General features: G+C 39.4%; 3 protein-coding genes and 2 long non-coding RNA genes across 6 annotated transcripts; all 5 read left to right on the top strand.

The window, feature by feature from the left end:
• Positions 1-8,035: 8,035 nt before the first annotated feature.
• Positions 8,036-8,917, top strand: LOC104107702 (glutaredoxin-C13-like). Its single transcript, XM_009616579.4, has one exon. The coding sequence runs from the start codon at positions 8,296-8,298 to the stop codon at positions 8,596-8,598; it is 303 nt and encodes a 100-aa protein (XP_009614874.1). The 5' UTR covers positions 8,036-8,295; the 3' UTR covers positions 8,599-8,917.
• A 30,630-nt stretch (positions 8,918-39,547) lies between these two features.
• On the top strand, positions 39,548-95,477 carry LOC117277822 (uncharacterized). The gene is made up of 3 exons (XR_011408995.1): positions 39,548-39,655; positions 39,725-40,039; positions 95,046-95,477. It is a non-coding gene; the product is annotated as an uncharacterized lncRNA (long non-coding RNA).
• A 5,668-nt stretch (positions 95,478-101,145) lies between these two features.
• Positions 101,146-117,978, top strand: LOC104100580 (uncharacterized). Of its 2 annotated transcripts, none has more exons than XR_011409218.1 (3): positions 101,146-101,261; positions 101,795-101,961; positions 117,688-117,978. It is a non-coding gene; the product is annotated as an uncharacterized lncRNA (long non-coding RNA). The 2 variants fall into 2 exon arrangements; XR_687292.2 differs by lacking the exon at positions 117,688-117,978 and adding an exon at positions 102,051-102,410.
• A 14,131-nt stretch (positions 117,979-132,109) lies between these two features.
• LOC104085447 (E3 ubiquitin-protein ligase MIEL1-like) lies at positions 132,110-138,944 on the top strand. The gene is made up of 12 exons (XM_009589476.4): positions 132,110-132,346; positions 132,430-132,517; positions 132,965-133,021; positions 133,137-133,169; positions 133,279-133,356; positions 133,458-133,501; positions 133,623-133,663; positions 134,709-134,791; positions 134,889-134,980; positions 135,091-135,160; positions 138,028-138,066; positions 138,632-138,944. The coding sequence occupies exons 1-12, from the start codon at positions 132,234-132,236 to the stop codon at positions 138,755-138,757; spliced, it is 864 nt and encodes a 287-aa protein (XP_009587771.1). The 5' UTR covers positions 132,110-132,233; the 3' UTR covers positions 138,758-138,944.
• Positions 138,945-140,033: 1,089 nt separating this feature from the next.
• LOC104085448 (rRNA-processing protein FYV7) lies at positions 140,034-142,113 on the top strand. Its single transcript, XM_009589477.4, has 3 exons — positions 140,034-140,352; positions 141,101-141,201; positions 141,524-142,113. The coding sequence occupies exons 1-3, from the start codon at positions 140,169-140,171 to the stop codon at positions 141,812-141,814; spliced, it is 576 nt and encodes a 191-aa protein (XP_009587772.1). The 5' UTR covers positions 140,034-140,168; the 3' UTR covers positions 141,815-142,113.
• The last annotated feature ends 2,066 nt before the right edge of the window (positions 142,114-144,179 follow it).

The following is a 144,179-nucleotide window of genomic DNA, read 5'->3' as shown; positions in this document are numbered from 1 at the left end:
ACCTCAAATGTTATCTAGATTTTTTATTATATACATAATATTTACTATACATTGACATAAAATAAATATACGTAAAATCATTGCTGAGAGTAAAATAAATTTTATTACTAAAATAATATACGTAATATATATTTATTAGATTTTTTATTTTATGGGAGTCAACGTATAGTAAACATAATATTTATTTTTATTTTATGTATATTTACTATACGCTGACTCCCATAAAATAAAAAAATCTAATAAATATATATTACGTATATTTATTTTAGTAATAAAATTTATTTTACTCTCAGCAATGATTTTACGTATATTTATTTTATGTCAACGTATAGTAAATATTATGTATATAATAAAAAATCTAGATAATATTTGAGGTTATCTAGATAAAAATCATTGCAAATAAAAATTAACGGTATTTAACATTTCTTAGTAAAATATATATTTTACGTATAGTAAATAGATAAATAGTAAATAAATTCTATGTATATTTACTATTTGCTATCTAGATAAATCTGTTATCTTTATTTCTTTAGGTAAACAAGAAAATAAAGGGAACATAGATTTTGTCAGATCTTAGATTCTGTTAAAAAATAAAATGTGTTTAGTGTTATGACTAAAAGTGCACCACTTTGTTAAAGTAATTGACTATTAGTGCTCCATGTGAAAGAATATGTATGACTTTGAGTCTAAGGCCAAAGATTATGGGTAGATTATAACTTGTAAATCTTGAAAATCAAGGGTTAGAGGAAAAACCTAGATTTGTATAAAAATGAGATTTTAACCACGAAAATGGTTATGGAATTGGATGGAAAATATATATTTGAGTTCTTGAGATTATGGGTAATGATTTCCTCCAAAACTTTCCGGAATACGGGCACGTGGGCCCGGGGTGCATTTCAGGAATTTTACCATTTTGGGTTGGGTAATTAATTTAATAGCATAAATTTGAATTATTGATCATGTATTAATTATTTTGTATATCATTTGGATAGTTTCGTATTTTTTGGCATCGAATTGAGAATTTAATGCGACGTGGTGATCGGAAAGTGAACTTTGAGACAAGGTAAGTCTCTTGTCTAATCCTATGAGGAAAAATTACCCATAGGTGATTAAACTAATAATTGTTGCTAATTATGGGGGCTACGTACGCATGAGGTGACGAGAGTCCGTACATAACTACTATCTATGCTAAAGTCCGGGTAGTTTAGGACTCAAAGCATGAATTATGTGCGTAAATTGTATCCTTTATTTAATTAAATTATTTGAAATATATTGTGAATTGTTAGGGAAAGATAGTAAAAGATAGAAATCTTATATACTTAATTTTCTGCTTAAATTAATTAATTATTAAAAAAAATTGTTCATCCTCTCGAATTAATCTATAATAAATATACTCTCCTTCCGAAGGTACATAAGAAAATGTCCTCCTTTCTTGTGGAGCGGGCCGAACGCCTCGGCAGTATAGATGCATCTATGGATCGCGCCGCACGTTCCTCGGCGGTGTACACGACAGTCTGGATCGGGCCGTACGACCTCGGCATAAATCGTGCCTAATAATAATAATAATTACACGATACCTTGGTATTTCAATTGCAGTTTGTGAATTTAATTAATAGATTGAAAATTATTGCGTTTGAAGGAATTTAATTATTTCTGCTGGTTAAATAAAATTGTTGTTAACTCTGTGAATCATGTTGATTTAAATGTTTCTATTTTTATTTTATTTATTATTATTGCCCTTAGTGAGTGTCAAAGTCGACCATCTCGTCTCTATCTCTTCGACATTAAGCTTGATACTTACTGGGTACACATTGTTTACGTACTCATGCTACACTTGCTGCACTTTTTGTGCAGGACCTGAGACAGGTGCTATCGTTGGACCTATCGGCGCGCACCCGCGTTATCCAGAGGCTTAGTGGTGAGCTGCTTTCTGAACCGTTCTGCAGCAATTAGTGCCTCTTCTGGGAATTTTATTCTGTCTATTTCATTTCAGACAGTCTTTATAATTTTTGTATAATCTACTAGATGCTCATATATTTGTGACACCAGGTCTTGGCACACACACACTAGTAGAATGTTTGGATTTAAATTCTATTCTTGGTTATTTTATTTTACTAAATATTTTCATATTGTCTAAATTCTTTCAAGTAAGAAGAGTTTAATCACTCGGTTAATTTTTAAAGAATTGAATATGGGTTTAAATTACTAGTTGGCTTGCCTAGTTGTAGTGTTGGGCGCCATCACGACCTATAGGTGAAATTGGATTGTGATAACATGGTGTCAGAGTACTAGGTTCACGTAGGTTTCACTAGTTATGAGCAGGCCTAATAGAGTCTTGCGGATCAGTACAGAGATGTCTGTACTTATCTTCAAGAGGCTATAGGGCGTTAGGAAACTACCTTTTTTCATTTTCCATCTTGCAATTGATGTTGTACTAAATATCTTTCTCTTACTCTCACAGATGGTGAGAACGCGCTCTAATGAGGCTCCAGACCAGGGAAGAGCTACTCCCCCAGTTGCTAGAGACTGAGGCCAAGGGAGGGCTCCAGCCCGTGGTAGGGAACGAGGACATCCCAGAACTGTTCCAGTTATGCCGCCAGTGGGTCCAGCAGAGAATCCCATTATTGAGAAACATGGTGAGGTGCCTGTGGCAGAGCCAGCTCCGGTGGATTTCACATCTGCACCGGGATTCCAGGATGTCATGGGTCGTATGTTGCGGTTCATGGACACTATGACTCTGGCTAGTTTATTTCCGGAAGACCCAGCTATATCTCAGGCGGGCGGGGGAGCACAGACCCCTACCGCACAGGCTCATGGACAGGCAGCTGCTATATATCAGAACCAGGGTGCACTACCCATGGGTGGAGCCCAGCCAGTGGCAGCAGTTACACCTGAGCCCAAGCCAGCTACAACCGCTGATCCGCAGAAACTATTGGACATATGGACTAGACTACATCCTCCTGTCTTTGGGGGTGAACGACAGGATCCCCAGGACTTCATTGATCGGTGCAGGGATAGACTGTACAACATGAGGATATTGGAGTCTCATGGATTTGACTTTGCTACTTTTCACCTAGAGAGCAGAGCTCGTAGATAGTGGAAGTCTTATCTTCTTGGCATACCATCAGATTCTCCTCCCATGACTTGGGATAGGTTCACCCGTATCTTCCTGGACAGGTATATTCCACCCTCCCAGAGGGAAGAGTTGCGGTTTTAGTTTGAGCAGCTCCAGCAGGGTGAGATGTTAGTGACCGATTATGAGGCGAGGTTCTCTGAGTTATCTTGCCATGCACTTATGATACTCCTTACTGAGGCGGAGAGAGTGCGGAGGTTTGTTGCGGGTTTACATACTGGCATTCGGGCCATCATGGTGTTCCTATTTATCCTATGATTGTTATTGTGATACTAATATTGTCTCCCTTTTTGTCTTTTTGCCTTTTTGTTTTTTGAGCCGAGGGTCTTTCGGAAATAGCCTATCTACTTCTTCGGGGTAAGGGTAAAATCTGCGTACACACTACTCTCCCCAGACCCCATTAGTGAGATTTTACTGGGTTGTTTTTGTTGTTGTTGTTGTATGGACCGGGAGGTTGAGATGGGTACTTCTTATGAGCTAGTCGTGGAGATAACCCGGAGGATTGAGGGTGTGCGTCAGCGGAGCCGAGAGTAGGTTATGAGAGATAAGCGGTTTAGATATGCTGGAGAGTTCAGAGGTGCTCCGTCTGGGGGTAGAGGTAAGTTCGTGAGAGGGCAGTCCAGCATGCCCCCAAATCCAGCACCACCGCCTCCTTGGGGTCCTCTAGTGTGACCTTATTTCAGTGCTATACCAGAGAGTTCTTATCGCCCACCAGCTATTCAAGGTTCTTCCAGTGAGTATTCAGGTGACCAGGGCCAGATTCTTAGTTAGCAGTCCATTGTACCGAAAAGTTGTTACGAGTGCGGGGATCCCAGTCACATACGGAGATTCTGCCCCCGGCTTCGGGGTAGTCCAATGCAACAAGGTCAGCAGCCTATGTTTACCGCACCAGTTGCTCCACCTGTAGTCCGACCACCAAGAGGTGGAGGACATGTGGGTAGGCTATTGGGCGCACGTTAATTAGCTTCTAAAAGACAAATATTTTATTACCATTATTATTATTATTATTATTAATTTATTAGTACTTCTTTTCTGTCCTTAGTTTACGGGTATCAAATAGGAAAAGTATGAAACTTTAAACTGCCTTTTTTAGCTTTATCGTTAAAGTAAACAAATGGGACCTACAAGTCCAATTGTCAAATAATAAAGAGCCTCATATGAGTATGATGCGGCATGTGAAACATAAAATAAAATTTCTCCATTTAACCTTTAATTAAAGAGAAAATATGATTTTACTCCGGTCATTAATACTAGCAGAAGTTATAATAAGACTATAAGAGTAAGCAGGGCTTGCTTTATATGCGATGTATATAGCTTTTTTAAAAATGAAAACAGCAGGTCGCTTATAGAAGCAACGACATGCAGAGAAAATATTTTTAAACCAAAACCGCGGTATTTCCTTATCCCCATTTCCTTCGTTTTCCGTTTCTCTACAATTTCTCAGCTATCTCTACTCTCCAAAAAGATATTTAATGATCACTCAACTCGTGTATTGACAGACTCCCAGTCCTTTACTTCTTGCATATATGAATCTTACAAATTCACTCCCTCCAAAAATAGAATATTTTTTTAGGATTTGAGTAAGACTTTTTGAAAGTGACACAATGTCTTACTTACCGTCAAAGACTTATTCAGAATTTAAAGGTTGTGGGCCGCGGGTCACATGAGCCGGTGTCGCAATTGAACTTTTAATCTTAAAGGTTTCAAGCAAAATATATGACCATTTTTAATATATATACACTTATATATTTAAAAAATTTGCCGAATTTAATGCGTACGTCCGCCTCTACAATCACAGAGAAGTGAGAGGATATGTCGTGATTTTTCATTTAGTAGCTAGCTGGAAATGTAGAAACAACTATGTTCATGCTTTATGAAAAGATCATTGACATAATTACTTGCTATTTTATAAGTAGGTGACGGTGAACTTAGTTATTAGTATAATATACTATTAATTTAATATCCTTGTAGAAATTTATAATCTTAAATCCCTCTCTCCTTAGTTGGATGCGAATACCACATAGAGAGAGAGCCAGTACAGCAGAAGACGTACCACGATATGCGTCAAAAGACTAACAAGTTGATTAGCCATGTAAATGGGTAAGTCAAAGGTGCTAAAAAAAATGATTCAAAAGGAACCTTTTCTTTTTCTTTTTTCTCTCTTTTCTTTTCTCCTTCGTTCTTTTTTGCTACACTTAATCCCAAAGGAACCTTATCTTTGCTCGATCGGTGATTTATAAAGAAAAGAATAATAAGAAATAGCCATAAGAAGCAGTGAAAACTTATCATATCATCTTCTCCGAATCAAAGTTATAAGGTTGGTCCTGTTTACTCGGGCAGATGTAGTGCATTTTCGACGGGTTCAATTGAACCTATAATTTTCGACGCGGAATAAAAATTCATTAAAATTACAAAAATAGTGAATATGAACCCATAGCATTAAATATATAATTGGTTAAATGCTAAAAATTTCAAAAATTAAACCTATAGGATTTAAATCTTGGATCCGACTCGTGTTTGCTTACCCAAGAACTTATCCCTTCTTCATAACCATTAACAGAAATGCATCTCGTGTCCACCACCCAACTTGATATATTATTCGTGCACTACACACTTTAAAAAGGGGACCATAAAATTTATAACCATATAATGAAATAGAACAAAAGTTGCAGTAGATATTTTACAGTCCCTAATTACTCATCTTAATTTAGACCTGAGAATTCCTTTTGGTCCGTTCAGTAGGGAGTTTGTTAATTTCATTTTTGTTCACTTCATAATATTTGATAAAACATTAATTCTATTTGAATTTTAAAGAAATATCTTCAAAAATCCTCAACGGTTCAAACCATTGTTGTGTTTCACTCTCATCAAATATACCTTACATCCAGAAAATGGTCCATATAGGAATATCACACGCATGAACTATCGTAAGAGATAAATTAACAATGTGTATAAATAATTGACCCTATATACGCCACAATCCAAAACTCGAAAATAAGAAGAATAAATTAACAACCGGTTAAATTGACTTGACTATTTAAAATTTTTTATACTATTAACGTATATAACTTAAATTCTAATTAACATCCGCATCTACCAAAATTTATATGCATAGTTTCATTCTCATATAAAAATGTAACATGCACGCTTATTACCACACCGGGTATTAATGTGCTTAAGATGGGGTAAGGATGGTTAACGATCATATAAAGAATACTCCAGTATATACATACCATCAACTGAAGTGAGACTTTAGCGCTCTCCACATGTTTAGGAATATTGAACATTAGGTGTATGAATAATACTCCATTTGTTTTATTTTATGTGAACATATTTTTTTTAAGTACGTGTCAAAAAGAATGATCCATTTCCTTATTTGGAAACAATTTACCTTTATGCAATGATTTATAACCACACAAAATATATGTGCCTTATTTTACACCACAAGTTCAAAAGTCTTCTCTTTTCTTAAACTCTGTGCACACCCAAATGGATTCACATAAATTGAAACCGAGGGAGTATAAATTGGGTCTAACATTAGGTGGCCCAACATAAAAAAATGAGTAGGGTCGGAGCTAGAATATCGGTTACAGTTCAATTAAATTCGGTTGCTTTGGATTAAATTTTGTATTCGTCTAAAAAATTTATTAACTATATACAAGTTATTAATTTAGAATTTTAAAACTTAGAACGGCTGAAATTTCAAATTTATAAGGTTCAAATTCTAACAATGATGAATGTGATTCTAATACGTATCAGATAAAGAAAAGTAGATCTTAAATATGATCTAAACGCATAACTCCAAGACTATATAAAGAAACCAGACCATTCCCTCAACCATTTTGGATTCTAAAACAATTATCACGTGTGACAAGGCTTTACATAAGATGCGAGCAGTGCACAAGAGAGAGAATCCAAGCCACCAAAATGCTTTTCAATTCAAGGAGAGAATAAAATCAATAGGACATTGGGAGAAGAATCTGGACTAAATTGACCGTCCTTCTTGAACTACCTAGCTATGTACATATTTTGTTTCTAGTGTTGTATGGCTCTAGTTTGTCCAGAGCATATATGTGTTAAAAAGTTTATTATCAATATAATAAATAATTTATTACACTGATTACATTATCTAAAAGATACTCCAAATAATTATATGAATCATTCATGATAAGTGAAATTAATAATATAAAATTTACTCCGTGACTGTATAAGTTAAATTTCTATAAAACAATTGAGAGTGCGTGCGCACACATATATATGTGTGCGCGTGATATATATATATATATATATAGACACACAAAAAAAATTAGTTTAAGTAAAGAATGTTGCAACCTACTCAAGCAATGCTAATACACCGATGGAGACCGATCTAGGAGTTTGAATTTATAGTATGCATGGGTATATATTATTCCTATCAAGTACTTTTCCATTTATATGATATTTTTTCTTTATTGAAAATTTTTTTTCAAAAAAAAAAATGATATATCCTTTAAATTAAAAATAATTTAACTTAAATTTCTCATTTTATTCTTAAATGTGAACTAAGTATAAAGTTTTTATCTTAATGGGCCCACAGACTACGAATATCAGGCCATCCCTCGAACTTTATTAAGTACAAATTAAATAGAGTTGAAAGGTGAATGACCAGATGGAATATATGTATCCTCCAAGTTGCCCATTGTGTTGGAACGAAATAGTATCTTCTGTTTTAAGTTTGAATAGTTACTTTGGAAGATCAGATCAATACCATGCATATTTAATTAGATGAAGCATCTAAAGAAAGCTCACTGTCTTTTTGAATATTGTTCTTTTCTGGTTTTTTAAAAAGGATCCCACTTCATAAATTTCATCACCGCTATATATTCCTTTACCCTTTGTTATAAATAGGGTAGAACCTGAACAACCCAATTTCCATCTAAACTCGGAGCTTCAAAAAAAAAAATATATACCCCTAGTACGTAAATCTCCATCTCTTTAATTCCTCTCCTCCTTAATTACATATTATAGTGTAAAACAATTAGTCATCGGATCAAAGTTCAATTTGTTTGAACTTTGCAATCCGATGGTGTGCTTGTTTTAGCTTAAGAAACACATAGAAAAAACCCCTAAACATTTCATTACTTGTTCAAGGTAGAGGAAAGAAGGAATTCAGGATAAGAGAAATGGAGAAAGTACAGAAATTGGCATCAGAAAATGGAGTAATGATATTTAGCAAGAGTACGTGCTGCTTGTGCTACGCAGTGAGTATTCTATTCCGAGAGTTAGGGGTGAATGCGTACGTGCATGAACTGGATCATGACTCAGATGGAAAGGAAATGGACAAGTCCCTAATTAAAATGGGTTGCAATCCTTCAGTACCAGCAGTTTTCATAGGAGGGAAATTGATTGGTTCTACTAATGAAATCATGTCTCTCCATCTTAAAGGCTCTCTCCTTCAACTCCTTAAGCCATATATGCCTGTTTGAAAATTAATGAAAGGTTAAGGTTAAGTAATTATAATATTAATTAGGATTTAAGAGAAGAACCAAAAATGAATAAACTTGGGTCGATCGAAGGGACACTAATTAAGCTAGCTAGTCGTGGAGATCAAGGTCTTGATCCAGAATATTACTGTAATTTTCAAATGTTATTTGATCAGTATTACTATTAGTCAGTGGTTAGCTAGCATAAAATATATATGCAGCTTAATTAGTTGTTTGTCTACGGACAATTAAAATGGTATCGTTGCCTAGTGCAAGGATTGTAATTTTAATCCATTTCCTCAATGATAAAGTTGCTTTATTACATTGCGCCCCTTAAATTTATTATCATTTGCTTAAAGTAGAGAAGGAAAACTTTTCCACTTTTCGTTAAGTTACGTTGATCTCACTGGCCTTGTGCCCTCGTGTGATTTTGTTCATACAATTTAATTAGTAGTCCCTTTTAAGTATTTAAAATAAAATAATCTCCTATTGTATCGCAGACTCTAGTTATTTAGTTCACATGGCTTTATATATACTAGTCTTAGGGTACGCGCCTTGTGCGTGTATCTATACCAATAAATATATAATTTTTACAAATTATGTAAATCTATACTATATTAAAAGTACGAAAACCCTTAACGAAATGTCATTCGTCTTTTTTACCCTTTAAAAACAGATTTTACATTGGACAAAATTGTAATTTAATTTATTTTCCTAATATTTAGAACTTTAAAATCAACTAAACTTTGAATATTAAATCTTTTCTTGCTTAAAATATTATTATAGATTCTTAATATTTAAGACATTAAAATCACTTAAGATTTACCTTTCATAAATTCTTTCCTAATTGAAGTAGGTAACACAAGTATAATTGGTAGTACTAAATATTAGAAAAATATTAAGGCTAAACGTTAGCTTACTTGTCAAAAAGACACGTAAAAAATAAATTCTTTGAGCATAAAATTTTTATTGCAAAATAACTATAATTCTTTAATGTTGTTTTTCTTAATATTTACTCCATAATATCTTGAGCTTAACTGAAATTTTGTTTATTAAATTCTCCGTATTTGATTTAAGTCCTTATATTTAGGATTCTGAAATTAATTAAAATTTATTTAGAATTAATTAAAATTTAATCTTCTGTAAATTATGCTCTTATTTGAATAGTGTATAATAATCATATAAATTCCTTCCAAACTAACTTTGAACTTTATATATGCACTATAATAATTTTTATATTACATTTGTACTCCTTTCCTTCACTAGCTTGCTTTAGTATCCTTTTTGAGTGTTTTTTTTAGTTTTTATTGCACTTTGGTTTTTGTATTCATTTGACATTAGTAAATTATTAGTTACATACTGATATATTTTAAATACTACCCTTCAGTATTATATAGGTTTTCAAGGGTAATCTGTTATTTCTCAAACTGAAAACGAAGCATAATAACTTGTGAAATTAAAATTATGATATTATAAAATGGGAACAAATTCTAAATTAAATTATTGACTAATGATTGAAAATTTTTACGAGACAGTTTCTTTCTTGAATGAGTTAGTTATACACTATCAACATTCATGATCATCCTCATAAACTTACACTTTATTTTATAACTCAAACATAAATTTTATATAAATTAATACTCATCGATACGAGGTACACACTACTAGAAAACTGACATTTTTCGTCCAAAAATTTTCGACCAAAATCGGTCGGAAAACAAACCGACCAAAATCAGTCAAAAATGAAGTATTTAGTCGCAAAAGTCAACAAAAATCTGGCTGACAGCAAAAAAAAAAAAAAAAAACATTTCGACCGATATTGGTCGGAAATTGGTCAAATATTTGGTCATACTTCTATATAATGTGCAAAATAATTATTTATTAAAATATTTCCAAATTTTGGTCAAATATTTGGTCATACTTGTATATAATGTACAAAAATAATTATATATTAAAAGTTTTAATAATTTCTGACCGATTTTGGTCGGAAAGTTTAAATTTTTTGTTTCCTGCCCAAGACAAAAATTATATATATTTAATTAACCAACCGAAATAATTATAATTCAATATTCCCGACCGAATTCAGTCGGAAAAACGCTTTTATACAAATTAAAATATAAATTTAATAATATTTGTGTGTCTAAATAATAAAGAGCTTTTAAATAAACAATATTTAAGCTATATTATATTCGATATAATATAGCTTATATATATAAGCTATATTCGATATATATATATAGACATCTTAATATAGCTAATGTTATATCGAATTGTCACGACCCAAAATCCCAACCTGTCGTGATGGCGCCTATCTCGATACTAGGCAAGCCGAAAATCTTAATAAACCAAAACTTCTCTTTAAGGTTAAGAATACAATAGTTAAATACAATACAAATACTCCCCAAAACCTGGTGTCACTGAGTACATGAGCATCTAATATGAATACAAGTCTGAAAAATATAGTCTATAATAGTCTGAGACCAAATACAGTAAACAAAGAGATAGAGAAGGAGAGACAAGATCTGCGGAACATGGCAGCTACCTCAAAATCTTCTGAAAATCAACCGCGCGAAAGGATCAACACCCGCTATGTTCGGGAACACCTGGATCTGCACACGAAGTGCAGGGTGTAGTATGAGTACAACCAACTCAGCAAGTAACAATAATAAATAAGGAACTGAAGATAGTAACGAGCTACACAGTTATGGTTTATTTTCAGTAATTCCAGCAAAGAATAGACATGCTATCAAATCTGGCAGTTTAATGTCAAATCAATTTTTATACAGTTCATGTTCATGTAATCCTTGTATCAACAATCTTTCAGAGATTTTACAACAATGACAGATAGCAACTAAGTGCAACAACAAATGGAAATCAAGTACAACCTCTTAGGACAACAATCACTCCCTGGGCTCCCAGCCCTCATCACTCCCTGGGCTCCCAGCCCTCATCACTCACTCTCAATGGGTACCCGCGCTCACTGGGGGTGTACAGACTCCGAAAGGGCTCCTACAGCCCAAGTGCTATAATCTGCACGGATAACTCACGTGCTGCACAGACAACTCACATGCCATAATATAACTATCTGGATCCGCACGGCCAACTCACGTGCTGCACGGCCAACTCACGTGTTGCACGGCCAACTCACGTGCTATAGTATAATATAAGAATCTGCACGGCCAACTCACATGCTGCACAGACAACTCACGTGCTATAGTATAATATCTCACAATCAGGCCCTCAACCTCTCGGGCTCTTAATAATCATGAAATCATCCCAAACAAAAATGATATGATGTATCAATAATAACAACCGAGACTGAGATAAAATGTGCAAGTAAAAGCTGAGGCTGAGTACATATAGCATTTAGCAGGCAATTTGTAATGACCTGACTGGTCATTTTAAAGATCTGCACTTCTCTCGATGTTTGAGGGCTCGAGTATCTCTGCATGATGTATTATGACTTGCGTAAACCGTTGGTGTTGGTTTTCAAGTTATCCAGAATCGATTTAGAAGAATGAACTTCAAAATTTAAGCTCTAAGTTGGAAGAGCTGACAGAGTTTAACTTTTTAGCATTTGACCTCGGAAAGGAGTTCTGTCAGTTCCGTTAGCTCCGTTGGGTGATTTTGGACTTAGGAGCGAGCCCAAATTGTAATTTGAAGGTCCGTAGTCGAATTAGTCTGGATTTGGTGAAAGTTGGAGTTTTTTGGGAAGTTTGACTGGGAGTGGACTTTTTGATATCGGGGTCGGATTCCGATTCCGGAAGTTAGAATAGGTCCGTAATGGCAAATGTGACTTGTGTTCAAAATTTGAGGTCAACCGGAGGTGATTTGAGAGGTTTCGGCATCGGTTGTAGAAGTTGAAGTTTCAAAGTTTATTGATTTTGACTTGAGGTATGATTCATCGTTTTGAGGTTGTTATGCGTGATTTGAAGCTTCGAGTAGGTTCGTTTCGTCAAATGGAAATTGTTTGCAAAATTTGGCGCCATTCGGAGTTGATTTGATATGGTTCGGACGCTCGGTTGCGATTCTAGAAGTTCTTGAAGTTTAGTTTATCTTATGCATTTTGACGTCCGATTCGTTGTTTTAGAATTTATTTTGATGATTTGAGCACGCGAGCAAGTTCGTGTTGTGTTTCTAGACCTGGGTGCATGATTGGTTTGGAGCCCCGAGGGCTCGGGTGAGTTTCTGATTGATTCTTCATAAATTTTGATTGCTGGTACTGGTATCATCGCATTTGCGATGTATTGGTCGCAAGTGCGACAACCGCAATTGCGAAGCAGCCAACGCATTTGCGAAGTCTGGGTTGCTGGGGAGAGTTTGCATTTGCGAAGAACTCTGCCGCATTTGCGAAATTTCTGCCTTCGCATTTGCGAAGTATAGGGTCACAATTGCGACCTAAGCAGGAGGCCCTCCAGTTCGCATTTGCGATACATTGTTTACATTTGCGAGGGTCACATTTGCGAACCCCCTGTCGCAAATGCGACATCTGCAACATGTTAAGTGCTGAGAATTCCGAGACTTAGCTTCATTTGGGTATATTTTGAACCCTAGGTCCGAGAAGAGGCGATTTTGTAAAGGGATTTTCATACCAAATCATTGGGTAAGTACCTTTAATCATTTCCCAACTACATTTCATGATTATATATATGATTTAACATCAAATTCATGAGAGTATAAAGGAAAATTTGGGGAAAATTGTAAAATCTTTCAAAAATGCAAAATGATGATTTGAAGGACAAATTGGTATAGGAACTTGATAATTTTAGTATGGTTGAATTCGTACCAGAATGAGTGTTTGGGTTTTGTAAATTTTATCGGATTCCGAGGTGCGGGCTCGGGGAGTTGACTTTTATTGACTTTTTAGAATTTGAATAAAAATCACACCTTTATTGATTGAAGTTGTTTTCCCTTGCATTGTGTGATGTGTTTAAGTCGTCTTTGACTAGATTGAGCCGAGCGGAGGTGAATTGGTAAAGGAAAAGCTAAATTGAATATTGAATTAGCCGAATTGAGGTAAGTGTTTTGCCTAAGTTTGTTGAGGGAATTTTTCCTCCTATTTGTCATTGTTTGCCACATGCGGGGGTGATACATATATGAGGTGATGAGCGTATATGTATGTGCCAGGGTTAATCATGCTCGGGGGGTGGACAATGTTACATTTATGGTTGTAGAATTTCGTGATCTCCTGCTTCATGCCTTACTTGACTCTTAGAAACTAAGAACATAATATTAAATGATAGATATCAAGACTTAGCTTATTATAACTTGATCAAATTTGATGGAATTCTGAGAATATATTGATGTGTCTAATTCGGTCATTTCTATGCTTAATCGTTAATACATTGCTACAGCCGATCTCCTTGGGATACTAGATTCTATACTTGTGTTGTGGATCATTTGTGAGATTGTGGAAGTATTTGAATAATACAGTTCTTGAGGGTTTATTGAATCATTGTTGGCTCGAAAAGTTGTGATTGGGATTTGTTTGGAACATCCGTTAAAATACTCTCCTTGATGTTATTTATGCTTCCTGCCTTATTTGTCATTGATATACATATGCTTGGTAAGGAAGAGTGTAAAGCACGAAGGGTGATGCCGTGCCATATTATTGAGAGTTAAAGCACGAAGGGTGATGCCGTGCCATATTATTGAGAGTAAAAGCACGAAGGGTGATGCCGTGCCATATTATTGAGAGTAAAAGCACGAAGAGTGATGCCGTGCCATATCATTGTGAGTAAAAGCACGAAGGGTGATGCCGTGCCATGTTATGTGAGTAAAAGCACGAAGGGTGATGCCGTGCCATTGTATTAATATTATTACGCTTTCATGTTATGGTGAGTTCATGGCACGAAGGGTGTTTCCGTGCAAGTGAGGACGAGAGACATGCATTATGTTGTGATATCTCTTTCTTGCAGATATTTTATGTCTTTACCTGAAGTTGTTGTTATCATATTCATGGTTCTTATGTGATATGTTGTTACTGTTCTGTCTTATCCTCTATCACCTTTGTTGTCGTGTTACCATGCCTTCTATTTACTTAAACTTGCCAATATCATGCTTACTTCCTGCTGTTATGATTGCATCCATGTCATCTATTTTGTTGCACTTAAGTGTAGGTCTTCTTCCATACTAGTCGTTCATGTCCCTACTTGCTAATTTATAAAGATCACGTGTTCGCTTCCTTATTTGCCATATCTATTTTCATGCCTTCACCTTGCTAGTTAGTCGAAGTTACATCCCTTTTCCTAATTGTTGTTATTACCTCCATGTTTTTTGTTCAGTCTGTTACTGATGTTCTCATGTACATTCTCGTTCTCCATAGCTAATTGCGTATTTCCTACACTATTATTTCTATTATCGGCATTTCTGTCATTTGGTTAGTACTGTTTTACGCATAATTGGTGAGGATGAGATAAATGCACTAAGGGTGTTGTCGTGCCGTTGGATTTGATGTCTTGAATATATTTCTCACATTATGAAAGTTTTGAGGTGACTGTTGTGATTTATTGGCTTTCGCTCTAAGAAAATGATTGGGGTGAGATATTGATACCTATTGAATTGTGTTTTCTTCTCGTACTCTGTTATTGCTTTGTATATTCGTTTCGTGTGCTCTATTCTATTGTACTGTAGTATAGTTCTATTGTTAGTTTATATTACAGGTTTTATCAGTGAGCATCCTTTTACCAAAGCCTCGTCACTACTTTGACGAGGTTAGACAAGATACTTACTCAGTACACGGGGTCGGTTGTACTGATACTACACTTCTGCACATTGTGTGCAGATGTTGGATGTTGTTGTTGATGTGCTCGACGATGCCGGAATTGAAGATGTACCTGCGTTTCTGTTGTAGCTGCCTCTTGTTCATGGTAGCCTTAGATTTATAAAAACTCTCTTCATGTACTTTTCAAACAGAAGATGTATTTACTTCATATCAGCTTTGTAAATTCTATTCTTAGAAGTTCATGATTCGTACTACCAGTCCTTGGGGATGTATAAGATTCAGACAATTCCTTTGTTTAATTGTTTTATTAAGTTAATTGAAAATGGATAATCGTTAATTGGCTTACCTAGCGGGTTGGGTTAGGTTCCATCACAACTAGTAGATTTTGGATCGTGACACAATTCAACAAGTACGCGACCTCTGTGGGTTCCAACAGTACTATCACATAGCCTAAGCATGATTTCTAACATGATTTACAGTCAAACTCTATCTACACATAGAGAGCATATAACTAACAATAAATTATTTCAACTTTACAGTTTCCCGGGACGGACCAAGTCATAATTCCCTCGGTGCATGCCCACACACCCGTCACCTAGCATGTGCGTCACCTCCAAAATAATCACATGATACCAAAATCCGGGGTTTAATACCCTCAGGACCATATTTAAAGCTGTTACTTACCTCAAAACGTGAAACTCTTTACTCTGCTATGCCTTTGCCTCACAAATCGGCCTCCGAATGCCTCGAATCTAGTCACAAATAATTCGTTTCAGTCAATAAAATTTATTGGAATTAATTCCATAAGAAAATACTAATTTTTTCATAAAAATCCAAAATTTAGCTCAAATATCGCCCGTGGGGCCCACATCTCGGAACCCGACAAAAGTTACAAAATCCGAAAGCCCATTCAACCACGAGTCTACCCATACCAATTTTACCAAAATCCGACCTCAACTCGACCCTCAAATCTACAAATCTTATTTCCAAATTTCTAAGTTCCAATCTCCGATTTACACCTCAAAATCATGTAATCTAGTCGGATTATTCGATGATAATTCAATATTATGGAGTAGAAATGATCACAAGGGACTTATCTCAAGTTTTCCTTGAAAATATATCAAAAAATCGCCTCTCCTCAAGCTCCAATTTGTCAAAAATGGAGAATGGGACGAAGTCCCTGTTTTTATAATTCTGCCTAGACTGTGTCGGTTTTGCCTCGATCTTGGCCTTCGATCGAGGTCCTCGATCCCGGGCCTCGATCCTGGGCCTCGATTCTAACCCTCGATCCTGACCCTCGATCATGGCTCTCGACTCTCATCTTCGACCCTGCCTTCGATCATGGCCTTCGACCCTGGGCTCGATCGTGTCTTCGAGCCTGATCCTCGACCCTGCCTTCGATCGTGGCCCTCGACCCTGGGCTCGATCGTCCTTGATTTTGGGCTCGATTCAGGGCTCGATTTATTTGGGCTCGATTTTGGGCTTGATTTTCTGGGCTCGATTTATTTGGGCTCGATTCTAGGCTCAATTTTCTGGGCTCGATTTTCTGGGCTCGATTTATTTGGAAAATCGAAGAAATTTCCAACAGAAGCAAATTGCAGCAACTGTTGTAGTTCAATTTTTGATCCGTTAACCATCCGAAACTCAACCGAGGCCCTCGGGACCTCAACCAAATATACCAACAAGTCCTAAAACATCATACAAACTTAGTCGAATCCTCAAATCGCCTCAAACAACGCTAAAACCATGAATTACGCCCCAATTTAAGCCTATTGAACTTTGAAACTTTCCATTTCTACAAACAACGCCGAGACCTATCAAATCACGTCCGATTGACCTCAAATTTTGCACACCAGTCATAAATAATATAACAGACCTATTAAAATTTTCAGAATCAGATTTCGACCACGATATCAAAAAGTCAACCCCCAGTCAACTTTTCAAAAATTCAACTTTCGGCATTTCAAGCCTAATTCCTCTACGGACCTCCAAATATTTTTTCGGACACGCTCCTAAGCCCAAAATCACCATAGGGAGCTATTGGAATCATCAAAATTTAAATCCGAGATCATTTACACATAAGTCCATATCCGGTCCACTTTTCTAACTTAAATCTTTTCAATTATGCGACTAAGTGTTTCATTTCATTCCGAATTCCTTCCGGACCCGAACCAACTAACCCGATACGTCATAAATCAATTGCAAGGCATAAATTTGGCAATAAATGGGGGAACAGGGTTATAATATTCAAAAAGACCGGCCGGGTCGTTACATAGCTTATATACTATACACTTAGTATATATATAGCTTATATACTATACACTTAGTATATATACTAATGTTATATCGAATATAAGCTATATATATCGAATATATATATATATATATATATATGTCACGACCCAAAATCCAAAAGGGCCGTGATGGCGCCGGACACCACTGTCAGGCAAGCTAACCATAATCAATTAACTTAATTACCCATTTTAGTATTTTTGAAATAAAACTTTCTTCAATGAAATTGTAAAGATAAAACTCATAGAGTAAATGATAAATATTTTTAGCAACTAAATTTCTAAACAATTCACAACCATTCCCAAAACCCGGTGTCATAAGTGCATGAGCATTTACTAGGGAATTAAAAATAAAATACAGCATCTGTCCAGAACACAAATTAGACATGAAAATATAATAACTCTGAAGGAGACTCTGTTAGCTGCGGATCGTAATATAGAATGCAGCTCACCTATGTCCCCACAATTATTAACCACACCTCTGCGCCCGCAAGGCCGCTATACATATATGTACCTGCACAATAAAATGTGCAGCAAGTGCAGTATGAGTACGAAAATAACGTGTACCCAGTAAGTATCAAGCCTAATCTCGAAGTGGTAGAGACGAAATAGCCGACTTTGACACTCACTATGGGTCAATAATAATAATTGAAATAAAACTAGAATATCTAAATTAGCATGATTCACAGAATTTACAATAATTTATTTAACCAGCAAAAATAATCAAATTCCTTCAAATGCAACAATTCTCAATATATTAATTAAATTCCTTCAATTCAAATAATTTCTAATTTATCAATTAATCTCATTTACATGAATAATAATTAATTCCTTAACAAGCAGGAATAATAATTCATTAAATTCCAAGGATTCTCCAATTTATCAATTAGCTTCGCAAGCTGAAATAAACTATTAAGGTATCGTATAATTATTATTATTAAGCACGATTTCTGCCGAGGTCGTTCGGCCTGATCCAGAGTGTCGTGTACACTGCCGAGGGATGTGCGGCACGATCCATAGATGTATCTATCCTGTCGAGGCGTTCGGCCCACTCCACAAGAAAGGAGGACATTTTTCTTATGTACCTCCGGGAATGAGAGTATGTTTATTATAAGATAAATTCGAGAGGATGAATAATTTCTTTTAATAATGTATTTAATCTAAACAAAAATTAAGCATATGAAAATTTTATCTTTTACTACCTTTCATAACAATTCACAATATACACATCAAATAATTTAATTAAAAAAGAATACATTTTACACAAGTAATTCATGCTTTGAGTCCTAAACTACCCGGACTTTAGCATTAATAGTAGCTACGCACGGACTCTCGTCACCTCGTATGTACGTAGCCCCCGCAATTAGCAATAATTATTTAATTTAATCCCTATGGGGTAATTTCCCTCTCACAAGATTGGACAAGAGACTTACCTCGTCTCAAAGTCCACTTTCCGATTACCACGTCGCGTTGAATTCTCGATTCGACGCCGAAAAATCCGAAACTATCCAAATATTATACAAAATAATTAATATATGCTAAATGATTCAAAATTTATCTATTAAATAAATTATCTTATCCAAAATGGTAAAATTCCTAAAATACCACGTGCCCAGATTTCGGAAATTTCCAGAGGGAATCGTTACTCATAATCTCAAGAACTCAAATATATAATTTCCATCCAATTCTATAACCATTTCCGTGGTGAAAAATCAAATATACCAATTTCTAGGATTTTCTTCAAAACTCCAAATTTCTATAAATTTTCATGTTTAAATCCATATATAAATCATGTATTTAACTTGCAATAGGTGTGAATTAACTTACCTCCAAGTTCCTAGGTGAATGCTCCTCTCAAGAAGCTCCCAAGATCGTCCAAGAATGAAGAAATGAGCAAAAATGCTCAAATCCCCGCTTTAAACACTCATTGCCCAGCGATCATTGCGCCCGCGGCAAAATCTTTTCGCACTTGCGGCTTCGCACCCGCGATGAATTTTTCGCACCTGCTGCTTCGCACCCGCGATGGATTTTTCGCACCTGCGGCTTCGCACCCGCGATGGATTTTTCGCACCTACGGCTTCGCACCCGCGATGGATTTTTCGCACCTGCGGCTTCGCACCCGCGATGGAATTTTCGCACCCGCGATCACACCAGATATCAGCTGCCTCAACTCTTCTTCAAATTCCAAATTTGATCCGTTAACCACCCGAAATCCACCTGAGGCCCTCGGGACCTCAGCCAAATATACCAAAAAGTCTTACAATATCATACAAACTTTTTTGAAATCTCAAATCACATAAAACGACGCTAAAAACACGAATTATGCTCTAATTCAAGCTTAATGAAACTTAAAATTTCTAACTTCTACATTCGACGTCGAAACCTATCAAATCAACTCTGATTGACCTCAAATTTTGCACACAAGTTATAAATGACATAACGAAGCTATAAGTATTTTCGGAACTGTATTCCGACTCCGGTATGAAAAAGTCAACTCCCCGGTCTAACTTCCAAACTTAAATTCTTGTTTTAGCCATTTCAAGCCTAATTTTACTACGGACTTCCAAATAAAATTCCGATCATGCTCCTAAGTCCAAAATCACCATACGTAGCTGTTGGAATCATCAAAATTCTATTCCGGAGTCATTTGCACATAATTCGACATCCAGTCACTAGTTTAACTTAAATTGTTTTAATTATTTCATCAAAATTCCATATCTCGGGCTTACACTCAAGTCCCAAATCACGATACGGACCTACTGAAACTGTCAAAACACTGATCCGAGTCCGTTTGCTCAAAATGTTGACCAAAGTCAAACTTGGCCTTTTAAAGCCAACTTGAGGAACCAAGTGTTCCGATTTCAACCCAAACACTTCCAAATCCCGAACCAACCATCCCCACAAGTCATAAATCATTAAAGCACATAGGGGAAGTTTTATTTAAGGGAACGGGATTCTAAAAGTCAAAACGACTGGTTGGGTCGTTATATTCTCTCCCACTTAAATATACGTTCGTCCTCGAACGTGCTAAGGAGTGTTCCGAAGTTATCCAAAATTACTGTTTAACACCTCGTGCACCTACCCGTGCTACCACACCCAGTTGAGCATATTAACTCAAGCCAATCTGAAAATTTCCCCCTTTATTTAGGCAAATAAGCCTTAGAGCCCAATTCTAGCATCCAGAATTCTCCACCATGCATGTTTCCAACCTATGAATGTCGTATCAATCACTACACGAAGCACCAATACAAGATTGCATACCATTGTTGAATTTTGACCATGCACCGCATCATTCACATGACGATAATAACATCCTCCGATAACAACAGCCAAAATTCCTCTAATATGATGTTCACAACACACCTCATGATACATATAAGTCCTGTTCCAACTCTTGAAATGCTTCCATGATGGAAGAAATGTGTAGAAATTCATAACCAACTACCGAGTCAACAATTATTGAGTTTCTCCTTCTGACAAAAACCATTGCCTCATTATAACCAAATAATGGTATTTGCTCTTTATTACACTCCATATAATCCGATCGCACTGATCCCGAATCCAATAATCTCGTCTCACCAAGTATAAGCTGCTCAAGCAATAAATCACCTCGAACACGATAAAAAAACCTCATATGATGCCACAATTAGCTAATAAGCTACGAACTCGATTACGATACATAAGGAAAATGAACTGTCACGCCCCAACCTCGGGGAGCGCGACCGGCGCTCAACCGAGTGGACCCGGTCGAGCAAGCCTAGTAAATCTTTTCTACTCGAATCATTCATGATCCAAAAAGGGAATGCGTCACCATTTGTAAAACAGGGGAGAGATCAGTTATATAAGTGTATAAACGTTGCTAGTTCATTTTTTCATTATATGCATTATGCCATAGTTAAGTTTCCAATATACAACTCGATCCAACGACTTCCCCAACATACATATATGACCCACAAAACGTCTACGGAGCCTCTAAGGGTACAAAAGAGCAACATGACAATGCCGACAACAAGGCCCCGGCTATACCTCAAAATATAAAAACTTATACAGAAGAAGGACTACATGACCCCAGGAAGAAATGGGGCTCACCAAGACTGCTGTGATGAGTGAGAGGGAGAGCACCACTACCTGCGATCAGTGCTATCTGCGATGGAACCACCTACATCCATTCAAAGATGTAGCGCTCCCAGCAAAAAGGGGCATTAGTACTGTCGAATAGTACTAGTATGTAAGGCAAACACTAATCTTAGTAAAATGAACAATGAAACAAAGAGAAGGCAGTCATAACAATCAATAAGTACTTCACAGAAATACAAAGAATCACCAAATAAGGATCACATAATTCCCAATTCAATCTTTCCATCTTTTTAGGTTAATGATATTTAGTGCCAAAGCCACAACTCACAAGGCCACCGTGTCTTTACACGGAGTTCGGTCTCGGCCCGAACGGCTAAGTCATCCCAAGTGAGACATATCCATATCCACAATGTAATTCAATAATTCCAAATACAACTGCCACTATGTGTACAGCATGGCATCCGATCTCGGCCCGATCGGCTAAGCCATCTCACTTGAGACATAACCTCTTTTAACTGTCCACTCAATTCACATTTCTTTCCCATCTTCATTACATGGCACAAACAACCTCATTTATTAAGTAATTCTTGGCACTTGGGCACATTTTACAATTCAAGTATTTCCCTTTTTATTCAATCAAATAACGTCATCATTCGTGTCGATAAGTACCATCATATAAGGCATTTCACACATAAGGGAAGGAGCTGGAAAAATCATAGTCACGTTCTCAAATAGCATGATGACATGGTAACCATCTAAAACAATTAGGGAACATGAATCTTCCAACCATACACACTAAGGCAAACAATTCTAGTATGATCAAGTCGGAACTTACACCAAATATTCGGACACGAGGAGTTCGATTCTAGGAAGAAGAGAGTTAGCCATACATACCTCAATTGCGTTTTTTTTTTTTGACTCTACAATTTTCCGGAACCCTTAGCAACCTCAATCTATTTAAGCAATATACAAATTGAACCCAAAATTAGGAAAACATTCATGGTTCTAGTTCACTTATTATTTTTTCCACACTCTTTATCACATGCATGCAAGATAAACAACCCCCACACCCATGGGCCATCTTATTAATACCCCATTATAGCTATATTTGAAATTAAGAGCTGGGGTGATGAAGTCTTACCTTTTTGGATGAAGGAATTGAGTGCTCTACTTGAGTATTTCCAATCTTTGAGTGATGGATGAAGATTGGATGATGAAAATTAGTTCCTCCCTCTAGAACCCTCTCTCTCTCTCACTAGAAATATCAGAAATGAGCTGAAAATAGACTGAATGGGGTGTTTTAATGGAATGGGGGTCGGGTTTTAAATTAAGAAAAATGGTGCCTGGACACAGGTCTATGGTCGCATATGCGACCGCATAATGATTATGTGGTCCGCAAAGTGACCGCATAAATGGCCCTCAGGGGCCTGAACTTACGTCCTAGGTATGCGACCAGTATGCGGTCTGCATACTCGTTCTGCGGTCGCATAATGCACCGCAAAACTCCCTCCGCAAAAACTCAAGAGAGATTATGCGATCGATATGCGGTTCGCATATCAATTATGCGGTCGCATAATCGATCGCAAAAATGACCTCAAGTTGGCCAAACTTACTGCTTCACTCTGCAGCCATTATGCGGTCCGCAGAGTGATTATGCGGCCGCATAATGGGCCGCAAAAATACGTTCTTCTGCGAAATATTTTCCTCTCAGTCCGTAGGGTACTGTTCAATCCAAAAAGTTCGAACCCCCAAGTTTTTGGTTTAAATTTTTACGGGTCCTTACATCCTCCCCCACTTAAGATCATTCGTCCTCGAATGAGGATCAAGGTTTGCTTAACGCAGTTTCAGTTGCACCACATAACATCAGCCCCAGATTTGCCTAACTTCCTAACTTTCTGAAAATTTCGCTAGAGTTTCCTTTGTATTTAGGCCTATCCACCTATCAGAGATCCCCCAAACACACCTTAGAAACATATATAGAGTTAAATGACACAGTATAATGCAAAATAACCTCAACGGAAGCCTCATAGGGGACATATAACTAGAAAGGAGTGTCTTTATATTAGCCGAACAAGTGATACAAAACTTAAGGGGAACAACTTTATAGAGCTATTACATGGCTATTCAAATAAATGAGGGTACTTCTTTTTCATTTCATTCTCGGCTTCCCAAGTAGCTCCTTCGACTTGCTGGTTTCGCCATAATATCTTTACGGATGCAATTTATTTGTTCCTCAACTTCCGGACCTGTCTATCAAGGATAGCAATCGGAATCTCTTCATATGACAGTTCTTCACTGATCTCGATGGTCTCAACCGGCACAATAGCGGACAGACCTCCAACTACCTTCTTCAACATGGACACATGGAATACCGGGTGCACTAATGACAGCTCAGGTGGTAGCTCAAGCTTGTACGCCACCTGACCTATCCTTTGAATGATTCTATACGGCCCGACATACCTCAGACTTAATTTTCCTTTCTTTCCAAACCGCCTGATCCCCTTCATGGGAGATACCTTCAAGAACACCCAATCATCTTCCTTGAGATTATGATACATTTTTGTAGAACCTGGGTGCACAGAATATCCAGAAGTATGAGCTTCTTCCATGATTCTTTCCCGAAGACCATCTACGTTTGGAACACATAGTCGCCCTTGGTACCGTAATGTACCGTCATCAAAGCCAAGAGAAAAGGCCGTAGTCTTGTGTTTATGAATCCCCTCCTTCAACTGCACCAACACTGGATCATTATATTACTTCTCCTTGACCTCTGTCACAAGCGATGATTCCGCCCTATTCCGCACAATCACTCCCCCTTCATTAGAGTCCACAAGACGAACTCCCAAACTGCCCAACTGGTGAACCTCCCGGGCCAAGGGCCTTTGACATGCCTCCAAGTGATCCAAACTACCCATAGACTTCCGACTAAGAGCATCCGCCACCACATTAGCTTTCCTGGATGATACAAAATGTTGATGTCATCATCTTTGAGCAATTCAAGCCACCTTCTCTGCCTTAAGTTCAATTCCTTCTGTTTGAAGATGTATTGAAGACTCTTGTGGTCCGTGAATACATCTATATGGACTCCATACAAATAATGACGCCAAAATTTTAATGCAAAAACCACCGCCGCAAGCTCTAAGTCATGAGTTGGATAATTCTTTTCATGATTCTTAAGTTGCTTTGAAGCATATGATATAACCTTACCATGTTGCATTAATACACACCCAAGACCGATCCTTGAAGCATCGCAATACACCACAAACCCCTCGATACCCTCTGGCAGGGTCAATACTGGCGCCGAATTCAATCTTGATTTCAATTCCTGGAAGCTCCTTTCACAAGCATTGGACCACTGGAACTTAACCGTCTTCTGCGTCAATTTAGTCAATGGGGAGGCAAGAGTGGAGAACCCCTCCACGAACCTCCTATAATACCCGGCCAAACCCAAGAAACTGTGAATCTCTATTGGAGTAGTAGGTCTAGGACAATCTTTCACCGCTGCAATCTTTTAAGGGTCAACCTTAATTCCTTCTCCGGAGACGACATGACCCAGGAATGTAACAGATTCAAGCCAAAATTCACATTTCGAGAACTTTGCATACAATTGGTGTTGATGAAGAGTTTGCAGAACTGCCTTGAGGTGATCAGCGTGATCCTCGACTTTGCGAATACACAAGGATGTCGTCAATGAATACTATCACAAAGGGGTCGAGGAACGACTTAAAGACTCGATTCATAAGATCCATGAAAGCTGCCGAGGCATTTGTTAGCCCGAAAGACATTACCAAAAATTCAAAGTGCCCAAACCGAGTTCTGAAAGCTGTTTTCGAAATATCCTACTCCCTTACCTTCAATTGATGGTACCCGGACCACAAATCAATTTTGGAGAAGAACTTAGCACCTTGTAATTGATCAAACAAATCATCTATTCTAGGCAATGGGTATTTGTTTTTCATTGTGACTTTGTTGAGTTGCCGGTAATCAATACACATCCGCAGTGATCCATCTTTCTTCCTAACAAAGAGAACCGGTGTGCCCCAAGGCGATACACTCGGTCGAATGAAACCTTTCTCTAGAAAATCATTTAGTTGTTCCTTTAGCTCTTTTAATTCTGCCGATGTCATTCTATATGGTGGAATGGATATAGGTTGCGTGCCTGGCATCACATCAATCCCAAAATCAATCTCCTTGTCTGGAGGAATTCCAGGGAGCTCATCCGGAAATACATCGGGGAATTCATTCATAATTGATACAGATTCAAGGGTAGGCACCTCAGTAGTGGTGTCCGTAACTCGGACCAAATGATAAATACACCCCTTCCTAATCGTAGCCTTAAGGTGAGAAATAAACCTACCTTTTGGCATGACATTATTCCCCTCCCAGTCAACAGCTGGCTCGTTAGGAAACTCAAGCCTCATGATTCTTGCTCGGCAATCGAGTTTGGCAAAACATGAATAAAGCCAATCCATTCCCATTATTACGTCAAAATCAATCATCCCTAGTTCAATAAGATCGGCCATGGTATCCCGACCACGCACCGTGACAACACAATCCCTATAAACCCGTGCGACCATAATAGACTCGCCAACCGGAGTAGATACCGAGAACGGCTCATGAAGCTGTTCCGGTTCTATCCCGAATCTCGTAGCAACATAAGGAGTAACATAGGACAAAGAAGACTCGGGATCAATAAGGGCATACACATCATGAGATTGAATAGTCAATATACCTGTGACGACATCTCGGGAAACCTCTACACTCTATCGACCACTCATAGCATAGAATCGGCTTGGTCCAATCATAGACGGTGGGCTCTCCCCCTTAGCTTGAAGCTACAATTACAAAATTTTGGAATCCACCGAGATTCTTTCTTCATCATTGACATGATCCTGCACACGCAACTCGCCAAATTTTCTAGAAATCCTTATATTAACCTTTAATAAACACTCCGAACCACTAGCCACATTTACATATTAAATCTCTTACCAGGTAGCCAGTAGAATTTGTCGCAGAAGCTTCGTCAACACCACACGACCGCTAACCTGCTTACAAGAGATAACCCACCTGTGAAAATTACATGCTGACATATTCCAACGTCGCTACACTGGGTGCAATTACTACGAAATCAGTAGATCATCCTGAGTCCGAGCTCATTCACCAGCTGCACCAGTCCGTTCACTCCTCATGGATGTCAACTAGAGGTGCGACAATACATTCCAATACAAAGTCATGTTGTATCCTTCTTCATATCAAGCAACTCCCTCCTGTTGTATCCAATCTTCCTCAATATAGCAGCTAATATTACAACTTAAGTTCGTAGACCTAGTCACTGTCCATTTTACATCCCAAATCACTCCAAACGTTCCTCAAGACGTGTAATCATCCTTTCATGTAACCCATGTGCTACCTTGCCACTCTCCCACTTTGGTCAACCATCTCCTTTAAGCAACTACTCTGCTTCTATTTTCTTACACTTGGCCTTTTCGGAACCTAACCACCGCAAGGCACCTTCCACATGTCCTTCCTCATCCTTCGCTACCCAGTTGTTGCCTTAACTCAAAATCCGTCTCTGTAGCACTTGAACCAATAGCTCGTTACCAGCTTTAAACCTTTCTGGCGATCATCCTTCTCGAGACATCTATACTAGAAACGCTGCTTCGATCCTGAATCACTGTACACCGCGATCTCTAATGCCTGCTTCCCCTATACCAATTCCTAACACCCCGTGAAGGCGGGTTGAAGAAAACCATAACACTGGCGAACCTTAACGCATTTTACAAGGCGACAACACCACATCAAAATTGAGAACTCTACCATACTCGAAAATATCAAGCTTCGTTACTCCATCAACCCCAAACCTGAACATTCATAGTCCGATTGACTTTTCTCCGCTGGAATTAAAATATGGAACCTCTGAGTCATGTACTGAGAAAACCTTCTTTCAAGTGGTTTACTACCCTGACACATAGACAGGCATTCTACCATAACATAAACACTGTGCGATATTAACGCACGAATCGTCGTAACAATCAATGCCAAATTTCAAAACCTTAGGTAGTATTGATAATTAACTTGAAGCGACAGAGCGTCCTTCCGCAAGGCGACTACAATAGCCCAATTAATTACATAGGGAAAAGCATCCTGCACTACATCTGTAGTACCATTAAAAATTTTCTCGATACTCAATGCATAACAAGTACTTCACATCGCATAAGATTGAATATGAAGGAAATGTAGGCATAAGCCTCAAAGGAATCAAATCGCACGATGAGGAATCAAGAAGGGAAGTATTCCTAACAACCCTGTAGCCTCTCGAAGATAAGCACAGACGTCTCTGTACCGATCCGCAAGACTCTACTAGACTTGCTCATGATGCGTGAGACCTAAGTGAACCTAGTGCTCTGATACCATGTTGTCACGACCCAAAATCCAAAAGGGCTGTGATGGCGCCGGACACCTCTGTCAGGCAAGCCAATCATAATCAATTAACTTAATTACCCATTTTAGTATTTTTGAAATAAAAATTTCTTCAATGAAATTGTAAAGATAAAACTCATAGAGTAAATTATAAATATTTTTAGCAACTTAATTTTTAAACAATTCACAACCATTCCCAAAACCCGGTGTCACAAGTGCATGAGCATTTATAGGGAATTAAAAATAAAATACAGCATCTGTCCAGAACACAAATTAGACATGAAAATATAATAACTCTGAAGGAGACTCTGTTAGCTGCAGATCATAATATAGAATGCAGCTCACCTATGTCCCCACAATTATTAACCATACCTCTGCGCCCACAAGGCCGCTATACATATATGTACCTGCATAATAAAATGTGCAGCAAGTGCAGTATGAGTACGAAAACAACGTGTACCCAGTAAGTATCAAGCCTAATCTCGAAGTGGTAGAGACGAGATAGCCGACATGGGTCAATAATAATAATTGAAATAAAATTAGAATATCTAAATCAACATGATTCACAGAATTTACATTAATTTATTTAACCAGCAGAAATAATCAAATTCCTTCAAATGCAACAATTCTCAATATATTAATTAAATTCCTTCAATTCAAATAATTTCTAATTTATCAATTAATCTCATTTACAGGAATAATAATTCATGAAATTCCAAGGATTCTCCAATTTATCAATTAGTTTCGCAAGCTAAAATAAACTATTAAGGTATCGTATAATTATTATTATTAAGCACGATTTCTGCTGAGGTCGTTAGGCCAGATCCAAAGTATCGTGTACACTGTCGAGGGACGTGCGACACGATCCATAGATGCATCTATCCTGCCGAGGCGTTCGGCTCACTCCAGAAGAAAGGAGGACATTTTTCTTATGTATCTACGGGAATGAGAGTATGTTTATTATAAGATAAATTCAAGAGGATGAACAATTTCTTTTAACAATTTATTTAATCTAAACAAAAATTAAGCATATGAAAATTTTATCTTTTACTACTTTCATAACAATTCACAATATACACATCAAATAATTTAATTAATATAGAATATAATTTACACAAGTAATTCATGCTTTGAGTCCTAAACTACCTGGACTTTAGCATTAATAGTAGCTACGCACGGACTCTCGTCATCTCGTGCATACGTAGCCCCCGCAATTAGCAATAATTATTTAATTTAATCCCTATGGGGTAATTTACTCCTCACAAGATTAGACAAGAGACTTACCTCGTCTCAAAGTCCACTTTCCGATTACCACGTCACGTTGAATTCTCGATTCGACGCCGAAAATCCGAAACTATCCAAATATTATACAAAATAATTAATATATGCTAAATGATTTGAAATTTATCTATTAAATAAATTACCTTATCCAAAATGGTAAAATTTCTAAAATTCACCCCGGGCCCACGTGCCCAAATTTCAAAAATTTCCGAAGGGAATCGTTACCCATAATCTCAAGAACTCAAATATATAATTTCCATCCAATTCTATAACCATTTCCGTGGTGAAAAATCAAAAATACCAATTTCTATGTTTTTCTTCAAAACTCGTAATTTCTATAAATTTTCATGTCTAAATTCATATATAAACCATGTATTTAACTTGCAATAGGTGTGAATTAACTTACCTCCAAGTTGCTAGGGGAATGCTACTCTCAAGAAGCTCCCAAGATCGTCCAAGAATGAAGAAATGAGCAAAAATGCTCAAATCTCCGCATTAAATACTCACTGCCCAGCGATCATCGTGCCCGCGGCAAAATCATTTCGCACCTGCGGCTTCGCACCCGCGATCACACCAGATATCAGCTGCCTCAACTCTTCTTCAAATTCCAAATTCGATCCGTTAACCACCCGGAATCCACCTGAGGCCCTCGGGACCTCAATCAAATATACCAACAAGTCCTACAACATTATACGAACTTTTTTGAAATCTCAAACCACATAAAATGACGCTAAAACCACGAATTATGCTCCAATTCAAGCTTAATGAAACTTAAAATTTCCAACTTCTACATTCGATGTCGAAACCTATCAAATCAACTCTGATTGACCTCAAATTTTGCACACAAGTCATAAATGACATAACAGAGCTATGAAAAGTTTTGGAACTATATTCCGACTCCGGTATCAAAAAGTCAACTCCCCGGTCAAACTTCCAGACTTAAATTCTTGTTTTAGCCATTTCAAGCCTAATTTCACTACGGACTTCCAAATAAAATTTCGATCACGCTCCTAAGTCCAAAATCATTATACGGAGCTGTTGGAATCATCAAAATTCTATTTCAGGATCGTTTGCACATAATTCGACATCCAGTCACTATTTGAACTTAAATTTTTTTATTGTTTTATCAAAATTCCATATCTCGGGATAGGGACCTCGGAATTTAATTCCGGGTATACGCCCAAGTCCCAAATCACGATACGGACCTACTGAAACTGTCAAAACACTGATCCGAGTCCGTTTACTTAAAATATTGACCAAAGTCACACTTGGCCTTTTAAAGCCAACTTAAGGAACCAAGTGTACCGATTTCAACCCAAACACTTCCAAATTACGAACCAACATACGAAAAGTTTTATTTAAGGGAACGGGGTTCTAAAAATCAAAACGAACGGTTGGGTCGTTACAATATATATATATATATATATATTATTTCTTTCTGACTATTACTTGTAGCAAATTCTAGAATGCTCGTGAATTGTGACTCCAGATCCGGGTGGTAGTAGTTAATACAGATTTATGATATTCCGCACTTGTTATATTTCATCGTAGTTAATTATTGTTAATTACTAAACGGAAATAAGAAATTGGTAAATGATTCTCTAACGTTGGCTTGCCTAGTAAGTGAAATGTTAGGCGCCATCACGGTCCCGTCGGTAGGAAATTTCGGGTCGTGACATATACTATACTATATATATATATATATATATATATATATATATTACTCATAATAAACAATAAGTAGTTAACTAATTATTAAATATTAACTAAACATTTCCGACCGATTTCGGTCGGAAACGGCATGGTCAAACGGTCAAATGTCACTTAATATTTCTGACCGAATTTTCCGACCAATTTCGGCCGGAAATTTCCAATTTAGTTCTCCCAGAGACGGGCTTCTTCCCCATTTCCCCATTTTCTCTATCTCTCTTCCATTTCTCATCTTCTCCTCTTTAGTTGCATTTCCACCCAAAACCACACCCAAAATCAACTCTCGTCTCCCTCCTCACCCAAAATTAAAACCCCTCATCATCTCCCTCCCCTCCTCCGCCACTCTTCGGCCGCCGGCTGCCACCACTGCTTCCTATGTAATGACCCAACTTGTCGTTTTAAGAATTAACACCCCGTTCAATGACTTAAGGTCTTGAGCAGCTTTGTATTATGTGTATTGACTTGTGTGCGCGGTTGAATTCAGTTACCGGATGATTCGGGGTGATTTGGGACACTTGGTCCCTAAAACGGATGTTTAAGTCTTAACATTTTGATCATAGTCGGAAATGTGTGAAGACGACTCCGGAATGGAGTTCCATCGATTCCGTTAGCTTTGTTGGGTGATTTTGGACTTAGGAGTGTGTCCGGAAAATTATTTGGAGGTCCGTAGTGGAATTAAACTTGAAATGGCGAAAGTCAAATTTTTGGAAAGTTTGACCGGGAGGTTGACTTTTTGATATAGAGGCCGAAATCTGATTCTGAAAATTGGAATAGCTTCGTTATGTCAATTATGACTTATGTGCAAAATTTGAAGTCATTCCAGATTGATTTGATGTGTTTCGGCACAAGATATAGAATTTAAAATTTCAAAGTTCATTAGTCTTGAATTGGGGTATGATTCGTGGCTTTGATGTTGTTTGATGTGATTTGAGGCCTCGAGCAGGTTCGTGTTATGTATTGGGACTGGTTGGTATGATTGGACGGGGTCCCGGGGGCCTCGAGTTTGATTCGGGGTGGTTCCGAACCAAGTTTGGGTGTTATAATGCTGATGGTTGCTGGTTCTGGTGTTGTTCTTCGCGTTCGCAAGGAGCCTCTCGCATTCGCGAAGAAGGATTTTGCTGGTAGGACTTTGTTCTTCGCGTTCGCGAAGAGGTTCTCGCGTTCGCGAAGAAGGAAATTGTGTTGTTCGTCGTCTGACTTTAGAGGCTCATATCTCGCAATCTATAAGGAATTTGGAGATGATCCAAAAATGAAAGTTGTAGCTCTTTGTGTTTAGGTTTCATAAAGGTAAACTATTTGTCATTTGGAGTTGTGTACAAAATATTATGGTGGATACACTATAGGCTGTCCGGGAAGAGTTTGGAAATCTCTGTTGCACAGGGTTGTCTTTAGAAGCTTATACTCATAATCTATAAGGAATTGAGAGATGAGCAACAAATGAAAGTTATAGCCCTTGGAGTCTAGTTTTCAGAAAGTCAAACCATTCATCATTTGGAGTTTTGTACAAAACGTTATGACTATTATACTAAAGGCTGTCTGAGAAGAGTTTGAAAATGACTTTTGAAGAATTTGTTCATCGCGAACGCGAGGGAGTCTCGTAAACTTGAAGAACAAACCCCTGGGGCAGCAGAATAAAGTCCAAATTCATGTCATTCTTCCATTTTTGGACCAAGGAAGCTCGGGTGAGGTGATTTTTCGAGAGGTTTTCAAGGAAAACATTGGGATAAGAATTCCTAACTTGATTTTGGTTAAATTACATGAATCTATTGTTGTTTTTATCATTAAATTAGTGAATTGGGTTGAAAAATTTAGAAAACCCTCTTAGTTTAAATTTAAGATTTGGAGGTCGATTTATTATTGGAATTCGATAAAATTGGTATGGTTGAACTCGTATCGGAATGGGTGTTCGGATTTCATGAAAATTATGTCGGGTTTCGAGAGGCGGGTCCCGCGTTGTCTTTTGTTGACTTTTTGAAATAAATTTTTAAGTCGACGCATTATTATCCGGAATTATTTTCGATGAATTTTAATGAAGTTATACAATTAATTTGGATAGATTTGGGCGGTCTGGAGGTCAATTCAAGAAAGAATGCGATTTTGGAATATCGGCATAACTTCAAAAAGGTAAGTGTCTTGCTTAACCTCGAGTGTGAGAATTATACCTTAGGCATCGAGTCTTATGTGCTATTTGTAAAATGTGAAAAGCCGAGTACGCGAGGTGACGAGTACGTACTCGGGCTTATATGTGCAAATTTTCTTGGTTTAAAGTTTTAGGCATTCTTATGTATTAAATTAGATAATTGTTGGCATTAGTAAATCCTTGAATTATCACGCCTCGTTCCTTGTTTGTCAAATTTGTATTTTATATAATAAATTTAGTGTTATTGTCACTTGGATTTTACGTGAATTCCGTGTGTTTATTGATTTGATATTTTCTTGGAATTAAATCCATGATGGAACCCTTATCTGCAAATATTTATTAATGAGTTTAAATTGAGGAGTTAATATAATTATCAAAAATTTGGATTAATGAAGGCGTTGCCCTATACTGAGTATTTCTCACCTCTGTTGATTGTTTTGAGGTTTATTATACGTTGTGTGGAGCCTTAGGCTATTTGTTGACAAATTTATTGATTCTGCTACATATTTGGAATTTGGTTGTGGTCAGTGGAAATTGCGATATGAATTGTTGTATTGTGTTGTGGTTTAAACACTCTCCTTGATATTATTTATGCTTCCTACCTTGCTTGTTAATGATATACATGTGCTTGGTAAGGAAGAGTGTAAAGCACAAAGGGTGATGTCATGCCATTTAAGAGTGTAAAGCACGAAGGGTGATGCCGTGCCATTTGAGAGTGTAAAGCACGAAGGGTGATGCCGTGCCATTGAGAGTGTAAAGCACGAAGGATGATGCCGTGCTATTTCATTTATATTATCAGGTGAGGATGAGAGTAAAAGCATGAAGGGTGATGCCGTGCAATTATCTTTATGTTATCATATATTCATGGCACGAAGGGTGTTTCCGTGCAGGCGAGGACGAGAGACATACATTATATTGTGATATCATTTTTATGTGTATACATTCATGCCTTTATCTTGAGATGTTATTGTGCACCTATATTTTCTGTGTGACTTGTAGTCGTTGTTGCTTCATGTGTGCCTCCACTTTATTTTTTTTATTGTTATTGGCATTTCTCCCATCTAGTTGGTACTATTATATGTATGCACAGTGAGAAAGATATAAATGCACGAAGGGTGTTGCCGTGCCAATTGATTTGAATCAAATATATATATATTGGGTGAGAATGAGCTAAGTGCACGAAGGTATTGCCGTGCCATTTGATGTGATATGTTGAATGTATTCCTCACGCCAGGAAAGTTAAATGAGGCGTCACATGGTGTCTTTTATTCGAAAGAATTATATTAGAAAGATATTTATTTGAAAGAATTATATTATAAAGATATTTACTTGAGAGAAGTATATTTGAAAGATATTTATTCGAAAGGATTATATTAGAAAGATATTTATTTGAAAGAATTATATTATAAAGATATTTACTTGAGAGAAGTATATTTGAAAGATATTTATTCGAAAAAATTATATTAGAAAGATATTTATTTGAAATAATTATATTATAAAGATATTTACTTGAAAGAAGTATATTTGAAAGATATCTACTTGAAAGAATTATATTTGAAAGATATTTACTTGAAAGAATTACATTCGAAAGATATTTACTTGAAAGAATTATATTCGAAAGATATTTACTTGAAAGAATTATATTCGAAAATATATTTATTGAAAAGGATTATATTCCAGAGATTTTTATTGAATAACTTCGATAAAAGATGTATATTTTGAAGGACCTGATTAATTGGCTGTACCTTTGTTTATTACTCGTTTGAGCAATATTTATGGTGTTCCTGTTACCTTGCTGTTTAAATTACTAGTTGATTGATGTTGCTATTACTGCTATTTGTTTTCTATTATTTTTGCATGCTATATTGCACAGGTTATTAGACTAGTGAGTGTCTTGACTGTACCTCGTCTCTACTCTATTGAGGTTAGTCTTGATACTTACTGGGTACTGACCGTGGTGTTCTCATACTACACTTCTGCACATATTTGTGCAGAACCAGGTATTGGAGATATCAGACTTGAGCAGAGTTAAAGCGGGATTGTAAGGATTCAAGGTAGAGCTGTTTGGTCGTCGCAGTCCCTTGTAGTCTTTTCATTTCATTGTACTGTTAATTTTTAATCAAACAATATTGTATATTCGGTCCTCGTGATCATTCCATGTATTTAGTTAGAGTTCGTGACTCAGTACTACCAGTCTTAGGAGGTTGTACATTCATATTTGTTTCGCTGTTAGTTTTGGTTATTTATTTAATTAAAAAAACAAATGGCTTCAAAATGTGATAGAAATCGGCTTACCTAGTCTTAGAGACTAGGTGCCATCACGACGCCTGTGGTGGGATTTTGGGTCGTGATAAGTTGGTATCAGAGCTCTAGGTTCATAGGTTTTACGAGTCACGAACGAGTTTAGTAGAGTCTTGCGGATCGGTACGGAGACGTCTGTACTTATCTTCGAGAGGCTACAAAGCTAGTAGGAAGAATTCACTTCTTTCATTCCTTATCGTGCGGCATTTATTCAGCTTGAAGGATATATCTTATGTTCTTTTGCATCCACTCGTGTACGAAATTGCGCACTCGGTATCAACTATGCGCCAACGGTTTATGATACTGCAGAGGGGTTATAAGGGCGTCAGGGTTGTTCAACCATTGTTACAACGTGTCATCCAGATCGAGGATGCGGAAGTATTTAGAGATCATTCAGTTGTGCACATGGGGGTGCAGCAGGTTCTGACATCCAGTTAATAAGTATGATCTTAAGAAGGTTTAATTAATTGCCTAATCATCACAATTGTGGTAGGGTCACGAGTTGGATGTAGATCTGAAATAGTTGGTGGTATTAGAGACTATGTAGTTCGTATGGGATTTCTATTTAGCGAAGGGTACATACGCAACCAAGGCAATGGAGGAAGCGAGTTTAACTGTCACGAGGATGACATGCGCCAAATAAATGGCCCAAGGTGTCTTATGACCGGTGTCCTACGAGCAATGAAGGTTAGTATTGTGGATCATCAAAATGTGTCATTTGGCTTCGCGCCAAGTGAGGGAGTCCACTATTAACGATCAGATTGCGGGATCATGTGTTATATGAGTTTTGGCCTGAGATGTATTTATGTGGTATTGAAAGGTTCTCCAAAACTTGTATATGATTAAGAGCTGAGATTTTTATGGGATGATGCTGGGACTTGCGGTATTCCCACGTCCTTAATAATTCTACATTTCAGAATACTCGGGTTGTTCCAACAAGTTATTTTAATGCACTACCGGCATGGGGTTCCTATAATGGTTATTCTAGTTATCCGGCACAGACTCAGTGTGAGCAGCCGAACCTGCAGAGGGATTGTTTTGAGTGTGGTGATACCAGGCACATCAAGAGAAATTGTCCCAGACTTGGGAGGGGTGGATTTCATCAGAACACTCAGTACTGCCAGTCTTGGGAGATTGTACATTCATATTTGTTCCTCTGTTATTTTTGGTTATTTATTTAATTAAAAAAAATAAATGGCTTCAAAATGTGATAGAAATCGGCTTACCTAGTCTTAGAGACTAGGTGCCATCACGACGCCTGTGGTGGGATTTTGGGTCGTGACACTGCCACCACCACCCACTGCTTTTAGCACCCAAAATGAAACCCCCTCTCTTCTCTTTCAAGGTTAGTTATCTACATTTTTTAATTTAAGTAATTTTAATTCTTATATTGTATAAACTAGGGTTTAGTTAATGATTAATTAGATTTAGGGTTTACTCCTATTGATTGTGCTTATGCTAGCATTATCTATGTTAGAAGATTATTATTATGCTAGGGTTAGATAATTTTATAGCTTTCAATTATATTGATTATGATTATGCTAGGGTTTAATTCTTTCAATTTAATTCTTTCAATTATTTGTTCTATTAGTTTAATTATGATTTATGATTAATGCTAGGGTTTAATTCTTTTAATTTAACTAATTTTAATTATGATTAATGCTAGGGTTATCTAATTTTATTTCATTTAATTATATTTCCCTTTAATGGTCTAATTGAATTTAAAAGGCCTTATTTAGGGATATATATGAACTTTCAAATTAGTCGGCACTCAAATTATTTAAATTAATTATATTGTAACTAAAGTTTATTATGTAACTTAATTTTATAAATTAATTTGAACTATGATTAATATAATTTATTCGTTCTTTATGTAGATGGAATATCGTAGTTGGATGTATAATAGGAATTATCCTAATCGTCGGTTTTTTAGGGAGGAATTTATAGAAGGGGTTAAGGAATTTATTACGCATGCAATGTAACTTGAACCGTTTCGGATTGGAGGGTTGATTAGGTGTCCTTGTGTGAAGTGCAAGTGTTTGCATTTTTTTGGATCGGAGGATATTAAGGCTCATCTTTATAAAAAAGGGTTTATGGATAATTATTTTGTGTGGACTAGTCATGGAGAGATTGATGGTAGTGATGGTGTATTTCATAACGTAGTTATTGGTGAAAGTAGTAGGTCGGTGGGGAATAACATTTAACATCCTAGATACCATAAAATGATTGCGGATGCTTTTGGGATGCACTTCGATTTTGAAACCCATAAAAGTGTTGAACAACCTCCTAACGAAGAGGCAAAATATTTTTATGAACAGTTAGAGGCCGTTAGTCGTCCACTAAGGGAAGGGAGTACTCCATAGAATATTTTTATGCACTCTCAGTTGTCTGTTGCGGTTAGATTATTAAGTATCAAATCAGATACCAATATTTCTCAAGCGGGAATGGATTCTTTCATTGGCCTTATGAGTGAACTAGTTGACCCAACTTTCAACATACCTGAAGATTTCTATAAGGCTAAAAGATTGATTTCTAAGTTAGGACTCTCATATATGAGAATCGATTGTTGTGAAAATGGTTGCATGTTGTATTATAAGGGTGATGCAGATTTAGAAAGTTGTAAATTTTGTGAAAAACCTCGTTTTAAGCGGCTTTCCAGCGGGAAGAAGGATGCTGTGAAGTCGATGCATTACTTACCTCTTATTCCTAGATTAAAGAGGTTGTACGCATCGATGAGTTCTGCGACTCATATGAGATGTCACTATGAAAATAAAAGGCCGCCTGGTGTTATGTGTCATGCTTCAGATGGGGAAACATGAAAGCATTTTGATAAACGTATCCGGATTATGCTAGTGAACCGAGGAATGTTCGGTTGGGTTTGTGTGCTGATGGTTTCACGCCATTTTCTATTTCTGCAATAATCTTCCGTCTGAAATGTGTATGACTAGTCCATATATCTTTTAAAATTGTGTTATTCCCGGTCCCCGCAATCCAAAGAGTTTGATTGATGTATATTTGCAACTTGTGATTGATGAGCTTAAACAATTGTGGTATGATGGAGTTGAGACATATGATATATCAACTAAACAAAATTTCAACTTGCGTGCTAACTTAATGTGGACCATTAATGATTTTCCTGCATATAGAATATTGTCTGGGTGGATGACTGCCGGAAAGTTAGCATGTCCTTACTGCATGGAAAATGGTAAAGCGTTCACTTTAAGACATGGCCGAAAGCAGTCGTGGTTTGATTGTCATCGTCAGTTCTTGCCAGTTGATCATGAGTTCAAAAGGATGAAGAACGAATTTAAAAAGAATACAGTTGAACATGATTTGCCACCTCCAATTTATTCCGGTGAGGAAATTTGGGAAAGGGTTCAGAACTTCGCTAAAGTTACCGAGGCCGCACCTTCTAGATTTCCTAGATATGGTGTTACTCATAACTGGACAAAACAAATCATATTTTGGGAGTTGCCATATTGGAAGGATAATCTTCTCCGGCACAATCTTGATGTCATGCATATTGAGAAGAACTATTTTGACAATTTGTTCAACACAGTGATGGATGATAAGAATAAGACAAAAGACCACCCGAAGGCTAGACTGAACTTACAAGAATATTGCAGGCGACCTGAATTACATTTGCAGTCTGGGAACAATGGTAAGGTGTTCAAGCCCAAGGCCAGCTACACATTCACTTTGGAACAAAGACGACAGATTTGTGAGTGGGTTACAAACCTAAAGATGCCCAAGGACTATGCATCGAACCTGGGAAAACGTGCCGATATGGTTGAGGGAAAGCTGACTCATATGAAAAGTCATGACTGTCATATATTCATGGAAACCTTAATCCCTATTGCATTTTGTGGATTGCCTGAAAATATATAAGAAAACCCATCACAGAGATAAGTTTGTTCTTCAAAGACTTATGTTCTACCATATGAAGGGAACAAAACCTATTTCAAATAAATCGGAACATTCCTGCAATCAGTAATAAACTGGAAAGGATTTTCCATGTGGTTTCTTTGATGTGATGGAACACCCTCCAATTCACCTTGTACACGAGGCGCGACTTGGAGGCCCGGTTCAATGCAGGTAGATGTATCCATTCGAGAGGTAATGATCAAACCTTGATTTATTCTTGTAATTTTCTTTAACGTTATTGTCTAATATGACAATGTGCAGGACTATCGGCAAGTGTAAACGATTTGTTAAATAGAGGAATAGAATTGAAGGATCCATATGCGAAGCCTATCTTGCAAAGGAAACTGCCCATTTTTGTTCTTACTACTTTGACAGTCATGTGCCATGTGCTAGAAATAGGCCCAATCGGCACAATGTGGTGATTGAGATTGATCCATTATATCCACCAATGTCCATATTTAATCAACCAGGCCGAGGTTCTAAAGATCGAACAAAAAGGGGCCTAAGTAGTATGGAGTACAAATCAGCTTCAAATCATGTGTTGCTAAATTGTCCGGAAGTTCAACCCTTTCTTAAGTAAGTGTTGACGTAAGATTAATTTACATGGGCTACTATTTAATTTGGTTGATACAACTAACAAATAATTTTCAATGCGTCGCTCAGTGACTTCGTGAGTCAATTTGGTGATGGTGCTGTATATTATACATTTGAGGCATGGTTTAAAGAGTGTGTATGTCACGACCCAATTTCACCTATAGGTCATGATGGCGCCCAACACTATAGCTAGGCAAGCCAACTATAAATTAAACATATATCAATAAAATTTAAATACTGTCTGAAATGAAATACTGTCTGAAATAAAAATAGACAGAATTAAAAATACAAGAAGAGGCACCGGTAGCTGCAGGACGGCTTAGAAAGGTAGCTCAGCACTACGCCTCTGGATAATGAGGATATGCAATGATAGGTCCTCCACTAGTATCTATCTCAGATCCTGCACAAAAAGTGCAGCAAGTGTAGTATGAGTACATAAATAACGTGTACCCAGTAAGTATCAAGCCTAATCTCGAAGTGGTAGAGACGAGATGACCGAATTTGACACTCACTAAGGGTCAACAATAATAAATGGAATAAATTAAAATTATTCAAATCAGCATGATTCACAGAGTTAAACAATAATTTTATTCATTTAGCAGAAATAATAAAAATCTTTCAAATGCAACAATTTCCAATATATTAATTAAATCCTTCAATTTCAATAAAAATTCCAATTTATCAAATAGCTATACTATCACGACCCAAAATCCCAACCTGTCGTGATGGCGCCTATCTCGGTACTAGGCAAGCCAAAAATCTCAATAAACCAAAACTTCTCTTTAAGGTTGAAAATATAATATTTAAATATAATACAAACACTCCCCAAAACCTAGTGTCACTGAGTACATGAGCATCTAATATGAATACAAGTCTGAAAAATATAGTCTATAATAGTCTGAGACCAAATACAGTAAACAAAGAGATAGAGAAGGAGAGACAAGGTCTGCGGAACACGGCAGCTACCTCAAAATCTCCTGAAAATCAACCGCGCGAAAGGATCAACACCCGCTATGTCCGGGAACACTGGATCTGCACACGAAGTCAGGGTGTAGTATGAGTACAACCAACTCAGCAAGTAACAATAATAAATAAAAAACTAAAGATAGTAACTAGCTACACAGTTATGGTTCATTTCGAGTAATTCCAGCAAAGAATAGACATGCTATCAAATCTGGCAGTTTAATGTCAAATCCGTTTTTATACAGTTCCTGTTCATGTAATCCGTATATCAACAATCTTTCAGAGATTTCATAAAAATGACAGATAGCAACTAAGTGCAACAACAAATGGAAATCAAGTACAACCTCTTAGGAAAACAATCACTCACTGGGCTCCTAGCCCTCATCACTCCCTGGGCTTCCAGCCTTCATCACTCACTCTCAATGGGTACCCGCGCTCACTGGGGGTGTACAGACTCCGAAGGGGCTCCTACAGCCCAAGCGCTATAATCTGCATGGACAACTCATGTGTCATAATATAAATATCTGGATTCGCACGGCCAACTCACGTGCTGCACGGCAAACTCACATGCTATAGTATAATATAAGGATCCGCACGGCCAACTCACATGATGCACGGCTAACTCACGTGCTATAGTATAATATAAGGATCTGCACGGCCAACTCACGTGCTGCATGGACAACTCACGTCTTTCACGGACAACTCACATGCTATGATATCAATATCTCACAATCAGGCCCTCGGCCTCTCTCAGTCATAAAATTCTCCAGTCTTGGGCTCTCATTAATCATGAAATCAACCCAAACAACAATGATATGATGTATCAATAATAATAACAGAGACTGAGATAAAATGTGCAAGTAAAAACTGAGACTGAGTACATATAGCATTTAGTAGGCAATTCAACAAGTACGCGACCGTTGTGGGTCCCAACAGTACTACCACATAGCCTAAGCATGCTTTACAGTCAAATTTTTATCAACACATAGAGAGCATATAGCTAACAATAAATTATTCAACTTTACAGTTTCTCGGGACGTACCAAGTCACAATCCCTCCGGTGCACGCCCACACGCCCGTCACCTAGCATGTGCGTCACCTCCAAAATAATCACATGATACCAAAATCCGGGGTTTAATACCCTCAGGACCAGATTTAAAACTGTTACTTACCTCAAAACGTGAAACTCTTTACTCTGCTATGCCTTTGCCTCGCAAATCGGCCTCCGAATGCCTCGAATCTAGTCATAAATAATTCGTTTCAGTCAATAAAATTTATTGGAATTAATTCCATAAGAAAATACTAAATTTTCATAAAAATCCAAAATTTAGCTCAAAAATCGCCCGTAGGGCCCACATCTAGGAACTCGACAAAAGTTACAAAATTCGAAAGCCCATTCAACCACGAGTCTACTCATACCACTTTTACCAAAATCCGACCTCAACTCGACCCTCAAATCTATAAATCTTATTTCCAAATTTCTAAGTTTCAATCTCCGATTTACACTTCAAAATTATGTAATCTAGTCGGATTATTCGATGATAATTCAATATTATGGAGTAGAAATGATCACAAGGGACTTACCTCAAGTTTTCCTTGAAAATATATCAAAACTCACCTCTCCTCAAGCTTCAATTTGTCAAAAATGGCGAATGGGACGAATTCAACCCTGCCTTCGATCGTGGCCCTCGACCCTGGGCTCGATCGTCCTTGATTCTGGGCTCGATTCTGGGATCAATTTTTTTTGGGCTCAATTTATTTGGGCTCGATTCTGGGCTCGATTCTTGCAGAAGAAATTTCCAACATAAGAAAATTGCAGCAGCTATTGTAGTTCAAGGTTTTATCCGTTAACCACCCGAAACTCACCCGAGGTCCTCGGGACCTCAACCAAATATACCAATAAGTCCTAAAACATCATACGAACTTAATCGAATCCTCAAATCACCTCAAACAACGCTTAAATAATGAATTACGCCCCAATTCAAGCCTATTGAACTTTGAAACTTTCCATTTTTACAAACAATGCTGAAACCTATCAAATCACGTCCGATTGACCTCAAATTTTGCACACCAGTCATAAATGATATAACAGACCTATTAAAATTTTCAAAATCAGATTTTGACCCCGATATCAAAAAGTCAACCCCCCGGTCAAACTTTCCAAAAATTCAACTTTCGGCATTTCAAGCCTAATTCCTCTACGGACCTCCAAAAAGATTTTCGGACACGCTCCTAAGTCCAAATTCACCATACGGAGCTATTGGAATCATTAAAATTAAAATCCGAGGTCATTTACACATAGGTCCATATCCGGTCCACTTTTCTAACTTAAAAGTTTCAATTATGAGACTATGTGTCTCATTTCATTCCGAATTCCTTCCAGACCCGAACCAACTAACTCGATACGTCATAAATCAATTACAAGGTATACATTAAGCAATAAATGGGGAAACGGGGTTATAATATTCAAAACGACCGTCCGGGTCATTACATTCTCCCCCTCTTAAACAAACGTTCATCCTCGAACGGGTTTAGAATAATACCTGGAGTCTCAAATAAGTGTGGATATTTGTTCCGCATCTCCTACTCCATATCCCAAGTAGCTTATCCGACTGTCTGGCCTCTCCACTGCACCTTCACTGATGTTATGTTCTTTGACCTCAACTTTCGAACCTGCCCGTCTAAAATAGCCACCGACTCCACATCATAAGTAAAATTACTGTGCAGCTGTACTGTACTGAAATCCACAATGTGAGACGGATCCCCTACATAATTTTGGAGCATGGATACATGGAACACTGGATGAACACCTGATAGATTAGGTGGCAAAGCAAGTTCATAAGCCACCTCCCCAATTTTCTTAAGTATCTCAAAAGGCCCAATATACCGAGGGCTCAACTTGCCCTTTTACCCGAACCTCAACACATCCTTCATGGGTAAAATCTTGAGAAGAACCTTCTCCCCAACCATTTGAACAACATCACGAACCTTCCTGTTGGCATAACTCTTCTGTCTAGACTGTGCCGTGCGAAGCCGTTCCTAAATTACTTTGACCTTCTCTAAAGTATCCTAAACCAAGTTAGTACCCAATAGTCTAACCTCACCAGGCTCAAGCCAACCCACCGGAGACCGACACTGTCTCCCATATAGAGCTTCATACGGAGCCATCTGAATGCTTGACTGGTAGCTATTATTGTAAGCAAACTCTGCGAGTGGCAAATATTGATCCCAAGAACCCCCAAAATCAATGACACAAGCGCGTAGCATATCCTCCAATATCTGAATAGTGTGCTCGGACTGTCCGTCCGTCTGAGGGTGAAATGTTGTACTCAACTGAACCTGTGTGCCCAATTCTCGCTGCACTGCCCTCCAAAACTATGAGGTAAACTGCGTACCCCAATCTAAAATAATGGACACCGGCATACCATGTAGGTGAACAATCTCGGGAATATAAATCCCAGCCAACCGCTCCGAAGAATAATTGGTACCGACTGGAATAAAATGTGCAGACTTGGTCAACCGATCTACTATCACCCAAATAGCATCAAACTTTCTCAAAGTCCGTGGGAGTCCAACTACGAAGTCCATGGTAAGACGCTCCCACTTCCACTCCGGAATTTCAAGTCTCTGTAGCAATCCACCCGGTCTCTGGTGCTCGTACTTTACCTGTTGACAATTTAAACACCGAGATACAAACCCAAATATATCTTTCTTCATCCGCCTCCACCAATAGTGCTGTCTCAAATCCTTATACATCTTCGCGGTGCCTGGATGAATATATTACCGCAAACTGTGAGCTTCCTGGAGAATCAGCTCACGCAACCCATCTACATTATGTACACATAGCCTGCCCTGTATCCGTAATACACTGTCATCTCCAATAGTGACTTCCTTGGCATCACAGTGCTGAACCATGAACTTAAGGACAAGAAGATGTGGATCATCATACTGACGCTCTCTGATGCGATCATATAAAGAAAACCGAGAAACTACACAGGCCAAAACTCGATTCGGCTCGAAAACATCCAATCTAACAAACTGATTAGCCAAGTCCTGAACCTCCAAGGATAAAGGCCTCTTTTCTACCGGTAAGTATGCTAAGCTGCCCAAACTCTCTGCCTTACGACTCAAGGCACCGGCCACCACATTAGCCTTTCCGGGATGATAGAGAATGGTGATATCATAATCCTTAAGCAACTCCAACCACCTTCGCTGCCGCAAGTTAAGATCCTTCTATTTAAACAAATGTTGTAGACTCTGATGATCGGTATATACTTCACACTAGACACCGTACAAGTAATGCTGCCAAATTTTCAAGGCATGAACAATAACTGCTAACTCAAGATCGTGGACTGGATAATTCTTCTCATGTACCTTTAGCTGTTTGGATGCATAGGCAATCACCCTACCGTCTTGCATAAGTACTGCGCCGAGACCAATCCACGACGTGTCACAATACATAGTATAAGACTCTGAACCGGTAGGCAACACCAATACTAGAGCTATAGTCAAAGCTGTCTTGAGCTTCTGAAAGCTCTCTTCACATTCATCTGACCACCTAAATGGAGCACCTTTCTGGGTCAATTTAGTCATAGGCGATGCAATAGATGAGAAACCCCCCACGAAACAACGAAAATAACCGGCCAAGCTGAGAACACTCTGAATCTCAGTAACTGAGGATGGTCTGGGCCAATTCTAAACTGCCTCTATTTTCTTCGGATCCACCTTAATACCTTCACTGGACACTATATGTCCCAAGAATGCCACCGAACTAAGCCAGAACTCACACTTAGAGAATTTGGCATAAAGTTTCTCCTCTCTCAGCCTCTGTAATACAATACCCAAGTGTTGTGCATGCTCCTCCTGGCTACGTGAGTGCACCAGAATATTATTAATGAATACCACGACAAACAAATCAAGATATGGCTGAAATACACTATTAATCAAATGCATAAATGATGCTGGGGCATTGGTTAGCCCAAAAGACATCACAAGAAATTCATAATGGCCATAACGAGTCCTGAATGTGGTCTTTAGAAAATCTGAATCCCGAATCTTTAATTGGTGATACCCAGACCTCAAATCAATTTTGAAGAACACCCTCTCTCCCTGAAGCTGGTCAAATAAATCCTCAATACGCGGCAATGGATATTTATTCTTGATTGTAACTTTGTTCAACTGCCTATAATCAATGCACATCTGCATAGTACAATCTTTCTTTTTCACAAACAGAATTGGTGCACCCCAAGGTGACACACTAGACCTAATAAATCTCTTTTCAAGGAGTTCCTGAAGTTGCTCTTTCAATTCTTTTAACTCAGCTAGTGACATACGATACGGAGGAATAGAAATGGGCTGAGTGCCCTGCACCAACTCAATACCAAAATCAATATCCCTGTCGGGTGGCATACCTGGCAGGTCTGCAGGAAATACATCTGAAAAGTCTCGCACGATCGGTACTGAATCAATAATAGGAGCATATGCATCAACATCTCTCACAAAGGCCAAATATGACAAGTATCCCTTTTCAACCATACGTTGGGCCTTCAAATAATAAATTACCCTGCTAGGAACAAGATCTAGAGAACCCCTCCATTCAACATTTGGCAACCCCGGCATCGTCAATGTCACGATTTTTGCGTGACAGTCCAGAATAGCATGACATGGAGACAACCAATCCATACCCAAGATTACATCAAAATCAACCATACCGAGTAATAAGAGATCAACTCTAGTCTCCAGTTCCCCAATAGTTACCACACACGACCAATACACATGATCCACAATAATAATATTGCCCACCGGTGTAGATACACAAACAAGTGAAACTAAGGACTCACAGGGCATATCTAGATAATGAGAAAAATATGATGATACATACGAATAAGTGGAACCAGGATCAAATAATATAGAAGCCTCCCTGTGGCACACTGAAACAATACCTGTGATCACTGCGTCTGAGGCAACAGCATTTGGCCTGGTAGGAAAAGCATAGAATCGAGCATGCCCGCCTCCTGATCGGCCTCCCCCTCTTGCGCGACCCCTAGCTACCTGACCCCCACCCCTAGATGGCAGGGCGGGTGGTGTAACTGCTAGTGCTAGTGCCATCGGTCGAGAACTCCGCTATGAAACCCAACTCAACAGCCTAGGACACTCTCTCTTGAAATGATCAAATTCTCCGCACTCGAAACAAACCTTCCTCTGATGGAACTGCTGCTCCTAATAACCCGAGGGATGCCCTACAGAAGCCTGTACGGACGAGGCATGATGAGAACTTTGCGCTGGTAGTGCACTGAATGAAGACTGGCCCAAGTGAGCACTGTAAGAACCAAGGCTAGCTGATGCACCACGATGAACTGGACGACCCGTCTGAGCATGTCTATAAGAAAGAACCCTACCACGGTGAAACTGACCCCCAGAAGGAACACCGCTGTAATCACCCGAACCACGAGGCCTCTTAGCCTCTCTCTCTCCACGTTCCTGGCTATGAACCATTTCTATCTGCCGAGCAATGTCCACTACCTCATCAAAAGTAGCATCAGATACTCTCTCCCTAGTCATAAGTAACCGCAACTGATATGTGAGGCCATCAATGAACCTCCCAATCCTCTCCCTATTAGTGGGAACCAACCAGACTGCGTGACGAGCCAACTTAGAAAATGTCATCTCGTACCGCGTCACGGACATATCACCCTGGTGAAGCTGCTCAAACTGTCTGCACAGCTTTTTTCTGCGGGACTGAGGTACGAACTTCTCCAAAAAGACCACGGAGAACTGATGCCAAGTAAGGGGTGCTGTGCCAATAGGCCTACGTCTCTCGTAAGTCTCCCACCATCTAAGTTCAGACCCAAAAAACTGAAAAGTAGTGAATGAGACGCTACTGGTCTCCAGAATACCCGCTGTCTGAAGCATCCGTTAACACCTATCCAGAAAATCGTGAGCATCCTCTGACTCAGTACCGCTAAACGGTGGAGGTCGAAACCTCTCAAATCTCGCAAGTCTCCTCTGCTCATCATCTGCCATAACAGGAACTATCGGGGCATGAGCAGCTGCAATCGGCTGGGCCGGTAGTGCCCCCGGTATCTGAAGTCCCTGTACTACCTGGTCCGGAGTATGGGAAACGGGGGTATGAGTACCTCCCCCAGCCTGAGAAGTGGCAGGTGCGGCCTGAGCCGAAACCACCTGAGCAAGGCCAGTGCAGACTGTCAATATCTGGGCCAAAGTCTCCTGAATGCCTGCAATCTCAATGGGCACAGATGGTGCCTGAGCTGATCCTGTCGGCTCAACTATATCTGGAATCTACTCCTGCGCTGGAACAACTAGTGGTACTACAGGTTCTATTCCAACTGTGGTACGAGCTATATCTCGACCTCTACCTCAGCACCGGCCTCTCGCGGCCCTAACTGGTGGCACTGGTGGTTGACCGTACGATTCGGTAGTACGTGTCCTCACCATCTGTGAGAGAATAGAATAACAGAAATTTAGTTTCTAGAATCAACAAATTCGCATGACAGAATACAAGAAAGTGAAATTTTCCTAAGGGTTCAGCAGCCTCTCGAAGATAAGTACAGACGTCTCCGTACCGATCCGCAAGACTCTACTAAACCTGCTCATGACTCGTGAGACCTATGTAACCTAGGCTCTGATACCAACTTTTCACGACCCAAAATCCCAACCTATCATGATGGCGCCTATCTCGATACTAGGCAAGCCAAAAATCTCAATAATTCAAAACTTCTCTTTAAGATTGAAAATATAATATTTAAATATAATACAAACACTCCCTAAAACCTGGTGTCACTGAGTACATGAGCATCTAATATGAATACAAGTCTGGAAAATAGAGTCTATAATAGTTTGAGACCAAATACAGTAAACAAAGAGATAGAGAAGGAGAGACAAGGTCTGCGGAACACGGTAGCTACCTCAAAAACTCCTGAAAATCAACCGCGCGAAAGGATCAACACCCCCTATGTCCGGGAAAACCTGGATCTGCACATGAAGTCAGGGTGTAGTATGAGTACAACCAACTCAACAAGTAACAACAATAAATAAGGAACTGAAGATAGTAACGGGCTACACAGTTATGGTTCATTTCGAGTAATTCCAACAAAGAATAGACATGCTATCAAATCTGGCAGTTTAATGTCAAATCATTTTTTATACAGTTCATGTTCATGTAATCCGTATATAAACAATCTTTCAGAGATTTCACAACAATGACAGATAGCAACTAAGTGCAAAAACAAATGGAAATCAAGTACAACCTCTTAGGAAAACAATCACTCACTGGGCTCCCAGCCCTCATCACTCCCTGGGCTCCCAGCCCTCATCACTCACTCTCAATGGGTACCCACGCTCACTAGGGGTGTACAGACTCCGGAGGGGCTCCTACAGCCCAAGCGCTATAATCTGCACGAACAACTCACGTGCCATAATTTAAATATCTGGATCCGTACGGCCAACTCACGTGCTATGGTATAATATAAGGATCCGCATGGCCAACTCACGTGCTATAGTATAATATAAGGATCTGCACGGTCAACTCACGTGCTATAGTATAATATAAGGATCTGCACGGCCAACTCACGTGCTGCATGGACAACTCACGTGCTATGATATCAATATCTCACAATCAGGCCCTCGGCCTCTCTCAGTCATAAATCTCTCCAGTCTCTCGGGCTCTCATTAATCATGAAATCAGCCCAAACAACAATGATATGATGTATCAATAATAATAACAGAGACTGAGATAAAATGTGCAAGTAAAAACTAAGACTGAGTACATATAGCATTTAGCAGGCAATTCAACAAGTACGCGACCTCTGTGGGTCCCAACAGTACTATCACATAGCCTAAGGATGATTTACAGTAAAATTTTTATCAACACATAGAGAGCATATAGCTAACAATAAATTATTCAAATTTACAGTTTCTCGGGATGGACCAAGTCATAATCCCCTCGGTGCACGCCCACACGCCTGTTACCTAGCATGTATGTCACCTACAAATAATCATATGATACCAAAATCCGGGGTTTAAAACCCTCAGGACAAGATTTTAAATTATTACTTGCCTCAAAACGTGAAACTCTTTACTTTGCTATGCCTTTGCCTCGCAAATCGGCCTCCGAATGTCTCGAATCTAGTCACAAATAATTCGTTTCAGTCAATAAAATTTATTGGAATTAATTCCATAAGAAAATACTAAATTTTCATAAAAATCCAAAATTTAGCTCAAAAATCGTCCGTAGGGCCCACATCTCGGAACCCGACAAAAGTTACAAAATCCGAAAGCCCATTCAACCACGAGTCTACTCATACCAATTTTACAAAAATCCGACCTCAACTCGACCCTCAAATCTACAAATCTTATTTCCAAATTTCTAAGTTCCAATCTCCGATTTACATCTGAAAATCATGTAATCTAGTCAGATTATTCAATGATAATTCAATATTATGGAGTAGAAATGATCATAAGGAACTTAACTCAAGTTTTCCTTGAAAATATATCAAAAATCGCCTTTCCTCAAGCTCTAATTTGTCAAAAATGGCGAATGGGACGAAGTCCCTGTTTTTATAATTCTGCCCAGACTGCCTCGATCTTGGCCTTCGATCGAGGTCCTCAATCCTGGGTCTCGATCCTAGGCCTCGATCCTGGTCCTTGATCTTGGCCCTCAATCTTGGCCCTCGATCATGGCTCTCTATCCTGCCTTCGATCGTGGCCCACGACCCTGGGCTCGATCGTGGCTTCGAGCCTGATCCTCAACCCTGCCTTCGATCGTGGCCCTCGACCCTGGGCTCGATCATGGCTTTGAGCCTAATCCTTGACCCTGCCTTCGATCAAGGCCCTCAACCCTGGGCTCGATCGTCCTTGATTCTGGGCTCAATTTATTTGGGCTCGATTCTGGGATCAATTTTTTATGGGCTCGATTTATTTAGGCTCGATTCTGGGTTCGAATTTCTGGGCTTGATTCTGGCAGAAGAAATTTCCAACAGAAGGAAATTGCAGCAGCTGTTGTAGTTCAATTTTTGATCCGTTAACCATCTGAAACTCACCCGAAGCCCTCGGGACCTCAACCAAATATACCAACAAGTCCTAAAACATCATACTAACTTAGTCGAATCTTCAAATCATCTCAAACAATGCAAAAACCATGAATTACGCCCCAATTCAAGCCTATTGAACTTTGAAACTTTCCATTTCTACAAACAACGCCAACACCTATCAAATGTCACAACCCAATTTTCCCTCCGTGTGACGTCGTGACGGCACCTAGTCTCTACAACTTGGTAAGCCTAACATTTGCGGAATAATGAAATAAAAATATAAATTTAACCAACTATTCAAAAATACACAACAAATCCCAAAACCCGGAACATCGTGAATCACAAACTATAGAAGGAAAAATCTAGTATCTCTATACATCAGAATCTAACAAAGAAAAATACAGAAGACAATGGACATGAGAAAGAGTAGAAGGGGACTCCGAGGTATGTAGAAGCGGCAGATATACCTTGAAGTCTCCAAAGCTGTCCTGGCTCACTGATAGTGTGGCTGATAAGGTACACCTGGATCTACACATCAGAATCTAGTATCTCTATACATCAGAATCTAACAAAGAAAAATACAGAAGACAATGGACATGAGAAAGAGTAGAAGGGGACTCCGAGATATGTGGACGCGACAGATATACCTTGAAGTCTCCAAAGCTGTCCTGGCTCACTGATAGTGTGGCTGATAAGGTACACCTGGATCTACACATGAAAAACATGTGCAGAGAGTAGCATGAGTACACCACAATCGGTACCCAGTAAGTGCCAAGCCTAACCTTGGTCGAGTAGTGACGAGGTCAGGTCAAGGCCCCACTGGCAAAATAAATAATAAAACAATATAGAATGTAATACTGCAATAAAATAAAAGTTGAAATTTTATAACAATGAAATCATAGAAGGTAACAGCTTAGTACACAGAAACACAACAGGGGATCTCCCGAGAAACCGTCCCGTAGTCCCAAACGTAAATGTGCAGGGGGGATCTCCCGGAATACCGTTCCGTAGTCCCAAAATAAATGTGTAGGGGGATCTCCTGGAATACCTTTCCATAGTCCCAAAGTAAATATGCAGGGGGATCTACCAGAATATTGTTCCGTAGTCCCAAAGTAAATGTGAAGGGGGGTCTCCCGGAATACCGTTCCGTAGTCCCAAAGTAAATGTGCAGGGGGATCTCTCGGAATACCGTTCTGTAGTCCCAAAGTAAATATGCAGTACAGGGGGATCTCCCGGAATACCGTTCCGTAGTCCCAAAATAAATATGCAGCGCGAATGATAGAAATACAACTACATCACGAAATTCTTACAATTTAGACTAAGTACTAGTTAGGGAAGAAGCAGGAAATTCATTAAGCATGCTGACGTAATTCACATAAACAATTAAAACACGTAGACATGTTGTATTAGACTAAACATGATAGCTACACATATTGGAATAACTCAATTAAGAACTGAAAATAGATTAGCACTCATTAAAATGGTATAACTCAAAATAACAGGAAAACATGTTGCTGCTCAATAAGAAAATCGGGTTTTCCACAACTAGCCCGTGTACGTACTCATCACCTCACGTACACGGCGCTCACATAGCACAATAGTTCCAAATATTAAGGGGATTTCCCCCACACAAAGTTAGGCAAGCCACTTACCTCGAATCAAGCTCAATCAATCGGTCACAATGCCTTTCCCACAAATATTCGGCTCTGAATGGCCCAAATCTAGCCAAAAGCAATTACATATCATAAATACAACCATAATAGACTCATCTAATTAATGAAATCAACATTTTAACAAATATTTTCAAATTTACTCAAAAATCACCCGTGGGGTCCACATCTCTGAATCGAGTAAAAGTCGCAAAATACGAACACCCATTCACTCCCGAGTTTACTCGTACCAAAATTGTTCTAATCCGATACCAAAATCTCGATCAAAACCCCAAAATTTGGCCTAAGACCTTTTCTCAATTTCTCACCCCAAATCCGAAATTAAACGATGAATTCAAGCATAGATTAGTGAAATATAACCATAAAGAGTTAAGAATCATTAGCCAATCGATATCTCTGAAAATCCCTCAATCCCTCGTCCAAAATCCGAGCTCCCAACTCAAGTTTTTGATAAAAATGGCATAACCCCCGTTTTGGAAACTTTAATACTGCCCAGACACGTCCTTCTTCGCGAACGCGGCCACACCCTCGCGTTCGCGAAGTACAATTTACTTTGGCCCAAAAATCCTCCATCACGCGAAGCACGAAATCTCGCCTGCCTCCAGTTCTTCTTCGCAAACACGAGGACCATGTCGCGAACGCATAGCTTCGAGGTTCCACACCTTCGCGAATGCGAGAGAGACATCGTGGATGCGAAGAGCAATTCTATTACCCTTCCCAGATACCTTACGCGAACGCGAGGGCCCCCTCGCGAACGCGATGAAGAAAATGCCTGCAAGAGAACACCAAAACTCTACTATCTTCCAAAGTCCAAAAGTGATCCGTTAAGCATCCGAAACTCACCCGAGGCCCCTGAGACCTCAACCAAACATACCAACAAGTCCTAAAACACCATACGAACTTAGTCGATCTCTCAAATCACATCAAAAAATGCTAAAATTACGAATCACCTTCCAATTCAAACTTAAAGAACTTGAAACTTCAAAATTCTACAATCGATGCCGAAACCTATCAAACCACGTCCGATTGACCCCAAATTTTGCACGCAAGTCATATTCGATATTATGGACCTATTCCAACTTCTGGAATCAGATTCCGACCCCAATATCAAAAGTTCCACTACCGGCCCAAACTCCAAAAAATTCGACTTTCGTCATTTCAAGCCTAAATGAGTTATGGACCTTCAAAACACAATCCGGACACGCCTCTAAACCCAAAATCACCTAACGGAGCTAACGGAACCAACGGAATTCCATTCCAGAGTCTTCTTCACACAATTTTGACTATGGCCCAAATCCTAAGGCTTAAGCTCTCATTTAGGGACTAAGTGTCCCAAAACACTCTGAAACTCAAAACCAATCATCCCGGCAAGTCACAATAGCAGAAATAAATATGGGGAAAGCAGTTAATAGGGGATATGGGCTATTACTCTCAAAACGATCGGCCGGGTCGTTACATTCTCCCCCTCTTAAAATAATCGTTCTTCCTCGAACGAGTATAAAAACATACCTAAAATTGTGAAAAGATGAGGGTACTGGCTGCGCATATCCTACTCGGTCTCCCAAGTCGCCTCCTCGACCGGCTGACCTCTCCACTAGACCTTTACTGGAGCAATATTCTTTGACCTGAGCTTTCTGACCTGCCTGTCCAAAATGACTACTGGCTCCTCAATATAAGATAGATCCTTGTCCAACTGGACTGAGCTGAAATCCAATACATGAGTCGGATCACCGTGATACTTCCGGAGCATATACATGTGGAATACCGGGTGAACTCCTGCTAGGCTGGGAGGCAAGGCAAGATCATAAGCAACCTCCCCAACTCGCCGCAATATCTAAAAAGGACCAATGAACCTCGGGCTCAGCTTGCCCTTCTTCCCGAACCTCATGACGCCCTTCATAGGTGATACCCGAAGCAAGACCAGCTCACCAACCATAAATGCCAAATCACGAACCTTCCGGTCCGTATAACTCTTCTGCCTGGACTGGGCTATGCGAAGTCTCTCCTGAATCACCTTCACCTTATCCAGGGCAACCTGGACCAAGTCTGTACCTAACAATCAGGCCTCGCCCGACTCAAACCATCCCACTGGGGACAGGCATCGCCTACCATACAAAGCCTCATACGGTGCCATCTGAATGTTGGACTGGTAACTGTTGTTGTAAGCAAACTCTACAAGAGGCAAGTATTGGTCCCATGACATACCGAACTCCATCACATAGGCACGGAGCATATCCTCAAGAATCTAAATTGTGCGTTCGGACTGCCCGTCCATCTGAGGGTGAAAGGTTGTGCTCAACTCCACCCTAGTACCCAACTCCCGCTGTACGGCTCTCCAGAACCGTGATGTGAACTGTGTACCTCTGTCTGAAATGATGGATATTGGAATACCATGAAGGCAGACAATCTCTCTGATATAAATCTCAGCCAACCTCTCAGAAGAATAAGTGGTCAATACTGGAATAAAACGAGCTAACTTGGTCAGCCGATCCACGATCACCCAAATAGCATCGAACTTTCTCAAAGTCCGTGGAAGTCCAACTACAAAGTCCATGGTGATCCGCTCTCACTTCCACTCTGGGATCTCTAACTTATGAAGTAATCCACCCGGCCTCTGGTGCTCATATTTGACCTGCTGACAGTTTAGACACTTGGCCACAAACCCAACTATATCCTTCTTCATCCTCCTCCACCAATAGTGTTGTCTCAAATCCTGGTACATCTTCGCGGCACCAGGATGAATGGAGTACCGCGAGCTGTGGGTCTCCTCGAGAATCAACTCCCGAAGCCCATCTACATTGGATACATAGATCCGGACCTGTATCCTCATCACACAGTTATCACCAATAGTCACATCTCTGGCATCACCTCGTCGAACCCTATCCTGAAGAACTAGAAGATGAGGATAATCATACTGGCGCTCCTTGATACGGTCATAAAGAGAAGATCGAGCAACCACACAAGCTAATACCTGGCTAGGATCTGAAATATCCAGGCTCACGAACTGGCTGGCTAACGCCTGAACATCCAAGGCTAAGGGTCTCTCGGCTGCCGGAAGATATGCCAAACTCCCCAAACTCTCTGCTCGGTGACTCAAGGCATCAGCCACTACGTTGGCCTTCCCCGGGTGGTACAATATAGTGATATCATAGTCTTTAAGTAGCTCCAACCACCTCCGCTGATGCAAATTAAGGTCCTTCTGCCTGAACAAGTGCTGCAAACTCCGGTGATCAGTGTAAATCTCACAAGAAACTCCGTACAAATAATGCCTCCAAATCTTTAAGGCATAAACAATAGCTGCTAGCTCAAAGTCGTGGACAGGATAGTTCTTTTCATGCACCTTCAGCTGTCTGGACGCGTAGGCAATCACCCTATGGTCCTACATCAACACCGTACCTAGGCCAACTCGCGACGCATCATAATAAACTGTATAAGACCCTGAAACTGAAGGCAATACTAATACTGGGGCGGTAGTCAAAGCTGTTTTGAGCTTCTGAAAGCTCTTCTCACACTCCTCTGTCCACCTAAACGGAGCACCCTTCTGGGTCAACCTGGTCATAGGTGCTGCAATAGATAAGAAACCCTCTACGAATCGGCGGTAATACCCCGCCAAACCAAGAAAACTTCGGATCTCTGTAGCTGAGGACGGTCTGGGCCAACTCTGTACTGCTTCAATCTTCTTTGGATCTACCTTGATCCTATCACAAGACACTATGTGGCCCAAGAATGCCACTGAATCAAGCCAGAATTCACACTTAGAAAATTTTGCATACAACATCTTCTCCCTCAAAGTCTGAAGCACGGTCCTCAGGTGCTGCTCATGATCTTCCTGAGACCGGGAATATACCAGGATGTCGTCAATAAACACAATGACGAAGGAATCAAGATAAGGCAGGAACACACTGTGCATCAAATGCATAAAGGATGTTGGGGCATTGGTCAACCCAAATAACATGACAAGAAACTCATAGTGACCATATCTGGTCCTGAAAGTAGTCTTCGGGATGTCCGACTCCTAAATCTTCAACTGATGATAGCCAGAACGCAAGTTAATCTTGGAAAACACCCTGGCACCCTGTAACTGATCAAATAAGTCATCAATACGAGGCAATGGGTACTTGTGCTTCACTGTGACTTTGTTCAACTGGCGGTAATCAATACACATCTGCATAGAACCATCCTTCTTCTTCACAAATAAGACAGGAGCACCCCAAGGTGACACACTGGGCCGAACGAATCCTTTGTCAAGCAATTCTTGTAACTACTCTTTCAACTCCTTCAATTCAGGAGGAGCCATACGATATGGAGGAATACAGATGGGTTGAGTGCCCGGTAACAAATCAATGTCAAAATCAATATCTCTGTCGGGCAGCATGCCCGGAAGATCAGCTGGAAACACATCTGGAAAGTCCCTCACTACTGGAAATGACTCAACTGTAGGGGTATATATACTGACATCTCTCACATAAGCTAGATACGCGTCACACCCCTTCTCAACCATTCATTGAGCTTTAAGAAAAGAAATAACTCTGCTGGGAGTATACTCTAAGGTACCTCTCCACTCTAATCGCGGTAAACCTGGCATAGCCAGCGTCACGGTTTTAGCGTGACAATCAAGAATAGCATAATGAGGCGACAACCAGTCCATGCCCAAAATAATATCGAAGTCTACTATGCTGAGCAATAATAAAACGGCTCTGGTCTCAAAACCACTAAGAGCAATCAAACATGACCGATACACGCGGTCCACAATGAGAGAATCTCCCACATGAGTAGATACATAAATAGGGGAACTCAAAGAATCCCGATATACGCCCAAATACGGAGCAAAATAAAAGGACACATAAGAATATGTAGAGTCTAGGTCAAATAATACTGACGCATCTCTATGACAGACCGGAACAATACCTGTAATGACAGAATTAGAAGCAACTGCTTTTGTACGAGCAGGAAGTGCATAATATCTAGCCTGGCCTCCCCCTCTAGGGCGACCTCTACCTCCCCGATCTCCACCTTGAGATGGTTGAGCAGGTGGGGTGGCAGCTGGTGCTGTAATCATAGCCTGAGGACTCGGTGGAGCACGCTGTGGCTGAAAGGTCTGTGGAGGTGCACCCCTCCTAATCCGGGGGCAATCCCTCACCATGTGGCGAGTGTCACCACACTCAAAACAGGCTCTAGGAGGGTGTGGATGTTGTGACTGGCTCGGGCCAGGTCTGCTGGACTGGCCGTTAGGAACACCCCGTACAGGAGGCACACTAGATATTGGCGGTGCATAATAAGGCTCCTAGGGTCTAGAAGGAGCAGGAACACCACTGGAGGCTGGAAGAGCTGAATGAATGGGACGGCTCACATAACCTCTACCATGGAGAGTTGCTGGGGCACGAGCTCCAGAATAATAACCAGCCTCTCGAGACCTCTTGGCCTCCCTCTCCTCTCTATCCCGGGCAAACAAGCCCTCGAATCTCTTGGCAATACCCACAACCTACTGATAAGAAATATCCATCTCTAATTCCCTGGCCATACTACTCCAGATGCTAGGATGGAGACCCTCAATAACCGTCGAACCCTCTCTCGAACTGTGGCAACTAAGGCCGGTTCATGTTGGGCCAAATTACTGAAACGAATTGCATACTCTGACACAGTCATAGCACCCTGGCGTAACTGCTCAAACTCCGCACGCCATGAGTTCCTGAGGCTCTGAGGGACATACTCTCCCAAAAACATGTCCGAAAACTGAGTCACATGTAAGTGAAGCTGCCTCAGTCGGACTACTCAACTCATAAGCACGCCACCACTGATAGGCTGCTCCTCTAAGCTGGAATGTGGTAAAAGAAACCCTGCTCGTCTTCGCTACGCCCATAGTACGAAGAATACAATGACACTCCTCCAGAAAACTCTGAGCATCATCTGTAGCCAATCCGCTGAAGGTAGGTGGGTGGTACTTCTTGTACCTCTCAAGTCTGAGCTGCTCCGCCTCAGAAGTTGCTGCCCTAACCTCGGGCTGAGCTGGAGCTATCGGCTGCATTGGTACAACCTCTGGAACCTGGTCGACCTCGACCGACTGCTCTAGAGTACCGGCGACGGGAGTCAGTGCTCCTCCCCCGGCCTAAGATGTGGCAGGAGCAAGTGGAATCAATCCAGCCTGAGCTAAGGTGCTGAACATGCTCAGAAACTGGGCTAGAGTCTCCTAGAGGGCTGGTGCAGCAATAGGTATCTCAGGTGTCTGCCCTCCAGCTTGAGCTACTGGGGGCTCTTCTGTAGCAGCTCGTGTGGGTGCTCTGGCTGCACCACGTGGACTTCCTCAGCCTCTACCTCGGCCGCGGCCTCTCACGGCTCTAGCAGGGGGCGCGGGTGCCTGGTCATCAGATTCGCTTGTACGTGTCCTCACCATCTGTGAGAGAATAGAATACAGAAGTTTAGAATCGTTGAAGTCAACAATTTTCGCACGACAGGGAATCAAAGTAGTGAATTGTTTTTTCCTAATAGTTCCATAGTCTCTCGAAGATAAGTACAGACGTCTCCGTACCGATTCGCGAGACTCTAATAAAACGGTTTGTGACTCACGACACCTACGAACCTAGAGATCAGATACTAACTTGTCACGACCCAATTTCCCCTCCGTGTGATGTCGTGACGGCACCTAGTCTCTACAACTAGGTAAGCCTAACATTTGCGGAATAATGAAATAAAAATATAAATTTAACCAACTATTCAAAAATACACAACAAATCCCAAAACCCGGAACATCGTGAATCACAAACTACAGAAGGAAAAATCTAGTATCTCTATACATCAGAATCTAACAAAGAAAAATACAGAAGACAATGGACATGAGAAAGAGTAGAAGGGGACTCTGAGGTCTGCAAACACGGCAGATATACCTTAAAGTCTCCAAAGCTGTCCCGGCTCACTGATAGTGCGGCTGATAAGGTACACCTGGATTTGCACACGAAAAACATGTGCAGAGAGTAGCATGAGTACACCACAATCGGTACCCAGTAAGTGCCAAGCCTAACCTCGGTCAAGTAGTGATGAGGTCAGGCCAAGGCCCCACTGGCAAATATATAATAAAACAATATAGAATGTAATACCGCAATAAAATAAAAGCTGAAATTTAATAACAATGAAATCATAGAAGGTAACAGCTTAGTACACAGAAACACAGCAGGGGATCTCCCGAGATACCGTCCCGTAGTCCCAAACGTAAATGTGCAGGGGGATCTCCCGGAATACCATTCCGTAGTCCCAAAATAAATGTGCATGGGGGATCTCCCGGAATACCGTTCCGTAGTTCCAAAATAAATGTGCAGGGGGATCTCCCGGAATACCGCTCCGTAGTCCCAAAGTAAATGTGCAGGGGGATCTCCCGGAATACCGTTCCGTAGTCCCAAAGTAAATATGCAGTACGGGGGAATCTCCCGAAATACCGTTCCATAGTCCCAAAATAAATATGCAGCGTGAATGATAGAAATACAACTAAATCACGAAATCCTTACAATTTAGAATAAGTACTAGTCAGGGAAGAAGCAGGAAATTCATTAAGCATACTGCACATAATTCACATAAACAATTAAAACACGTAGACATGTTGTATTAGACTAAACATGATAGATACACATATTGGAATAACTCAATTAAGAACTGAAAATAGATTAGTACTCATTAAAATGGTATAACTCAAAATAACAGGAAAACATGTTGCTGCTCAGTAAGAAAATCGGGTTTTCCACAACTAGCCCGTGTACGTACTCGTCACCTCACGTACACGGCGCTCACATAGCACAATAGTTCCAAATCTTAAGGGGGTTTCCCCCACACAAAGTTAGGCAAGCCACTTACCTCGAACCAAGCTCAATCAATCGGTCACAATGCCTTTCCCACAAATATTCGGCTCCGAATGGCCCAAATCTAGCCAAAAGCAATTACATATCATAAATACAACCATAATAGACTCATCTAATTAATGAAATCAACATTTTAACAAAAATTCCAAAATTTACTCAAATATCGCTCGTGGGGCCCACATCTCGGAATCGAGTAAAAGTCACAAAATACGAACACCCATTCATTCCCGAGTTTACTCGTACCAAAATTGTTAAAATCCGATACCAAAATCTCGATCAAAACCCCAAAATTCGGCCTAAGAACTTTTCTCAATTTCTCACCCCAAATCCGAAATTAAACGATGAATTCAAGCATAGATTAGTGGAATATAACCATAAATGAGTTAAGAATCATTACCCAATCGATATCTCTGAAAATCCCTTAATCCCTCGTCCAAAATCCGAGCTCCCAACTCAAGTTTTTGATAAAAATGGCATAACCCCCATTTTGGAAACTTTAATACTGCCCAGACACGTCCTTATTCGTGAACGCGGCCACACTCTCGCGTTCGCGAAGTACAATTTACTTCAGCCCAAAAATCCTCCATCACGAACGTGATGAACATGTCACGAACGCGAAGACCACTCAGCTTGACCCTTCGCGAACGCGAGATCTCCATCGCGAACGAGAAGCACGAAATCTCGCCTGCCTCCAGTTCTTCTTCGCGAACGCGAGGACCATGTCGCGAATGCGTAGCTTCGAGGTTCCACACCTTTGCGAACGCGAGAGCGACATCGCGGATGCGAAGAGTAATTCCACTGACCTTCCCAGATACCTTACGCGAACGCGAGGGCTCCCTCGCGAACGCGATGAAGAAAATGCCTGCAACAGAACACCAGAAATCTGCTATCTTCCAAAGTCCAAAAGTGATCCGTTAAGCATTCGAAACTCACCCGAGGCCCCCGGGACCTCAACCAAACATACCAACAAGTCCTAAAACACCATACGAACTTACTCGATCTCTCAAATCACATCAAAAAATGCTAAAATCACGAATCACCTTCCAATTCAAACTTAAAGAACTTAAAACTTCAAAATTCTACAACCAATGCCGAAACCTATCAAACCACGTCCGATTGATCCCAAATTTTGCACACAGGTCATATTCAATATTACGGACCTATTCCAACTTCCAGAATCGGATTTCGATCCCGATATCAAAAGTTCCACTACCGGCCCAAAACTCCAAAAAAATCAAATTTCGCCATTTCAAGCCTAAATGACCTACGGACCTCCAAAACACAATTCGGACACGCCCCTAAACCCAAAATCACCTAACGGAGCTAATGGAACCGACAGAATTTCATTCCGGAGTCATCTTTACATAGTTCCAACTACGGTCCAAATCCTAAGGCTTAAGCTCACATTTAGGGACTAAGTGTCCCAAAACACTCCGAAACTCAAAACCAATCATCCCGGCAAGTCACCATAGCAGAAATAGATATGGGAAAAGCAGTTAATAGGGGATCGAGGCTATTACTCTCAAAACAACCGGCCGGATCGTTACATCAAATCACGTCCGATTTTGATATCAAATTTTTCATACTAGTCATAAATGATATAACAGACCTATTAAAATTTTCAGAATCGGATTTCGACCGCGATATCAAAAATTCACCCCCCCCCCCCCGGGTCAAACTTTCCAAAAATTCAACTTACGGCATTTCAAGCCTAATTCCTCTACGGACCTCCAAAAAATTTTCCAGACACGTTCCAAAGTCCAAAATCACCATACGGAGCTATTGGAATCTTTAAAATTCAAATCCGATGTCATTTACACATAGGTCCATATCCGGTCCACTTTTCTAACTTAAATTTTTCAATTATGAGACTAAGTGTCTCATTTCATTCCGAATTCCTTCCGTACCCGAACCAACTAACTCGATACGTCATTAATCAATTGAAAGGCATACATAGAGAAATAAATGGGGGAACGGGGTGATAATATTCAAAACCGGCCGAGTCGTTACATATACAAGCTGCAATTCCATTTCAATAAATTTCCAATTAATCAAATAGCTTTACTAGCTGCAATAAACTGTCCAAGTATCGTGAAATTGTTTTTTATTATCAAGAACGATTTCTACCGAGGTCGTACGACCCGATCCAAAGTTTCGTGTACACTGCCGAGGGACGTGCAGCACGATCCATAGATGCATCTATCCTGCCGAGGCATTCGGCCCGCTCCACAAGAAAGGAGAATATTTTCTTATGTACTTCCGGAATGAGAGTATATTTGTTATAAGATAAATTCAGGAGGAAGAACAATTTCTCTTAACAATTAATTAATTTAAACAGAAAAATCAAGTATATGAGATTTTCATCCTTTAATATTTTTATCTAGATATACACAATATATATATATATATATATATATATATATATATATATATATATATATATATATATATATATATATTAATTAAACAAAGAATACAATTTACACAAGTAATCCATGCTTTGAGTCCTAAACTACCCGGACTTTAGCATTAATAATAGCTACGCACGGACTTTCGTCACCTCATGCGTACGTAGCCCCCCACAATTAGCAACAATTATTTAATTTTAATCATCTATGAGGTAATTTTCCCCCTCACAAGATTAGACAAGAGAGTCACCTCGTCTTACTCCAATTTAATCCACTAGAAGACCTTTTCCACGATTATCCAACTCTATCTGGCTCAAATCTAGCCAAAATAATTCGATACAATCACTAAAAATTATAGGAATCAATTCTATAAGAAAATACTACATTTTTAATAAAAATTCTGAAATTAATTAAAACTTCGTCTGTGGGTCCCACGTCTCGGAATTCGGTGAAAGTTATGAAATCCGATAACCCATTCAATTATGAGTCCAACCATATCAGTTTCACTCAAATCCGACTCCGAATCGATACCGAAATCTCAAAAATTCGTTTCTATGAGACTTCTAAAAATTTCTCAAATTTCAATCTCAAAACACTAATTAAATGATGAGAACAATGATATATTTGTGTTTATAGACCAAATCCAAGTTAGAATCACTTATCCCAATGTTTTTTCCTTGAAAATCTATCAAAAATAGCCTCTGCTCAAGCTCCAATTTGTTAAAAATGGCGAATGGGACAAATGCCCTCTTTTATAATTCTGCCCAGGCAGCCCTCGATCATGGCCTCGATCATGGCCTCGATCCTCGGCCTCGATTGTGGCTACGATCATGACCTCGATCCTCGGCCTCGACCGTGGCTTCGATCATGGCCTCGATCCTCGACCTCGATCATGGCCTCGATCCTCGGCCTCGATCGTGGCTTCGATCATGGGTCTCGATCTTGGGCTCGATCTTGGCCCAGAATTTCCAGCAGAAAGAAAACTTGCAGTAGTTGTTTTAAGTCCAACTTTTGATCTGTTAACCATCTGAAACTCACCCGAGGCCCTCGGGACCTCAACCAAATTTACCAATAAGTCCTAAAATATCATACGAACTTATTTGAAACCTCAAATCACATAAAACGATGCTAAAACCACGGATTATGCTCCCATTCAAGCTTAATGAAACTTAAAATTTCCAACTTCTACATTCGATGTCGAAACCTATCAAATCAACTCTGATTGACCTCAAATTTTGCACACAAGTCATAAACGACATAACAGAGCTATGAAAATTTTCGTAACTGGATTCTGACTCCGGTATCAAAAAGTCAACTCCCCGGTCAAACTTCCATACTTAAATTCTTGTTTTTAGCCATTTCAAGCCTAATTTAACTACGGACTTCCAAATAAAATTTCGAACATGCTCCTAAGTCCAAAATCACCATATGGAGCTGTTGGAATCATCAAAATTCTATTCTGGGGTCGTTTGCACATAATTCGACATTCGGTCACTATTTAAACTTAAACTTTTAATTTTTCATCAAAATTCCATATCTCGGGCTAGGGACTTCGAAATTTGATTTCGGGCATACTCCCAAGTCCCAAATCACGATACGGACCTACCGGAACTGTAAAAACACTGATCTGAGTCTGTTTGCTCAAAATATTGACCAAAGTTAACTCAATTGATATGTAAAGCTCTAATTCACATTTTAATCCATTTTTCACATAAAAACTTTCCAGAAAATTTTACGGATTGTGCACGCAAGTCGATGAATGATAAATAGTACTTTTCAAGGTCTTAGAACACAAAATTAATTATTAAATTTAAAGATGACATTTTGGGTCATTATAGTGTAAGTGCATCTTACATACTTTCTCACATGTGAATATACATACTTGTAAATATACTTGCTCACTTGTGATTTATTTACCCCTACATGTAGGTCAATAATTCAAACAATGGTGTTAATCAATTTTTGAAAGACATATCTTGGGGACCTGCACCTACGGTTACGACTATGTCTAAGTATTATGTGAATGGTTACAAATTTCACACCGAGGAATGCTCCAAGTATTAAAAAAAAAAAGCAATAACAGTGGGGTGTGTGTCAAAGGTGGTGAAGACAACCAGGATGGGGAAAATGATTATTATGGTGTGATCAAAGAGATTCTAGAATTGTCATATTCAGGTTGGCCAAATAAGAAGATCATACTTTTCCGATGCAAGTAGTTTGACCCAACACCTAGAAGAGGTACAAATGTACACTCGCAGTACAACATAATTGAGGTTAATAAAAAGAGGGAGTATGATCACTATGATCCTTTTATAATTACAGAAAGAGTTAGGCAAGTGTACTATGCTCCACATCCATTGCGGAGGGATAAGGCCGATCGGTTGGTTGTTATAACGACCCAACCGGTCATTTTAACTTTTGAAACCCCGTTCCCTAAAATAAAACTTTTCGTATATATTTTTAATGATTTACGACTTGCGGGGATGGTTGGTTCGGGATTTGGAAGTGTTCGGGTTGAAATCGGATCACTTGGTTCCTTAAGTTAGCCTTAAAAGGCAAGTTTGACTTCGGTCAACATTTTTAGAAAACGATTTCGGAATCGGGATTTGACAGTTCCAATAGGTTCGTATGGTAATTTCGGACTTGGGCGTATGTTCGAATCGGGTTTTGGATAACCCAAGAGCGTTTTGGCGATTAATAGTAAAAATCAACTATTTGAAGGTTTAATGTTCTTTAAATTTGGTTTGGAGTAGGTTTTGGAGTAATCAAGGTCCGTTTGGAATTTTGAGCCTGGGAATAGCTCCATATGGTGATTTTGGTCTTAGGAGCGTGTTCGAAATTTTTATTTGGAAGTTCATAGTTAAAGTAGGCTTGAAATGGCTAAAATAAAAATTTAAGTTTGGAAGTTTGACCGGGGAGTTGACTTTTTAATATCAGAGTCGAAATCTAGTTCCGAAAAATTTCATAGCTCCGTATAATCATTTATGACTTGTGTTTAAAATTTGAGGTCAATCGGACTTGATTTGATAGGTTTCGGTACCTAATGTAGAAGTTGGAAATATTAGGTTTCATTAAGGTTGAATTGGAGGATGATTTATAGTTTTAGCGTTGTTTTGTATGGTTTGAAGGTTCGACTAAGATCGTATGATGTATTGGGACTTTTTGGTATAATTGGTTGAGGTCCCGAGGGTCTCGGGTGAGTTTCGAACGACTAACGGATCACTTTTGGCCTTTGGGAGATTGCTGCTAGCTGCTGGCATTTTTTCTTCTAACTTCCTTATACGCAATCGCGTAAGTTGGTCTGCGATCACGTAGGCTTAATTTAGGCAGCTGAAAATTTATTCTATGCGAACGCGTGGGCACGTCCGCAATTGCGTAGGTTAGGACAGCTTGTGCATCGCGATCGAGTGTCGTTGTTTGCGATCGCGTAAGGGAAAACTGGACAGAAGTTGGGCCACGCGCTTAATGCTTCACGATCGCGTGAAGAGGTTTGCGATCGCGTAGGTTTGTGGAGTCAGTGCTTCACGATCGCGTGGGACTTTATGCGATCGCGTAGGGTTATCTTCTGGGCAATAAAATTTGTGCTACGCGATCGCGTGAGGAAGTTCGCGATCGCGTAGAAGGAATCACTAGGCAGAGAGTTTAAGTTCTGAAAATGGGACTTCGTCCCATTTTCCATTTTTAACGATTTGGAGTTCGGATTTGGGCGATTTTTGGGAGATTTTCAGAGAAAATAATGGGATAAGTGTTCTTACTCAATATTGGTTAAATTACCCGAATCAATCACTGTTTTTATCAATTAATTGGTGAATTAAGTTGGAAAAAGTTTGAAAACCCTCTTGGATAGATTTGAGGATTTGAGGGCAGAATTGTTATCGGAATTTAGTGATTTTGATATGGGTAGACTCGTGGTTGAGTGGGCGATCATATTTCATAACTTTAACCGGATTTCGAGATGTGGGACCTACTGATGATTTTAAATTAATTTCGGACTTTTATTGAAAAATGTAGCATTTTCTTATAGAATTTATTTCTATAATTTTTAGTGATCGTATCGAATTATTTTGGCTAGATTCGAGCCAAACAGAGTTAGATAATCGTGGAAAAAGCCTTCTAGTGGATTAAATTGGAGCAAATTGAGGTAAGTCTCTTATCTAATCTTGTGAGGGAGAAATTACCCCATAGGGATTAAATTGAATAATTGTTGCTAATTGCGGGGGCTACGTACGCACGAGGTGATGAGAGCCCATGCGTAGCTACTATTAATGCTAAAGTCCGAGTAGTTTAGGACTCAAAGCATGACTTTCTTGTGTAAATTGCATTCCTTGTTTAATATATATATATATATTGATTTTCACAATAAGATAAAAGTATTAAAGGACGGAAATCTCATATACTTGATTTTCTGTTTAAATTAATTAATTGTTAAGAGAAATTGTTCTTCCTCCAGAATTTATCTTTTAATAAATATACTCTCCTTCCGGAGGTACATAAAACAATGTCCTCCTTTCTTGTGGAGCAGGCCGAACGCCTCGGCAGGATAGATGTATCTATGGATCGTGCCGCACGTCTCTCGGCAGTGTACACGAAACTCTGGATCGAGCCGTACGACCTCGGCAGAAATCGTGCGTAATAATAATAATTACACGATACTTTGATAGTTTATTTCAGCTTGTGAAGCTAATTGAAATTTGGAAATTATTGGAATTTAAAGAATTTATTTATCTCTGCTTGTTAAGAAAATTATTGTTATTTCTGTAAATGAGGCTAAATGATAAATTAAAAATTTATTGGAATTTAATTACTTCTGCTGGATTAATAAAATTATTGTTAACTCTGTAAATTACGCTGATATAATTATTTCTATTTTTATGATTACTTAATATTATGACCCATAGTGAGTGTCAAAGTAGGCCATATCGTCTCTACCTCTTCGAGATTAGGCTTGATACTTACTGGGTACGCGTTGTTTTCGTACTCATACTGCACTTGCTGCACATTTTATTGTGCATGTACATATATGTCTAGCGGCCTTGTGGACGCAGAGGTGTGGTTAATAATTGTGGGGACATAGGCGAGCTGCATTCTGTATTACGATTCGCAACAAACAGAGTCTCCTTCAGAGATATTATATTTTTCTATCAAATTTATATTCTGGACAGATGCTGTATTTTTAAATTTTAATTCCCTAGTAAATGCTCATGCACTTGTGACACCGGGTTTTGGGAATGGTTGTGAGTTGTTTAGAAATTTAACTGCTAAAAATATTTATCATTTACTCTATGAGTTTTATTTTTATTATTTCATTGAAGAAATTTTGATTTTAAATCCATTAAAATGGGTAATTAAGCTAAGTATGTATTGTTGGCTTGCCTGACAGTGGTGTCCGGCACCATCACGAGCTTTAATAGATTTTGGGTCGTGACAACATGGTATCAGAGCACTAGGTTCACTTAGGTCTCGCGAGTCATAAGCAAATGTAGTAGAGTCTTGCGGATCGGTACGGAGACGTCTGTACTTATCTTCGAGAGGCTACAGGACTGTTAGGAATACTTCCCTTTTTGATTCCTCATCGTGCGATTCGATTCCTTTGAGGCTTATGCCTTCATTTCCTTCCTATTCAATCTTATGCGACGTGAAGCGCTTGTTATAAATTGGGGATCGAGGAAATTTTTAATGGTACTACAGATGTAGTGCAGGATGCTTCTCCTTGTGTAATTAATTGGGCTATTGTTGTCGCCTTGCGAAAGGCCGCTCTGTCATTTCAAATTAAGTATCAGTACTACCTAAGATTTTGAGATTTGGCATTGATTGTTATGATGTTTCGTGCGTTGTTATCGCACAATTTTTATGAAATAGTAAAATGCATGTCTATGTGTCGGGGTAGTAAACGACTTGAAAGAAGGTTTTTCTCAGTACATGACTCAGAGGTTCCATGTTTTATTTCTAGCAGAGAAAAGGCAATCGGACTATGAATTTTTAGGTTTGGGATTGATGGAGTAACGAAGCCTGATATTTTCGAGCGTGGTAGGGTTCTCAAGTTTGATGTGGTGTCATCGCCTTGTTAAATGCGTTAAGGTTTGCCGGTGCTATAGTTTTCTTCAACTCGCCTTAATGGCAGGGTGTTAGGAATTAGTGTAGGTGAAGCAGTTGTTAGAGGTCACGGTGTGCAGTAGTTCAGGATCGAAGCGGTGTTCCTAGTATTGATGGCTCAAGAAGGATGATCCTCGGAAAGGTTTAAAGCTGGTAACGACCTATTGGTTCGAGTGCTACAGAGACGGATTTTTAGTTAAGGCAACAACTGGGCAGCGAAGGATGAGGAAGGACATGTGGAAGGTCTCTTGTGGTGGTTAGGTTCCGAGAAGGCCAAGTGTAAGAAAACAGAAGTCGAGTAGTTGCTTAAAGGAGATGGTTGACCAAAGTGGGAGAGTGGCAAGGTAGCATATGAGTTATGTGGTAGGATAACTACACGGCTTGAGGAAAGTTTGAAGTAATTTGGTATTTAGGATGGATAGTGACTAGGTCTACAGACTTAAGTTGTAATATTAGCTGCTATATTGAGGAAGATTGGATACAATAGGAGGGAGTTTCTTGATATGAAGAAGGATACAACATGACTTTGGATTGGAATGTATTGTCTCACCTTTAGTTGACGTCCATGAGGAGTGAACGGACTGGTGCAACTGGTGAATAAGCTCGGACTCAGGATGATCTACTAATTTTGTAGTAATTGCACCCAGTGCAGCTACGTTGGATTATGGCGACATGTAATTTCCACAGGTGGGTTATCTCCTATGAGCAGGTTAGCGATCGCGTGGGGTTGACGAAGCTTCTGCGAAGAATTTTACTGGCTACCCGGTAAGAGATTTAATATGTAAATGTGGCTAGTGGTTCGGAGTGTTTATTAAAGGTTAATAGAAGGATTTCGAGAAATTTGGGCGAGTTGCTTGTGCAGGATCATGTCAACGATGAAGAAAGAATCTCGGTGGATTTCAGAATTTTGTAATTGTAGCTTCAAGCTAAGTGGGAGAGCCCCACCGTCTATGATTGGATTACGTAGTGTCAACTTCTGTGGTTTCTGGTTATCGGTGTATTGGTGGGTCATCACGACTAAGAAAAGAAAACATCGGCGGTAATATGAGAAAAGGATTTGAGGAATGTGTGCCATATTTGGCCTTATCGATTCATGTTCGGTCTTTGGGAAGACTCAGAGTTTATGCTTCGGGTAGATGTAATGCACAGGGAAAGTGAGACAGTCGGGTGTTTTGTGATGACCCAAAAGGTCATCTTATGTTTTAGAACTCGAATCTGCTCTCTTAAGAATTAAAAATCTCATTTTTTTACCCTCCTCAATTTACGTGCGCAGTCCGGTCATGTTTCCAGAAAGCTTTTATGTTGAAAATTGATGAAAATAAGAATTTATGCCTTAAAAGTTAATTTTAGTTGACTTCGGTCAACATTATTGGTAAACGGGCCCAGATCCGTGTTTTGATGGTCCTGGTGGGTCCGTATCGAATTATGGGACCTGCGCGTATGCCCGGAGTCGAATTCGGAGGTCCCTAGCTCAAGTTATGAATTTTTTATGCAAATTTAAAAGTCTGAAAATTAATTATTTTTAAGAATTGATTGATGTTTGGCATTGTTAGTGTCGGGTCCGTATTCTGGTTCTGGAGCCCGGTACAAGTTCATTATGATATTTAAGACTTGTCTGTGAAATTTGGTGAGAAACGGAGTTGATTTGACGTGATTCGGACGTCCAGTTGAGAAGATATGAACTTTAAAGGGTTCTTGAGAATTTCATTTGATTTGGTGCTAAATTTAGAGTTCTAGGTGTTATTTTGGCGATTTGATTGTGCGAGCTAGTTCGTATGATGTTTTTAGACTTGTGTGCATGTTTGGTTTGGAGCCCCGAGGGCTCGGGTGAGTTTCGGATAGGCCACGAGATGTTTTGGACTTTGAAAATCTGGTATTTTGCTGCAGCATGTGTTCTGGCATGTCCTTCTTTGTGTTGGCGAAGGTACTCTCGCGAACGCGAAGAGTAAACTGGGCAGCTGAAGTTTTCTTGTTCGCCAACGCTAAGGCTTCGTCGCGAACGCAAAGCGATGGGGGCGTTACCCTTCGCGAACACGACAAGCTCCTCGTGAACGCGTAGTGTTAGGCACACCTAGGGGAGGGTTGGTCATTCCTTCATCGCGAACGCGAGAAATGCCTCACAAATGGGAGCAATGCCTCACGAACGCGAAGGCCAGGGGGGAGTAGCCATCGTGACCGCGAGCAGGATCTCGCGAACGCGAAGGCTTGGCAGCCAGTACCCTTCACGAACGAGACAGTGGCCTCGCGAACGCGATGCACACTGTCGCCCAGTGCATAAAACAGAATCAAACACGGGTTTAAGCCATTTCTTCAATATTTTTCAAGAACCAAACGGGTAGAGGCGATTTTTAAGAGTCATTTTCTTCCCCAAAGTGTTGGTAAGTGATTCTAAAGACCATTTTCTTTCAATTACCCATTACATTTCTTGAATTATCAACCTAAAATCTAGAGTTTTCATGGTAGAATTAAGGGTTAGGGTAGAAACTAGGAATTTCGGAAATTTGGGGATTTAGACCTCAATTTGAGATCGGATTCCAAAACCAATTATATATTCGGGCTCGGGTGAATGGGTAAATGGATTTTGGTCCGAACCTCGGGTTTTGACCAAATGGACCCGGGGTCGACTTTTCGACCTTTTGGAGAAAAATTTGGGAAATTTAATTTATGCAATATAATTGATTCCTTTAGCAGTATTTGATATTATTGAGTCATTTTTGAATAGATACGAGTGGTTTGGAGGTGAATTCTAGAGGAAAAGCTGTGATTGAGAATTAAGTAGCCTTCGGAGCGAGGTAAATGTTATGTCTAACCCTGACTTGAGGGAATTAGGAACCTTAGATTACTTGCTAAGTGAAATTCATGTGAGCGGCATATATGTGAGGTGACGAGTACTTATGCGCCGCCAATTTACTTGTTTTCCATGTTTTCTGTTTTTCTTATATTGTCTCATTCTTATGCCTAATTGCTACGTGTTATACTAGTGTTGTTTAATTTATCGTTCTTATCATGTTTACAGATTTTCTGGTGATAATTGAGTTTTTATTTCAAAGTTGAGATTGATATTATGGAACCAAATGTTGAAGTAAGGTTTGTACTTGTTATTCTATCTCCCTGTTGTTATTTATGCAATACATTATGGTAGGGGAGAGTGTTAATGCACGAAGGGTGATGTCATGCCATATTGTGAGTGTTAATGCACGAGGGGTGATGTCGTGCCATGATATGAGAGTTAATGCACGAAGGGTGATGCCGTGCCATATTGTGAGTGTTAATGCACGAAGGGTGATGTCGTGCCTTGATATGACAGTGTTAATGCACGAAGGGTGATGTCATGCCATGATATGAGAGTTAATGCACGAAGGGTGATGTCGTGCCGTTTCTATTAATTTTATGGTGAGATTGAGAGTAAAAGCACGAAAGGTGATGCCGTGCATTTTTCCTTATTGTATTCACTATTTCTGTTGATTCATGGTATATTGACTGCTCTGGTGATTATTCTGTTGTAGTTCTTTATCTTGTATTCCCCTCAGTATGTTCCTCTCCCGACATTTCATGTTTAGTTCTTCATTTCTATTATGTGTATATACACTGTTAATTTGTAAAGGTTGATTTGTAGGTGCCTTGCCTTAGCCTCATCACTACTTCGTCGAGGTTAGGCTCGACAATTACCAGTACATGGGGTCGGTTGTACTGATACTACATTCTGCACTTTCTGTGCAAATTTTGATATCGGCTCGGGTTGATCGAGATTTTTCTATTGGTCCGTTGTCCAGAGACTCAAGGTAGATCTGTCGGCGTTCACAGACCTTGACGTCCCCGTCTATCTTTTCTGTTCTATTGTTTCTTTCATTCAGACAGTTTTATTTCTTTCAGACTATTACTTGTAGCAAATTTTAGAATGCTCGTGAATTGTGACTCCAGATCCGGGTTTTAGTAATTAATACAGTTTTATAAAATTCCGCACCTTTTATATTTCATCTTAGTTAATTATTGTTATTTACTAAATGGAAATAAGGAATTGGTTTAATGATTCTCTAGTGTTGGCTTGCCTAGCAAGTGAAATGTTATGCGCCATCACGGTCCCGTCGGTGGGAAATTTTGGGTCGTGACAGTTGGTATCAGATCCTAGGTGTCCTAGGTCTCATGATTCATGAGCAAGCTAAGTAGAGTCTGTAGGATCGGTACGGAGACGTCTGTGCTTATCTTCCAGAGTCTATGAAGTTTAGGAACAAGTTTCACTTCTATTCTTCTCTGTCATGCAATTTTCGCTTTCTCAATACTGATTGAACTCTTCTACTCTTATTCTCTCACAGATGGCGAGACCACGTACCGCTTATTCAGCTGAGCATCAGCCAGAGCCTCCAGTGGCAGGTCCTACGTGGGGCAGAGGTCGAGGCCGAGACCATGCCAGAGGCCGAGGCAGGGGCAGGGCTCAGCCTAGAGCCCGAGCAGCAGTCCCAGCAGTGGAGCCTAATATAGAGCTTGACGAGGAGGTTCCAGCCCAGACTGTTCCTACCGGACCAGCTCAGATTCCGTAGGGGTTCATTGCCACCCAGTACTTCAGGACGCTTTGGTCCGTTTGGTGGGCCTTATGGAGAGTGTGGCCCAGACTGGCATATTTCCCATGGCACCAGTAGTCTCTCAGGCTAGAGGAGGAGCCCAGACTCCCACCACTCCCGCTCTGGAGCAAATAGCTCCCCAGTATCAAGCTCCAGCAGCTCAGCCAGTCGGATTAGTTCAGCCGGTTATTGCAGCACAGGTTGGAGATGGGCCAGTTATGTCTTCTGAGGCTTTATGGAGATTAGACAGGTTTACCAAGCTCTTTCCTGTTCACTTCAGTGGTGCCCCTTCAGAGGACCCCCAGGAATATCTTGACAGTTGTCACGAGGTTCTACGAAACATGGGTATAGTGGAGACCAATAGGGTCGATTTTGCTGCATTTCAGATGGCTGGTTCCGCCAAGAAGTGGTGGAGAGATTAATTGTTGACCAGACCAGCTGGGTCGCCTGCTCTTACTTGGGACCAGTTCTCTCAGCTCTTCATAGAGAAGTTTCTGCCTATCACATTGAGAGAGGAGCGTCGCCGTCAGTTTGAGCGTCTCCAATAGGGCAGTATGACTGTTACTCAGTATGAGACCCATTTTTTAGATTTGGACCGTCATGCTATTCTTCTGCTTCCCACCGGGAGAGAGAGGGTGAGGAGTTTTATTGATGGAGTTGCTCAGCCTATCAGATTGCAGATGGCTAAGGAGACTGGGAGTAAGATTTCTTTTTAGGCGGTTGCTAATGTCGCCAAACGAGGAGAAATGGTTCTTACTTAGGGAGGTCAGGGGTCTGACAAAAGACCTCGTCATTACGGTGAGTTCATCGGTGCCTTATCTATAGGCAAGAGTACTTTTGGTAGAGGCCATCCTCCCAGGCAGTTTCATTCAGCGCTCCAGGCATCCCACGGTGTCTCAGGTGGTCGTGGCCCTCAGATGCATTATTCCGATCAGCTAGCCTACAATGCACCTCTAGCACCTATTAGTGCACCTCCACTCCAGAGTTATCAGAGTGGTTATTCAGGTCGACATAGTCAGTTTCAGGGTCAGGCAGCCAGAGGTAGAGGCCAGACTGTTAGAGGTGGAGGTCAAGCCGTTAGAGGTGGAGACCAGCCAGTTAGAGGCCATCCCAGGGACGTAGTTCAGGGTGGTAGGGCCCAGCCCTGGTGTTATACTTTCCCAGCCAGGCCTGAGGCTGAGTCATCTGACGCTGTTATCGTAGGTATTGTTTCAGTTTGCAGTAGAGATGCTTCAATTTTATTTGATCTGGGATCTACTTACTCCTATGTGTCATCCTATTTTGCTTCCTATTTGGTTGTTCCCCGTGATTCTTTATGTGCTCTTGTGTATGTGTCCACACCAGTGGGAGATGCTATTGTTGTAGATCGTGTTTATCATTTGTGTGTGGTCACCATTGGGAGTCTTGAGACTCGTGTAGATCTTCTACTTCTCGACATGGTTGATTTTGATGTCATATTGGTATGCATTGACTATCACCTTATCATGCTATATTAGATTGTCACGCCAAGACAGTGACCTTAGCCTTGCAGGGGTTGCCTCAATTAGAGTGGAGAGGGAATCTTGGCCATTCTGCCAACAGGGTTATCTCTTATGTGTAGGCTCGGCATATGGTCGAGAAGGGGTGTCTAGCTTATTTGGCTTATGTCTGCGATTCTAGTGTGGAGGTTCCTTCCATGGATTCGGTGCCGGTAGTTCGTGAGTTTCTAGAGGTGTTTCCTGCAGACCTGCCGAGAATGCCACCCGAAAAGGATATTGATTTCTACATTGATTTTGCTTCGGGCACTCAGCCTATTTCCATTCTGCCATATCGCACGGCCCCGCCAGAGTTGAAAGAATTGAAAGAGCAGTTGCAAGATTTGCTTGATAAGGGCTTCATTAGACCCGGTGTCTCGCCCTGGGGTGCACCTGTGTTATTTGTGAAGAAGAAAGATAGATCGATGAGGATGTGTCTAGATTATCGGCAGTTGAACAAAGTCACCATCAAGAACAAATATCCATTGCTGAAGATTGATGAATTATTTGATCAGCTTCAGGGTGCCAAGGTATTTTCAAAGATTGATTTGAGATCTGGCTACCATCAGTTGATAGTTTATTTCAGCTTGTGAAGCTAATTGAAATTTGGAAATTATTGGAATTTAAAGAATTTATTTATCTCTGCTTGTTAAGGAAATTATTGTTATTTCTGTAAATTAGGCTAATTGATAAATTAAAAATTTATTGGAATTTAAGGAATTTAATTACTTCTGCAGGATTAATAAAATTATTGTTAACTCTGTAAATCACGCTGATATAATTATTTCTATTTTTATGATTACTTAATATTATGACCCATAGTGAGTGTCAAAGTAGGCCATATCGTCTCTACCTCTTCGAGATTAGGCTTGATACTTACTGGGTACACGTTGTTTTCGTACTCATACTGCACTTGTTGCACATTTTATTGTGCATGTACATATATGTCTAGCGGCCTTGTGGGCGCAGAGGTGTGGTTAATAATTGTGGGGACATAGGCGAGCTGCATTCTGTATTACGATTCGCAACAAACAGAGTCTCCTTCAGAGATATTATATTTTTCTGTCAAATTTATATTCTGGACAGATGCTGTATTTTAAATTTTAATTCCCTAGTAAATGCTCATGCACTTGTGACACCGGGTTTTGGGAATGGTTGTGAGTTGTTTAGAAATTTAACTGCTAAAAATATTTATCATTTGCTCTATGAGTTTTATTTTTATTATTTCATTGAAGAAATTTTGATTTTAAATCCATTAAAATGGGTAATTAAGCTAAGTATGTATTGTTGGCTTGCCTGACAGTGGTGTCCGGCACCATCACGAGCTTTAATAGATTTTGGGTCGTGACAACATGGTATCAGAGCACTAGGTTCACTTAGGTCTCGCGAGTCATAAGCAAATGTAGTAGAGTCTTGCGGATCGGTACGGAGACGTCTGTACTTATCTTCGAGAGGCTACAGGATTGTTAGGAATACTTCCCTTTTTGATTCCTCATCGTGTGATTCAATTCCTTTGAGGCTTATGCCTTCATTTCCTTCCTATTCAATCTTATGCGACGTGAAGCGCTTGTTATAAATTGGGGATCGAGGAAATTTTTAATGGTACTACAGATGTAGTGCAGGATGCTTCTCCTTGTGTAATTAATTGGGCTATTGTTGTTGCCTTGCGAAAGGCCGCTCTGTCATTTCAAATTAAGTATCAGTACTACCTAAGATTTTGAGATTTGGCATTGATTGTTATGATGATTCGTGCATTGTTATCGCACAATTTTTATGAAATAGTAAAATGCATGTCTATGTGTCGGGGTAGTAAACGACTTGAAAGAAGGTTTTTCTCAGTACATGACTCAGAGGTTCCATGTTTTATTTCTAGCAGAGAAAAGGCAATCGGACTATGAATTTTTAGGTTTGGGATTGATGGAGTAACGAAGCCTGATATTTTCGAGCATGGTAGGGTTCTCAAGTTTGATGTGGTGTCATCGCCTTGTTAAATGCGTTAAGGTTTGCCGGTGCTATAGTTTTCTTCAACTCGCCTTAACGGCAGGGTGTTAGGAATTAGTGTAGGTGAAGCAGTTGTTAGAGGTCACAGTGTGCAGTGGTTCAGGATCGAAGCTGTGTTCCTAGTATTGATGGCTCGAGAAGGATGATCCTCGGAAAGGTTTAAAGCTGGTAACGACCTATTGGTTCGAGTGCTACAGAGACGGATTTTTAGTTAAGGCAACAACTGGGCAGCGAAGGATGAGGAAGGACATGTGGAAGGTCTCTTGTGGTGGTTAGGTTCCGAGAAGGCCAAGTGTAAGAAAATAGAAGTTGAGTAGTTTCTTAAAGGAGATGGTTGACCAAAGTGGGAGAGTGGCAAGGTAGCATATGAGTTATGTGGTAGGATAACTACACGGCTTGAGGAAAGTTTGAAGTAATTTGGTATTTAGGATGGACAGTGACTAGGTCTACAGACTTAAGTTGTAATATTAGCTGCTATATTGAGGAAGATTGGATACAATAGGAGGGATTTTCTTGATATGAAGAAGGATACAACATGACTTTGGATTGGAATGTATTGTCGCACTTTTAGTTGACGTCCATGAGGAGTGAACGGACTGGTGCAACTGGTGAATAAGCTCGGACTCAGGATGATCTACTGATTTTATAGTAATTGCACCTAGTACAGCTATGTTGGATTATGGAGACATGTAATTTCCACAGGTGGGTTATCTCCTATGAGCAGGTTAGCGATCGCGTGGGGTTGACGAAGCTTCTGCGAAGAATTTTACTGGCTACCCAGTAAGAGATTTAATATGTAAATGTGGCTAGTGGTTCGGAGTGTTTATTAAAGGTTAATAGAAGGATTTAGAGAAATTTGGGCGAGTTGCTTGTGCAGGATCATGTCAACGATGAAGAAAGAATCTCGGTGGATTTCGGAATTTTGTAATTGTAGCTTCAAGCTAAGTGGGAGAGCCCCACCGTCTATGATTGGATTACGTAGTGTCAACTTCTGTGGTTTCTGGTTATCGGTGTATTGGTGGGTCATCACGACTAAGAAAAGAAAACATCAGCGGTAATATGAGAAAAGGATTTGAGGAATGTGTGCCATATTTGGCCTTATCGATTCATGTTCGGGCTTTGGGAAGACTCAGAGTTTATGCTTCGGGTAGATGTAATGCACAGGGAAAGTGAGACAGTCGGGTGTTTTGTGATGACCCAAAAGGTCATCTTATGTTTTAGAACTCAAATCTGCTCTCTTAAGACTTAAAAATCTCATTTTTTTACCCTCCTCGATTTACGTGCGCAGTTCGGTCATGTTTCCAGAAAGCTTTTATGTTGAAAATTGATGAAAATAAGAATTTATGCCTTAAAAGTTGATTTTAGTTGACTTCGGTCACTATTATTGGTAAACGGGCCCAGATCCGTGTTTTGACGGTCCTGGTGGGTCCGTATCGAATTATGGGACCTGCGCGTATGCCCGGAATCGAATTCGGAGGTCCCTAGCTCAAGTTATGAATTTTTTATGCAAATTTAAAAGTCTGAAAATTAATTATTTTTAAGAATTGATTGATGTTTGGCATTGTTAGTGTCGGGTCCGTATTTTGGTTCTGGAGCCCGATACAAGTTCATTATGATATTTAAGACTTGTCTGTGAAATTTGGTGAGAAACGGAGTTGATTTGACGTAATTCGGACGTCCAGTTGAGTAGATATGAACTTTAAAGGGTTCTTGAGAATTTCATTTGATTTGGTGCTAAATTTAGAGTTCTAGGTGTTATTTTGGCAATTTGATTGCGCGAGCAAGTTCGTATGATGTTTTTAGACTTGTGTGCATGTTTGGTTTGGAGCCCCGAGGGCTCGGGTGAGTTTCGGATAGGCCACGAGATGTTTTGGACTTTGAAAATCTGGTATTTTGCTGCAGCATGTGTTCTGGCATGTCCTTCTTTGTGTTGGCGAAGGTACTCTCGCGAACGCGAAGAGTAAACTGGGCAGCTGAAGTTTTCTTCTTCGCCAACACGAAGGCTTCGTCGCGAACGCAAAGCGATGGGGGCGTTACCCTTCGCGAACACGACAAGCTCCTCGTGAACGCGTAGTATTAGGCACACCTAGGGGAGGGTTGGTCATTCCTTCATCGCGAACGCGAGAAATGCCTCACAAACGGGAGCAATGCCTCACGAACGCGAAGGCCAGGGGGGAGTAGCCATTGTGAACGCGAGCAGGATCTCATGAACGCGAAGGCTTGGCAGCCAGTACCCTTCGCGAACGCGACAGTGGCCTCGCGAACGCGATGCACACTGTCGCCTAGTGCATAAAACAGAATCAAACACGGGTTTAAGCCATTTCTTCAATATTTTTCAAGAACCAAACGGGTAGAGGCGATTTTTAGGAGTCATTTTCTTCCCTAAAGTGTTGGTAAGTGATTCTAAAGACCATTTTCTTTCAATTACCCATTACATTTCTTGAATTATCAACCTAAAATCTAGAGTTTTTATGGTAGAATTAAGGGTTAGGGTAGAAACTAGGAATTTTGGAAATTTGGGGATTTAGACCTCAATTTGAGGTCGGATTCCAAAACCAATTATATATTCGGGCTCAGGTGAATGGGTAAATGGATTTTGGTCCGAACCTCGGGTTTTGACCAAGTGGACCCGGGGTCGACTTTTCGACCTTTTGGAGGAAAATTTGGGAAATTTAATTTATGGTATATAATTGATTCCTTTAGCAGTATTTGATATTATTGAGTCATTTTTGAATAGATACGAGTGGTTTGGAGGTGAATTCTAGAGGAAAAGCTATGATTGAGAATTAAGTAGCCTTCAGAGCGAGGTAAATGTTATGTCTAACCCTGACTTGAGGGAATTAGGAACCTTAGATTACTTGCTAAGTGAAATTCATGTGAGCGGCATATATGTTAGGTGACGAGTACTTATGCGCCGCCAATTTACCTGTTTTCCATGTTTTCTGTTTTTCTTATATTGTCTCATTCTTATGCCTAATTGCTATGTGTTATACTAGTGTTGTTTAATTTATCGTTCTTATCATGTTTACGGATTTTCTGGTGATAATTGAGTTTTTATTTCAAAGTTGAGATTGATATTATGGAACCAAATGTTGAAGTAAGGTTTGTACTTGTTATTCTATCTCCATGTTATTATTTATGCAATACATTATGGTAGGGGAGAGTGTTAATGCACGAAGGGTGATGTCGTGCCATATTGTGAGTGTTAATGCACGAAGGGTGATGTCGTGCCATTATATGAGAGTTAATGCACGAAGGGTGATGCCGTGCCATATTGTGAGTATTAATGCACGAAGGGTGATGTCGTGCCATGATATGACAGTGTTAATGCATGAAGGGTGATTTCGTGCCATGATATGAGAGTTAATGCACGAAGGGTGATGTCGTGCCATTTCTATTAATTTTATGGTGAGATTGAGAGTAAAAGCACGAAAGGTGATGCCGTGCATTTTTCCTTATTGTATTCACTATTTCTGTTGATTCATGGTATATTGACTGCTCTGGTGATTATTCTGTTGTAGTTCTTTATCTTGTATTCCCCCCAGTATGTTCCCCTCCCGACATTTCATGTTTAGTTCTTCATTTCTGTTATGTGTATATACACTGTTAATTTGTAAAGGTTGATTTGTAGGTGCCTTGCCTTAGCCTCGTCACTACTTCATCGAGGTTAGGCTCGACAATTACCAGTACATGGGGTCGGTTGTACTGATACTACATTCTGCACTTTCTGTGCAAATTTTGATATCGGCTCGGGTTGATCGAGATTTTTCTATTGGTCCGTTGTCCAGAGACTCAAGGTAGATCTGTCGGCGTTCACAGACCTTGAAGTCCCCGTCTATCTTTTCTGTTCTATTGTTTCTTTCATTCAGACAGTTTTATTTCTTTCAGACTATTACTTGTAGCAAATTTTAGAATGCTCGTGAATTGTGACTCCAGATCCGGGTTTTAGTAATTAATACAGTTTTATAAAATTCCGCACCTTTTATATTTCATCTTAGTTAATTATTGTTATTTACTGAATGGAAATAAGGAATTGGTTTAATGATTCTCTAGTGTTGGCTTGCCTAGCAAGTGAAATGTTAGGCGCCATCACGGTCCCGTCGGTGGGAAATTTCGGGTTGTGATAGTTGGTATCAGAGCCTAGGTGTCCTAGGTCTCATGATTCACGAGCAAGCTTAGTAGAGTCTGTAGGATCGGTACGGAGACGTCTATGCTTATCTTCCAGAGTCTATGAAGTTTAGGAACAAGTTTCACTTCTATTCTTCTCTGTCATGCAATTTTCGCTTTCTCAATACTGATTGAACTCTTCTACTCTTATTCTCTCACAGATGGCGAGACCACGTACCGCTTATTCAGCTGAGCATCAGCCAGAGCCTCCAGTGGCAGGTCCTACGCGGGGCAGAGGTCGAGGCCGAGGCCATGCCAGAGGCCGAGGCAGGGGCAGGGCTCAGCCTAGAGCCCGAGCAGCAGTCCCAGCAGTGGAGCCTAATATAGAGCTTGACGAGGAGGTTCCAGCCCAGACTATTCCTACCAGACCAGCTCAGATTCCGTAGGGGTTCATTGCCACCCAGTACTTCAGGACGCTTTGGTCTGTTTGGTGGGCCTTATGGAGAGTGTGGCCCAGACTGGCATATTTCCCATGGCACCAGTAGTCTCTCAGGCTAGAGGAGGAGCCCAGACTCCCACCACTCCTGCTCCGGAGCAAATAGCTCCCCAGTATCAAGCTCCAGCAGCTCAGCCAGTCGGATTAGTTCAGCCGGTTATTGCGGCACAGGTCGGAGATGGGCCAGTTATGTCTTCTGAGGCTTTATGGAGATTAGACAGGTTTACCAAGCTCTTTCCTGTTCACTTCAGTGGTGCCCCTTCAGAGGACCCCCAGGAATATCTTGACAGTTGTCACGAGGTTCTACGAAACATGGGTATAGTGGAGACCAATAGGGTCGATTTTGCTGCATTTCAGATGGCTGGTTCCGCCAAGAAGTGGTGGAGAGATTAATTGTTGACCAGACCAGCTGGGTCGCCTGCTCTTACTTGGGACCAGTTCTCTCAGCTCTTCATAGAGAAGTTTCTACCTATCACATTGAGAGAGGAGCGTCGCCGTCAGTTTGAGCGTCTCCAATAGGGCAGTATGACTGTTACTCAGTATGAGACCCGTTTTTTAGATTTGGACCGTCATGCTATTCTTCTGCTTCCCACGAGAAAGAGAGGGTGAGGAGTTTTATTGATGGAGTTGCTTAGCCTATCAGATTGCAGATGGCTAAGGAGACTGGGAGTAAGATTTCTTTTTAGGCGGCTGCTAATGTCGCCAGACGAGGCGAAATGGTTCTTACTTAGGGAGGTCAGGGGTCTGACAAAATACCTCGTCATTCCGGTGAGTTCAGCGGTGTCTCATCTATAGGCAAGAGTACTTTTGGTAGAGGCCATCCTCCCAGGCAATTTCATTCAGCGCTCCAGGCATCCCACGGTGCCTCAGGTGGTCGTGGCCCTCAGATGCATTATTCCGATCAGCTAGCCTACAATGCACCTCCAGCTCCTATTAGTGCACCTCCACTCCAGAGTTATCAGAGTGGTTATTCAGGATGACATGGTCAGTTTCAGGGTCAGGCAGCCAGAGGTAGAGGCCAGACTGTTAGAGGTGGAGGTCAGGCCGTTAGAGGTGGAGACCAGCCAGTTAGAGGCCATCCCAGGGACGTAGTTCAGGGTGGTAGGGCCCAGCCCCGGTGTTATACTTTCCTAGCCAGGCCTGAGGCTGAGTCATCTGACACTATTATCACAGGTATTGTTTCAGTTTGCAGTAGAGATGCTTCAATTCTATTTGATCTGGGATCTACTTACTCCTATGTGTCATCTTATTTTGCTTCCTATTTGGCTGTTCCCCGTGATTCTTTATGTGCTCTTGTGTATGTGTCCACACCAGTGGGAGATGCTATTGTTGTAGATCGTGTTTATCATTTGTGTGTGGTCACCATTGGGAGTCTTGAGACTCGTGTAGATCTTCTACTTCTCGACATGGTTGATTTTGATGTCATATTGGTATGCATTGACTATCACCTTATCATGCTATATTAGATTGTCTCGCCAAGATAGTGACCTTAGCCTTGCAGGGGTTGCCTCGATTAGAGAGGAGAGGGAATCTTGGCCATTCTGCCAACAGGGTTATCTCTTATGTGTAGGCTCGGCATATGGTCGAGAAGGGGTGTCTAGCTTATTTGGCTTATGTCTGCGATTCTAGTGTGGAGGTTCCTTCTATGGATTCGGTGCCGGTGGTTCGTGAGTTTCTAGAGGTGATTCCTGCAGACCTGCCGGGGATGCCACCCGACAAGGATATTGATTTCTACATTGATTTTGCTTTGGGCACTCAGCCTATTTCCATTCTGCCATATCGCATGGCCCCGCCAGAGTTGAAAGAATTGAAAGAGCAGTTGCAAGATTTGCTTGATAAGGGCTTCATTAGACCTGGTGTCTCGCCCTGGGGTGCACCTGTGTTATTTGTGAAGAAGAAAGATAGATCGATGAGGATGTGTCTAGATTATCGGCAGTTGAACAAAGTCACCATCAAGAACAAATATCCATTGCCGAAGATTGATGAATTATTTGATCAGCTTCAGGGTGCCAAGGTATTTTCAAAGATTGATTTGAGATCTGGCTACCATTAGTTGAGGATTAGGGCATCCGATGTTCCTAAGACAACTTTTCGGACTCGGTATGGGCATTATGGGTTTCTAGTGATATCATTTGGGCTGACAAATACCCCAGCAGCATTCATGGATTTGATGAACCGGGTGTTCAAACCCTACTTGGATTCCTTTGTGGTTGTGTTTATTGATGATATCTTGATCTACTCCCACGGTCGAGAGGAGCATGAGCAGCACCTTCGGATCGTTCTTCAGACTCTGAAAGACAGCCAGTTATATGCTAAGTTCTCAAAATGCGAGTTTTGGTTGAGTTCAGTTGAGTTCTTAGGTCACGTTGTATCAGCAGAGGGTATTCAGGTGGATCCTAAGAAGATTGAGGCAGTTCAGAACTGGCCTAGACCCACATCAGCTACAGAGATCCGTAGTTTCCTGGGTTTGGCGGGCTATTGTCGTCGATTTGTGGAGGGGTTTTCATCCATAGCAGCCTCATTGACCAGATTGACCCAGAAAGGTGCCCCGTTCAGGTGGTCAGACGAGTGTGAAGTGAGCTTTCAAAAGCTCAAGACAACTTTGACTACGGCACTGGTATTGTTGTTACCCACAGGTTCAGGATCTTATACAGTATATTGTGACACATATCGTATTGGTCTGGGTGCGGTGTTGATGCAGGGTGGCAAGGTTATTACATATGCTTCGCGGCAGCTGAAGGTTTACGAGAAGAATTACCATGTTCATGATCTAGAGCTGGCAGCCATTGTTCACGTGCTGAAGATTTGGAGGCACTATCTTTACGGCATGCCATGTGAGGTATTCACTGATCATCGGAGCTTACAGTATTTGTTCAAGTAGAAGGAACTAAATTTTAGGTAGAGGAGGTGGCTGGAGCTATTGAAAGACTATGATATCACTATATTGTACCATCCGGGAAAGCCCAATGTGGTGGCCGATGCATTGAGTAGAAAAGCAGTGAGTATGGGCAGCCTTGCTTACATTCCAGTTGGTGAGAGACCACTAGCATTGGAGGTTCAGGCCCTGGCCAACCAGTTCGTAAGGTTAGATGTTTCTGAGCCCAGCCATGTTCTAGCTTGTACGGTTACTCGGTCTTCTTTGTTTGAGCGCATCAGAGATCGGAAGGATGACGATCCTCATTTACTTGTCCTTAAAGACACAGTGTGGCACGATGATGCCAAGCAGGTTACTGTTGGAGATGACGGAGTGTTGAGAATGCAGGGTCGTATTTGTGTGCCTAATGTGGATGGACTTCGTGAGTTAATCCTTTAGGAGTCCCACAGTTCTCGGTATTCTATTCATCTGGGCGCCGCCAAGATGTATCAGGACTTGAGGCAGCATTATTGGTGGAGGCGAATGAAGAAGGACACAGTTGCATATGTAACTCGGTGCCTAAATTGCCAGCAGGTAAAGTGTGAGCATCAGAGACCTGGTGGTTTACTTCAGAGGTTAGAAATTCCTGAGTGGAAGTGGAAGCGTATCACTATGGATTTTGTTGTTGGACTCCCACGGACTTAGAGGAAGTTCGATGCAGTTTGGGTCATTATGGACAGGCTGACCAAGTCAGCGCACTTCATTCCTGTGGTAGTTACCTATTCCTCGGAGCAGTTGGTAGAGATTTACAAATGGGAGATTGTCCGTCTTCACGGTGTGCCCGTGTCTATTATTTCTGACTGAGGTACGCAGTTCACCACGCACTTCTGGAGGGCAGTACAGCGTGAGTTGGGTACGCAGGTTGAGTTGAGCATAGCTTTCCATCTTCAGACAGACGGGCAGTCCAAGCGCACTATTCAGATCTTGGAGGATATGCTTTGCGCTTGTGTCATTGACTTTGGAGCTTCTTGGGATCAGTTCTTGCCCCTTGTAGAGTTTGCCTACAACAACAGCTACCAGTCGAGCATTCAGATGGCTCCCTATGAGGCATTATATGGTAGGCGGTGTCGGTCACCAGTAGGGTGGTTCGAGTCGGGAGAGGCTCGGTTGTTGGGCATAGACTTAGTACAGGATGCCTTGAATAAGGTCAAGATTACTCAGGATCGACTTCGCAGAGCTCAATCCAGGCAGAAGAGTTATGTCGGCCGTAGAGTTTGTGATGTTGCATTCATGGTCGGAGAGAGAGTGTTACTTCGGGTATCACCCATGAAGGGTGTAATGAGGTTCGGAAAGAAGGGCAAGTTGAGCCCTAGGTATATCGGACCTTTTGAGATTCTGGAGAGAGTGGGAGAGGTAGCTTACAGGATTGCGTTGCCACCTAGTTTAGCAGTTGTTCACCTGGTATTCCACGTGTCCATGCTTCGAAAGTATCATGGTGATCCGTCCCATGTGTTAGATTTCAGCTCTGTCCAGTTGGACAAGGATTTGACTTACGAGGAGGAGCCGGTGGCAATTCAAGCCCGGCAAGTTCGCCAGTTAATATCAAAGAGTTACCCTTTAGTTTGAGTGCAGTGGAGAGGTCAGCCTATTGAGGTAGCTACTTGGGAGTCCGAGTCTGACATGCGGAGTAGACATCCCCACCTTTTCACCATCCCAGGTACTTTTCTATGTCCGTTCGAGGACGAACGGTTCTTTTAGAGGTGGAGGATGTGATGACCCAAAAGGCCATCTTATGTTTTAGAACTCGAATCTGCGCTCTTAAGCCTTAAAAATCTCTTTTTTTAACTCTCCTCGATTTACGTGCGCAGTCCGGGCATGTTTCCAAAAAGCTTTTATGTTGAAAATTGACAAAAATAAGAATTTATGCCTTAAAAGTTGATTTTAGATGACTCTGGTCAACATTATTGGTAAACGGGCCTGGATCCGTGTTTTGACGGTCTCGGTGGGTTCGTATCGAATTATGGGACCTGGGCGTATACCCGAAATAGTATTCGGAGGTCCCTAGCTCAAGTTATGAATTTTTGATAAAATTTAAAAGTCTGGAAATTAATTATTTTTAAGAATTGATTGATGTTTGTCATTGTTAGTTCCGGGTCCGTATTCTAGTTACAGAGCCCGGTACAGGTTCATTATGATATTTAAGACTTGTCTGTGAAATTTGGTGAGAAACGGAGTTGATTTGACGTGATTCGGACGTCCAGTTGAGAAGATATGAACTTTAAAGGGTTCTTGAGAATTTCATTTGATTTGGTGCTAAATTTAGAGTTCTAGGTGTTATTTTGGCGATTTGATTGCGCGAGCAAGTTTGTATGATGTTTTTAGACTTGTGTGCATGTTTGGTTTGAAGCCCCGAGGGCTCGGGTGAGTTTCGAATAGGCCACGGGATGTTTTGAACTTTGAAAATCTTGTATTTTCCTGCAGCATGTGTTCTAGCATGTCCTTCTTTGCGTTCGCGAAGGTACTCTCGCAAACACGAGGAGTAAACTAGGCAGTGGAAGTTTTCTTCTTCGCGAACGCAAAGGCTTCGTCGCGAACGCGAAGCGATGGGGGCATTACCTTTTGCGAACGCGACAATCTCCTCGCGAACGCGTAGTGTTAGGCACACCTAGGGGAGGGTTGGTCATTCCTTCATCGCGAACGCGAGCAATGCCTCGCGAACGCAAAGGCCAGGGGGAGTAGCCATCGTGAACACGAGCAGGATCTCGTGAACGCGACAGTGGCCTCGCGAACGTGATGCACACTGTCGCCCAGTGCATAAAACAAAATCAAACACGGGTTTAAGCCATTTCTTCAACATTTTTCAAGAACCAAACGGGTAAAGGCGATTTTCAGGAGTCATTTTCTTCCCCAAAGTGTTGGTAAGTGATTCTAAACCATTTTCTTTCAATTACCCATTACATTTCTTGAATTATCAACCTAAAATCTAGAGTTTTCATGGTAGAATTAGGGGTTAAGGTAGAAACTAGGAATTTCGGAAATTTGGGGATTTAGACCTCAATTTAAGGTCGGATTCCAAAACCAATTATATATTCGGGCTCGGGTGAATGGTTAAATAGATTTTGGTCCGAATCTCGGGTTTTGACCAAGTGGGCCCGGGGTCAATTTTTCGGCCTTTTGGAGGAAAATTTGGGAAATTTAATTTATGCAATATAATTGATTCTTTTAGCAGTATTTGATATTATTGAGTCATTTTTGAATAGATACGAGTGGTTTGGAGGTGAATTCCAGAGGAAAAGATGTGATTGAGAATTAAGTGGCCTTCGGAGCGAGGTAAGTGTTGTGTCTAACCCTGACTTGAGGGAATTAGGAACCTTAGATTACTTGCTAAGTGAAATTCATGTGAGCGGCGTATATGTGAGGTGACGAGTACTTATGTGCTGCTAATTTACGTGTTTTCCATGTTTCTCTGTTTTTCTTATATTGTCTCATTCCTATGCCTAATTGCTACGTGTTTTACTAGTGTTGTTCAATTTATCGTTCTTTTCATGTTTACGGATTTTCTGGTGATAATTGAGTTTTTATTTCAAAGTTGAGATTGATATTATGGAACCAAATGTTGAAGTAAGGTTTGTACTTGTTATTCTATCTCCTTGTTGTTATTTATGCAATGCATTATGGTAGGGGAGAGTGTTAATGCACGAAGGGTGATGTCGTGCCATATTGTGAGTGTTAATGCACGAAGGGTGATGTCATGCCATGATATGAGAGTTAATGCACGAAGGGTGATGCCGTGCTATATTTGTGAGTGTTAATGCAGGAAGGGTGATGCCGTGCCATGATATGAGAGTGTTAATGCACGAATGGTGATGCCGTGCCATGATATGAGAGTTAATGCACGAAGGGTGATGCCGTGCCGTTTTTATTAATTTTGTGGTGAGATTGAGAGTTAATGCACGAAGGGTGATGCCGTGCATTTTTCCTTACTGTATTCACTATTCCTGTTGATTCATGGTATATTGACTGCTCCGGTGATCATTCTGTTGTAGTTCTTTATCTTGTATTCCCCTCAGTATGTTCCCCTCCCGACATTTCCTATTTAGTTCTTCATTTTTGTTATGTGTATTTACACTGTTAAATTGTACAGGTTGATTTGTAGGTGCCTTGCCTTAGCCTCGTCACTACTTCGTCGAGGTTAGGCTCGACACTTACCAGTACAAGGGGTCGGTTGTACTGATACTACACTCTGCACTTTCTGTGCAGATTTTGATATAGGCTCCGGTTGATCGAGATTTTGTTGTTGGTCCGTTGTCCGAAGACTCAAGATAGATCTGTCGGCGTTCACAGACCTTGAAGTCCCCGTTTATCTTTTCTGTTCTACTGTTTCTTTTATTCAGACAGTTGTATTTCTTTCAGACTATTACTTGTAGCAAATTCTAGAATGCTCGTGAATTGTGACTCCAGATCCGGGTGGTAGTAATTAATACAGTTTTATAAAATTCCGCACCTCTTATATTTTATCTTAGTTAATTATTGTTATTTACTGAATGGAAATAAGGAATTGGTTTAATGATTCTCTAACGTTGGCTTGCCTAGAAAGTGAAATGTTAGGCGCCATCACGGTCCCGTCTGTGGGAAATTTCGGGTCGTGACATGTTTCCTTGAGAAAGTGTCCATGTGCTAGCAGGGCCTTGGAGATGATCATGTTTGAGAACAAGTTAGAGCAAGTGACTCTCAATAACGGTCTTAGAGGTCTCGAGTTTGTAGTATGGTTAATCATCGAGCTTTTACAGCAGATTTTGAAAGGTTTTTGGGGTTTTCTATGTTATCTTTGGTCTGCGGTGTAGCAATGGAAGAAACTGAAGGAAATAACTTCGGATTCATAAAAGAAGTATCAGAATGGGTGTACCAGTTGAAGATGTAAAAGTGCCCACAAGGAGGAGTATGAGATGATTCGTGGGTTTTGAAACAGCGTGGTCTCGTGAAATAAGGTCACTCGGGATGAGTGCAGATTTGAGTTCGTGATGTAATGAATGGAGCTATTATTATTTCTAAGGCAAGTGGAGAATAAATTAAGAAAATACTGGTCGGCTAACAATGGTTGAATTGGCATAATTGTGGCAATGATCAGTTCCTTCAGCGCATTAAGTTATGCATGTGATTTGTGGCGGTACGTGCGAGGCTTGACGGCCGCCGTAATTAATTTTATTTGGAGGAATTCAAGTATTATGGCATGTTATGTGTAGAGGGATCCCGGAAGAGTTATGGTGGTTTAGACCACTACTTGAGGCTGGTATTTTCTGTGGATATGGGAATTCAATCACGTGTTGTAATGGTTATCTTGAAGTGAGTTAAGTAGAAGGTTTCTATATGATGAAGTGTTTACCCTATTAGTGGTTCGGGAGTTATGATGGAATTCTTGTACTCCTACGCATTTGCATGATTAAGTGTAGAGACCGTGTGTATCAATTTGTGGATTCTTAATATGCTTTACAGCATTAGTGTAACCGGTTGCATAGATGTTCAGACTTGTTACCTGGTGCGGAAGGTCGTGGGAGCGTGTCTCACGGAAAGATGGTATAAGTGTGACAAGTAGTCACTTGATTGAGTAAATATTTAACAACCAAGTATGAAGATTGTGGCGATATCGTTGATTAGAGAATTTATGCATGGAGGGCGCTCGCTTCATATGGTTGTGGACTGTGGAAGTTTTTTCCAATTATGATGGCTATTCTTGTGTGTTATAGGAAAAAGGGTTATTATGGATCCTTGAAAGGTTATTAGCCTAGTACGATGCGATCAGAATCGGCTTGAGGTCTGTGGATGGATTTGAATATGAATATGGGCTCTATATTAGGCCGGATGTGTTCATTTCAGCATGAGCGCTCCTATGGAGGAGTATTCGGACGTTGGATGTCGTTTCGTGGTCGGTTATTTCATGTAATACTATATTGTGCCGTGTGAGTGATGAAATAGCTTGATAAATTTCTTATGTGTTGAGGTTTCACGTAGCGATGGTGTTATGTGAGCAGGATGGCTCTCGAGATTCAGATCATATATCGCCCCTTAGTTGTGCTTGAGTTTTGTAGCGTATGGCGCTGTTGGTCCTCCCAGGGATGGTATCATGCACTTAGCGTACTTTTGTCTGATATTCGAATATTTTGCAGTAGTGAGCATTCTAGCTCGGTAAGTATGTTCTTATAGATTCTTTTTGTGCAGATCGGGTGGCACGCCGCCATGAGTATGTTGTTTGGATCGGGTTGCACGCCGCAACGGTATCATGTGTGGATCGGGTTGCACGCCGCAACAGTGTGATGTTGAGTACAGTCCCCTATATTCTATTTTGTGTCCCATTTTCTGAGAAAGGTTCATGACACCTTTCAGTTGTTTAATTAGTCACGTAGGTTGAATAATCTTTTCCATAGTCCATTTTCCTTATGTATCGCAATCGAGTCCGTAGCTTATTAGCTCATTGTGGCGTCATATGAGACTTTTTGTCATGTCTGAGGTGGCTTATTGTCTGAGCAGCTTATACTAGGTGAGACGAGGTTATTGGATCCGGGATCAATACGATCGGATTATATGAAGTATAATAAAGAGCAAATACCATTATTTGGTCCATAATGAGGCAATGGTTCTTGTCAGAAGGAGAAACTCAATAATTTGTTAACTCGGCTGTTGGTTATGAATTTCTACACATTTCTCCCATCGTGGAAGCATTTCAAAAGTTGGAACAAGACTTATATGTATCATGAGGTGTGTTGTGAACATCAGATTCGTGGAATTTTGGCTATTGTTATCGGAGGATGTTATTATGGCCATGTGAATGGTTCAGTGCATGGTCTAAATTCAACCAAGGTATGCAATCATGTACTGGTGCATCGTGTAGTGATTGATACGGTGTTCATAGGTTGGAAACATGCATAGTGGAAATTTTCTGGATGTTAGAATTTGGCTCTAAGGCTTAATTTCCTAAATAAAGGGGAGAATCTTCAGATTGGCTCGAGCTAATGTTCTCAATTGGTTGTGGTAGCACGGGTAGGTGCTCGAAGTGTTAAACAGTAATTTTGGGACACTCCGGGATAGTCCTTAGCACGTTCGAGGATGAACGTATATTTAAGTGGGACAGAATGTAATGACCCAACCGGTCATTTTAACTTTTAGAACCCCGTTCCCTAAAATAAAACTTCCCGTATGTGTTTTAAATGATTTATGACTTGCGGGGATGGTTGGTTCGGGTTTTGGAAGTGTTCGGGTTGAAATCGGAACACTTGGTTCCTTAAGTTAGCTTTAAAAGGGCAAGTTTGACTTCGGTCAACATTTTTAGAAAATGACTTCGGAATCGGGATTTGACGGTTCCAATAGGTTCGTATGATGATTTTGGACTTGGGCGTATGTTCGAATCGGGTTTTGGATAACCCAAGAGTGTTTTGGCGATTAATAGTAAAAATTAACTATTTGAAGGTTTAATGTTCTTTAAATTTGGTTTGGAGTAGGTTTTGGAGTAATCAAGGTCCGTTTGGAATTTCGAGCCATTCCGTATGGTGATTCTGGTCTTAGGAGCGTGTTCGGAATTTTTATTTGGAAGTTCGTAGTTAAAGTAGGCTTGAAATGGCTAAAAGAAGAATTTATGTTTGGAAGTTTGACCGGGGAGTTGACTTTTTGATATCGGGGTCGGAATCCAGTTTCGAAAATTTTCATAGCGCCGTATTGTCATTTATGACTTGTATGCAAAATTTGAGATCAATTGGATTTGATTTGATAGGTTTCGGTACCTAATGTAGAAGTTGGAAATCTTAGGTTTCATTAAGCTTGAATTGGAGGATGATTCGTAGTTTTAGCGTTGTTTTGTATGGTTTGAAGGTTCGACTAAGATCGTATGATGTATTGGGACTTGTTGGTATAATTGGTTGAGGTCCTGAGGGGCTCGGGTGAGTTTCGGACGACTAACAGATCATTTTTGGCCTTTGGGAGACTGCTGATAGCTGCTGGTATTTTTTCTTCTGATTTCCTTATACGATCGCGTAAGTTGGTCCGTTGTTTGCGACCGCGTAAGGGAAAACTGGGGAGGAGCTGGGCCATGCGCTTAATGCTTCGCGATCGCGTGAAGAGGTTCGCGATCGCGTAGGTTTGCGGAGTCAGTGCTTTGCGATCGCGTGGGACTTTATGCGATCGCATAGGGTTATCTTCTGGGCAGTAAAATTTGTGCTATGCGATCACGTGAGGAAGTTCGCGATCGCGTAGAAGGAATCACTAGGCAGAGAGTTTAAGTTCTGAAAATGGGACTTCGTCCCATTTTCCATTTTTAACGATTTGGAGCTCGGATTTGGGCGATTTTTGGGAGATTTTCAGAGAAAACAACGGGGTAAGTGTTCTTAACTCAATATTGGTTAAAGTATCCGAATCCATCACTGTTTTTATCAATTAATTGGTGAATTAAGTTGGAAAAAGTTTGAAAACCCTCTTGGATAGATTTGAGGATTTGAGGGCTGAATTGTTATCGGAATTTATTGATTTTGGTATGGGTAGACTCGTGGTTGAGTGGGCGATCATATTTCGTAACTTTCGCCGGATTCCGAGACGTGGGCCCCAGTGACGATTTTAAATTAATTTCGGACTTTTATTTAAAAATGTAGTATTTTCTTATAGAATTTATTTCTATAATTTTTAGTGATCGTATCGAATTATTTTGGTTAGATTCGAGCGAGACAGAGTTGGATAATCATGGAAAAAGGCCTTCTAGTGGATTAAATTGGAGCAAATTGAGATAAGTCTCTTGTCTAATCTTGTGAGGGGGAAACTACCCCATGGGGATTAAATTGAATAATTGTTGCTAATTGCAGTAGCTACGTACACACGAGGTGACGAGAGTCCGTGCGTAGCTACTATTAATGCTAAAATTCGGGTAGTTTAGCACTTAAAGCATGAATTTCTTGTGTAAATTGCATTCCTTGTCTAATTAATATTATTTGATATATATATATATATATATATATATATATATATTGTGAACTATAAGATAAAAGTATTAAAGAATGGAAATCTCATATACTTGATTTTCTGTTTAAATTAATTAATTGTTAAGAGAAATCGTTCTTCCTCCCGAACTTATCTTTTAATAAATATACTCTCCTTCCGTAGGTACATAAGAAAATGTCCTCCTTTCTTATGGAGCGGGCAGAACGTCTCGGCAGGATAGATGCATCTATGGATCGTGTCGCACGTCCCTCGGCAGTGTACACGAAACTCTGGATCGGGTCGTACGACCTCGGTAGAAATCGTACTTAATAATAATTATTATACAATACTTTGATAGTTTATTTCAGCTTGTGAAGCTAATTGAAATTTGGAAATTATTGGAATTTAAAGAATTTATTTATCTCTGCTTGTTAAGGAAATTATTATTATTTCTGTAAATGAGGCTAATTGATAAATTAAAAATTTATTAAAATTTAAGAAATTTAATTACTTCTGCTGGATTAATAAAATTATTGTTAACTCTGTGAATCACGCTGATATAATTATTTCTATTTTCATGATTACTTAATATTATGACCCATAGTGAGTGTCAAAGTAGGCCATATCGTCTCTACCTCTTCGAGATTAGGCTTGATACTTACTGGGTACACGTTGTTTTCGTACTCATACTGCACTTGCTGCACATTTTATTGTGCATGTACATATATGTCTAGCGGCCTTGTGGGCACAGAGGTGTGGTTAATAATTGTGGGGACATAGGCGAGCTGCATTCTGTATTACGATCCGCAACCAACAGAGTCTTCTTCAGAGATATTATATTTTTCTGTCAAATTTATATTCTGGACAGATGCTGTATTGTAAATTTTAATTCCCTAGTAAATGCCCATGCACTTGTGACACCGGGTTTTGGGAATGGTTGTGAGTTGTTTAGAAATTTAATTGCTAAAAATATTTATCATTTACTCTATGAGTTTTATTTTTATTATTTCATTGAAGAAATTTTGATTTTAAATCCATTAAAATGGGTAATTAAGCTAAGTATGTTTTGTTGGCTTGCCTGACAGCGGTGTCCGGCGCCATCACGACCTTTAATGGGTTTTGGGTCGTGACTGTTGTAATCAAAACAAAGCCTATTGGTAGGGTGAAAGTTGAGAATGTGCTAGATGTTGCTTACCAAAACGATACCTCAAGTGTTAACCAAATGGTGGATGATCAATTAGAAAATTACTTGGAGCATCCTCAACGCATATTAGAAGAAGTTGATATGGAGAAATAACAATCATAGAAAATGAGGATGAAGAATCATCTAGTGAAAATGAAATAAGTGAAGAGGAAGGATTTTCAAACGAGGAAGGATACGTCGACGAAGACGACTAGCATGTTAGTTTTTTCAAGCGCTCTCAACTTATATAGATTTATATTCTCAATTTTAACATTTTCTTTAATTTATGCAGATGGCCGGTAGGGGTCGAGGTAGGTCTAGGAAGGATAAAAGGCCTATTGATCATGATGATGGTGCTACACCCTCGCTTCCTTCCACTCCACACGTGCATCCCTCTGATACTGATGGCCGACAGCAATCTTCTAGGCACAGATCTATTCCACCACATTCATCTACTCATCATACTACCCACCATTCGCCCGCCCAGCAGTATTATCACCATTCTCCTCCACAGGGCTATACCCCGCTTCCTCTACATGATCCTACAAATAGTTACATGGGTGCATCGAGTCACCAATCACATAGCCATGTGGTACACCCGTCATCTGCTCCATTTGCTTCATCTCCAGCTGGATCACATCCATCTAGATTTCAGCCAACCGGATCGCAGCAGTGGTCTGGATCGCAGCAGGGGTCTAGATCGATGTAGGGGTGTGGATCGCATCCATATTCATCAGGGACCCTGTCTCCCTCTCCACGGAATTCGTCTCCTAGCATTTCTAGACTTCGTCTTCGGGGTAGTAGCACTGAGCCAGATGATCCCCCTTCTACGCACGCTTCAGATTCATCGGAGGATGATGATCCAGATGAAGTGCGTTATGACCGTTATCATAGGATGATCATCAGGCCTGAGGGCAATGGGTAAGATTTATTTATTACTTCTTTATTTTTGCTGAATTATAATAGCTACTCTTGTTTATTTAATGTAATTGCTATATTGCAGGTTCATTCCTAATCATCGGGTTACAAAGATAATCACTTATATTCTTGGCGGGTTGTATAATGCACTCTATCCGACTTGGAGTGACTTTTCAGAGGATCTCGTGCAACAAATGTTCAACCAATTTAAGGTTTTAATACAATTCTTATCTATTTAAGTATTATATTAACAATATTTTCACCTAACGTTACATACTTTATTTGCAGGCTAAGTGTGCCTGGGAGGACCGGTATAACCGTGAAATTTGTGCAAATTGGGAGTACAAATGCCGTAAGAGACTCTCTGATTCCTTCTGCTCCGCTCGAAAGGTTAACAAGAAGCTTTCATGGGTTCTACCGGATTTATGGGAGGATCTGCAGAGGTATTGGGCCACCGAGAAATTAGAGAAGCAGAGTGCACTGGGAAAGAAGGCCCGAGCATCTGAGAAGGGTAGCTCCTTGCACTGTCTGGGTTCAAGGAGCATGGGGGATACGAGGAGACAACTGGTAATTCCTTAAAATATTTCAATCTATTTTTATCAAACTATATTTATATATGTTAATTTCGTTAACACGTTTTATTATATTTGTAGGGAAAAAAATATGGGAGGAAGACGAGTCATAATGAGTTCTTCATGGAGACTCACATCCGAAAGAAGAAGGCACCGACAAATCCAACTAGATGGGTCGAGGACCGGGCGGAGACTACACATGTAAGTTTCATAACTACTATTAATGTTTATAATATTATATAGTTAGTAATTTTCTATCCTCTAAATAAAGGGTCGCTACAAGATTAATGTGGAGCAGTACACTCAGAGCTTGCCACCGAATGAGCAAGGCGAGCGACCGCCCATTTTAGACGAAGAAGCGCAGAGGATATGGTTGGATTTTCTCCGTGGTCCTAAAAAGGGGATAGCATACGGCTTTCTAGATAAATCATTTCGGTGCTACAGGGCTGGATTGCAAGGTATAGGGACTTTCGCCCAAGGCGAGGCGATTGATAGGTCGATTATATCGTTTATGGAACAGAAGATCGCAAAGCTGACAGCAGAGCTTGAAGAGACAAAGGCTAGAGAAAAAAAAAGAGAGATGAACAATTTGGTACCCTTCAAGTTAAGCTAGAAAGGAGGGACGGACAATTTAATCTCCATCAAGGTTAGCTGGCCAATCTTCTTGCTAGTGGTGCTTTCCCCATTTTCCAGTCTCGTGAGCCTTCCCCATGTGCCGACGATGAAGGTTCTAGGAGTGAAGATGGAGATGATGCTAGATAAAAAAACTCATTGTATGGTGTGTATTGCTAAACAAAGTATTGAACTTGTCAATATTTAGTTGAGACTAGTTTTGAATGATGATTGTATTTTTATATTGTTATTGAACATTTTAGTAGTTGTTGTTGTGGTTGTTATTAGTTGTTGTGGTTGTTATTAATTGTTGTTGTTGTTGTTAGATAATGGTTGTTAGAGTTAGTTAATAATTTTTGTTAGTTAATTGTTGTTGTTATTGTTGTTGTTGTTGTTGTTGTTGTTGTTGTTGTTATTGTTGTTAGTACATTCATTGTTGTTGATTAATTATGGTTGAATGGCAGCAATGTAATGCTGCCAATTGCTGCCATTAGTGGCAGCAATTGGCAGGTGGTGTAGCTTAAAAACATGCATTTTTTACCCAGATTTTGGATCGAATTCGGTCGGAAATTAATTTTTTTTCCCAGAAATTATAAATTTATATTTATTTTTTAAAATAAATTAACAATTTATTATAATTTATAACTAATTATTTAATTAAATAAATAAAAAATTTAAATTTCCGACCGAATTCGGTCGGAATTTGAAAATTAAAAAATATATTTAACAGTTTCCGACCGATTTCGGTCAAAAATTAAAATTTGACAGTCAGTCAATGCTTTGAAATTTCCGATCGATTTCGATCGGTACACGTTAGCGACCATCGTTTTTCCGACCAATTAAAATCGGTCGAAATTCGGTCGAAAATTATCTATTTTCGACCGATTTCGATCGAAAATGACGGACGGAATTGCACTATTTTTTAGTAGTGACACTATGCGCGTACCCTGAGACTAGTATTATTAAATATTGTGTTTGAGTTACTGAATAAATATTAAAAATTATGAGTTCCTAAAAATAATAAATGTGAATCTCACTTAGCTAGTTCTGTCAATAATTTTATTGAGCTAGCTTAGTGAGATTAAAATTCATTATTTTTAGGAACTTATATATATTTTAGTATTTATTCAATAACTCAAACACATTATTTAATAATATTTACATAATTTTTAAAAATTATACTTATTGATATAGATATACATGATTATTTTCGAACTATTTTCCTACTCGAACAATATATTATTCTCTTTATCAATTTGTGTAATATTTAAAAACTACCTTTTGTTATTAAAATAAATATTTAGTTTGGTACCAAATCTCTTACTTTTACTAGTATATCTCGTTAGAATTATAAGTTCCCCAATTAAGAAGAATGAATGTGAAACATATTTCCATTGAAATTGCCGTCGGATATACAAGGAAAATAAAACGTGATATCACTTCCTATTTCCCCAAATAATATTTACTTTAAGGTCCTTAATAAAGAACTTCTTACATAATTCAAATAAAGATAGAATTTAATAATTAAAAATTTTATTCATTTGAAAGTCCTAAATATTAGGATAATAATTAAATTACAATTTTATCTAATGTAAAGTTTATTTTAAAGGGTAAAAAAGGCGAACGACATTTTGTTAAAAGTCTTTGTGCTTTATATATATATATATATATATATATATATATATATATATATATATATATATATATATATATATATATAACAGATAGATATATAGAGAAACTACAAAACATTACTACTATATAAAGCACTTGATTATGCCTGTTGGAATCAAATTGGCAAAAACTTAATAAGGGATTCCACTTAATTACATCGTGATTCATTGTCGTCGCCGGAAATTAATCCTTTTTCTTTTTCCCCCTTTCGGGGCTACTTTCCCCATTGATAGATGTGACAGCAGGTGATTATAGTAGTATTCTAGTGTGTGTTAATTACGTTAACACAAATTACCACCCGAAGTAAAATTCGCAACTGTTATGACAAACCATTATAATCAACAATGCTTACGGTACTTGCCGTCAAAGAATTTGATCATTCTTCTTAATTAAACGTTAAGGTAATAGATAGAGTAGACCAAGACCTTTATAACCTCCTTTGAAAGTCTTTATGTAACTTTCGTCCGACAATTATATCCAACACCCTTAACCCGATTTTGAGGTTTATACGCGAGCTTTAATGCGATATTCTAAGCGGAAAAGCAACAAAGATACTCATGTACTGTCACAAAAGGTTTAAAAAATGTACTCATCGTTATACTTTGAGTTCATATATACCCCTATCGTTATACTATTGGTTAAATATTCCCATTTTCCGTTAAGTTTGTCCAAAGTGGACATCCAATCCTACGTGATTTTGACATTTGATGAGGTGGATGCCACATAGCTTACCACCTCAGCGCCCCTAACCCATTTTACCCCTCCCTTCTATTTTTTTTTCCACCACTAAAATTTTCTCCCCCTCCATCACTATTGCCATCATTACCGCTACCATTAAAAATTTTGGATTTCAAATTTTAGTCTTTTATATATGGAGCGCTGAAGTGGCATACCATGTGGCATCCACCTCATCAAATATCAGTGTTGCGTAAGATTGGATGTCCACCTTGGACAATCTTAACAGAAGAAGGGTATATTTGAACCAATAGTATTACGGCAAAAATATATTTGGACCCAAAGTATAACGAATGGCATATTTAAATATTTTGATATTGGCCCTTTGCCGTATTCTAAGTATGAGATTGGCCTACCAAAACTCGCTTTTGGCACCATTCATATGAAATAATTTATGTATCTAATTTATTCAAGTCCTTCTTAGAAACTTACCATGAAAAAGAATAGAGCTTTTATCATTGTTGGCTGCTCGGGCCAAACTTTTAACAGCCACTAGCCAGAAATTAATTAATTACAACAGTCAGTTGATGATACAAAAAGCTCCATCAGCCGCATTCCAAACCCGACGCCAGATATTTCAAATGCTTTTTTTTTCTAAGAATCTCATTTTTAGAAATGAAAAATATATCTTTAATCCCCAAACAACGTGAAATACAGAACTATTTTAATTTTCTAACCAAATCAAAAAAGATTTCAATTATAAAAAATAGAATAGTGTACAATAAAATCCAAAAAAATATATCCTTGTTGTTGTTGACTCTTAATTGGCTAGATGAAAGTAGTCGGTCATCTTCAAAGTAATATATCCTTATTGTTATGGCTTTCGTTTCATGGGTTTATTTATTTATTTAATACACAATAATATATTCTTTACTCTTTAAATCAAATACCCCTTTACGTACAAAGAACGTAAATGTACATTCAAATAACTACTATATAATAGATATAAATTGTCAATAACTATCATCATTGTAATTTTTAACACAATATTAAATTCTAAAAAATCTTTCATATATACATTTTACTACATCACTACGCAGTAAAATGCATGATACACTTTATATATACAAAATTTCTATATTGTAGAACAGTCTATACACTTTGGATACACAAAAGCACTCGGGATACATTAATGATATATTATGGATACATTGCAAGATGCACGATACACTCTATATACGAATTTTATGCAATGTATATACTAAATAGACTGTCACTATAAAATAAATATATTAAAATAGACTGTCACTCTACAATTTATATACAATAGACTGTCACTATATAAAATATATACAAAATAGACTATCACTATACAAAAATATACTAAATAGACTGACACTATCCAATTTATATACACTAGACTGTCATTATACAAAATATATACAAAATAGAATGTCACTATACTAAATATATACTAAATAGACTGTCATTATACAAAATAGACTGTCACTATACAAAAAATAGACTATCACTATACAAAAAATATACAAAATAGACATTTCGGGTTATTAGATGTAATATGTTTGGGCCGAAGGGCCATTCTGTGTAAGTGAAAAAAAATATGGACTATTAAAATTTTGAGGGGTTATAGAAGATAGTTTTCCCAAAAGAATATGAAGATCTGATACAGAATCTCAAAATATTTGGTGGAGTACTAATTGAAGATCTTTATAAAATCAATCATTAAATCTTTTGTACACTCTCGCGCGACAACTATATAAATAGCGAGTGATAATTAATGAGGATGAATTAAGGATACAAATTAAGGAAAAGAGGATTATAATTAAACTGTGGGTCCTACTCCTACTTATAATCTTACCTTAATAAGCTTTCCAATTTCAAAAACAAACTCCGTAAAATTCTACCCCCCTCCCCCTCCCGAGTTCCCTCCCGCTTCTTCTTCATTAATTCCCTTCATTTCCTTTCTTTCTTTACCCTAACTAATCTCCTCTTTGTCTTCTAAAATTCTCCCTGTTGCTTTGGATCGTTTCGACCAGGTATTTGAAGAATCTATTTTTTTCCTTTGCAATAATTTCTTTTTTAAATCATAGTTTTGCAAGTTTATATTGAATTTTCAGAGCATCAAATTCTCAGTCTTTAAATCCTAAACGAACATTGGTTGAAACTTTTTATATATTGCACTTTTCTATATCATCAACTGCTTTCTGATTCCCCATGCGACGCCGACTTTCAATTTTGGACTTGTTTATTAAGGTTAATCGCCTCTGCCAATTTATTTATGCATGGAAATATTGACTTTTCTAGTGTTCAAGGTAAAAATTGGTGCCTTTTTCCCCTTTGCTTATGGGATTGAAGCTCTTCTGGATCATAAATTTCTATCTGACTTGTGAATATTTTATGTAGTTATATCTTTGTAATGTTGCTAGCCCCTAATTACTCAACTTTATATGCTTCTATTTTTTTTTCCAGTTGTTTACTTTATTAGAAGTGGTGAAATCAACACATCCTTTTCCTTTTATCTTTAAAATAGATATGAATAATCTAATATAAGACTTGTATCTGTCTGCAGCCAGATGGGTGATGTTCTCCCTTTGCGTGCTTATCCCCTCCCTGTTGAACCTCTCTGTGCCTCTCGCCTTTGCAGCATTGTGATGGTTCCTTATAAGAAATGCAGGTGGGGCTGGAAGTCTGTGGTTTCTATTTTGAAGACGATTATGTTCCCAAAGGAAAATGACAGTAAGTTTTTGGGCTTCTTCTTTTGAAATATATTTGTGCAATCTGTATCACATCTGAATAGATAGTTAATCTGGTTCTCTTACTACTAGCTGGGGTATACACATACCTGTATGGGTCAAAATCCTCTTTCATTAAGATTTGACACGAAGCGGTATCGTGGAAAGCGATATGGCCGAGGTCGATTAGTAGAAAACAAAGCTTGTAGCCGAAGAGTCAATAACGGGCAAGGTCGAGTATCAAGGGCAGTACTAACAGCTAGCTTTTGAAGTAGAACATTTTCTTCAATATTCTATGGTGTCCATACTTTTAGGGTTGATTGGGGAATGTCCCATATAAATAGAAAATGAGATAGGAAAAAAGGGGACACACAACCTTTGTAAGACTGACACTCTCTCTGAATAAAAGACAACTATTACCTTTCTAAAGAGATGGGATGATCTATTATTTCACACCTTTTCTGTTAGATCCGAAAAAGTCCTAAGATTCTATTACTGGTCTTTCACTCATCATTATCAGAAAGAAGAATCATCCACTTCATTCAATATTGGGTGAATCATTCTCCTTATTTACTTTAATGCCATTTATTGCTATTTATTACTCAATATTCCCCCGTCATTGAGGATCTTGGAACATTGAACGCACACTACATTTACTCTTATCTCAATATTGCTCTTGCGTTATCTGTGTCAATCAATTATAGATCTGAAGTTATTATCATCAACTAGGTTTAGCCCTTCGTTTTATTAAATTAATTAGTTTAATTAAACACCTGCTTTTCTTGGCAAAACAATTTGGCGCCATCTGTGGGTATTCTCTAGTTAAATCTTTAGTTTCTTCTAGATCTATAACTGGCACAGTTCACAAAAAAAAAAAAAAAAAAAAGAAGAAGAAGCTCATCTCCTTGTACACCCAGATCTGACATGGCAGGTAAGGGAGGAGAAAGGATGAAGGCAGTGGTCGATCTCACTACCAACCTCTTAAACACCATCAATGGTCTCCGAAACAGACGGCGAAGACATAACGCCTAACACCTCTTCCCGACAAAGTGGATCACCCCTCTCTCACGGCAGTATCACAGCATCCCGTGGTAAAGGAGCTTCCACGTCCACAACAGAAGAGGCGCCACCAGCGGTGAAGAAGCTACTCGAAACTTGGCTGACAAATACACTGACCAACATCCTCAACAGGCCCACTCAGGAGGCAACTAGAGAAAATGCAAGGACTTGCATTTGTCACGACCCGAAATTTTCCACCGACGGGACCATGATGGCGCCTAACATTTCACTTGTTAGGCAAGCCAACGTTAGAAAATCGTTAAACCAATTCTTTATTTTCATTCAGTAAATAACAATAATTATCTAAGATAAAATATAACAAGTGCGGAATATCATAAAACTGTATTAATTACTACCACCTGGATCTAGAGTCACAATTCATGAGCATTCTAGAATTTACTACAAGTAATAGTCTGAAAGAAATACAACTATCTCAATGAAAGATAACAGTAGGACATAAAAGATAGACGGGGACTTCAAGGTTTGTGAACGCCGATAGAGCTACCTTGAGTCTCCGGACAGCAGACCAGTAGCAAATCTCGATCAACCTGAGCCGGTATCAATATTTGCACAAAAATTGTAGAGTGTAGCATCAATACAATCGACCCCATGTACTGGTAAGTATCGAGCCTAACCTCGGCGAAGTAGTGACGAGGTTAGGACAAGACACCCACATATAACTTGAACAATATAATCATGCTAGTGGCAAAATCAATAACTAAAGTAATATCGCAGAAATAATAGGAAGGGGACATACAGTGGGGGAATACAACATAAAGAGTGAGAATAATGAAAAGACAGAATTAAACAGAAAACCCTTAAGCGAATTGAGCAATTAAAACAGCAAAGGAAAACTGCATGGCATCACCCTTCGTGCTTTTACTCTCAACCTCACTAAATAAATAAATAGAATGGCACGACATCACCCTTCGTGCTTTTACTCTCAACCTCACCAATATAAATAATGCATGCACGGCATCACCCTTTGTGCTTTACACTCTTCCTCATAATATAAATAATGTATGCACGGCATCACCCTTCGTGCTTTACACTCCTCCTCACCAATCACAAAATCAATAACAATGGATAAATAAGAGTATCACAAAGAAACCAGTATTTTACCCATAATCTATAGCACAATATAATCTCAACCTTGAATCAATATTCGAAAGTTACCAAATCTCAGTGAAACCGGATATGAGTCACCCATCATTTCAAATAACCCGATAAGCATGGATAGTAGAATTTAAGGCTACAAAATAGACAAGAATAGAATTTCACTCGCATGCTATGACTCGACAACGACGCATAGATGCTCGTCACCTCACCTATACATCATATTTAACAACCAAACTCGTAGCAAATGAACACATAATACCTATTCCCTCAAGCCAAAGTTAGACACGACACTTACCTCGCTCCGAAGGCCACTAAATTCTCAATCACAGCCCTTCCTTTGGGATTCACCTCAAAACCACTCATATCTATTCAAAAATGACTCAATAATATCAAACATTGCAAAAGGAATCAACTTTAATGAATAATTACAGATTTCCCAAATTTTCCTCCAAAAAGTCAAAAATCGACCCCGGGGCCGCTTGGTCAAAACCTGAGGTTCGGACCAAAATTCATTTACCCATTCACCCCCGAGCCCGAATATGTAATTGGTTTTGGAATCCGACCTCAAATCGAGGTCTAAATCCCCAAATTTTCGAAATTCCTAGTTTCTACCCTAACCCCTAATTCTATCATGAACACTCTACATTTTAGGTTGAATTCTTGTAAAATGAAGTAAAAGATTGAAAAAAAACGAGTTAAGGAACACTTACCTATGATTTGGAGAAGAAAATGTCCTTGAAAAATCGCCTTAGGCCTCCTATCCTTTTGAAACTAGAAGAAAAATGACCGGAGTCCGAATTAAATGAACTCACTACCCAGCGACCTTCGCACCTACAATGCTTTGGTCGAACCTGCGCATCCGCACGTGCGGACAAGACGTGCACTTCTGCAGAAAAGGACTGGGCCAACTGGGGCCGCACCTGTGGACAGGGTTCCGCTTCTGCGGTCCCGCTCCTGCGGAGAGAATTCCGCATCTGCGAAAAAAATGAAGTCCAGGCCTGGGTCACACCTGCGGGGCTATCGCTCGCGCCTGCGACCAAAGACTCGCAGGTGTGGGCACACCAGATTTGGTGCACCAGCAGCCTTGTTGAGGTTTGAACTCAACTCGCGCATCGCCCGAATGGCACCCGAGCCCTCGGGGCTCTAAACCAAGCATGTACGCAAGTCTAAAAATATCATACGGACTTGCTCGCGCGATCAAATCGCCAAAATAACACCTAGAACTACGAATTTAGCACCAAATCAAATAAAATTCTCAAGAACACTTTAAAATTTCTATTTTCTCAACTGGACGTCCGAATCACGTCAAATCAACTCCGTTTCTCACCAAATTTCACAGGTAAGTCTTAAATATCATAATGAACCTGTACCGGGCTCCAGAACCAAAATACGGACCCGATACTAACAATGCCAAATATCAATGAATTCTTAAAAACAAATAATTTTCAAACTTTTAATTTTCATCAAAAATTCATAACTCAATCTAGGGACTTTCGAATTCGATTCTGGGCATACGCTCAGGTCCCATAATTCGATACGGACCTACCGGGACCGTCAAAGCATGGATTCGGGCCTGTTTACCAAAAATGTTGACCGAAGTCATCTAAAATTAATTTTAAGGTAAAATAAATTCTTATTTTCATTAGTTTTCAACATAAAAGCTTTTCGGAAACCTGCCCGTATTGCGCACGCAAATTGAGGAGGGTGAAAATGAGATTTTAAGGCTTAAGAGCGCAGATTCGAGTTTTAAAATATAAGATGACCTTTTGGGTCATCACAACATTGCACCAGCAACGGCCAAACAGCACGGCCCTCCCCCTTCAATAACAGGTATCACTCACAATATTAATAATGCAGGTAACGACACCCCCACAGCCATTCTGAGGAAAATGGAAGAAATGAAACATGAAAACAAAATGCTTCGGGATCAAATGAGAGAACACCAAGAAAGAGACGACAAAATACCGGGTGCCCCAAAACTCTTGCCAAAAAGAGATGCTGGTCGGTTCGTCGAGTAACCCTACAGTGATGAAGCCGCCTCATATGCCATACCCAAGACATTCAAGATGCCGCCTTATTTGAAAATTTATGACGGTACGACCGACCCCGAAGATCATGTAACTCATTATGTCACTGCGGTAAAGGGCAATGATCTCGCCAAAGAACAAGTCTCCTTCATCTTATTGAAAAAGTTCGACGAGACCCTTACCGAAGGAGCATTAACTTGGTATTCACAGCTGCCCGCGCGCTCCATTGAAACATTCAAAGAGATGGCCGACAAGTTCGTAACGGCCCATGCTAGGGCTAAAAAGGCGGAGGCAAGAGTGAACGATATTTTTGCCATCAAACAATCACCCGGAGAGGGATTTAGGGACTTCCTCGCTCGATTCAACAGAGTAAGGATGACCTTACTGAATTTATCGGAAGGAATGGTTGTAGCAGCTTTCCAGAACGGGCTGAACAGGAATGGCTCAAGGGCGACCAGAAAACTATTAAACTGGCTTATGAAATATATTCCAACCACTTGGGATGAAATACACAACGCCTACTGTGCCAAGGTCCGTGCCGATGAAGACGACTAAATGGGCCAACTCATCGATTGACCTCGGTACAAGCCGAAACCAGGAAGGATCGAAGAAATGATGCCAAGAGATATCTTGCAGTTCCACGATCCAACCGAGAAAGGCATCAGCCATATATCAGAAGCGCCATCATGCCCCCCTCCCGCCACGAAGAAGTCCCATCTAGACCAAGGACATGGACTCACCAGAACGAGAAAGGTATGCCCCCTTTACTATCCGCTCACAATTTTTGTGTGTCACCCTCAGAAATAGTCTATGTATTGGAGAAGCTCGGACCAAAAGTAAATTGGCCACAAAATATGAGGTCAGATCCAAGCACTAGAAAATCAGACGCCCTCTGCGAGTTCCACCAAGTGCGAGGTCACAAAATTGAGGACCGCATCGCCCTAAGACAGGAGGTCGTGAACATGATTCATCAAGGACACCTCAAAGAATTGTTGAGCGACCAAGGAAGGACCAACTTTGCCCGAGGACGTGAACAACACCAGGGACCGCCGAAACCACCCTCACCGACTCGCACCATTCAAATGATCATCGGGGCCGGCGATGACATTTCGATCAAGAGTAAAGTTCGCCACAACCCACAAGCTCAAACGGTCAATCACTCATGAACGGTGCGACGAACTTGAAGAAAGTATCATCTTCGATAAGTCAGATACCCACGGTTTGGTTTTCCCTCACTATGATGCCCTTGTTATCACTTTACAAATATTAGATACAGATGTAAGACGGATTATGGTGGACGATGGGAGCGGCGCGTGCATTGTCCATCCTCGAGTACTTTCATAAATGAAACTCGAGGATAAGATAGTACCGCGCTGCATCACGCTAACAGGTTTTAACAATGCAGTAGAACGAATATCTGGGGAAATTAGACTCCCCGTCCTGGCCAGCAGCGTCACTCTGGAAACCACATTCCACATCATGGACTAGGATACGGCGTACAACGCCATAATAGGTCGACCTTGGATACGCCATGATGGCTATCCCCTCCAGCTTGTACCAAGTTATCAAATTTTCAACCCCATGGGGAGTATTCAGCATACGAGGAGAACAATGCACATCTCGAGAATGATATCGCATCGCCCGGGATTGTACATGCACCCAACAAATGAAGGGCAAAGCAGAGGATGCATAGCAATTAACAGTGTCGAGGTCGAAATGTGATGAAAAGGTGGACGTCATCAGAGATCCCGAAATAATAGACGCCACTGGATCAACCGTAGAAAACCTCGACCCCATCCAACTTGATGAAAACGACCATAGTAAGAAAGCCTACGTCGGCCATAAGCTTCAAGAACCGGGTAAATTTCGTCAATTCTTAACTGCTAACGCGGACTTGTTTGCTTTTTACCATGCAGACATGCCAGGTATCCCGAAGGAGGTTGCCACACACAAGTTGAACATCGACCCGTTCTACCCCCCGGTAAGGCAGGTTAGGCGAAAGTTTAATTTCGCAATAAATGATGCAATCCGCGAGGAGGTCAAAAATTTGTTAGAAAACGGCTTCATCAGGGAATCAAAATATCCCCAGTGGGTCGCCAATGTGTTTATGGTAAAAAACAAAGAACGGAAAGTGGTGGATGTGCGTAGACTTTACGGATTTAAACAAATCACGCCCCAAAGATTCATTCCCGCTATCTCACATTGACCAGCTCATTGACGTAATGGCCGGGCAAGAACTGCTGAGCTTCTTAGATGCCTACTCGGGCTACAATCAAGTCCTTATAGAAGAGAAGGACCAAGAGAAGACCACATTCATCACCCACCAAGGAACGTACTACTACAGGGTGATGCCCTTCGGACTGAAAAACGTGGGGGCGACATACCAAAGGTTGGTGACCAAAATGTTCAAAGACCAACTTGGCAAGACCATGGAAGTCTACATAGACGACATGTTGGTCAAGTCCAAAAAGAAAGAAGATCACATCGACCTCCTGAAAGAAGCCTTCGACATACTCAGGCGATATGGGATGAAACTAAACCCTAAGAAATATGCGTTCGGCGTAACTTCAAGAAAATTCCTAGGCTTCCTTGAATCACAAAGATGCATCGAGGTTAATCCCGACCAAATCAAAGCCGCTGAGGTAATACCAGAACACTTAACCAGCAAAAAACAAGTTTAGAAGTTGACCGGCCACATCGCCGCCTTGTCGAGATTCATCTCACGATCATCTGATAGATGTAACAAGTTTTTCGGCGTGCTCAAGAAGGACAACAGCCTCCTATGGACATCTGAGTGCGTTCAAGCCCTGAAGGAGTTAAAATCCTACCAATCATCGCCACCGTTGCTTGCCAAAGTAGAACCAGGGGAACGTCTGCTCGTCTACCTCGCCGTATCCGAAGTAGCGGTGAGTGCAGTCCTAGTCTGAGAAAATAAAGGTATGCAATCTCCTATCTATTACATTAGCAAAACCCTAGTCGACGCCGAGACAAGGTATCCCCACCTCGAAAAACTGGCCTTGGCCTTGGTCATAGCTTCACGAAAGCTTAGACCCTACTTCCAATGCCATCCGATCTCGGTAATCACAACTTTCCCCTTGAGAAGCATCTTGCATAAGCCTGATCTATCGGGAAGATTAGCTAAGTGGGCCATAGAATTGTGCAAGCATGATATAATATATCAACAGCGGACGGCGATAAAATCACAAATCCTTGCCGACTTCAGGGCAAAAATAATGCCCAAAGTCGAAAAACAAGCCGCCCACGCTTCTCCGCAAACACAAGATCTATGGATTTTGTACACCGATGGTGCCTCCAATGCGTCAGGGGCTGGACTCGGACTTGTACTCGAAGTCCCGACAGGCGAAGTGGTTCGCCAATCCATAAGGTACATGGAAATGACTAACAACGAGGCCGAGTATGAGGCCGCGATTATAGGGTTAAGGCTAGCACTCAAGTACGGGGCGAGGCGGGTCATCCTACGCTGCGACTCTCAACTCGGCATCAACCCAGTCATAAGGAATTTCCATATCAAAGAGCAAAGGTTACAAAAATACCAGGCCGAGATCTGTAAGCTATTTCCCGAGTTCGACGAGTGCTAGTTCGACCAAATCCCTCGAGCGTAAAACATCGAAGCAAACGGCCTCGCTAAATTAGCGGCAGCAACTAAAAGCATAACCGGAGAAGGAAACGTGGTCACCCTCCTCCACTCATCGATAGATCAAATCGAGGTAAGGACCATAAATCTAACCTGGGACTGGCACAACCGTATTGTTACATACTTGCAGGACGGCGTACTCCCAGATGATAAAAAGGAAGCCAAGAAGCTCTGGATGCAAGCGGCCAGGTACAACATCATTCACAACGACCTATACAAAATAACGTATGGCGCCCCCTAGCGAAATGCTTAGGCTCGAATCAGACGTGGCGCGTACTGGAAGAAGTCCACGAAGGACACTGTGGAGCTCACTCAGGCAATCGAGCTCTGGTCAGATGTCTCATACGGGCAGGTTACTACTGGCCTACCATGAAAAAGAGGCTCCATACTTCGTAAAGAAATGCGAACAATGCCAAAAATGTGCCCCAATGATCCATCAATCAGGCGAGCATCTCCACTCGGTCACCTCCCCTTGGCCTTTCATCAAATGGGGAATGGACATCGTCGGCCCCCTCCATGCGGGGCGAGGTAACGTACGATTTCTTTTGGTTTTAACTGACTATTTTTCAAAATGGCTTGAAGCAGGAGCATTCGCCCAAATATGCGAACAGGAAGTGATCGCCTTCATATGGAAAAACACTATGTGCCGCTTCGGCCTCCCCAAAGAGATCAGTTGCGACAACGGACCCCAATTTACTGGAAAAAAGGTCGCCGAATTTTTCGAGAAGTGGCATATCAAAAGAATACTCTCCACACCATACCACCCCGCGGTCAACGGGCAAGCGAAATCCTCCAATAAATCAATATTGAACATCACGAAGAAAAATCTTGAGGACACCAAGGGATTATGGCCGGAGCTATTACCAGAAGAACTTTGGGCCTATCGCACAATACCAAAGACGAGTACAAGAGAGACACCCTACTCTTTAGTCTATGGGACTGATGCGGTAATACCAGTCAAAATCGGAGAGCCCAGTTTTGCGATACTCCCATGAGAGCGGGCCGAGGAACGATGAAAGCAGAAGGAAAGAGCTCGACGAAGTCGAAGAACGGAGAGATATGGCCTACATAAGGATGGTCGCTCAAACACAGTAGGCAGAACACTATTATAACAAAAAAGCCAAGATCATACCACTCAAAGTCAGGGACTACGTGCTCAAGGCCAAAACACAAGCAAGTAAAGACCCGCGGGAAGGCAAATTAGGGACGAATTGGGATGGCCCATACAAAATCATGGCAACAGCAAATAAATGGTCATTTCAACTAGAATTAATGGAAGGAAAACTACTTCCAAACAACTGGAACGTCGCCCACCTTAAGTATTTCAACTTTTAAGAAAACGCGTCCTCCAAGTCGCACTCTTTTTCCCTCACCTGAGTTTTGTCCCAATTGAGTTTTCTCGAGGAGGTTTTTAACGAGGCGACAAGGGGGACACTTCCAAGTCGAAATGCAAACGGAAAGAGACACCGGATGGTTAGTTCATTGCCCAACCTCTCAACACGTCTCTAGGTCACCCAATAAAGGGACTGGATAGACTGGGGCTGGAATGCCAGCCCGAAAAACATGTAAATTTCTCTAAATATGAGCAAAACACAAATGTATGAAGTCCTCCCATGTTCTCGCTAAAACAACATCGCCTCAATATCAACCCGACCCTCGGTCACAATTAAGTAAATAACATTTGACCTCATTCGAATTAAACTACATTCGACCTCGTTTGAATTAAACTACATTCGACCTCGTTCGAATTAACTCACATTCGACCTCGTTCGAACTAAACTATATTCGACCTCGTTCGAATTAAACTATATTCGACCTCGTTCGAATTAAACTACATTTGACCTCGTTCGAATTAACTCGCATTCGACCTCGTTCGAACTAACTCGCATTCAACCTTGTTCGAATCAACTCACATTCGACCTCGCTCGAACCAACTCAATACAGGTTACGTTCGACCTCGTTCGAATTAACACCTGCTAATCCACGACCATGGCCAAAACCAAATTTTTATGATTAAAACAACATTTCTTACTTCAAATATATTCCTTACAAAAGCTAAAACAGATGCCAGCAAAAGTATGTACAAGAATTACAAGCAAAAGAAAGAAAAACAACTACGTGCTACCTAACTCAGCAGCACCATCTCCACCCATTTCTCCACCTTCACCGCCGGGATACTCATCATCGTACCAGACATCCTGCTCAATCCTTTCCATGTCTTCCTCAGCATCACCAGCTTGTGGTGTGGCAGGGTCATAGCCACAAGCAAACCAAGCTTCACATGCCTTAGCACGTGCATTCGCTAAGTCGGCTTCCGAAACAGCCCCCGTCCCCATCAGATCCCTGAATATGTCCAGCTAGGCCTCGACGTGAATCCTTTCCTCATACAGATCCCGAGGAAAATTGGGAAAAGTAGTACGGGACGAGGACGGCTACGCCAATAACTGTGCCTTCTCGGCCTCGAGGGAAACAACTCGATCACTAAGGTCCGCAGTCTCTTTTTCTAACTCCCCAGTTCGCTCATCAAGCCGCTCCTCTCTGAGCCTTGCCGTCTTCATGGCGCAATCCCATTCAGAACGAATAACACGGATCGCGTCCTCTAAAGTTGCAGCTCTACGCGCAGCTGATAACTAGGCCAACTCCTCCCTCTCCAAATCCGCTACCTTTTCGGTGACCTCTCCACTCAAAACGACCGCTCGAAGTTGACATTCCTCCAGCTCGGCACGCAGCGAGACCACTTGGGACTGAAGGTTGGCGCACTAGGCCTCAACCACCCTTCTCACTTCGAGCTCCTCCTCTTTGTCCTTCAACGCCCCCTCGAACTCACTACATTTTCCGATGACTTTCACCAATTCGTCATCCTTCTCCTTTAGCTCGTTTCGGAGGGCCCGGAAGTTGCTACGACCAGCAACTCGCCGGCAAAGTTCACGATGCTTATCACGATATTCGCAATATTTCCGCTCTATCTTTTGGAAGATAGACTTACGCCTCTCATATCGGCGGGAACTTTCAATCTACAAGATCATGGTCTGAAAAAGAAAAAAAGCCCGAGCGGGTAAGAACAAAGTCAAAATCAACATAAAAAATGAATAAGGAAACAGAATACCAAACATACCCTAAGAGCAAGGCTGGCTATGCTTTTCGACAAAGTGGAATCCTTCAGCTTCTCGAGGGTCTTACCCTCCACATCGGAACAGAGTGGACCAAGAGAAGGGACCATGTCCTCTGTATCAACTAATAGGTCCCAGTCCAAAGGGATCGCAATGGTCAACGTTCTCCCTTCCAACCTCACCTCAAGCCGGGTAAGTCCTTCCCCCATCATCCTAACTTCCTCGGCGTCCATATCGGAGCTCGTCTCATAATCCTCTTCGACAACACTTTTGCCCTTGTTGTCAACTATAGAGGAAGGTCTCTCAGTCGGTAAAGAGATCGATGTCTCATCCCTTTGTAAGGCATCGGGTATTCGCGCCGACGACCCTTCAAAACCCGTTCTAGCCTCAAGGAGCAAAGTACACACATCGGCCCCCGTCTGCGGCGGGATTGTGGACGACTTCTCGGCACCAACTCTGAGATCTATAGATGGCATTTCTCTGATGACGAAACTATCCATCACCGGACTTCCCATGCGGGCACTTCCTTCGCCGATACCGACAGATCGCCTTTTGCGGCGAAGGAGATTATCATCAGTTGGCGATGATCCTTCCTCATCGTCCTTGTCAACTAGATGACGTAGAGGAGAAGTTGAGACACCCGTCGCAGTAGTCGACGGCCGAACAAGTCTCACCGCAGCAATAGGAACAGAAACATCCTTCCTCTTACGGAATGCCAGAGCAGGAGCTTTTCGCCTCTTCGAAGACCCTCCTGCAAAAGTGATTAGAACGGCAACTATCAAAGCCATGATGAACCCGTAACCACAAGGCCAGGATGACATAAGTAAAAAGTCACTATATGAACGGACAAATTCACCGGTCGCTAAAAGCTTGGGCCCGAACTTCTGGAAAAAGGCCGGCCACCCACGAATCCCTACTGTGTGGGGCAAGATCTGGCTAACCCATTCGTGAATATCCGCGACTAATGGAGGGGGCTTGGTCTCAGCTAAAGGAGAAAAAGACAGAACGATTAGACTACGACCAGAACGAGCAAAATGAGCACTTAGTATAAACACTTACGAGCGTAATTCCACGCCTCAGGAAATCCATTCGCGTTCGCCACCACATCCCCAGTCTTAACAAAGAAGTAATTAAACCAGAATCGACGATTTGCTTTATCGTCCATCTTTACTATCAAACTTTTGCCTCCACGGTGACGAAGGTGCAACATCATCCCTCTATAAAAACTCAGCGCGAAAAGGTGCATCGGGTGATGAAGAGAAACCCCGCGGCCAGCCAATTCCATGTACTTTGTCAGTACGAGGATGAGCTTGTAGATATAAGGAGAAAGCTGAGCCGGGCAGATGTCGTAGTAGCAGCAGAACTCCTCTGCTAATGGGAGAATGAGAAAAGAATAGCCCACGTAGAATGTATATGCATAGAATGCGTAATATCCAGGGCGATGAATCTGTACCACATCGCGTCCAGCCGGGACCAGATCGATGTAGACTGGAATTTTGAACTTCGACCTAAAATTAGCAAGGGCAGCCACGTCCATCTCAGACTCTACGGCCTTAGGGTCATTCTCGGGTAGCTTTGAGAAGTCAGTTCTAGCCTTATCGGTACGGGGAATTATTTCCTCCACCGTAGGAAAGTTTTCATCTTCTACAGCAATGGCAGCCCCACCGTCATGGGGAGCCATGTACACTTCTGTGATGACCCAAAATGTCATCTTTAAATTTAATAATTAATTCTGTATTCTAAGACCTCGAAAAGCACTATTTTATTATTACTCGACTTGCGTGTGCAGTCCGTAAAACTTTTCCGGAAAATTTAAGGTGAAAAATGAATTAAAATGTGAATTAGAGCTTTAAAACTCAACTGAGTTGACTTTGGTCAACATTTTGAGTAAACAGATTCGGATCAGTATTTTGATAATTTTTGTAGGTTCGTATCGTGATTTGGGACTTAGGCGTATGCCCGGAATCAAATTCCGAGGTTCCTAGCCCGAGATATGGAATTTTAATGAAAAATTAAAAGTTTAAGTTCAAATAGTGACCAGATGTCAAATTATGTGCAAACAACCCCAGAATAGAATTTTGATGATTCCAACAGTTCCGTATGGTGATTTTGGACTTATGAGCGTGATCGAAATTTTATTTGGAAGTCCGTAGTAGAATTAGGCATGAAATGCCGAAAGTTGAATTTTTGGAAAGTTTGACCGAGAGGTTAACTTTTTGATATCGGGGTCGAAATCTGATTCTGAAAATTTTCATAGCTCAGTTATGTCATTTATGACTTGTGTACAAAATTTGAAGTCATTCCGAATTGATTTGATGTGTTTCGACACAAGATATAGAATTTGAAAGTTCAAAATTCATTGATTTTAATTTGAGGTGCGATTCGTCGTTTTGATGTTGTTTGATGTAGTTTGAAGCCTCGACTAAGTTCGTATGGTATTTTGGGACATGTTGGAATAATTGGTTAAGGTCCCGAGGGTCTCGGGTGGATTTCGGAAGGTAAACGGAATGGATTTCGGACAAAGTGCTGGAAATTACAGAAATTTCTGTTGCAGAAATTCCGTGCGTGGAGCCAAGTTTGGAAGCTTATATCTCGCAATGCATAAGGAATCAGAAAATGTACAAAACATAAAAGTTGTAGTCGTTGGATTATAGGTTCCAGAAAGTTAAATTATGCATTATTTGGACATTTGTACAGAAAGTTATGATGGATTGACAGAAGGCTGGTAGAGCAGTTTCGCCAGAATGATACATGCAGCCAACTTTGGGAGCTTATATCTCGCAATGCATAAGGAATCAGAATAATTACAAAACATGAAAGTTGTAGTCGGTGGATTCTAGTTTCCAGAAAGTTAGACCATTTATTATTTGGACATTTGTACATAAAGTTATGATCAATTGAAGTAAGACTGGTAGAGCTATTTCTGGTAGACTTTTAGTGACGAAAAATGGACTTTTAGTGACGGATTGGCAGAAACTTAAGGACCAAAAATGCTCATTTCATTCATTTCGTTTTGGATTTTTGGAGCACGGGTTTTGGGCGATTTTTGGGCGATTTTCACGGGAAAACATTGGGGTAAGTGTTCCTTATCCTATATTGATTATATTTCATGATTCCATACTCATTTACATCATGAATCCGTTAATTTATGGAAGAAAAATCAAGATTTTTGCAAAATCTTCCAAAAACGAAAATTTAAGATTTGGAGGTCGAGTTGTTATCGGATTTTGGTAAAATTGGTATGGGTGGACTCGTAATTGAATGGGTTATCGGATTTTATAAGTTTCGCTGGATTCCGAGATGTGGGTCCCACGGGCAAATTTTGAGCTAATTTCGGATTTTACCGAAAATGTAATATTTTCTTATGAAATTGATTACTATAATTTTTGTTGACTGTATCGAATTAATTATGACTAGATACTAGTCGATCGGAGTCGGAAATTCGAGGAAAAAGCATAATACTTGGTTAAATTGGAGCAAGTCGAGGTAAGTGACTTGTCTAACCTTGTGTGGGGGAAATTTTCCCTAGAATTGGTATTGATGTGATTATTAAAATGTGTTGAAAGTCGTGTGCACGAGGTGACGAGTGTGTACACGGGTTAATTTGCGAAAGATTATATTTTTAAATTGTGTAGATCACTGTTGCGCATTTATTAAATTATTTTATCTTGTTATATTCTTCATCATTGATGTGAGATATATACTTCAAATTTGTTTGATCTTTTCTTACTAATTTTTTTACCTGTTTAGTTGAAACTTGGTTTCTTTTATTCTGTGCATTATTTGAAGGTTGATTTTCTTTAAATTAAATATTATTAATATGAAGTATTTGACATTTTTAAACTTGATATTGAAGCAACGTAGTAAAGATTTTAAAATATTATTTTCCTAAATTATTTACTCCTGAATATTTTTATACTCATTGTGAGGGAGCCGTGAGCTCTTTATTGTGGAAGAATATTATTGATGAATTATTTTGACATGAGCTGTGAGCTCTTTATTGTGAAAAACTATTATTGATGATTTATTTTGGCATGAGCCGTGAGCTCTTTATTGTGGCAAACTATTATTGATGATTTATTTTGGTATGAGCCGTGATCTCTTTATTGTGGAAAAATATTGTTGTTGAATTATTTTGGCAAGTTAAATTATTTGAGCACTTGCGGTGTAAATTGTGATATATTGTGATATTGATACGCATGCGGTGGTATAAGGTCTGGGTGTTGAAACGCATGCGGTGAGATAAGGGTGGCTTGATACGCGTGGCTAGTAGGGGAACTACTAGAAATCATGCGGTGTGATAAGGGTGGCTAAAACGCGGGATGCTATTTCGGGAAAAATATTTTTTTTAAATAAATTGTGAAGGCTCCCGCGGTGATATAAGAAAATGAGATATTGTGAATTTATTTATGATTTGGGACTACGAGGCGGTACCTCGGGAGTGCCCTTGTTGATATTGATTTATGGCTGTAGTTGCCTTCGATTATTATTGTGATTTTCATAAAGTTGAAGGAAATTCTGTTTTGATTTCCACGAGATATTATTTGCAATTATTTGGTGTCATTAAATGTGACATACTATTTGATTCATTTTCAATGTCATTTTATTTTACTACATTGATAAACATTTTACCATGCCATTATTATATTCCAGTAGGGCCTCACCTGACCTCGTCACTACTCTACCGAGGTTAGGCTTGGCACTTACTGGGTACCGCTGTGGTGTACTCATACTACGCTTCTGCACATCTTTTTGTGCAGATCCAGGTACATTTTACCAGCCTAGACGTCATTGAGTTACCTGCGCACGGAGACTTCGAGGTATATCTGCCAGCGTCCACAGACTCTGGAGTCCCCTTCTATCATTTTATGTTGCTTCCTTATATTTTATCTAGACCTTGACATATAGAGACATTGAGAATAAATTCTTAGAAGCTTGTGACTTATTTCTACCGGGTTTTGGGAGTTGAAATTGTTTGAATTGTAGTTTAATTATTTCAGATATTTATTATTATTCCGCATTGATAGGCTTACCTAGTCTTAGAGACTAGGTGCCATCACGACATCCTACGGAGGGAATTTGGGGTCGTGACAAGTTAGTATCAGAGCACTAGGTTCATAGGTGTCATGAGTCACAAGCAGGTTTAGTAGAGTCTTGCAGATCGGTACGGAGACGTCTGTACTTATCTTCGAGAGGCTATGGAACTGTTAGAAAATATTCACTTCTTTGACTCCTTATCGTGCGGCATTGATTTAGCTTGAAACATATATCTTATATTCCTTTGTATCCACTCGTGTATGACATTGCGCACTCAATATCAGTTGTGCGTCAATGATTCGTGATGCCGCAGATGGACTACGAGGGAGCCAGAGATGCTCAAACATTGCCTTAACGTGTGGTTCCGACTGAAGATGTGGGCGTATTGAGAGATCACCTAGTGAATCATGTGCAGGGTGCAACTGACATTGGCGTCTGGTTGATTTATACGAGTTGTGAAGTTTATTATTGTGGCCTATGACTTCACGCCGTCCACTACCAATGGGTGGATTGCGGGGTCATGTATTATATCAGTTTTGGTCTGAAATGTATATATGTGGTACTGAAAGGTTCCCTAAAATTTACATATGTTTAAAACCTGAGATTTTGTAGAGGATAAGGTTGGGACTTGCGGTATGTCCGCCTCCTTAATAATCCTATACTTCAATACCATTATAGAAAGAACTCTAAATTTATAGAAGGTCTACTCAGCGTGGATGTCACTGTTGCGGATTTTGCGGTGCCTCGGAGTAAGTACACTTGTTGACGAGAGTCTAGACTATGTGGTTCGTGACAAGATTTGTCTATATGGAGCTCTACTTTTGTGATCGTTGTGTATAAATAGGGGTAAGGGTTACCCCAAAGAAGAGTCGAAGAGTATGTTAAGCAATTGGTCAGCTCAATAGTGTAGAGTCAGTATAACAAAAGAAGAAATTCGCCTTGGGAGAGATAATTCTCCACCGGTGTTCGTGGCAAGCCTATGAAGAGAGCAGACCAGCCAATGCAACACCGCCCACTTGGCTCAGTTCTCAGAAACGCTTTTGAAAGAGTTTGTTTTTTTGACTCTCCGTAATGCGTGGCGCATAGGGTTTGAACAGTTGCGTCATGTCACCATTGACGATGTCAAAATATGCCATCAAGTTCAATAAGTTAGCCCGTCATACTCCTACTTTGCTTCCTACACCCAGAGGGCGAGTCCATAGACTCATTAAAGAACTCAATTATGATCATAAAATTTTGTACAACTCGGGAGCTACAAGCTGATACTTCATTTCTGCTAGTTGTACAAATTGCCAAGATATTAGAATGTGTTCGGGGTGAAAAAAGAAAAGAAAAAGGAAACTAAGGAGACCAAGACGTCTCAAGGTTCTGGGGGATTTGGTAGATTCTACTCTGCAAGTATAAATCATTATGGAGGGGGTTCGGGCAGTCGGCCAGTCGAGTCTGCACATCGGATTACTCGGGGTGCTCCAGTAAGTTCTTTTAATGCACCACCGATATGAGTTCCTACAATTGTTATTCCAGTTATCTACATAGACTCAATATGAGCAGCCTAACCCGCAAAAGGGTTGTTATGAATACGGTGATACTAGGCACATCATGAGAAAATTGTCCCAAACTTGAGAGAGACATATTTCATCAAAGCACTCAAGCTACGTGTCCCATTGCAGTTACTACACCACCCACACGACCAGTTAAGGGTGGAGGACAGACGGGTAAAAGGCATCCTAGAGGTGGAGACCCAGCCGTTGATATATTTATTTTACGGTATGGCGGAGGTCGCTACATCAGATGGTGTCGTTACAGGTACGACCTCGATTTAATATAAAGGAATAATTTCCTTAAGTTGATTCGGTTCTCAATATCGAAACGAGTCTTCCTATTGTGCTCCACTTATGAGTGAGCTTCATAATTCTATAATTTACTTATGTGTTTACCCCTGTTGGGAGATTTTATGGAGATAACTACGCCTATCATTTCGTGTTGGTCACTAATAAGAGCTGCGAGGCTAAATGTGGCTTTCTGTTACTTATTTCGGTAAATTTTGATGTAAATTCCAAATAATTAATTACAAATTGTGAATTATATGCCTTACCGGTATGGGGTTCATTATGTGTTGTGATTTGGTATAACCGAAATTATTTAAAAGGAGAAAATGGAAATTTTCAATTGGCACAATGTGCATATTACTTGTGATTCAGAACCGAGGACGAGATCCTCGCATTTTAATATAAACTGATATGTTTAAACCGGGCTACGAGCTGCGGTGAAAGTTATATAAGGACGAGATCCTTGTGAGGAAAATTCTTGTGTTTAAGTTCTCTCTTGTGAATTTTAACTTGTACTATAGTACTAATAGGGAGTCATGCCTGTTAGGCTTATTTGAAAATTCTATATGAAATTCTTTGTGCATACTTGCCAATTTTGTGTTGTAATTATTGAGTTTTAACCTACGAGGTAGGTTCCCTCCTAGGTGACGTTAAAGGTGACTCGTTAATTCGGGTAAATAATTATGAGGTCTTCATGTCTCGTATCTCGTTATCAGTATTGTGAAGGTTTAAAACGAGATTTTTGTTAATATGAAGTTAATTGACATTTTTGTAATTGATTATGAACAACTATTAAGACAAGATTGACCCAGAAGGGTGCTCCGTTCATATGGGCCGAGGAATGTAAGGAGAGGTTCCAAAAGTTCAAGACAACTTTGACTACAACCCCAATGTTGGTATTACCTACAGGTTCAAGATCTTATATTGTGTATTGTGATGCGTCGCGTATTGACCTCGGCGCAGTGTTGATGCAAGACGGTAGGGTGATTGCCTACGCATCCAGACAGTTAAAGGTTCATAAGAAGAATTATCCGGTCCATGACCTTGAGTTAGCAGCTATTGTTCATGCCTTGAAGATTTGGCGGCATTATTAGTACGGTGGCCATTGTGAGGTCTACACCGATCACCGAAGTTTACAAAATTTGTTTAAACAGAAGGATCTTAATTTGCGGCAGCGGAGATGGTTGGAGTTGCTTAAGGATTATGCTATAACCATTCTCTATCATCTTGGGAAGGCCAATGTAGTGGCCAATGCCTTGAGTCATAAGGCGGAGAGTTTGGGCAGCATAACATATTTACTGGAAGTAGAGAGGCCTTTGGCCTTGGATGTTCAGGCCTTGGCCAACCAGTTTGTCAGATTGGATATTTCCGAGCCGAGTCGAGTTTTGGCTTGAGTGGTTTCTCATTCTTCTCTTTATGATTGTATCATGGAACGTCAGTATGATGAGCCACATCTGCTTGTCCTTAAGGACACAGTTCAGCACGGCGATGCCAAGGAAGTCACTATTGGAGATAAAGATGTATTACGGATGCAGGGTAGGATATGTGTGCCTAATGTAGATGGTTTTTGTGAATTGATTCTCCAGGAAGCTGATAATTCGCGGTACTCCATACATCCGAGTGCTACGAAGATGTAGCAGGACTTGAGGCAATATTATTGGTGGAGGAAGATGAAGAAAGACATAGTGGAGTATGTAGCTCAGTATCTAAATTGTCAACAAGTGAGATATGAGCATCAACGACCTAGTGGATTGCTTCAGAAGTTAGTGATTCCAGAATGGAAATGGGAGAGGATCACTATGGATTTCGTTGTTGGGCTCCCACGGACTCAGTGGAAGTTGGACGCAGTTTGGGTGATTGTGGATAGGCTGACCAAATCAGCTCATTTTATTCCTGTGATTAGTACTTACTCTTCAGAGCAGCTGGCTCAGGTATATATTCGCAAGGTTGTCAGACTTCACGGTGTACCAGTATCTATCATCTCTAACTGGGGTACACAGTTTACCTCACGGTTTTGGAGGGCAGTACAGCGTGAGTTGGGTACCCGGGTAGAGTTGAGTACAACATTTCACCCTCAGATGGACGGGCAGTCCGAACGCACTATTCAGATACTGGAGGATATGCTTCGTGCGTGTGTGATAGATTTTGGGGGTGCTTGGGATCAGTTCTTACAACTTGCTTGCTTACAACAACAGTTACCAGTCAAGCATCCAGATGGCTCCGTAAGAGGCCTTATATGGTAGGTGGTGCCAGTCCCTAGTGGGTTGGTTCGAACCGGGCGAGGCTAGGCTATTGGGTACAGACTTGATTCAGGATTGACTTCGTACATCCCAATCTAGATAGAAGAGTTATGCGAATCGGAAGATTCGTGATGTTGCATTCATGGTTGATGAGCGGGTGTTGCTCCGGGTTTTGCCTATGAAGGGTGTGATGAGGTTCAGGAAGAAGGGCAATTTGAGCCCTAGGTATATTGGGCCTTTAGAGATTCTTGAAAGAGTTAGAGAGGTGGCTTACAGACTTGCGCTACCACTTAGTCTCTCTGCAGTTCATCCGGTATTCCATGTTTCTATGCTTCGAAAATAGCACGGGGATTCGTCTCATGTGTTAGACTTCAGTTCGGTTCAGTTGGACAAGGATCTATCTTATATTGAGGAACCAGTGGCTATTTTAGATAGGCAGGTTCGAAAGCTGAGGTCAAAGAATATTGCTTCCGTGAAGGTTCAGTGGAGGGGTCATCCGGTCGAGGAGGCGACTTGGGAGACCGAGCATGATATACGTAGCCGTTATCCACACTTATTCACAAGCTCAGGTACTTTTTCTAACTCCGTTCGAGGACGAACGTTTGTTTTAGAGGTGGAGAATGTGATGACCCAAAATGTCATCTTTAAATTTAATAATTAATTCTGTATTCTAAGACCTCGAAAAGCACTATTTTATCATTACTCGACTTGCGTGTGCAGTCCGTAAAACTTTTCCGGAAAATTTAAGGTGAAAAATGAATTAAAATGTGAATTAGAGCTTTAAAACTCAACTGAGTTGACTTTGGTCAACATTTTGAGTAAACAGACTCGGATCAGTATTTTGATAATTTTTGTAGGTTCGTATCGTGATTTGGGACTTAGGCGTATGCCCGGAATCAAATTCCGAGGTTCCTAGCCCGAGATATGGAATTTTAATGAAAAATTAAAAGTTTAAGTTCAAATAGTGACCAGATGTCAAATTATGTGCAAACAACCCCGGAATAGAATTTTGATGATTCCAACAGTTCCGTATGGTGATTTTGGACTTATGAGCGTGATCGGAATTTTATTTGGAAGTCCGTAGTAGAATTAGGCATGAAATGCCGAAAGTTGAATTTTTGGAAAGTTTGACCGAGAGGTTAACTTTTTGATATCGGGGTCGAAATCCGATTCTGAAAATTTTCATAGCTCAGTTATGTCATTTATGACTTGTGTGCAAAATTTGAAGTCATTCCGAATTGATTTGATGTGTTTCGACACAAGATATAGAATTTAAAAGTTCAAAGTTCATTGATTTTGATTTGAGGTGCGATTCGTCGTTTTGATGTTGTTTGATGTAGTTTGAAGCCTCGACTAAGTTCGTATGGTATTTTGGGACATGTTGGAATAATTGGTTAAGGTCCCGAGGGTCTCGGGTGGATTTCGGAAGGTAAACGGAATGGATTTCGGACAAAGTGCTGGAAATTACAGAAATTTCTGTTGCAGAAATTCCGTGCGTGGAGCCAAGTTTGGAAGCTTATATCTCGCAATGCATAAGGAATCAGAAAATGTACAAAACATAAAAGTTGTAGTTGTTGGATTATAGGTTCCAGAAAGTTAAACTATGCATTATTTGGACATTTGTACAGAAAGTTATGATGGATTGAAAGAAGGCTGGTAGAGCAGTTTCGCCAGAAATTTCGCCAGAAATTCTGATACATACAGCCAACTTTGGGAGCTTATATCTCGCAATGCATAAGGAATCGGAATAATTACAAAACATGAAAGTTGTAGTCGGTGGATTCTAGTTTCCAGAAAGTTAGACCATTTATTATTTGGACATTTATACATAAAGTTATGATCAATTGAAGTAAGACTGGTAGAGCTATTTCTTGTAGACTTTTAGTGATTAAAAATGGACTTTTAGTGACGGATTGGTAGAAACTTAAGGACCAAAAATGCTCATTTCATTCATTTCGTTTTGGATTTTTGGAGCACGGTTTTTGGGCGATTTTTGGGCGATTTTCACGGGAAAACATTGGGGTAAGTGTTCCTTATCTTATATTGATTATATTTCATGATTCCATACTCATTTACATCATGAATCCGTTAATTTATGGAAGAAAAATCAAGATTTTTGTAAAATCTTCCAAAAACGAAAATTTAAGATTTGGAGGTCGAGTTGTTATCGGATTTTGGTAAAATTGGTATGGGTGGACTCGTAATTGAATGGGTTGTCGGATTTTATAAGTTTCGCCGGATTCCGAGATGTGGGCCCCACGGGCAAATTTTGAGCTAATTTCGAATTTTACCGAAAATGTAATATTTTCTTATGAAATTGATTACTATAATTTTTGTTGACTGTATCGAATTAATTATGACTAGATACTAGTCGATCGGAGTCAGAAATTCGAGGAAAAAGCATAATACTTGGTTAAATTGGAGCAAGTCGAGGTAAGTGACTTGTCTAACCTTGTGTGGGGGAAATTTTCCCTAGAATTGGTATTGATGTGATTATTGAAATATGTTGAAAGTCGTGTGCACGAGGTGACGAGTGTGTACACGGGTTAATTTGCGAAAGATTATATTTTTAAATTGTGTAGATCACTGTTGCGCATTTATTAAATTATTTTATCTTGTTATATTCTTCATCATTGATGTGAGATATATACTTCAAATTTGTTTGATCTTTTCTTACTAATTTTTTTACCTGTTTAGTTGAAACTTGGTTTCTTTTATTCTGTGCATTATTTGAAGGTTGATTTTCTTTAAATTAAATATTATTAATATGAAGTATTTGACATTTTTAAACTTGATATTGAAGCAACGTAGTAAAGATTTTGAAATATTATTTTCCTAAATTATTTACTCCTGAATATTTTTATACTCATTGTGAGGGAGCCGTGAGCTCTTTATTGTGGAAACATATTATTGATGAATTATTTTGACATGAGCTGTGAGCTCTTTATTATGGAAAACTATTATTGATGATTTATTTTGGCATGAGCCGTGAGCTCTTTATTGTGGCAAACTATTATTGATGATTTATTTTGGCATGAGCCGTGATCTCTTTATTGTGGAAAAATATTGTTGTTGAATTATTTTGGCAAGTTAAATTATTTGAGCACTTGCGGTGCAAATTATGATATATTGTGATATTGATACGCATGCGGTGGTATAAGGTCTGGGTGTTGAAACACATGCGGTGAGATAAGGATGGCTTGATACGCGTGGCTAGTAGGGGAACTACTAGAAGTCATGCGGTGTGATAAGGGTGGCTAAAACGCGGGATGCTATTTCGGAAAAAATATTTTCTTTAAATAAATTGTGAAGGCTCCCGCGGTGATATAAGGAAATGAGATATTGTGAATTTATTTATGATTTGGGACTACGAGGCGGTACCTCGGGAGTGCCCTTGTTGATATTGATTTATGGCTGTAGTTGCCTTCGATTATTATTGTGATTTTCATAAAGTTGAAGGAAATTCTGTTTTGATTTCCACGAGATATTATTTGCAATTATTTGGTGTCATTAAATGTGACATACTATTTGATTCATTTTCAATGTCATTTTATTTTACTACATTGATAAACATTTTACCATGCCATTATTATATTCCAGTAGGGCCTCACCTGACCTCGTCACTACTCTACCAAGGTTAGGCCTTGCACTTACTGGGTACCGCTGTGGTGTACTCATACTACGCTTCTGCGCATCTTTTTGTGCAGATCCAGATATATTTTACCAGCCTAGACGTTATTGAGTTACCTGCGCACGGAGACTTCGAGGTATATCTGCCAGCGTCCGCAGACTCCGGAGTCCCCTTCTATCATTTTATGTTGCTTCCTTATATTTTATCTAGACCTTGACATATAGAGACATTGAGAATAAATTCTTAGAAGCTTGTGAATTATTTCTACCGGGTTTTGGGAGTTGAAATTGTTTGAATTGTAGTTTAATTATTTCAGATATTTATTATTATTCCGCATTGATAGGCTTACCTAGTCTTAGAGATTAGGTGCCATCACGACATCCTACGGAGGGAATTTGGGGTCGTGACAACTTCCAAAGGAGCAGGATCAGGTATCCCCCCAGAACTGGAAGACACATTAACCATTTTTGTTTATGAATAGAGGGGATGAAAATGCATAAGAGTCGAGTAGCAAGAACCACCAAAATCGGTGAAGGCAGGAGTATGAAGTAAGGTCAAGAAAGCAGAGATTTTGATTGAGGAAGAAGAGGATATGAAAATCTGATTTTTAGAAAGCAAAGAATCAACCTAAGAACTGAATATCCCCATTTATAAGAGTTAGGGCATCAATATCGAGGAGGCAAACCGCAGTTGCCCAGCTCAAAAATTGAATCGGTAGAGGCACAGGAAATAATACAGGGTATCGGGAAAATGCGTAATAATGACACATGATGACATGACGTCATGATGAAATGACATGACCCTAGGTTGTGGATCACAAAAGGCCATGTTTCCATCCCGTCTGAAGCGCTACTACTTGACCTGCTCGCATAAAACTTCTCAAGCCTAACAGACAGAGTCTGCTCATCGAGGTCGCCCAGGGCCGACATCAATAAGCGAAAGGACTAACTGTATATGTCAAAATCCGCTTTCATTAAGATTTGATACGAAGCGGTATCGTGAAAAGCGATATGGACGAGGTCGATTAGTAGAAAACGGAGCTTGTAGCCGAAGAGTCAATAACAGCTGAGGTTGAGTATGAAGGGCAGTACTAACAACTAGTTTTTGAAGTAGAATATTCTATGGTGTCCATACTTTTAGGGTTGGCTAGAGAATGTCCCATATAAATAGAAAAGGAGATAGGGAAAAAGAGGACACACAGCCTTTGTAAGACCGACACTCTCTTTGAATAAAAGACAATTATTACTTTTCTAAAGAGATAGGATGATCTATTATTCCACACCTTTTCTGTTAGATCCGAAAAATTCCTAACATTCTATTATTGGTCTTTCATTCATCATTGTCAGAAAGAAGAATCATCCACTTCATTTAATATTGAGTGAATCATTCTCCTTATTTACTTTAATATCATTTATTGCTATTTATTACTCAATATTCTCTCATCATTGAGTATCTTGAAACATTGAACTCACACTACATTTACTCTTCTCTTAATATTGCTCTTGCGTTTACTCTTCTCTCAATATTGCTCTTGCGTTATCTGTGTCAATCAATTATAGATCTGAAGTTATTATCATCAACTAGGTTTAGCCCTTCGTTTTATTAAATTAATTAGTTTAATTAAACACCTGGTTTTCTTGGCAAAACAATATCATGAATATTAATCCCAAGATATCTCCAGGATCTTTCAATTTTAGTACAAAATACTAATTTCTGGTACTGGAATCAGCCAGCTCAGTAGCAGACTGAAGTGGGGTGGGGTGTACATGTAGGGAAATGATACCGGAAAATAACGATAATAATACTGCAATAATATTATTTGTAAGCATATACACGAATTGGCTTGAGTCGTGATAGTCACTGTCCTAAAAAACTATTTCAGCAATGTGAAATGTTTCCCCAAGATTAAACAAGCCCATCTCTATTTATTTAGAGGATACAGGAATCAGCAAAATTAAATAACACCGGCAAATTTTGGAATAAACCGGAAGGAAGAAATAATTTCAACAGATAATAATTTGGTCAATAGTGGGAATAATAATTATAGTAATGATTTGCCAAAGAAGAAAGCAATGATTAGCTAAGAAAAGTGTAACAAAGACCAATTTTTATTGATATTTCTTACAGATGAACAAGAAGACTATATATAGAAATACTAGGGTCTTCTTAAATTGTCAAGTGTTTAATTGCATGAAAGATGATTGCCACTTGTTTTTGGCTTAGCCATTTGGCCTCATATCTTCATGCAAAAGGCCACCTGGTAGATATTCATAGCCACTTGAAAATAGGTAGGACACTTGTAAAATAAAAAGACACATGACTACTTAATTTTTGAAAAAACTGTCACAATCCCCACATATTTTCAAAATTTTATATGAAGAAGATAAAGGAATGGAAAAAATTAACAACTTGCTAGATTTGCTTGGTCCAAATGTAATAGGTTTGGTGTCTTCTGGACTATGAACCAAACTTAGATCAATAAAATTTAACTCATAAAATTACTGGTGAAATATAATATTTCTATGAACCAATAATTCTTATTGTAAGTCAGAAATTTTATCAATCACTTTTTGACCCCCGGAAATTTTGCTGTGCAACGCGATTTTGCGCCCAATAGGTCATGCACGTGCCTGGTTATTCATGAGAGCTCTAGAGACTAGGCCAAAATCTCATAGGAGCGGCCCACTCCACTCTCATATAGGTGAATTCATCAAGTGTATACTGCTTTTAAATACACCATCCATACGGACTATGAATTTCATTAAGAGTTATAACTCAACCTCTCAATTGGTAGCAGTCAAGCACTCTCTTTTAGTGCTTCAGTGCCAATATCGACATGTTACTACCCATATGAACCTACTTCATGGGATCTCCAATCACATAGGTTGGGTTACCATCTCTATTGACAACATATCGGCCTTAACCCCATCTCTTTTGAGGTTTGAAGAATTAATTTTTTTCCCACAGGTTTAGTCAGAGGATCGACCAAATTTATCTCTAACTTCACATAGTCAATGAAAATTGTTCCATCTCTCAACAGTTGTTTTATGACATCATGTCTCAATTTCATGTATCTACTTTTATAATTATAAGATTTATTTTTTGCAATAGCTATTGTTGCTTGACAATCATAATGCATAGACACAGGAGGCAATACGTCCTTTATTAAAGGGATATTAGCTAAGAAGTTTCTTAGCCACTCAGCCTCATAACCAGCTATCTCCAGGGCTACAAACTCTGAATCCATAGTCGATCTAGCAATGATCGTCTGTTTAGCTGATTTCCACGATATTGCACCACCACCAAGGGTGAATACATAACCACTAGTGGATTTTGTTTCATTTGAATCAGACATCCAGTTTGCATCACTGTACCCTTCTAAACTAGAAGGAAATCCACTATATAGGATATCTCTGTTGGGATTATGAGTATATCTATTCAGTCTACATACAACATAAGCTATATCAGGCCTTGTCCATTTTTTAATCGTCCTCTTTAACATCCTAATTAAGTAAAGTCATTCATGCACCTGACTTTATTTAAAGGTCAGTGTGCACAAAACATAATAAATCATGCGACTTTCTACGACGAAATGGATAAATAGTCATATTTTTCGGACTGCTAATTGATATTTAATTATTATTTTAATATTATATAACGTTTAGTCGTTTCTTAATGCAAAAATAAAATTTAAACAAAACTACTTCTTGTTAAGACATTATAGAACTTCGACTTACAAGTTACAATTCGAACTTCACGAGTTTTTTATGAATTTTTAAAAGAACAAATAAAAGAAAATAAAGAAACGGCCATGTGACTATTATCTTTGGCTAAATTTTGCTCTCACACGCTGTATTACTTTAGTCCAAAATTATTTGATAAACAATTCAGATTTATAAAAATAGACGATCTTTTCTAGTCATAAAACTTTTATATACCTTTTAAATAATTTAAATTATAAGCTATCTTGATTTATTCTCTTTTTTATATATATATATATATATATATATATATATATATATATATATATATATATATATATATATCGGCCCTTAGCGAAATATCGTTCGCCTTTTTTACCTTTTAAAAATAGAGTTCATACTGGATAAAATACTAATTTGATTATTTTTTTAATATTTAGAAATTGTCATTTATTATTTTCCAAATATTTAACACTTTAAAATTCTAAAATTTAGATTACTAAATCTTTCCTTATTTAAATTATATAAGAACTTCTAATATTTATATATGAACTTATAATATTTAGAAACTTCTAATAGTTTCTTCTGTCTACATTTATTTGATGTTTTATATTGACTCAGGTTAGGTTCAAAACTAATAAACATCATGTTTATAACTTTCAGCTTGTCTTCTTTAATTTTAATAACATCACAATTTTAGTAAATAAATAAATTTTATTTAGGTGAAACAAAATAATTAATTCTGAGTACAGATTATAGAGTCATCTATTTAAATAGTTGGAAATAGGAGTCTAGACCAAATATGTCGTTTGTTCATTTATAACTTTTAGTCTCCTACTTAAATAATTTTTTTGTTCATCTATTTTTTGTATGATATTTGAAAATTACACTCAATAATAATAATAGTAAATAAATAAGAAAAAATTTAAAAATTTAATAAAAGAGAGAGAAAAGGCATGGTTGATAAAAGTCAATAACACAAATAATTCTATAAAACAAAGATTTAAAAGTAAAATGTGAGAAAGATTTTTATTTGTATCCTTTGGCAATATAACTCTTAGTAGATAAAATTATTATTACATTTAAATATTTAAAATTGGGGAGGAGTTTTTATTAAGATTTGAATAACAAAATATAAATTATTTTCCTTAGTAACAAATTATTAAGTTTTTGAAACAACTTATTAGACAAAAAAACTTACTCAATTCTTTTCTAAATTCATCATACAAAAAGAATTATTTTTTCAGTTGAAAAAATTCTTAATATAGTATTAAGACTTAGATTGATAAAAGTGCTAACTTGACGTAACAATGATGAAATATTAGAGATAAAATATATCCAATGAGTTGTTATTAATTATTTTTTATTTTTTGCATTCATCCTAACAAATAACAGCTTGTTGTAAAATATTAAATCAACATTTTAGGCTTCACATTTTTATTTTATCAATTTTCTTTTATGAGCTATAGGACCACATCTTATTCACAAATCTTTAAAAGATCAAAAGATTCAATTTTCAATTTAGAATTACGGAAAAAAAGGCTCAAATATACTATCAAACTTTAAGAAATGGCATATCTATACCACAAGTTAAAAATGGGATGTATTCATGCCATTGGCATTACACTATTTGGCTCATTTGTGCCATTATTCACTAACGGTTCTCACATCCGATATTTACATTCCACATTCGCGTTTTTTATCTTTACACTTATCATGTGTCGTTTAATTAGACCACTTCCCATAACTCAACCGTACATCATAACAAAAGTATAGTTAATTATGTTTGTCTTCTCGAATGAACTTGAGTACAACTTTCCAAAAATATTTGCACAAAAATTCTTAAATATTCGAGGACTATCTGTATTTGCTAAACTACAAGGGAATACTTTGATAACTTGCGAAACTGAAGCAATAAAGTTATAAAACTGACACAAAGTTTAAGCTGACTAAATTGAATAATGATTTAGGACTTCTATATGACGTAGTTTCTTCCTTCCTTGAGTTACTTATTTAGGATCAATGTTATCATTTATACTTAATATTTTATAATTTGAATATAATTTTTAATATAATATTTATGTGATGATGTACACGCGCAATGCGCCTACGCTAAAACTAGTATATATGTAATATATTTGAACAATTAAAAAATTATGTCCAAAATCACGGCTAAAATTGAATTTTTTTACTGTATCAAACAAATTGGGACACGGAGAAATAAAGTTTCATTTTAATAGGCCCACGGGCTATGAATATCAGCCGCCATGTCTTGGTAGTGGATTCATTACTTGGTCCACTGTTCGTTGCAGTCCTTTTCGCTCGCGTTTTTATGAACTAATTTCGGTAAAAATAGCACGGGCTAGCCAGTTTTTGGATTGATAATTGAAAAACAATTAGCGTTTGCAAAGTCATTAAAAAATAACCACTATTTTGCTGTAACACGAAAAATTCTAGCATAATATATTGAAGATTAACGCACTTGTGTATGGACTTCCAACATATTATGTTAGATCAATATATTATGCTTGAACTCCGGTATATTATGCTGTAAGTTAACATGTAAAGAATTCGAACTCCAATGTATTATACCGAAATATTTTTCGAATTTTAAAAAGTATTTTTTTTCAGATTTATATTTACATAAATAATTATTAAATTTTAATTACTTTTCAGGCTTTTTTCAATTACCCCAGGTAAATATGACTTATTTTTGAATTTCACCCCTAATTTTGACCTTATCCCTTGATACATACTCTACATTATCACCTTTTTTCTTCTATATTGCCCACACGTAACAGGTTTCACCTGGAGGTCCACAGCTATACTGTACTCTCATAATCCAAAGGTCCTTCTGGAACCTTCTACATGGAAGACGGTAACAATTTTGTCGTTAATCAGCCGCCGCCGGCTCCGGCTGAACAAGACGATCACGATGATAACAATAGTTCCAGAGAAGACTTCGGCAAAATGCTTTACGGGTACATAGATTATTACGATACATTTTGTGTCTCTGTCCAATTTGTACAATGATTTTATTATTTTATTTTTATTAAATTAATAGATGTGAACATTATCGGCGACGATGTAAACTCCGAGCTCCTTGCTGCAATGAAATTTTCACTTGCCGTCACTGCCACAACGATGCCAAGGTTTGTGTTACTCCTATTTGGAAGTGGAACAAACTTCTTATCTGAAAAAAAACCTAAACAGTTAGTCTTAAATATATGTTCTTCTGCTAATTAACTGTCCCAAATAAAATTGAATTGAGTCGCAGGTCCAAATCCATCCATGATATCTATAAACTCAATTTCCATTTATCACATGTGTGGACAAGTATTTTTATTAGGAAATGGGGGACAATCACTAAAAAACTCATGTATTCTCTTTTGAGCTCAAAATCCAAATTACTTTCTAACTTTGTAACTCAGTCTCCTTAATAATGAGGTGCTTTCTTTAATGGTCTGGTGCCTCATTAATTGATACTTACATGTTACAAACTGTACAACATCAACCTTACCTTCCCCTGTCACCCCTTGCTGATCGCTTTATATACTGTGTAGTGGATTTTACTAAAGTTTTGTGTTTGTTGGGATCAGAGCGCTTTGAGCAACCCCAAGGAACGTCACGAACTTGTGCGCCACGATGTTAAACAAGTATGAGTCTAGCTCATTTATTGATTTCTTTAGAGAGAAGGTTTTAGTTCATGACGCTTTCTGGGTTTTCCATTTTTACAGGGACTGAGTTGGATTCATTTTTTTTGGGTTACAGGTTGTTTGTGCTGTATGCGACACTGAACAACAGGTTTTGCTAAGCTCTGTTGCTACACTTGTCTATCCTTTGAGTGTCTCGAGTAATGGACATTTCGGCCACTTTGGTGGGGGATAACTTTTTGCTTGCTTCTGCTGAATAGGTTGCTGGGATCTGTTCAAAGTGTGACATCAAATTTGGGGAGTACTACTGTGAAATCTGTAGATTTTACGATGACGATGTAATGCTACTATTTTTAATTGTCTCTGAAAATTGGATTGGTCTGTTAATATTTAATTCATTTGATGCATTTATATCATAAGTAGTTTTCTTTTCTTGTAGACAACGAAGGGGCAATTTCACTGTGATGACTGTGGAATTTGCAGGTGATAAACTAGATAATATTGTATTCAACCTCCATTCTGCCCTAACACTTCTCTTACTCGTTCTATCTAAACAAAATATATCTATCATGTGTGATGCTTATAGACTATTGATTATATACAGGGTGGGTGGTCGAGAAAACTTCTTCCACTGCAGGAAATGTGGTACGCCATCTTCGCCTTAGTTGTTTGGCTGCTATTATTGACTTCCTTGCACTAACATGGATGGATATTTTTCCTTTAAATTATTAATGGTGGAGATTATCTCTTTCTAACAGTTCCTTTTTGAATTCTGCTTCTCGAAGCCCTTTCTGTTAAATCCTTGAATAGCATATCTTATATTGTAGTAAAGGGTTATCCTCTGAACAGGAAGGTTGATCTTGTATACTTCTTATTTTACTGCCGTTTACATCTACCATCTCAAAGCTGACTATTTACTCTATGCACTTCTGTATCACTGAAGTAAACCAACTCCTAGCCAATAAGAAATGGAAGTCAAACAACTATAGCTGCTCAGCCTAACAGAATAAGATTAGGCATCTGAGGAAACTTGTCATATTATACGGCTGAATCCTCTCCCTCTCCCTCTCTCTTGATTCATTGGTTGGTCCATGTCTAGAGGAGATTGTTAATGATTGGAGGTCAAGTTCTCAAGTTTCTTTTGACTTCCCAATCTTTATAATTATTTTTGTGGAATGTTCTGGTTAGGCATGTCTTTGTGAAAGGATAAAGGACAAAACACATTTATGTAAATTAAGCATGTTCAAGTAAAACGGTTTCACGTCAGGATGTCCTGTAAACCTTCTGAGGTGGGAAGACACATGTTTCATGTCAGATGTTGACAAAGTACGAATTTTGGTTGTAAGTCTGTGAAAAGTTGAGCGATTAATAAACCTTGGTCATAATAAAGGCAAAAACCTGAACGCCAACTTACTCCTGTAGTGAGGTCACCTAATAAGTGTTCTTTGGTTTGTAGTAAACCATCCCCCTTGGCTTTCACTTGATGTTTCCCAAGTTACATGCATGAAGTTTTGACAAACTTATGTTGGTAAGACTTCATACATATGTCTGCATATATGCTGGAATTGAAGACATTGAAATGAACGAATGTTGAATCCTATTCACAAAATTTTGTTCCTTTATTTATCTGATGCTCTAAATCAGGTATACTTCCTTTTTAGCAATTCTCGTGATATTGTTTCTGCAACAGGATCATGCTATTCAGTGGATCTGTGTGATAATCACTTATGCGTGGAGAACTCAATGAAGAACCATTGTCCCATCTGTTATGAGGTTTGAGTCCGCACTTCATTTGGCTTTCACTGCCTTAACTTGCCATATGGGTTTGTTTGGATCAATACCCTAATACTGAACTTTTGGGCTGGTCCAGTTTCTTTTTGACTCAGTCAAAGGCACCACAATTATGAAGTGTGGACATACGATGCATATGGAATGCTACACTGAGATGATCCATCAGAACCAGTAAAGTTTATGCATAACACAATTATTTTGCTTCTGTTTCTGCAAACCAGTCAGCCTGCGCTGGTTTTGGGATAAAATGCATAGTGGAATCATCTTTCCTTTCTGTATAGGTATCGCTGCCCTATATGCTCTAAGTCAGTGCTCAACATGTCCGGAACTTGGGAAAGATTAGATCTGGAGGTATAATGTTGTTTAATTTTCAGTTATTGTCTGTGCAAAGCTCATCCATAAATCTTATTTTGTAAATTGTTACAAGGAATATCTACTATTCATACATCCACGAAAAGGAATGGGTATATATGCACAGGCTCCACGCCATCCCCTCCCCACCCAAAAGAAGAAACACAAGTGCTGATATAGTTTAAACTGACAAAAGGTTGAAAGACAGAGAAATCTAAGTCAGTCCTTTTTCTCCCTAACATTTTTCTCGACTGAAGTTGATTTGGTCTAACAGTGTTTTGCCTTATTGGGTTTTGTCTCAAAATTAAGTTGAAGCTCAAACCTTTATTTTAAGGAAATAAGATTAGAGAAACATAGTTACACTTCCTTTTCTTCATTTGGCTTCTTACTTTCCTCTTTCTTCCTTGTAAATGAAATGAAACTTTTTTTTTGCCTCCCTTTATTCAACAAGTCCTTTGTAGATTGCATTACATCTCAGGGAAAGCCACCAGATGAGCATCAATTATGAGATTCTCTCGTTGTTCTTCTGAACTGATTGGGAAGTGGAGAAAGTGGCACAAGCATATCCAAGGAAAAATCTTTTGTCCCGTCACATTATAACTTTGTTTTGTGCTTTTGCTTCTGAAATAGGTGTATTACTTTTTTAGAATTTTAGTCCTCCAAAATCTTTTGATAGCTAATTCATATTCTGCGACAGTGGAAGACAAATCATTTAAAACTTGGTTTGACTTTTGATTCTTCCTCTGTAGAAAATTAAGTTGTATCAAGTTTATATTTTAGAAGTTATTTCTTATGGTTGTCTATGTTACAATGGGTCTTTGATGGTATATCTGATATTGAATTATAGTTTGTGGAGTCCGATTTCATTTGGCAATAACGTGCATTTTGTTGTAAGACTTTTGGGATCACCCTTGAAACCTGTTGACATAGCACAGTAAGTATGCTAACAAATGCGCAACTAGTGATCAAGCATTAGGTATTGGTCTGGAGATCTAATGTTAGTAATTAGTTAGATTTGATGTTAAAAAAAAAGGGCAGCCCGGTGCATTAAGCTCCTGATATATGTAGGATCGGGGGAAGGGCCGGACCACAAGGGTGTATTGTACGCAGCCTTACCCTGCATTTCTACAAGAGGTTGTTTCCACGGCTTAAACCCGTGACCTCCTGGTCACATGACGACAATTTTACCAGTTATGCCAAGGCTCCCCTTCTTAGATTTGATGTTAAAATAAGATATTAACTCGGAAGTTCGTAGGACTAAGTTTAGATGAAATGTGACTAGGGATAGATGTAACTGATTCTAAACGAAATACTCTGCAGTGCACTTGCAGAATTTCAGAAGGACTATTAAGAAGAATGCGGGGAAAACGGAGAAGAAGACCTTGGCTTCATGTCTGCTTCGAGTTAGACATATATTAGAAGTTACCATTATGTGAAATGGCATGATATGAGAACATAAAAGTATAGTTATATAGATAGATAGGATATACTAGAGGGAAAATGGTCTTGGTACATTGATATTAGGGATTAAATTCTGGAAATTCCTTAGAAGATTTCATGTTGATTTAGTAAATTGTGCCAATCTGTCGATGGCTGTTGAAAACTGGTTGGGATGTAAGCCTGGTGCAGCAATCACCAAAATTATCTTACTGTTGGATATGTGCTAAATTGTTATTCCAGAAAGCTTTTGCAACTTGCAGGATTTCTAAACCCTCCAGTAATTGGACATAAAACTCTTGGCCGTGTTGAATTGAGAATAGGGCTTTTGACAGATGCCCTTTTTATTCCGTAGTTTTTACTTTTCTTACTTAGGAGTAGTGGGAGATGTGACTTCTAGCTTTGATGCTATGGTTCGCAGTGATTAAAGTCTAGAAGTACCTTAGATATTTCAATAAGGAAGCACAAATAGGAAGGGAGGTGTACCATCCGTGATAAATATTTTGATTCCCTATCATTAAAGCCTAGAAGTACCTCAGATATTTCAACGTAGAAGAAAGTATATGAAGGGAGGTGAAATCAAGTGGGGTATTTGTGATAAATACTTTGTACTTTGGATGATATTATCCCACTTTATTTTTTTTTATTTTTTATTTTTTTATATGTGTGTGCGTGAGACGGTGGTGTCCAGGTTAGCTTGTGTCACATTAACTATTCCATCGGTACCTGGTTACCCCCTGGGAAGTCCTCGTGTTGCATTCCTCCTTCGTTTCCTTCGTTTCTCTGTCAAAAAAAATAAAAACATTCTACAATGTACCTGATGTACTACGATCCGCATAGATACCGGGTAACTCTACCCACCAAGGCTATGGCAGTTGGGATTTGGGAAGCATCTCCTAGTATTTTCTTGACTCTGCTGGGATTTGGACCTGAGATCTCATGGTTCTCCTACTTCATTGACCACACCCTTGGGTACTTTCTGGTGTACCTTTACTTTTGATCTGTTGATTGGTGATAAAACAATTGAAGATTAGACTTTGTGAATGTAGTCACTTAACAATGATTTGAGGCAAACAGTTCCCTGGCGGTCCATCATGCTTTCTCGGTCCTTGGGATTCCTGTGTTTTAGAGGATACTTAAATTCTTTGTAATTCCTCTCTCCAGCTTAATTGTGGTTACCACCATTAGACATGCACTGTTAGGTCGTATAGGAGTGCATTTCCTGGAGCTGGATGATTAGTTGATTTTATGTTTTTTTATTTTGTTAGGACAGACAGCAGACATGTTTATTCATATGCAAATATTTCTAGTCAATATAATCTTCTTATGTTTGTCGTCTAAGTATTGCAGAATACTTTAGTGCATGATATAAACCATAGCACATTATGACATTATGACTGTTTACTGATGATCAAGTTTCTTTTGTATAGATTGAGGCAACAGCCATGCCTGAAGAATATCGTTACGAGGTAAGCGGCTCTTTCCTGTCGGTAAAATGTTGTTTTGGTACTCTCTTTACATTTAAATGTTGCTGTTCATTTTGGATTCATGTGTTTCCTTTCATATAGATTTAAAAGCAAATTGCGCATAAGGCTTCTTTTTTTTTTTGGGGGGGGGGGGGGGGGAGGGGAGGGGACAAGTCGCAAGAAACTTAATTGCAACAGGCTCTTGAGTTGGAGTCATAGGAACCTCTTTTAGCAAAATTTCTTCTCTCTTCTGCTTTATTTTCTACCTAGCAAAAATGGAGGGGTTATGATGGTTTTGGCATGGAGCTTTGCCGGTGAATATTGGAAAGAAATGGGTGAGGTGTGGGGTATAGTTTGAGAGTGAACTTAGATATTTGTCCCTGAAGGCAATGCATGTTTATCTTACAGATCCGGCCACGTCTTTAACTGTTTTATCTCGATTTTTCTTTTTTAGAAGAAAATCTTTTGTTGAGATGTTTTGAAGGTAAAAAATTTCTTTTCCAGAAGGTAATGTTTTATTGTGATGCGGAAAAAGCTGGATAATAGAGGTTGAGCTTTGACTTTGCAGGTTCCAATTCTCTGCAATGACTGCAATAGTACTGGCAGAGCATTTTTTCACATTCTTGGCCACAAATGCAAGCATTGTAATTCATACAACACCCGCATGATTGGTACTGGCGAAGATCCCCAATGACATGGGCAATGGACATTATATGCTCAGCTTGATCTAAGTGGTGTATTTTTACATGGAACAGGCAACTGCCTCTACTTGTTTTTTCCTTTTTTCATTTTGATTCATTTCTTCTAGTGATCGGCCGTTTAACTGTAAAGAATATGGGCAATAATCATCCGATAAAGCTTATCCTGTTGCTTAGTGAAAATCTTCAGAAAGTATCACAAAGCAGAACAAGTATAGTTAAATAACATATATATGCTGAGTTTGCATCGATTACCACAAAAAGAACAATGAATGTAAACTGAAATGAAACCTTGGCTCCAACTCTATACACAAATGGTTACCTCCGGGCTCTTGTAAGTTTGGTGACACACTACAAAGGGACTAATTGGTGAATGTATGGCTCTTGCTTGCGTTTGTCTGTACTACATTAACTGAATTTAAAATTCGTATCGCATTTGCGTAATGGGACCAAACAATTGAACCATATCAATCAAAAATTAAAGTGGGAATATATATTACATAATCATGGTTAATTAAGTGATATATGTGGATGAAAGACGCATGTCTTGCATTCATTGCTGAGTAAATTTTTACCATATACGTTAACAAGTAACTTACTTATTAAACTTGCAATGAAGATTCTGTTTTTGTAAATTCGTCAATTACGTATAATTGGAAATCTCAAACTTTTGGGACTACTTATGATAGTATGCAACTTAAAAGAAGTTTGCTAAACTTGGCAAAAATTCTAATTTGAACCACAACATCATGAGTTTGAACTCTTGTCTAGTTAGACTTTTCTTGCTCCTATGTTTAAAAAAAAATAAAGATAATTCACTTATTACCCAACCTCTTTAAATTGGTAAAATAACTATATCTAGCACAATTTTTCATTAAACTTAAAAATGTCAATTTCTCACTAGTAGGGACAGAACATAAATATCAACACAAAAGTATCCTATTTGTGCAAATCCTCGAGTCTTTTTGTACTTGGTAAAAATATTTGGGGAAAGTACACAAACAACTATTCTTAGGGTTGCTATTAAGAGATTAGTCAGTACTTATTTTGTCCTAAAAATTTAAACTAAAAATATTAATTTCAAGACAATTCATAACACAAATGTCCTGAAATTAAACTAGAAAACTAAAATTCAGGACACATTGACTAATTCCTAAATAGTAGCCCTGTAGAGTGGCTACTTGGTGTCATTTCTGCAAATATTTTGGGCTGGCCCACTAGGTAGTGTAGTAGTGAGCCTCCATTTTAGAAGGGTTCGTATTGGATTAGCAGGTCAATTGATGAGCCCATATTAAACCTTCTGTAGGAGATTCATCACCCTCGTCTTCATTCTCTGCAATCTAGGGTTTCAGATTGAAGTTTATTCAGCACCAATTTTAAGTAGGCGAGCTTTCTCTCTCTAGCGTTATGAAGAAAATTGCAGACGCAAAAGATGCGCGTGAGATGGACACAAATAAGAAAAGCAAAGGCTCAAATTCGAAGAAGAATGTGAAGAAGAATATGCAAAGATTAGGAGGAAGAGGAGGCTTATCACTGGAAGCATTTGCCAATGCCAAAACCAAGAGCAATAATTACAACCCTGCCATCATAAGTAAATTTCTCTCCAAAAAAGAACCTCAATTTTTGCTTTATCTCAATTTAGCCTTTTTTTGGTACTAATTATTAGCTTTGAATGCTATATAACTTATTCTTAAGGCCTGAAAAATGGTCCAAGGGCCGTATAAATCGTGGGCTTTAAAGAAAAAAGGTGCAACTAGAGAAAGAGTAAAAATACGTAGTCTAAGACTAATAATTATAAGCATGAATAACAAATATATGGACAAAGAAATTGAAAAACGTGAAATATCAACAAAAAAAAATTATGAAGTGAAATATCAATTATTTAGTGTCGCATTTTTAGGATTACACTCATTGGCGGCAAGTAAAAGTATGGCTTAGACCCTTGATGCAACACTAAAGCGCCCACAAAGCGAGGCGAAGCGCTCAACATATTTTGAGCCTCGCTTTAGGGCTTAAGAACAACACTAATGATTATAGATACTCCTGCTTGTGCTTAATGAGGTGTTGTGTCATGCAATTTCAATAGGCAGTAGACAATAGAAAGCACAAGAGGAATTTTTAACTGATTTCCCAATTGTTTTTGTTTTTATCCTGCTGAGGGGAGTTACTGAGTTTCTTACTTTAGTTGAGATAAATGTCAGATTTTACTCTTATATATGGATGTTTGCCCACAATGTTGATCAGTATGCTTATCCTCTTGAAGTTCCCTTGTTAAGCTCATGTGTCTGCCATTGTCGTGTAACTATTCCTTATGTATTGTACGCTGTTATTTTGCGCAGAGAAGCAAAGGGAGTTCTATAAGAACGCCAAATATGTGAGTAAATATAAGAGGATAGTTAAGCAACAAGGAGAGCCTTCTGAGGGTGCAAGACAACTAGAGGTTTGTTATTATCCATTTCTTGTTTGTTCCTTTTGTTTCATTCTACATTGTGCAAAGTCTAATTCAATTTGGTTAAAGCATGAAGACATGCGCTTTATGTGGACAACCTAAAGTTCATTTCAAAATGGCTTAGAATGTAGTGTAATTATGGAACTTAATCATTTGGGAAATGCTCAACTTAGCTGATATATAGTATGAACATGCTTTGATCTATGACATCTCTGGGTTGTGTTATTGTCCTCTACTTTCATGCTACATTATTGAGTAATTGGAACTAGGAATGAGAGGTTGGTGTTTATTCTAATTCCAATTGCTATATCAGGATGCTGAAGAGATTGAAAAAACTGATAAGGTGGATAGCAAAAATAAGAAGAACCAGAAATATAGTGCTCGAAGCCTGAGAGAACTATATGAGAGGAAACGGGAGGAGGAAGAGAAGGCAAGGACGGAGAGAGAGGCCACTATTCTAGCAAAAAAAGAAGAAAGACAGAGAGCTGAATCTCGAAGGAAAAGGCTAAGGGAGAAAATGTTCAAGAAAACTAAGTCTGGCCAACCTGTCATGAAGTACAGAATAGAACATATTCTGGAAACACTTCAAGGATCAAAAGGTTAGGCTACCCCCTCAACCCTCCCCCCAACCCAAACCCACCCAAAAGGAGATTTTTGGAGAAAACAGAGGTTAGGTTGTAGCATTATTCTTATGAACTTATGTTGGGTTTTCTGGATATTTTATATACATATGACACACTGGAGGATGTAAAAGTAGCTGTGATGAATTATTATGTAAGCAGTGCTATGGAAGTACGCAATGTAGCAAAATTCAGTAGTTTTGTGAGCAGGGCAGCTGGTTATGAATGTAAAAGTTTTTGTTTAAGTTTTGGTATCAAAGAAAAGAAAAATATTACGCGTGTATGATCTCCTTCAATTTATGTCACTAAACATGATCTGGTCAATGTAACGTCTTCAGCTGGAAATGCTGTCCTGGGTTGCAAAACAGATACCAACAGTAAGTGGATGGACTGTAAATTAACTGCAGCCTATGCAGCAACTTGTGACAAACGATATAACCATTACAGGTTCATAATTATCCAGCGTTGCCTGGAAAATTGGGTGTAATCCGAGCTCAGTTGTAGCATAATTTTACTCGTACATTCTCTTGGTCAATAATTACTGCTTGCATTTAACACTTTACATACAATTGGAAAATATTATTACATCAAATCACGGTAGTATGATTATTTTTTGTATTACTACCAATTATGGTTAATAAATGTGTATTTTCACCACAATGTATTGCTTTATTATAGTATAGTAATGTGATTAATGTGATTTGACATAAACACAAGTATTGATAGATTCTTTTTCAATAGCTTTTCCTACTAACGATATCAACCCCCAAGGACTAACGAGTAATGTCTGAGCGATGCAAGCACTGTCTGCAGTATAATTTGATGTGTGGAATAAAATCAGATGCATAGGTAGAATTGACTAAGGCTGTCCAACGGGACGGGCGGGACGTCCCAATTAATTCTAAATGGGATGGGCTCATGTTAAACGGGACACGGGATGACCATTTCGTCCTGTCCCGTCCCGCTTGTCCCGCATCCTATTTTTCTTTGTGCATTATATACAAGAAACTTATAATCCTACTTTTCAAAGTTTTCCTAAGACCACGGTTAAAAATGATATTTTTAAATTTCAAACCGAATATCTTCAGTATATTCGTTCTATATTTTTTCACTTAGATTGTAAAGTGTCTATCACATGTGATATAGGTCGTAGTCCTAATGGTTGTGATTATTGAACTGTTACATGCCATTGGGTTAATCATCACTGGAACACGCAAAAACGTATTATTGGTTATAAATTTGTTGATTCAAAACACACTGGAGCATATATTGCAACTATTGTTCTACAAATTGTTGATTTTTATGGACTCATTGATAAAATTTTAACTATCACCTTAGATAATACTTCTGCTAAGTGCTAACACAACTGCAGCAACTAGCTTAATGAAATGATTGCAAAATTAATCCAACTTATGCCCCGGCCATTAATGAAATGATTGCAAAATTTAAAAAGTATTTTTTCCCTATTCCCCAAGTTTATTTAATTTCTACTATACTTAACCCATCTTTAAAATTAAGAGGTACAAATGGACTTGTTCGTAAAATTTATGAGAATTTAGCAATTCAAGAAAATGAACAACCATCTCTCGAAGACTGCCAAGCTAACATATATTCTTATGTTAGATCAATGTTTGATAAATATAAATCTATGAAAATAACAGGTGGTGAAACTAGGGAAGAAGGAGAATACAATGAGATACTTAGCATTGGGAGCTATGACGGCATGGAACTCATGGAACATCAATCAACATTGCCAATTCCAGAACAATGTCCGAGAGAACTTATAGATAAGTTACAACGAAATTATATAGGAGCTTACAAATAATAGTATGATAATTTGTAATTGGCTACTAAGAGGCCTAGTTTAAACAGAACCCTTCCTAGAAGGTGGCAGCGTAGATTAGGTGCTCTTCAAAAGAATTATATTTGTATGTGAGATTTAAAAGTTCTATTAATAAAATAAAAGGCTCTAAGCATTGAATTTTTTTATGAATTGTCTTACACTCTTACTTAGTTACTTAATGGCTTGAAATTATAATAAATAAATTATAACTCTATTATAAATTTATAATTACTAGAATATTTCATTACAAGTCTTTTGTTTTAATATTTTATAATTCTTTACTTAGTTTCCTAATTTCCGTTTAATTTTTAAGTTTATTAAATAAGTCAAAAACACTAACTGTTGCAAATTTTAAAAACTTAGTCATTGTCAAAAGAATAGCCGTTGCCAAACTCAATGCTTAAATAATTTTTTTTTTAAAACGGCACTTAAGGCCCGCGAACCCGTCTCGTCCTGTCCCGTCCCATTTGTTAGCGGGACGGGATGGGCCTACCGTCCGTCTCGCC

This window comes from Nicotiana tomentosiformis, chromosome 6 (genome assembly GCF_000390325.3).
Source record: "Nicotiana tomentosiformis chromosome 6, ASM39032v3, whole genome shotgun sequence".
NCBI lineage: Eukaryota > Viridiplantae > Streptophyta > Magnoliopsida > Solanales > Solanaceae > Nicotiana > Nicotiana tomentosiformis.
Note: the sequence above shows the minus strand (reverse complement) of the source record. Positions and strands in the feature narration are given on the sequence as shown.

What these genes read in the sequence shown, in the direction of transcription:
- LOC104107702 (XM_009616579.4), top strand. Translation starts at nt 8,296, where the DNA reads ATGGAGAAAGTACAGAAATTGGCATCAGAAAATGGAGTAATGATATTT.
- LOC104085447 (XM_009589476.4), top strand. Translation starts at nt 132,234, where the DNA reads ATGGAAGACGGTAACAATTTTGTCGTTAATCAGCCGCCGCCGGCTCCG. An exon ending in TTCGGCAAAATGCTTTACGG is followed by an intron (nt 132,347 to 132,429) that starts GTACATAGATTA and finishes TTAAATTAATAG; the next exon opens with ATGTGAACATTATCGGCGAC. An exon ending in CTTCCACTGCAGGAAATGTG is followed by an intron (nt 133,664 to 134,708) that starts GTACGCCATCTT and finishes TTTCTGCAACAG; the next exon opens with GATCATGCTATTCAGTGGAT.
- LOC104085448 (XM_009589477.4), top strand. Translation starts at nt 140,169, where the DNA reads ATGAAGAAAATTGCAGACGCAAAAGATGCGCGTGAGATGGACACAAAT. An exon ending in TTACAACCCTGCCATCATAA is followed by an intron (nt 140,353 to 141,100) that starts GTAAATTTCTCT and finishes TATTTTGCGCAG; the next exon opens with AGAAGCAAAGGGAGTTCTAT. An exon ending in AGGGTGCAAGACAACTAGAG is followed by an intron (nt 141,202 to 141,523) that starts GTTTGTTATTAT and finishes TTGCTATATCAG; the next exon opens with GATGCTGAAGAGATTGAAAA.